The sequence below is a fragment of the Syzygium oleosum genome, unplaced genomic scaffold (genome assembly GCF_021117445.2).
Source record: "Syzygium oleosum isolate NSW1041296 unplaced genomic scaffold, Sole_v2.1 Sole_v2.11, whole genome shotgun sequence".
Classification (NCBI taxonomy): domain Eukaryota; kingdom Viridiplantae; phylum Streptophyta; class Magnoliopsida; order Myrtales; family Myrtaceae; genus Syzygium; species Syzygium oleosum.
Window position 1 is genome coordinate 7,010,432 of NW_026607495.1, and position 143,499 is coordinate 7,153,930.

The 143,499-nt window shown below is 40.1% G+C and overlaps 7 protein-coding genes, 2 long non-coding RNA genes and 1 pseudogene across 16 annotated transcripts; 2 read left to right on the plus strand and 8 right to left on the minus strand.

Annotated features, from left to right (window-relative positions):
* Window positions 1–12,939: 12,939 nt before the first annotated feature.
* LOC115687896 (calmodulin-binding protein 60 D-like) lies at window positions 12,940–22,975 on the minus strand. Its single transcript, XM_056315750.1, has 12 exons — window positions 22,779–22,975; window positions 22,256–22,328; window positions 21,742–21,794; window positions 21,218–21,284; window positions 20,057–20,103; window positions 19,134–19,627; window positions 18,672–18,832; window positions 18,388–18,591; window positions 17,376–17,613; window positions 16,484–16,645; window positions 14,232–14,289; window positions 12,940–12,952 (listed from the first exon to the last, which is right to left on the minus strand). The coding sequence occupies exons 1-12, from the start codon at window positions 22,859–22,861 to the stop codon at window positions 12,940–12,942; spliced, it is 1,653 nt and encodes a 550-aa protein (XP_056171725.1). The 5' UTR covers window positions 22,862–22,975.
* An 815-nt stretch (window positions 22,976–23,790) lies between these two features.
* LOC115687923 (aquaporin PIP2-7-like) lies at window positions 23,791–29,039 on the minus strand (annotated as a pseudogene).
* Window positions 29,040–31,618: 2,579 nt separating this feature from the next.
* On the plus strand, window positions 31,619–70,685 carry LOC130139280 (uncharacterized). Its single transcript, XR_008817523.1, has 3 exons — window positions 31,619–32,865; window positions 70,119–70,449; window positions 70,547–70,685. It is a non-coding gene; the product is annotated as an uncharacterized LOC130139280 (long non-coding RNA).
* Window positions 34,059–42,661, minus strand: LOC115687881 (calmodulin-binding protein 60 D-like). Its single transcript, XM_056315915.1, has 12 exons — window positions 42,333–42,661; window positions 41,852–41,924; window positions 41,336–41,388; window positions 40,810–40,879; window positions 40,526–40,578; window positions 40,045–40,111; window positions 38,889–38,935; window positions 37,969–38,462; window positions 37,529–37,689; window positions 37,248–37,451; window positions 36,071–36,308; window positions 34,059–34,944 (listed from the first exon to the last, which is right to left on the minus strand). Exons 1-12 carry the CDS (start codon window positions 42,407–42,409, stop codon window positions 34,346–34,348), a joined length of 2,136 nt encoding a protein of 711 aa, XP_056171890.1. The 5' UTR covers window positions 42,410–42,661; the 3' UTR covers window positions 34,059–34,345.
* LOC115665304 (calmodulin-binding protein 60 F-like) lies at window positions 50,281–57,732 on the minus strand. 5 transcript variants are annotated; one of them, XM_056315916.1, is made up of 12 exons: window positions 57,493–57,732; window positions 57,012–57,084; window positions 56,485–56,537; window positions 55,916–56,039; window positions 55,098–55,144; window positions 54,948–54,989; window positions 54,180–54,673; window positions 53,718–53,878; window positions 53,436–53,639; window positions 52,279–52,510; window positions 50,670–51,310; window positions 50,281–50,572 (listed from the first exon to the last, which is right to left on the minus strand). In XM_056315916.1, exons 1-11 carry the CDS (start codon window positions 57,567–57,569, stop codon window positions 50,703–50,705), a joined length of 2,115 nt encoding a protein of 704 aa, XP_056171891.1. In that variant the 5' UTR covers window positions 57,570–57,732; the 3' UTR covers window positions 50,281–50,572; window positions 50,670–50,702. The 5 variants fall into 5 exon arrangements, with proteins under 5 accessions (XP_056171891.1, XP_056171892.1, XP_056171894.1 ...); XM_056315917.1 differs by having other exon boundaries at window positions 57,383–57,521; XM_056315919.1 differs by lacking the exon at window positions 57,493–57,732 and adding an exon at window positions 57,189–57,192.
* On the plus strand, window positions 52,434–53,017 carry LOC130139286 (uncharacterized). The gene is made up of 2 exons (XR_008817530.1): window positions 52,434–52,578; window positions 52,676–53,017. It is a non-coding gene; the product is annotated as an uncharacterized LOC130139286 (long non-coding RNA).
* On the minus strand, window positions 68,100–103,627 carry LOC115687880 (calmodulin-binding protein 60 E-like). Of its 3 annotated transcripts, XM_056315923.1 has the most exons (12): window positions 103,590–103,627; window positions 76,918–77,069; window positions 76,391–76,463; window positions 75,880–75,932; window positions 75,353–75,422; window positions 72,963–73,009; window positions 72,025–72,530; window positions 71,601–71,761; window positions 71,317–71,520; window positions 70,150–70,381; window positions 68,487–69,133; window positions 68,100–68,389 (listed from the first exon to the last, which is right to left on the minus strand). In XM_056315923.1, exons 2-11 carry the CDS (start codon window positions 76,998–77,000, stop codon window positions 68,514–68,516), a joined length of 2,049 nt encoding a protein of 682 aa, XP_056171898.1. In that variant the 5' UTR covers window positions 77,001–77,069; window positions 103,590–103,627; the 3' UTR covers window positions 68,100–68,389; window positions 68,487–68,513. The 3 variants fall into 3 exon arrangements, with proteins under 3 accessions (XP_056171898.1, XP_030469456.1, XP_056171897.1); XM_030613596.2 differs by having other exon boundaries at window positions 68,100–69,133; window positions 72,025–72,521; XM_056315922.1 differs by having other exon boundaries at window positions 68,100–69,133.
* Window positions 95,513–103,681, minus strand: LOC115687879 (calmodulin-binding protein 60 D-like). Of its 2 annotated transcripts, none has more exons than XM_030613595.2 (10): window positions 103,428–103,681; window positions 102,909–102,981; window positions 102,396–102,448; window positions 101,875–101,935; window positions 100,136–100,182; window positions 99,217–99,710; window positions 98,779–98,939; window positions 98,495–98,698; window positions 97,408–97,600; window positions 95,513–96,242 (listed from the first exon to the last, which is right to left on the minus strand). In XM_030613595.2, exons 1-10 carry the CDS (start codon window positions 103,508–103,510, stop codon window positions 95,638–95,640), a joined length of 1,974 nt encoding a protein of 657 aa, XP_030469455.1. In that variant the 5' UTR covers window positions 103,511–103,681; the 3' UTR covers window positions 95,513–95,637. The 2 variants fall into 2 exon arrangements, with proteins under 2 accessions (XP_030469455.1, XP_056171899.1); XM_056315924.1 differs by lacking the exon at window positions 95,513–96,242 and adding an exon at window positions 96,391–96,467 and having other exon boundaries at window positions 103,428–103,671.
* A 5,017-nt stretch (window positions 103,682–108,698) lies between these two features.
* On the minus strand, window positions 108,699–112,782 carry LOC115664504 (uncharacterized). The gene is made up of 7 exons (XM_056315935.1): window positions 112,633–112,782; window positions 112,418–112,537; window positions 111,347–111,419; window positions 110,793–110,887; window positions 110,128–110,203; window positions 109,252–109,304; window positions 108,699–108,983 (listed from the first exon to the last, which is right to left on the minus strand). The coding sequence occupies exons 2-7, from the start codon at window positions 112,504–112,506 to the stop codon at window positions 108,878–108,880; spliced, it is 492 nt and encodes a 163-aa protein (XP_056171910.1). The 5' UTR covers window positions 112,507–112,537; window positions 112,633–112,782; the 3' UTR covers window positions 108,699–108,877.
* Window positions 112,783–118,597: 5,815 nt separating this feature from the next.
* On the minus strand, window positions 118,598–120,717 carry LOC130139229 (uncharacterized). The gene is made up of 2 exons (XM_056315751.1): window positions 120,140–120,717; window positions 118,598–119,064 (listed from the first exon to the last, which is right to left on the minus strand). The coding sequence occupies exons 1-2, from the start codon at window positions 120,291–120,293 to the stop codon at window positions 118,598–118,600; spliced, it is 621 nt and encodes a 206-aa protein (XP_056171726.1). The 5' UTR covers window positions 120,294–120,717.
* Window positions 120,718–143,499: the final 22,782 nt, after the last annotated feature.

Below are 143,499 nucleotides of genomic sequence, written 5' to 3' on the forward strand. Positions count from 1 at the left end.
TAGTGCCAAGCTTATGCTTCGTCTGTATATGTTTATAACTTTCATATATAAGAGAACCAAATGCTTGGTTTGGATTATTTATACTTTGGGTTGAATGGTTCACTTGATCTAATCGACCAACGAACCTAGCGTTTAAATGTTTGAATTCTCTCACCTAATATTTGACTTGCTTCTCCACGTCACCGTTAAGTGATGCATCCAATCCGATGCACAAAATACCTTCTTGTGTGGAAGGGCTTCCCTCCGGAATCAATATAATCAACATGACTAGCCGCTGGATATATAGTTTCAAGGTGGCTTTATAGAACAGCGACCATATTCCGGTCTCTGAGATTGGAATCCGCAGATGAACGGTAGGTTCAGGATTATGAGATTATGTCTACAATATCTTCAATGGACTTACGTCTTCTTAACAAAGAGTATCACGTAGCCAGTAAATTTAATGATGTATAAACATACAGGCATGTTGAACTGTTTAAATAGTTCAGGAAGGAACTGCGGAATGACACGCTAAAGATAAAAGATCTTGATACACTAAAAGATAAAAGATCTTGATACTCAATCCTATATTAGAAGGATAAAATTCCAGTGCAAACCCAATCTTAAATCAAACTAACCCCGAGCTGCTTTGCATATAAGCTCGTTGTAGAGAAATTTAAGTTAAAAATTTCGAGGACCGAGAAAACAAAAAGACAAGGCCAGGAAAACGAGTACGAGGGAACTTAGCATCGTAACTTAACTGCGTATGCGTTCCCGAAAATAGCTGCATTGCCACTGGATAGCAGCAGTAGGCTAGACTTATTACATGGAACTCCATGGATGTGGTCGCAATTCTAATGCATAATAAGCGTAGAATCCAGGTAATCTATTTGAATGATGTAACCTTGCATTCCTTACTTGTGATATATCAGAGAACTTTTGTGAAGAAAAATGTCAAAAGAACTGAAGTAGAGAGACGCTTTTCAATAAAAACAAAATTAGTTGCTTAAGAAGGCGTTCGACAAAGCCCATTCTATATACAGACGAATAACATCATCAATGAAATATTACCATCATCTAAGAAAAAATTACCATCATTTGTATAAGGAATAAACTGAGAATAATCGACATAAGAACTATTAACAAGCCCGGACTTCGATCGTTGGTTCGTCTAACTGCATAATTCTGACACCTCTCTTCCTGATGAAGAACCCCCACTGCAACACTGCCTTTATCTTGAGCCAGCCAATAACACCTCTGCCGGTACCCCTAACAATACCATGATCGAATGTGTCATTATATGGTGGGCTATCAGCGAGCCATCCAACCACATCATCTGGATCAATTGATTGTAAATCTTCCATCACGTGATTGCCTTCGGGAAGAGGAAGTGTCCTACTGGATTGGAAGCTTGAAATTGAGGCATAGGATGTTTCAGAGGAAAGACCATTATCATATCCTGAATAGTCCATTTGGATTGAAGAATCGATTGTTTGGTGACACATGGCATTCTGTAAATTGATACCAAGGCATTGTGTTGACGATCCAGCAGTAGTACTGTAACAGTCTGAATTTTCGATCCTTTTCCCGGGATCTATGAAATGAATATTTTGGCCAATGCACTTGTAGTGAAATCTCACCCGGAAATGCGCATTCACGGGATGCTAACCTTAGGGGTAAGGCCGTTACGGGATTGAGTTCGCACGACCAAAGAACTCGACCTGGGTTCGATCTTCGACCATATCGATTGACGAGGGAATGTTTTGAGCCAACCGAGACCAATCTATTTGATTGATCGTGTCCAAAGGGCACTAGTGACAGACCCTCGCAATTATATGACAACCGAGGTCGTCCCGGGTGGAGTAAACTTAAACGTGATTTGACTTAGTGTCGGTCACGGGTCGAGAGCGCGTAATTCCAGAGAGCCACCCGTTAGCCAGAGATAAGCTAAAGTTGCGATTGCTCGATTTTAGTAATTTCTTGGAATTCGGGCCCGGGAATCGAGAATTTTGAAAGTGACAATTTTGGACGGCCGATGACGTTTTTGGCTTGGCCAACCTTGGGGCCACCCATTTCTGCAAAAAAATGGATTTCGGTCCGGGGCCGGAAAAATTACGGTTTTGCCCCTGTGGGCACCGAGGCTGGATTCGGAGGCCGTTTGAGGTTATTTTTCGCGGCCAAGGTCATTTTGGGGTGGCCACGCACATTTAGAGTGGTTTTGGCCAAAAATTGGAATTTCGACAAAAATTGGAAAAATAATATTATTTTATTCCCGAGACTTTGACGTGGATTTTCGAGGGCTTGCGCGATGAATTTCGCGATTCCGACGCCATATCATGTTGGCCACGCATATATGGAACGCGTATGTGCGAAAATTGGAATTTCGGTTCGGGATCGGAAAATTACGAAAATGCCCCTAGGCCATTTTTGATTAATTCCGAAAATTGGATTTAATTTTGGGATTAACCAAGGTGAGTTAAGGTTAAACCAGGTCTGGTCAACCATGGTTAGGGGACAAAAGACCATTGTACCCCTAAATTATTGGATTTGATCAAATCTAGTCCATTAGATCAAGGGTAAAATTGTCAAATGGGCTTGGATAATGACACTTGGACTCCACTAAGACTATCTTTGACCCATTTGACCATACCCTCTCTCTCTCCTCCAGCCATTCTGCCGAGAGCTTCCCCATTTCCCCAAATTCTTCTCCCTTTTCTTCCTTTTCGGTTTTGCCGTGCACTTTTTGCAAGTTCTGGTACTGTTCACGCCGGAACAGTACCAGCCGGTGCTGTCCCCGCCGAGCCAGAACCACCAGCAGCTAGTTCCACCTCTGTGCAGCCACCACAGCCCCGGGTATAGACCAAAAACAGCTCTCTCTCTCCTTTTTCCCTCTTTTCTCATTTTTCTGTTTTACAAACAGTACCGCCGGAGCTTCGCCGGAGCTCCGATCGCCATTCCGTCGACACCCAGCCGTCCAGCCTCGCCGTACGTCGCCGTCCAGCACCGTCCGTACAGTGGCCGTACGGTACTGTTCACACGTCCGTACGGATCACTGTTCACGCCGGACCGTCGGACGCCGCGGCTGTCACCGGCACCTCTTTGGCCACCGTCCCAGCCTGTCCGCACAGTGTCCGTACGGAGTGGTACTGTTCATCGCGTCCGTACGGGACACTGTTCACGCCGTCCGTACATCGCCGGCGACGCTGCTGCCGCTGTCCCGGCCCGTTCCAGCCCCGTTCTGTCTTGCCTTTTGAGTAAGTGTTTTCCCCAAATGTCATTTAGGACCTCGGGTATTTCTAGACTCGTTTGAGGTTCGGTTTAAGTGATTTTAGGGACTGTTAGTGGCTGTTTCGTGGCTATCTTCGGGACTAAGTTAGGGGCTGAATGTTTGGAGGTTGTGGGCTGATTGGGCGACGAAATTCGAGGTTTAGGAATGCTGAGTTAGGGCTGTGATGTCGAGGATCGATCGGGAATTAAATGGGTGATTAATTGGAAATGTATTGGCTTGATTGGGTTTATCGGATTAATTGTATAGTTTGCTGTCATTGGCTTGTTCTAGTTTGTGCTTGGGCCGAATGTGATGTGGTGCTATGCCGTGTGTGTGGCTGTGAGGTGTGGTGGCGTGGACATGTGAATGTGCATTGAGTTCGTGTGCCGAGTGTGGGTGATCATGAGGTGTCCGTGTGATGAGAATGCGTGTTTGTGAAGTGTACGTGAGATGTGAATTTGGTGTGTGGCTATAAATGTGTGAGGCGTGTATGTTTGGCCGTGCGTGTGCTGGTTGTGTGTAAGTGTGGTTTGAGTGGAACGAGGATATGGAAATGTGAGATTGGTTGGAAAGGATCCGTCCTGAGGCGTGTACGTTTACGCGGGACGATGCCGTCCCCGACGAGGTGACGATGCCCGGCCCGACGGGTGTCGATGCCTCGACGTGGTCGAAGACCGTTGGCACGATGCGTTTTACGCGGGCGCGGTAGAAGGAAAGTGTGTGTAGGATTCCGTCCCGAGGCGTGTACGTTTACGCGGGACGATGCCGTCCCTGACGAGGTCAGATGCCCGGCCGACGGGGTGGCGATCCTCGACGAGGTCGAAGACCGTTTGGCCTGATGCGTTTTACGCGGGCGCGGTAGTGGTGGAAAGGTTGAGAATGAACAAGAATTGGCGGGACGAGTGAAATTAAGAAAGTGACGCGTGGTGTGAGTTGGTGTGCGAGTGTGTTTGTATCGCGTGGTGTGATGCTCGATTATGGGGTAAAACTCGCTAGGCATGGTATGGGACGTGCCCAAGTGGGTTTTGCTCTATAATCGGGCACGTGTATTTTGTGATGTATTTACGTGGCATCTTGGATGTGTGGTTGACTAACGTGCGGGGACGTGCGTGAGGAATTCCGGGTAGGGTCGCATGTGATTGTTAGTTGGCCGATCGTTGTGTGTTATGTGTGTTTTTTCGTCCGGCGGCACGTGAGTGCCTACGTGGGGTTTGGGGTTGTACACTTATTGAGATTCGTCTCACGGTTGTATAACCGTCACTTTCAGACCCCCGGCCCTAAACCCGGGAAGTGCGCCTTTTCTTTTTGGAAGTCCGGGGAGCTACTGTTGGTACCCGGTGGAGCCGCAGGTGAGTTCCGAGATTCGAGCCGAGATTCGAAGCGACGAGGAGGGCGATCCTTAGGTTTTTCCTTAAGATTTTGGGGGTTGTGTAAATCGGGTTGACCCATAGGGAAGTTAAGTTAACCGACCCGATATTTTGTTGACGGTGATTTCGGATGCTAGTTTGTTAATTATGCCTGTAATATGATGTATGTATATTTGGTGTTGTATGAATATGTGGTTGCTGGATTGTTTTGTTGTTCTACCCCGTTGTCGTCATTATTTGTCCGGGGTTTTATTTTTTTCGCTTCCGCATGTGGCTCTGATGTTTGGGTTGGGTCGGCGACGTTCCTGGGACGTCGCATCATTTCGACCGGAGCAGGGGATGTCGCGAGCTCGATGGGGTTCAGGGCGTGACATCCCCGTTTGAATTGGTATCAGAGCAAGGTTAGCTCGATATCAGTAAGGTCGAGACCTGGAGTGATAAGGAGCGACGACTTCAGGGTAGCCAGTTAGGGAGCCCTTTGTAGATGCGTGTTTATGTTAATTGTGCGTGTTTTGTGAGTACGCGCCTGTGATTGCTGAGTGGATTGTTGTGGTTGTAATGATGGTTGAGACGAAGGTGCGGCAGGACTTGAGGTGAGTACGAGATCCTTGTTGAGTGTTTAGTAGTGTTGGTTTGATGTTAGGTGATTGATTTGATGGTGGGTTGCTGGTTGTTAAGTGCTGGTTGTCGAGTTCTGTGCTTAGGGTTTGGACTAGTGTAGTTGGCCTAGACCTCTGATACCCGTGTGGACTTATAGCAGGTAGGAGAATAGTAGGAAGCTGATATAATGAGCAGCGAAGGAAGAGGAGTAGGAAGAGGTACCAGAAGGGGTGCAGGAAGAGGAGTAAGGGGTCGAGGTCGTGCTAGAGCTAGAGCCGTAGAGGATCTGGGTATGGATGCTAGAGTAGTAGAAAATCCTGAAGTGGGTGTTAGAGCTGCAAGGGACCCCAGAGCTGATGCTAGGCCCGCGGAAGATCCGCGAATGGAAGGAGTTCTCAGGGTATTAGAAAGGATTGGGAATATGTTGGATCGGCAAGCCCAAGAGCGAGATAATGCGACCGCCCAAGCGGCTGAGGCTGCAGCTGCTGCAGTTAATGAAAATGCTGGTATTGGAGGGAATCAAGCCCAGCAAGGGCAGGTTCAACCAGCCGGGGTTAGGCAAATGCCCCAGTTAGTAGAGCAATTTATGAAATTGAAGCCGCCTAAATTTCATGGTCGTGGTGACCCCGAGGCTGCGCCAAGGTGGGTAGAAGAACTGGAGAAGACTTTTAAGGTTTTGGGGTGCACCGAGGAGGAGAAAGTGACATTGGCAGTTTATCAGTTACAAGAGGGTGCAAATGATTGGTGGAATGCTGTGGAAGGTAGAGTGTTTCCTGTAGGAACGGCCTCGACTTGGGCTGTGTTTGTGGAGAATTTTTATGAAAAATATTTCTCGGAAAATGCGCAAGAGAAAAAGTTGATGGAATTTATGCGCTTGCGCCAGGGACAAATGACTGTGGATCAGTATGAGGCCGAGTTCGCGAGATTGGCTAAGTTTGCACCGACCATGGTGGAGAACCCGAGAGATAGAGCGCGAAGATTCCGGGATGGACTAAAGCCGGATCTTCGGAGTCTGATATTATCGCATGACATTAAGGATTATGGAGAAATATATAGGCGGGCTCAAATTATTGAGCAGGATATGATGGAAAGAACCGTCGCGTCTGGATCACCACATATCTCAGCCGGGGACGATCGTCAGCTAGGAAAAAGGCCGATGATGGAAAATCGACGTTTTGTCCCTCCGGCAAGAAGGAATATTGGAAAGTCGGCATATTCGTCTAGTTCAGCCTGTAGACAGTGTGGGAGATACCATGGGAATGGTCCCTGCCCAAGTGTGACTGGGGCATGTTTTGGGTGTGGTGGAATGGGACATCACATAAGGAATTGCCCGAATCTTCAAGTTCGACCACCCCCGTCAGTGCAGGCACCTCGGATTGGGAATCCGACTAGTGCAGCCCCGCCGACTAATTCGAGCAGACCGCCGGCACAAGGACGTGTGTACGCCTTGACGCAAGAGGGAGTTGAGGATGCGCCAGGCGTAACCCCAGGTATGGTTCTTGGTATAATTAGGTGGCATTTGTTTTATAGATTCGGGGCGTTGCACTCGTTTGCGTCTGTTTGATTTGTTATATGGCTGGATTGAAATTGTTTCTAGAAGTACAAGCGTGTGTGATTATGCCATTGATGAATAAGATGTGCATGCTGTTGGGATGTTCAGACTGTGAAATGGTGTTTGGTGGTGTAGAAAGCGGAATAGATTTGGCTTTGTTAGTTATGTGTGATTTCGGTTTGATCGTGGGTTTGGATTGGTTAGTTAAACAGAATGTTGTAATGGATTGCAAAGAATAGGGTGATTCGGTTTGGTCCATTTGGACACCTTAGATTTGAGATTGTAAGGAGTCGAGAAGGAACCTCGATAGTTGCGCTGTTGACAGGACTTAAGTAAGAGATCTTATTGGATGACCGGTTTGGAAGGACTATACGGACTGTAGAGGATATGTTGGGAATATGTATATTGGATTTTAGGGGCAAATGTGAAGGAACAGGTTTTAAGGATTAAGACGGTCCCGTTGGTCTAAGTTGTGTGGGAATATTACGGAAGTAAGGATAATAAGACGTCATCTCCCCACCTGTTTGGATAGCAGGTATAGTTGTAAATTTCGAGGACGAAATTTTTATTAGGGGGGAAGAATTGTAACAGTCTGAATTTTCGATCCTTTTCCCGGGATCTATGAAATGAATATTTTGGCCAATGCACTTGTAGTGAAATCTCACCCGGAAATGCGCATTCACGGGATGCTAACCTTAGGGGTAAGGCCGTTACGGGATTGAGTTCGTACGACCAAAGAACTCGACCTGGGTTCGATCTTCGACCATATCGATTGACGAGGGAATGTTTTGAGCCAACCGAGACCGATCTATTTGATTGATCGTGTCCAAAGGGCACTAGTGACAGACCCTCGCAATTATATGACAACCGAGGTCGTCCCGGGTGGAGTAAACTTAAACGTGATTTGACTTAGTGTCGGTCACGGGTCGAGAGCGCGTAATTCCAGAGAGCCACCCGTTAGCCAGAGATAAGCTAAAGTTGCGATTGCTCGATTTTAGTAATTTCTTGGAATTCGGGCCCGGGAATCGAGAATTTTGAAAGTGACAATTTTGGACGGCCGATGACGTTTTTGGCTTGGCCAACCTTGGGGCCACCCATTTCTGAAAAAAAAATGGATTTCGGTCCGGGGCCGGAAAAATTACGGTTTTGCCCCTGTGGGCACCGAGGCTGGATTCGGAGGCCGTTTGAGGTTATTTTTCGCGGCCAAGGTCATTTTGGGGTGGCCACGCACATTTAGAGTGGTTTTGGCCAAAAATTGGAATTTCGACAAAAATTGGAAAAATAATATTATTTTATTCCCGAGACTTTGACGTGGATTTTCGAGGGCTTGCGCGATGAATTTCGCGATTCCGACGCCATATCATGTTGGCCACGCATATATGGAACGCGTATGTGCGAAAATTGGAATTTCGGTTCGGGATCGGAAAATTACGAAAATGCCCCTAGGCCATTTTTGATTAATTCCGAAAATTGGATTTAATTTTGGGATTAACCAAGGTGAGTTAAGGTTAAACCAGGTCTGGTCAACCATGGTTAGGGGACAAAAGACCATTGTACCCCTAAATTATTGGATTTGATCAAATCTAGTCCATTAGATCAAGGGTAAAATTGTCAAATGGGCTTGGATAATGACACTTGGACTCCACTAAGACTATCTTTGACCCATTTGACCATACCCTCTCTCTCTCCTCCAGCCATTCTGCCGAGAGCTTCCCCATTTCCCCCAAATTCTTCTCCCTTTTCTTCCTTTTCTGGTTTTGCCGTGCACTTTCTGCAAGTTCTGGTACTGTTCACGCCGGAACAGTACCAGCCGGTGCTGTCCCCGCCGAGCCAGAACCACCAGCAGCTAGTTCCACCTCTGTGCAGCCACCACAGCCCCGGGTATAGACCAAAAACAGCTCTCTCTCTCCTTTTTCCCTCTTTTCTCATTTTTCTGTTTTACAAACAGTACCGCCGGAGCTTCGCCGGAGCTCCGATCGCCATTCCGTCGACACCCAGCCGTCCAGCCTCGCCGTACGTCGCCGTCCAGCACCGTCCGTACAGTGGCCGTACGGTACTGTTCACACGTCCGTACGGATCACTGTTCACGCCGGACCGTCGGACGCCGCGGCTGTCACCGGCACCTCTTTGGCCACCGTCCCAGCCTGTCCGCACAGTGTCCGTACGGAGTGGTACTGTTCATCGCGTCCGTACGGAACACTGTTCACGCCGTCCGTACATCGCCGGCGACGCTGCTGCCGCTGTCCCGGCCCGTTCCAGCCCCGTTCTGTCTCGCCTTTTGAGTAAGTGTTTTCCCCAAATGTCATTTAGGACCTCGGGTATTTCTAGACTCGTTTGAGGTTCGGTTTAAGTGATTTTAGGGACTGTTAGTGGCTGTTTCGTGGCTATCTTCGGGACTAAGTTAGGGGCTGAATGTTTGGAGGTTGTGGGCTGATTGGGCGACGAAATTCGAGGTTTAGGAATGCTGAGTTAGGGCTGTGATGTCGAGGATCGATCGGGAATTAAATGGGTGATTAATTGGAAATGTATTGGCTTGATTGGGTTTATCGGATTAATTGTATAGTTTGCTGTCATTGGCTTGTTCTAGTTTGTGCTTGGGCCGAATGTGATGTGGTGCTATGCCGTGTGTGTGGCTGTGAGGTGTGGTGGCGTGGACATGTGAATGTGCATTGAGTTCGTGTGCCGAGTGTGGGTGATCATGAGGTGTCCGTGTGATGAGAATGCGTGTTTGTGAAGTGTACGTGAGATGTGAATTTGGTGTGTGGCTATAAATGTGTGAGGCGTGTATGTTTGGCCGTGCGTGTGCTGGTTGTGTGTAAGTGTGGTTTGAGTGGAACGAGGATATGGAAATGTGAGATTGGTTGGAAAGGATCCGTCCTGAGGCGTGTACGTTTACGCGGGACGATGCCGTCCCTGACGAGGTGACGATGCCCGGCCCGACGGGGTGTCGATGCCTGACGAGGTCAGAAGACCGTTTGGCCTGATGCGTTTTACGCGGGCGCGGTAGTGGTGGAAAGGTTGAGAATGAACAAGAATTGGCGGGACGAGTGAAATTAAGAAAGTGACGCGTGGTGTGAGTTGGTGTGCGAGTGTGTTTGTATCGCGTGGTGTGATGCTCGATTATGGGGTAAAAGCGCTAGGCATGGTATGGGGACGTGCCCAAGTGGGTTTTGCTCTATAATCGGGCACTGTGTATTTTGTGATGTATTTCGTGGCATCTTGGATGTGTGGTTGACTAACGTGCGGGGACGTGCGTGAGGAATTCCAGGGTAGGGTCGCATGTGATTGTTAGTTGGCTGATCGTTGTGTGTTATGTGTGTTTTCGTCTGGCGGTACGTGAGTGCCTACGTGGGGTTTGGGGTTGTACACTTATTGAGATTCGTCTCACGGTTGTATAACCGTCACTTTCAGACCCCCCGGCCCTAAACCCGGGAAGTGCGCCTTTTCTTTTTGGAAGTCCGGGAGCTACCGTTGGTACCCAGTGGAGCCGCAGGTGAGTTCCGTAGATTCGAGCGAGATTCAGAAGCAGACAGGAGGAGGGCGATCCTTAGGTTTTTCCTTAAGATTTTGGGGGTTGTGTAAATCGGGTTGACCCATAGGGAAGTTAAGTTAACCAGACCCTGATATTTTGTTGACGGTGATTTCGGATGCTAGTTTGTTAATTATGCCTGTAATATGATGTATGTATATTTGGTGTTGTATGAATATGTGGTTGCTGGATTGTTTTGTTGTTCTACCCCGTTGTCGTCATTATTTGTCCGGGGTTTTATTTTTTTCGCTTCCGCATGTGGCTCTGATGTTTGGGTTGGGTCGGCGACGTTCCTGGGACGTCGCATCATTTCGACCGGAGCAGGGGATGTCGCGAGCTCGATGGGGTTCGGGGCGTGACATCCCCGTTTGAATTGGTATCAGAGCAAGGTTAGCTCGATATCAGTAAGGTCGAGACCTGGAGTGATAAGGAGCGACGACTTCAGGGTAGCCAGTTAGGGAGCCCTTTGTAGATGCGTGTTTATGTTAATTGTGCGTGTTTTGTGAGTACGCGCCTGTGATTGCTGAGTGGATTGTTGTGGTTGTAATGATGGTTGAGACGAAGGTGCGGCAGGACTTGAGGTGAGTACGAGATCCTTGTTGAGTGTTTAGTAGTGTTGGTTTGATGTTAGGTGATTGATTTGATGGTGGGTTGCTGGTTGTTAAGTGCTGGTTGTCGAGTTCTGTGCTTAGGGTTTGGACTAGTGTAGTTGGCCTAGACCTCTGATACCCGTGTGGACTTATAGCAGGTAGGAGAATAGTAGGAAGCTGATATAATGAGCAGCGAAGGAAGAGGAGTAGGAAGAGGTACCAGAAGGGGTGCAGGAAGAGGAGTAAGGGGTCGAGGTCGTGCTAGAGCTAGAGCCGTAGAGGATCTGGGTATGGATGCTAGAGTAGTAGAAAATCCTGAAGTGGGTGTTAGAGCTGCAAGGGACCCCAGAGCTGATGCTAGGCCCGCGGAAGATCCGCGAATGGAAGGAGTTCTCAGGGTATTAGAAAGGATTGGGAATATGTTGGATCGGCAAGCCCAAGAGCGAGATAATGCGACCGCCCAAGCGGCTGAGGCTGCAGCTGCTGCAGTTAATGAAAATGCTGGTATTGGAGGGAATCAAGCCCAGCAAGGGCAGGTTCAACCAGCCGGGGTTAGGCAAATGCCCTAGTTAGTAGAGCAATTTATGAAATTGAAGCCGCCTAAATTTCATGGTCGTGGTGACCCCGAGGCTGCGCCAAGGTGGGTAGAAGAACTGGAGAAGACTTTTAAGGTTTTGGGGTGCACCGAGGAGGAGAAAGTGACATTGGCAGTTTATCAGTTACAAGAGGGTGCAAATGATTGGTGGAATGCTGTGGAAGGTAGAGTGTTTCCTGTAGGAACGGCCTCGACTTGGGCTGTGTTTGTGGAGAATTTTTATGAAAAATATTTCTCGGAAAATGCGCAAGAGAAAAAGTTGATGGAATTTATGCGCTTGCGCCAGGGACAAATGACTGTGGATCAGTATGAGGCCGAGTTCGCGAGATTGGCTAAGTTTGCACCGACCATGGTGGAGAACCCGAGAGATAGAGCGCGAAGATTCCGGGATGGACTAAAGCCGGATCTTCGGAGTCTGATATTATCGCATGACATTAAGGATTATGGAGAAATATATAGGCGGGCTCAAATTATTGAGCAGGATATGATGGAAAGAACCGTCGCGTCTGGATCACCACATATCTCAGCCGGGGACGATCGTCAGCTGGGAAAAAGGCCGATGATGGAAAATCGACGTTTTGTCCCTCCGGCAAGAAGGAATATTGGAAAGTCGGCATATTCGTCTAGTTCAGCCTGTAGACAGTGTGGGAGATACCATGGGAATGGTCCCTGCCCAAGTGTGACTGGGGCATGTTTTGGGTGTGGTGGAATGGGACATCACATAAGGAATTGCCCGAATCTTCAAGTTCGACCACCCCCGTCAGTGCAGGCACCTCGGATTGGGAATCCGACTAGTGCAGCCCCGCCGACTAATTCGAGCAGACCGCCGGCACAAGGACGTGTGTACGCCTTGACGCAAGAAGGAGTTGAGGATGCGCCAGGCGTAACCCCAGGTATGGTTCTTGGTATAATTAGGTGGCATTTGTTTTATAGATTCGGGGCGTTGCACTCGTTTGCGTCTGTTTGATTTGTTATATGGCTGGATTGAAATTGTTTCTAGAAGTACAAGCGTGTGTGATTATGCCATTGATGAATAAGATGTGCATGCTGTTGGGATGTTCAGACTGTGAAATGGTGTTTGGTGGTGTAGAAAGCGGAATAGATTTGGCTTTGTTAGTTATGTGTGATTTCGGTTTGATCGTGGGTTTGGATTGGTTAGTTAAATGAATGTTGTAATGGATTGAGCAATAGGGTGATTCAGCTTTGGTCTTTGGACACCTTAGATTTGAGATTGTAAGGAGTCGAGAAGGAACCTCGATAGTTGCGCTGTTGACAGGACTTAAGTAAGAGATCTTATTGGATGACCAGTTTGGAAGGACTATACGGACTGTAGAGGATATGTTGGGAATATGTATATTGGATTTTAGGGGCAAATGTGAAGGAACAGGTTTTAAGGATTAAGACGGTCCCGTTGGTCTAAGTTGTGTGGGAATATTACGGAAGTAAGGATAATAAGACGTCATCTCCCCCACCTGTTTGGATAGCAGGTATAGTTGTAAATTTCGAGGACGAAATTTTTATTAGGGGGGAAGAATTGTAACAGTCTGAATTTTCGATCCTTTTCCCGGGATCTATGAAATGAATATTTTGGCCAATGCACTTGTAGTGAAATCTCACCCGGAAATGCGCATTCACGGGATGCTAACCTTAGGGGTAAGGCCGTTACGGGATTGAGTTCGTACGACCAAAGAACTCGACCTGGGTTCGATCTTCGACCATATCGATTGACGAGGGAATGTTTTGAGCCAACCGAGACCGATCTATTTGATTGATCGTGTCCAAAGGGCACTAGTGATGACCTCGCAATTATATGACAACCGAGGTCGTCCCGGTGGAGTAAACTTAAACGTGATTTGACTTAGTGTCGGTCACGGGTCGAGAGCGCGTAATTCCAGAGAGCCACCCGTTAGCCGTGAGATAAGCTAAAGTTGCGATTGCTCGATTTTAGTAATTTCTTGGAATTCGGGCCCGGGAATCGAGAATTTTGAAAGTGACAATTTTGGACGGCCGATGACGTTTTTGGCTTGGCCAACCTTGGGGCCACCCATTTCGAAAAAAAATGGATTTCGGTCCGGCCGGAAAAATTACGGCTTTGCCCCGTGGCACCGAGGCCGGATTCGGAGGCCGTTTGAGGTTATTTTTCGCGGCCAAGGTCATTTTGGGGTGGCCACGCACATTTAGAGTGGTTTTGGCCAAAAATTGGAATTTCGACAAAAATTGGAAAAATAATATTATTTTATTCCCGAGACTTTGACGTGGATTTTCGAGGGCTTGCGCGATGAATTTCGCGATTCCGACGCCATATCATGTTGGCCACGCATATATGGAACGCGTATGTGCGAAAATTGGAATTTCGGTTCGGGATCGGAAAATTACGAAAATGCCCCTAGGCCATTTTTGATTAATTCCGAAAATTGGATTTAATTTTGGGATTAACCAAGGTGAGTTAAGGTTAAACCAGGTCTGGTCAACCATGGTTAGGGGACAAAAGACCATTGTACCCCTAAATTATTGGATTTGATCAAATCTAGTCCATTAGATCAAGGGTAAAATTGTCAAATGGGCTTGGATAATGACACTTGGACTCCACTAAGACTATCTTTGACCCATTTGACCATACCCTCTCTCTCTCCTCCAGCCATTCTGCCGAGAGCTTCCCCATTTCCCCCAAATTCTTCTCCCTTTTCTTCCTTTTCTGGTTTTGCCGTGCACTTTCTGCAAGTTCTGGTACTGTTCACGCCGGAACAGTACCAGCCGGTGCTGCCCCCCGCCGAGCCAGCATCACCAGCACCAGCAGCTAGTTCCACCTCTGTGCAGCCACCACAGCCCCGGGTATAGACCAAAAACAGCTCTCTCTCTCCTTTTTCCCTCTTTTCTCATTTTTCTGTTTTACAAACAGTACCGCCGGAGCTTCGCCGGAGCTCCGATCGCCATTCCGTCGACACCCAGCCGTCCAGCCTCGCCGTACGTCGCCGTCCAGCACCGTCCGTACAGTGGCCGTACGGTACTGTTCACACGTCCGTACGGATCACTGTTCACGCCGGACCGTCGGACGCCGCGGCTGTCACCGGCACCTCTTTGGCCACCGTCCCAGCCTGTCCGCACAGTGTCCGTACGGAGTGGTACTGTTCATCGCGTCCGTACGGAACACTGTTCACGCCGTCCGTACATCGCCGGCGACGCTGCTGCCGCTGTCCCGGCCCGTTCCAGCCCCGTTCTGTCTCGCCTTTTGAGTAAGTGTTTTCCCCAAATGTCATTTAGGACCTCGGGTATTTCTAGACTCGTTTGAGGTTCGGTTTAAGTGATTTTAGGGACTGTTAGTGGCTGTTTCGTGGCTATCTTCGGGACTAAGTTAGGGGCTGAATGTTTGGAGGTTGTGGGCTGATTGGGCGACGAAATTCGAGGTTTAGGAATGCTGAGTTAGGGCTGTGATGTCGAGGATCGATCGGGAATTAAATGGGTGATTAATTGGAAATGTATTGGCTTGATTGGGTTTATCGGATTAATTGTATAGTTTGCTGTCATTGGCTTGTTCTAGTTTGTGCTTGGGCCGAATGTGATGTGGTGCTATGCCGTGTGTGTGGCTGTGAGGTGTGGTGGCGTGGACATGTGAATGTGCATTGAGTTCGTGTGCCGAGTGTGGGTGATCATGAGGTGTCCGTGTGATGAGAATGCGTGTTTGTGAAGTGTACGTGAGATGTGAATTTGGTGTGTGGCTATAAATGTGTGAGGCGTGTATGTTTGGCCGTGCGTGTGCTGGTTGTGTGTAAGTGTGGTTTGAGTGGAACGAGGATATGGAAATGTGAGATTGGTTGGAAAGGATCCGTCCTGAGGCGTGTACGTTTACGCGGGACGATGCCGTCCCTGACGAGGTGACGATGCCCGGCCCGACGGGGTGTCGATGCCTGACGTGGTCAGAAGACCGTTGGCCTGATGCGTTTTACGCGGGCGCGGTAGAAGGAAAGTGTGTGTAGGATTCCGTCCTGAGGCGTGTACGTTTACGCGGGACGATGCCGTCCCTGACGAGGTGACGATGCCCGGCCCGACGGGGTGGCGATGCCTGACGAGGTCAGAAGACCGTTTGGCCTGATGCGTTTTACGCGGGCGCGGTAGTGGTGGAAAGGTTGAGAATGAACAAGAATTGGCGGGACGAGTGAAATTAAGAAAGTGACGCGTGGTGTGAGTTGGTGTGCGAGTGTGTTTGTATCGCGTGGTGTGATGCTCGATTATGGGGTAAAAGCGCTAGGCATGGTATGGGACGTGCCCAAGTGGGTTTTGCTCTATAATCGGGGCACGCGCGCTGCTGTGATGTATTTCTGTGGCATACTGGATGTGTGGTTGACTAACGTGCAGGGACGTGCGTGAGGAATTCCAGGTAGGGTCGCATGTGATTGTTAGTTGGCTGATCGTTGTGTGTTATGTGTGTTTTCGTCTGGCGGTACGTGAGTGCCTACGTGGGGTTTGGGGTTGTACACTTATTGAGATTCGTCTCACGGTTGTATAACCGTCACTTTCAGACCCCCGGCCCTAAACCCGGGAAGTGCGCCTTTTCTTTTTGGAAGTCCGGGGAGCTACTGTTGGTACCCAGTGGAGCTGCAGGTGAGTTCCAGAGATTCGAGCCAGAGATTCAGAAGCAGACAGGAGGAGGGCGATCCTTAGGTTTTTCCTTAAGATTTTGGGGGTTGTGTAAATCGGGTTGACCCATAGGGAAGTTAAGTTAACCAGACCCTGATATTTTGTTGACGGTGATTTCGGATGCTAGTTTGTTAATTATGCCTGTAATATGATGTATGTATATTTGGTGTTGTATGAATATGTGGTTGCTGGATTGTTTTGTTGTTCTACCCCGTTGTCGTCATTATTTGTCCGGGGTTTTATTTTTTTCGCTTCCGCATGTGGCTCTGATGTTTGGGTTGGGTCGGCGACGTTCCTGGGACGTCGCATCATTTCGACCGGAGCAGGGGATGTCGCGAGCTCGATGGGGTTCAGGGCGTGACAAGTACCACCATGATATCCTGGAGGGATCCGAACATTCGAGCAGTCTGCAGACATGGGCCGATGTGCAGCAAGACGAAAAATTTCATCAACTGTAATCTCCATGGAATTTCCAGAATTGGTATTTTGTGACTGAACTGACAATGCCAAAGCCGTTGCACCATTGAGTCCTAGAGCAAGAACTAAAGCATTAATACGGTTCATAAACATAAGCCGACGTAAACACAGGTCTACGAGCTTATAAAAATTCTTGCAATGATTGGTTATGAGCTTTTATTATTCTGATATCACGGAAAGTGCTACTAGTTTTTTTATTTCTCCTTACCCTGCACATCTCTTTAATTTTTCTTGCCCTTGATCTTTGCAATCTTAACACGCTTCAATTGACGAGGCCCTTCCTGAAAAGATTCCGGTCACCATTTGATAAAAATAAACATCTAACCACGTTGCCTTGTGCTCATTACATCTATTCATATCTACCTAGTGATAGCAATATCTTGTCAATATCCACTTCGCATCACCTAAGTGAAGGTGTTCATGAGTATCTGTCCTCCCCCTCCCCCAATCCCCCACTCAAAAAAGGCACATGTTACCACTAATTTTTTCGTTGCTTTTCAATTGCTTAGACAGAACACAAACATGCATACATACATATATACATATATTGGCCAATATGGATAGAGTGTATTGAGTGAGGCTCATTTTGCAACAATCACAGCTGGACAAACAAACGTCTTCATATTATGTGGAACACAAAATCATAAGGATCTGGAACACAATGCTTTTATTTATTAAAGCTACAAAAAATCAAGTGTAAGTCCTATTTTCATTGTAATTTCACAGGCCACGTCTTTGTATGAGCTTAAAGGGAGATACAGTTTTGTGTTTTAGAGCACGTACCTACAGCAGTGGAGCCCACATTTGCCAGAGGAGCTTCCGGACAAACTGGAGCAGCAAAGATTGGTGGAGCCAAATAACTTGGAACAGGGTTGAAATTTTCAATTTGTCCACTAAGGACTTGAGATGAAAATGAGCTTGAGCTATTCTTCTGCATTGAATCAGAAAACGTCTCACCACTGAACTCTTTCACATCATTCCAGTTAACCAAAGCCTTTTTCACGATTGTATCTCCATGTTCCTGAAAGAAAAACACTTGGTAAATTGCTCAGGCTGGACTAATGGAATAATGTTGAAAGAACTGCAATTCACTTTATGCCTATATCTGCCATTTCTCCATCACATAAAGGTCAGGTGCTCGAAAGATGTACTATAGAGTACAATCAAGGCAAGGGTCCTCAAGGTAAAGATGCAAAGCTGATTGAGAAAGGACCAGTGAAGAAATAAAGCACGCATCAACTTGTATTGCAAGTAATTAAGATCTTGATAGTTCTAAACTTGGACAGTATTGTGACGTGAATGTGTTAATTGTTGAAACTACAATATGTTGATGAGTGCCTTAGATTCTCATGGATGAAACCGAATTAACAGCTGAAAGTGGTCTCCAACTTACTCAGTACAGAAGGCCACTTAGATTTACAAGGTCACTAACCTCAACTTTGCATTGCGAAGAGCGCAAGCTCAAAATCACTCTATTAATAGAAGGTGTATATTTTGGATCTAAGCATAGCATCTATATTTTCTTTTTATTTTCTCCTCAGGAACATCATTTTACTTTTATGATCGGGAAAAAGAAAAGAAAAGAAAAGAAAAGAAAAGAGAAGCAGAGCCTCTAGATGTCCAACCGACTCCTTGTTTCAAGTTTCCATATCTAACACCTATTAAGCCACACAGCTACAAGCGAACATAAAAATAATGATTACATAGAAAATATGGGACAAATTATTCGAATTCCCCGTGATGGTGTAGCAAGTGAACTGGCTTGACAAAACTGAGTAGGAACTTGGTTACCAACCTTCTCTTGGGCGGAAAGTCGATGAGTAGCAAAATATTCCCCGTCTTTCACTAGGCCGATCTGTTGACCATCAGTGTTGAATACAGCACCATGCTTCGTCACGCCATCAGGATAGTCCCAGTAAAGCTTCCACTTTGTTTTGCAAGTCTTTGCATGGCATATGAGGCTATCCCACTTATTCTCTGTTATGCTCTTTCCGAGAATCTATGATGATTGAACACAAAAGACTTACATTTTTGGCAGTCAATCAAACCCTAATTGGTAATCATTAACTAAGTGCTTACCTTTCTCAGTTTCTTGGGGTCCATGAACAGTTGCAGTAGAAAGTCCTCCACTGTACATATTCCAGCTTTACTCAGTTTATGGTGAGATGTCCCATCTTTGGCAATCTTGTCCAACCTCCACACCTTATCGTCAGATGCAGGTGGATGATGTTTCCTGTAAGCTGTAAAATGAAGAGCACATATACAATAATGTCCCTGTCACTATCAGATTAATTTGTAGAAGCAAGCAAACTTGTAAAAGGCTTGCAAGCTCTCTCCTGAAACTGATGCAAAGTGTCAACATTTGCTAATAACGAACAAACCAAATGTTTCTTATTTATCAGAATTTTCGTTCGAGTTGTAAAGATCCATACGAAATGAAGCTCTCAATTAAAAAATTGAAGACGGTGGATGTCCAACATGTTTATGTTCAGTCATAAAGGATAAGGCATATTTATTGTAAAAAGACTATGAAGGACCTACCTTCCCCTCTATGTTCCTTGACAGGGAAGGCATCTGTTTTTGCTTCTCGGATTCGCGTGTTCCCGCAAAAACCCGATGCCACCTTAAGCCCTAACCTGAATCTTTTACTCCTATTCCAGCTGGAATTGTCAGTAAATATCAGTTGTCCCAGCTCCCCAACACCTCCCTTTAGCTTCACTACGAGATCTCCTGCCAAAAGCGGCCCCTTTCCTTCACGTTCTTTAACCACGTAGTTCTTAAACTCTTCTGGAGCCCAGTTATCCTCATTGTCTTTGTTGAAATCACCTTCAAGCACAACGACGTCCAACTTAATGGAGGATTCTGGGCCTGATGTAACAACATCCCCTGTGTTCGCATCGATCAAGGCAACATAAATGCGAGCACCCTCCTCTCCTTCTATTTTCATTCCAGTAAATAGAGGAAGTGACAGTTTGGTTGTCAGTTGAAGCTGTAAGTTTCTCGCTCCATTGTTTGCTGTAGATTTAGCATTACCCCTATACAATCACCAGCAAACAACCATTAGAAATAGAGACAGATACGGAAGCAGAAAATCGAATAAGTACCGATAAAGAGAGACAAGCTACCAAACATCTCACTTGGACAGGTATCACTCCCGGGGAAACTACAAGGATAAATAGATACATTGTCTAAGAGAGTTCAATAATGCAAATTTTTAAAGAGATCAAATAAAATAAAATGCTCCACTGCTCTTAAGCTACAAAAGGTTATATTCTGAATCGGAGCATTGACACTGGGGCGCATGATGAGTCCTTGTGGCCTTACACTCACTGAGCTCTGACTACCTGTTGTGGGGTGGTAGTGGTGGGTCGGACAATTATTCCCAAAACGACAACAATGCATAACCGGTCAATACTACACAGAAAGCCTTTTTCAACGGCATCACAGGGGAAGTGCATTCATACCTTTCGAGGTGTAGAGTGTGACTGTTTCCAGACTCCACTGCTTCCTTCTGTTCAACACCACCAACAGTAGAATTGCCAAAGTTGGAGAGATCAGAAAATGAAGCAGAAGGGATACAAAACCAATCCATTCCATCAAAAGGAGTTGAAAAACCTATTCTGTCGTTCCTTCTTAATAATAACTCACCGAACACCTTATTGAGTTAAGTTCTTCACGCATATTTGAAATCAGTCTTTTACCAAGCAGCAGTTGTCTATAAAACTCATATGAACAATCCTAAGCATTTTCATTTTCCCCATCCATTCCATGTCCAAGAAAAAAATATTCATGTGTTTTAGAATGATTATGATTCAGCTTTAAGTGATAAAGCCACAGTCGAAAATGTTATTGAGGAAAAATGAATGGAGATGGCCTCCAGCAAGGTCTGGTGATCTGCTTGAAACTCAGATGGCTTTGTGTGGACTGATTACTCCAAAGTCTGGCTCTGTAGACAAAGTGGTATTTACTGGATCTTCTGGGGGCTCTTTCTCTGTAAAGAAGGCTTGGAAGCTAGTGAGGCAATGGGCAACAAAGTGACTTGGCTTAGGCTTCTATGGTTTAAGACTAATATGACAAAACATGGCTTTAGAACTTGGCTGGTGAGTCGTAATAGGTTGCACAAAAGGATCTCCTATTTCAATATGTGAGGCTTTCCTATTATAACACATTGTTAAAAAGGATCTCCCATCCTTCCCGTCGAGCAGGGGCACAAGTTGGCCTTAGTAAGCGGACGGTACCGAGTGGAAGGGCCCTCGGTCAACGGATAAAAGTTAATCTAGGGATAGCAGATTGATCTTCCCCAAGAGTTCACATTGACGAGAAGGGTTGGCGCCTCAATTTCAGCTGCATGTGTGGGACATTATGCTGTAACAGACTTGTATGGAAAGTAGGCCTTCCCATGTTTTTCTTTCCACAGGTTGCGCAACAAAATGAATATTTACTTATAGACAAAGGAGTTTGCGCAAAGTTCATGCTCAATGAATGCTGTTAAAACCGTCGGAATAAAGCAATTAGTAAGTTCATTCGATCACTTCATGACATGCAGATAAACAACTCATAACTAATGTGTTGATGAAGATATGTCTGATTCAAAGTGGAAATTTTATAAACTCTGTTTATCTTACCAATCTCTGAAAATCATTCTCTGAGCGCATCTGTGGCACTATATCTTTGAGAGCATTCCGGATGCAACTACACCATAAAAATTGACACCGTGAACAACTGCTGTCTTGTGGACTTATTCGTGACAAAAAGACTAAAAACCATTAACATTTTAGTTATTTGTACAAATGAATGTCAGATCTAATTACTGTATAAAACCATATGTACCAGACTCACAAAATGTATTCCCTTACTCTTAACGCGATAAGACAAGTCAACGTAAAGCTGGAACACAAATTTATCCAGTACATTGATAACAGAAGCAAGTAATGTTGATTAGCAGCTATCTCCAAATGCACCGTCCTTTCAGTAATTAACAGAAAAAGTATGCGTAGGTGTTACACTTTGCCAAACAGAATCTTGGATTTATGGCATTAATACTCAGATGATAGTTTTAGCTGGCGAGACAATAAACATGGAAATTCTCCTAGAGAAATCAGTACGTGCAGATAAGATACTGCCAACAAACCAAATTAAAAATATTCACCTCTGAAAATATTCAGCCCAGTCAGGTTTAGCACGCTCCAGCTCTTCTCTGACCTGTCCAGAAAAGAGCAATAGCGAAGAATTACACTGCAAGAATCATCTGTCACGTAGTCATCGCATTCAAGTTTCGCAAGTATCTTCATTGTCCTCCTTCTACATGCAAATTGATATTGACCGCATTTCCAAGATTCAAGGCGACAGTCATGTCAAGGGCACTCAAATTGAAAATTTGTATCTTTTTGTGATCCATACTGTCCAAAACAACATGAAAGGACTAAAGCATGTTCTTAGTGCAATTTCCTCACAAGGAAAGCCTAGAATATTCAGTGGGTCATTTTTACCTCAAACAATAATTCTCTATACATCTCACAGCAATTTCTCATGCGGATTACTTTCCAGAAACTGACTGGAATGTCAGAAATGTATCTAACCACTTCTACCCGAAGAGACTAGGAATTGACATATAATAAGGACTGTATTTTGCATGTCCTGGTTGGCTACTTTACTCATCTTACCACACTCCGCAATTTCTCCTCTGTCAAACAGCAACACGGCATGACATTCATCTCGGACCCGTTCCATGCTTGACTGCATGAACATCAGCACAAAAGCACAAGCAAGACAGGATATTTTAGACGACAGGATAGCAAAGAAACCCGGTAACGATAACAGCTCACTTGCTAGGCAAATGATTCTAACAGAGCGCAGTTCGAATAAGCAGGAAGTACCGCGATTGGCCAACGCAAAATCACGAAACAGATTCGAGATGACAACATTCGAGGTCTTTAATGCCTCGCATTAAAGCAACAGCACACACCCACAAACAAAGAACTGAACGAAAGCGATTCAGAACGGTCGTGAGGCAAAAGCCTTTTGATGTCATGCCTCACCGCGGGCTTTCACCATATCTCACATTTCAAGAATCTTCAACTCAAGAACCCCCTTCATTGAATCTCCCTCAAGTGAAGCTAAAACTAACGCACGATCATCAAACACTGAGTTAAGCATTGAAACATCAAGAGGGAAGAGGGAGCTTACTCGGTTGGAGGGAAGCATGGCCTCTTGGGTTGACTTGGTTGACCTGAAGAAGAGGAAGGCAGAGCTCTCTTTTGCATCGACATGGTTTCCCTCTTCTTATGTGGAGCTTAACAAGAATTCAGATCGTGTCTGGCTACTGAAAAACTGCAGCAGAGAGAGAGAGAGAGAATCAGACAGTGAAACAGTTTACCAACGAACTCGAACTCTTCTTGTAATAATTGGAGGAGCGCGTCTCTTTTTGTATATGTCCGTCGCACGTAATTTTCCGCGAAATGTGAGACTGCGTGTACGTTTCCGCGAAACGTTGCCGGTTTAGAGTTTCTTTTTTTTTTTTTCTTGTTTTTTCTTTTTAGTTTCTCCGATTTTTGCAATTTGCCCCGTATTTTTACGAAATTGCAGCATGTACTTTTTTTAAATCTTCTTTTTTCTACCTTTAGCCTATCAAATGATTAAGCTATTTTTGCATTCGGCGCGAGTTTGAGGCAAATCTATTCTACCCGATCTTTTATCAACGGGAACTTGGTCGAATATTTGTTAGAGGGATAAGTATAATAGAAATTCTAAAAATTATTCCGAAAATGTAATTGAGTCCTGAAACTTTTAAAATGTGCAATTAAGTCCTAAAACTTGTTAAATTGATGCACTCAAGTCCTTTCGTTAACTTCGTTAATTTGTGTAACGAAAGATATTGATACGACATTTTTTATTATTTTCTCTCATCTTCGTGACATTTTTTATTAATTTTTCATCAAATCTTACTTAAATTAGATTGAAAAAAATAAAAAAAAATGCTAAATTTTATTAAAAAGTAAGAACCCGAGCTCCAAAAAAAAAAGAAAAAGAGCCACAGGCCGTCGCTGGTGGGCCGCCGCCGATGCCTATCATCAGAAAAAATTTGCGTTGTGATCATGTATTCCCTCCAAAAGATCCTGATCATCTTTCGACAGTGCCATCTTCCTCAACATAACGAAGGAGGACATATGCAGTCTGATAGAGAAATGAACATTGTTCATTACTTTGTCAACTGAAGATGTTGTTCCTCCATGAAGTGCCACATTTCTTTCCTCCCGGATGAAATAAATTGCTGCACTAACCTGTAAGACCCAAACAAATTCAGCCTGCCTCAGCGACCTCCGCCGGCCCTCCTCGGCATTGGAGACCCACCGGTGAGGAAGTTTTTTTTTTTTTTTTTTTTTTAATTTACCCTTTTTAACAATTTTAAAATCTAATTTAAGTAAGATTTGGGGAAGAAACTAACAAAGAACACCACGTAGGCATTTTTTTGTAACGGAGTTAACAGAAGGACTTAATTACCGTAATTCAACAAGTTTTAGCACTTGATTGCACTTTTTGAAAGTGTTAAAACTCAATTGCAATTTCGCAATGAGTTTTAGGACTTGTAGTGCACTTATCCCTATTTGTTATAATCTACATCGATAAAAAAAAAAATCCACCAATCACTTCTAATCACAAGCTATTATAAGCTTAAACTCCGACTTAGGCTTTCCGATGTACACGGCCAATTTTATTTATAATCATGAAAAACATGAAGGTAATAATGATAAAACAAAGAATGCGTGTGGATTAGTACAAGGTCTGGGGAGTAAAACTAAGCGAGTTAGGTGGGGTTTATTATGTCAACGCCAAGGGCTGCTTGGCTTTCTGCTGTTACGTGGCCTATCTTGGAGTTCAAGCTTTGTCCTCTGACACGTTCCCGCAATACGGTGACGTTTGATAGCTGACGCGAAAAATATTTCAATAAAGTCCCTAAATTTATTCAAAAATTGAAATTCTGCCCATCATCCAATAGAAGATGTGCTTACAAGGACTATTACTAGCAATTTTTTGCTCGGAGGAATTCCTTCTATTATAATCTCTCTTGGTACCTTAATATTTTATTTATTTTTTGTTCCTTTTATTAAAAGAGAAAATAATGAATTTTTTCTTTTCGATAATATAAGTTTGTTAATACACTCCCGACCCACATAAACAAACAAGGGCAATTTCAAGCGGCTAAACAAGGGAGGCCATTTGACCCAAAAAAAAAAGGGATATGTTGACTAGAAGTCGTAATACTCGTTACGAAAATGTAATTGAGTCATAAAACTTGCAAAAAGTACTATGAAGTCCTAAAACTTGTCAAATTTATTCAATTGAGTCCTAAAATTAACATTGTCCAATTTGGCTAAAAGAAAATGCTGACGTGATTTTTTTATTATTTTTTCTATCATCCGTAGCGATGATGTGAATTTTATTATTATTTTAATACTAAATTTATTTAAATAAAAATTTAAAAATAAGCTAAAATTATAAATAAATAAAAAAGGAAGAGGATAGGCAGGGAGGGAGGGCTTGCACTCCTCGCCGCCCCACCATCGCCGGGAGGGCTCGCAGGCCCTCGCCTACATAAGAGAGAGAAAATATTAAAATAAGTCACATCAACGTCACGTCAGCATTTTTCGTTAGTAAGTTTGATGGTGTTAACTTTATGACTCAATTTAATTAATTTGACAAGTTTTAGGATTTGATCGCACTTTTTGCAAGTTTTAGGACTCAATTGCACTTTCGTGATAAGTTTTAGGACTTCTAATGAACATGTCCCAAAAAAAAATCAATGGAGGCCAAAGTTAAAGCTGGATAAAATCTAGAGTTTAGGCTACTATGCATGCTATTTCTTTAATATTTTGTAAGTCATCATTTTTTCTCTGGCCGACTTTTCAAGGTTCACTATTTTTGGACACCTACCGTCACACTCCAAATCCAAACCTAGAATTTAGGGAATGGCCGGCCATTCCTTATAAAATAATGGACAAAGCCTTCAATCAACAATAGCCCTTATACGAAAACGATAATTTAATAAAACCTTTCACCAAATGAATAGAATAACAAAGTTTGGATTGTCGTGAATTGATCAAAACGAGAGTTTCGTGAAATCCCATTTAATAGCCCTTACTCAATTAATCAAAATTAGAGTCCAACCTCATTCAGACTGCTCTCTATGTGACTCGGTTATGTTTCCTTATTCACAATCCGAAATGGTATTAAAAGGGGTGAGCAAAACCGTGGACTGGGAAAGTGACAATCACCGCTTCAATGGAATCGAGCAACGAATGACGCAAATTTTGTATCAATTATGCGGCACATCACATTAGCATTTGTATCACATTTAAATCACATATGATGTAATATCACACCTTATATGTCATCGAAATATCTCAATGTACAGATACCAAACTGGTTGCTCATGTCGAAAACACTAAGCCCTAGTAAACATATCGGTTGTAGTTAAGCCCCAAAATAGAACTGATCGGCAAACATCTATCACCTCTTAATACATATGCCAACTTTGTGCATCAATCCAATATCGATATAGATGATATCCAATGTGCTAATAAATGATCTGAAATAATTCACCCACATGATCATTTTCGATGTATATCCAAAATAACACCAACTTGAAAGCTATCAAATACCGGATCCAATATCATAACAAAATAATTTTACCTTTTAGTAATAATGCGATGCAAGTTGTAGCCCTTTTTCAGAAATTGCACCCTCAGAAATAGCGGCTACACTCACTTGGGCCAAGAAGCCCGTTTAGTACGAAATTTACAAAAATTCCGGTCCAAGGGCCCGATAAGTACCCCCAACGGTCCAAAAATTTCTTAAAGCCTTTGAAACATCCAAAAAAAAAAAAGATCAATTTTTGCAGAAAATAAGTCCATTCTCCATAAAAACAGATAGAAATTAGATGCTTTTTCAAATTTCGATCGTGCTAGTCTTCAATAATCTCACCAAACCTTTCAAAGGCTACGAATCAGAATTTTATACCATGAATATTTGCACAGACCGGATCAATTAGAGAATTTTTGGATGTCCATAAAACCATTTTTCTAATATTCACAATTCTAGTAATTTGGAGAAAGTAACAGAAAATTTCAATAGTTCCAACTAAATCTAGCCGAACGACGCTGACGATGGCCATAGAGCTTGTCGAGACCTAGATATGGAGAACTCCAGATCTGGCCTCACCCATCTCAATCTCCAAACACCGACTAGATCAAGCCGGACGAGTGTTGGCATCGGTCGCAAGCCTGGCTTGTCCATGACCGGTGACGCTGCTATCCACAGTCACCAGCGTCGTCCGTTGCCGACGAGAGACAAAACGAAAAACGCATAAAACGGCAGAGAAGAGACAGAGCAACGTAGACAGAAAAAATCTGAAAAATGGGCCTCTGCTCGGACAAGTGGTGAGCAACGAATGGAGTGTCGCACGGCTACGTGGCAAGACAAGCCTACCCAATATTCACTCATATTTTCTCCGTCTACCTCCACGTCCTATTGGCTGGATGGGAGCTTTGAGTCCCGAATTAGACCGGCGCAACGCTCGCCGTTTCACCTCTCCCTCCACTCTCTCCCTCTTGTCGCCCCGGCTTTCTTTCCAAGATCAGTAGCGATTCAGCCCTCAGTCGAGGCATTACAATGTTTAACATGAAGATGGAAAGACAGCCAACTCAGAAACCTCATCAGTATTATTACATCGTCCGAGCATTCTTTTGCTCGTCCTATTAGTTCTAAGTGTGTTATTTCCTTAGAGACACGGCGGGATGTTCATCCTCCTCCCTATTGATCGCGCATGTTCCTAAGTCCAATTCTAGTTTATATACTGAATGTTTGCTCATAGTTAGGAGTCTTGGTTGAAGGATTCAAGTCCCCTGCAGTCTCTACACTTGACTTGATTAGGGTTGTCGGGTCGGTTTTCGACGGGAGTGCACGCGATCGCAGGGGATAGAATATGAAAGAAAAAGGAAACACTTCCGCCACTAATCACGAACAATAATAACAGCAATAATAATGATAAATGGGATCAATAAATCAAGAGGAGGTCCATCATCATGGTTCTCTCCCATTCATGAAAAACAAACAAACGGGATAAAAAGGCCAACAAAAAGGAAAGATTTTAGTTGGTAGGGTTGCCGAGGGCCTCGATGGTAGTTGCTCTGGGAGCCTTGATGGAAGTTGCCCCGAGAATGTGGTGGTGGTATACTGTTGCTGCTAATGCCCCCACAAATGGTCCAAACCAGAAGATCCACTGCTCATGAACATCCACATTTGCAAACATCAATTAATACTAGCCTAAAATCACTATCTCTTGGCGATAATATCAAATCCAAATGCGCACATAACATCTTTGGATAAAGAGAGGTCATCGAACCGGAGGAATCCAAGTTCTCACCGCCATAAATGCAAACGATTCGCGTGTTTTAGCTAGCTCCTAATGTGTGTTATTCATGCAGTAAAACTTGGTTTAAGGAAGGGGAGAGAGAGAGGGAGACGGGCTTTACTTGGTCATCCCAGACTTTGTCATTGTTGTAGCTAATAGCAGCACCAAAGCTCCTAGCCGGGTTGATGCCGGTGCCGGTGATGGGGATGGTGGCCAGGTGAACCATGAACACTGCAAAGCCAATTGTCAATGGAGCCAAAACCTGCACACCCAAAATGCAAACCCTATCTCATCAGAAAAGCTAACGAACTAGTAACAACAGCAACTAGTAAGCAGTACGTACGGGCACATGAGAGTCGCGAGCTCTCCTCATTGGGTTAGTGGCCGAGAACACGGTATAAACTAGCACGAAAGTGCCAATGATCTCAGCACCCAGGGCCGCACCCATGCCATAGCCCGGAGCCACCGAGTTGGCACCACCGAGTTGGCACCACCTCCGTGCAAGTCGTAGTAGGGCTTCATGAATGCCTTCACCAATCCTGCACCACAAATTGCGCCCAAGCACTGGGCGATCATGTACGACACTGCCCTGATCAAGCTTACCTTCTTTGCCAAAAATAGCCCCAATGTCACTGCCGGGTTGATGTGCCCACCTGTGTCAAAACGACGAGAAACATTACAGAAAACACATAAACCCCTGAAGACCATAGCATGAAATAACTAGAGGGACTGAACATGTGAAAGTTGTATAACGCACCAGATATGCCAGCAGTGCAGTAAACGAGGATGAACATCATGCCGCCGAAGGCCCAGGCGATGCCTAAGACACCAACGCCGTCGCAAGGCCCGGCCTGCTTCTTATGGCCGATAACGGTGGCGACAGTGACGTAGAGGAAGAGGAGAGTGGCCACGAACTCCGCGATGAGGGCTCGGTAGAAGGACGGGAGCTTGAGCTCGGCCATATCGACGAGAGGAGCTGGCGGCCGGTCTGTGCAGTCCTCCCGGCGGTGGTGGTGGGTCAGTCCTTCCTCCGGCATCTTCTTCCTTCTTCGAGGAGGTCGGTTTCTAACAGCAGCAGCAACGGCAGCAACGGCAGCAGCAGCAAGAGCGTGCTTGCTTCTTGTCTTCTCTTTCCCTGCTCTATCTCTTCTCTCTCCGTTGAAGCCCCCCTCGAATTTTATATTCACTAGTTTAGGGTCGTCTTGCAAGAAGTTCCCAAAAATTCCTATTGCCTACTTCGATTGAAAGGAGATATTCTAATATTTCTTATAATCCTATTTCCTATTTAGATATAATTTTTTCAATTATCATTTAAAATTTAAATCGTGACAATATCCAAATTAATTGCCCCCACCCCAAGTTTGCTTTTAATAAACTGATATTTTCCAACTTAGTATTTCCTGAATTAAAACTTCGAATCTTATGATGTGCATGAGCTTGCCTGAATTTTCTTTCATCTCAACTGAAAAATTCTAAAGCGTGAACCTTCACGCCTTTTACAATAGACCTACGACCATATAGACCTTGTAGCCTTTGTTTCCATTAAATTAGTAAGAATCAATCACATTTAGTAATTTAGATGGACTAGAAACCGAAAAACAAAAAGCTTGGCTGGTGCATGCATTAATTCCATGCAAATTTTTCTTTTAGATTGAATAGACAATTTATTTCGTTCAATTCAATGTCTAAAGAAATGGTTCATTGAATTTTGTTTGTTGAATGTTCAATCCGAACTCTTTTTGACCAATTGAATCTTTGAACTATGATGCTCTTTTATTTTTGTTCGTATTGATCTTTAAAATTGAAATACATATAAAACAGATGATTTGGTTGAATTAACTTGTATTTTCTTCTTAGCAATAAAAGGTAAAATTAATAGATCTTTTTTAAGCAAGTAAACTCCAGACTATCCTATCAGTAACCTCATTAACTCAGTAAATTAAGTTAGGAAACAAGTTTCGACTAAAAAAAAAAAAGTTAGGAAACAAGCCAAAATACGGTAGAAAAGTCCAAAAAATACATCGAATAAATCATATCACTCAGCTTTTTAAGGAGATACATGCTAATGCAATCAAATATGTTCAGGCATTATCAAAAAGACATCAAGGCGTGCTCGATCGAGTCGTTCGAAGTTTGGTTGGTGATAGCGAATAGCTTTATCGAGCTCGAGCCAGTCCGTCTTCTCAACCATTGGGCGTTGTTTGATGAGGTCATTCATCTATAAAAGTCCGGCCTGGCCCGGCCCGTTTGAGCCCGTGGTGGCCCGTTGCGAAAAATCACGCGCGCCTTTTCATGATGGTCGAGCCCGGAGAGCAAGTTAAGCCCGACGTATGGCCCGATCGGCCCGGCCCGGCCCGCCCGTTAATCAAATCTCTCTCTCTCTTTCCCGCCTGTTCCTCTCTTGCAATTTTCCCTAAATAGCCTCGAGCTTTCCCACCATCGTCCTCGATCTCTGCCCCCTTCGCGAGCTCGCTTTCTCTCGGTTCGCATTTTCCGTCGCCGGCCTCCGTGCACTCCCCCGCGATTTGCTCCGGCAGCTGCCGGTGCTGCCGCGTCATCGGCTGCTCGACGGAGCTCTTTCGCTACGGGAGACCGACGGCGAAGGATCGGCGGCGCGTGCTTCTGTTTCGATTTCAGTTCGACAAACCGCTTGGCTTCTCGGGTTTCGGCTCCCGTTTCGGCCGTCCTTTTCACGACCTAATGGGGGCGGTCGATTGGATTGCTCCGACATCGGTGTCGTGAGGTTTGTGCTCGATTTCTTCCGATTGGCGGCAGGTGAAGATGGCGTGAGTGGAATCCGGAGAAGGGTTTGCTGGCCATGGTCACAGAGGATTCGAAGGCGGGTGCTTCATCGCTTTAATTGGTAGAGGCCGTGGACAGTCTCTCCTGGGTATTGCTTCTGTTCGAGAAAGCTCTCTTTTTTTCATTCAGCTTTTTCGTTTCTTCAACGATGGCTTGGCGTGTGCCCTTTGAGGCTTTGGCCTTATCTCCTTTTTCGCCATAGGAACCACCGTAATTGCCAATCTTGTTCGAATTGCCTTCGATGGAGGATTGGTGAATATAGAGGTGCAGTGCTCGAAAGTCTACTGGAAAGGAAGAGTATTTAGAGCTGGGGTTGGGGTTTCGGAACTCCAACCTCTTGCAACTACTAAGCGCGCAGACCGTTTGGTCCGGTGTCTTCTTGCTTCAATTTGTGGTGGATAATTCATTTATTGGCGGTATTGGCTTAATCTACTAGAGAATTGAACGATGCTCTCGAGAACTCGAAGACAGCCTTTTAATGCTCAAGCGGGCTCTGCCAACTCACCAGGGCTTCTTTTGTTCTGAACATGTGTGATCTAATCTACGTAGAGTGCTCTCTCAAGTGATGTAACATGCAATCGCTTTAACCGGTTTGAAATAAAATTGTTTTGTGTTCTTCCTATTTATTATTTATATGCTCTCCTCATCGGCACAAGGAGTAGCAGCTTAGGTTTTTCCTCCTATGTGCATGTAGATGCCATTTCACGCTTGCAAATATTTGAAGGATGTTTTACTCCATAACTGCAAAAGTTTCAACATTCTTGACGGTTGGAGCCTTGTGCTTGTAAGTACGTTAAGGAGTATCTCACGCCATTTTTGCTTCTATTTTGTGAGAACATTTTTGCTTGCTTATCTTATTCTCACTTCTGAAACACTAACCTTGTGAAACTACGCATCTGGGACTCCATCTTACACCTGGAGATGGAGAATGAGAAGATTGGCAGCGTTCCCCGCAATGTAGTTCCTCCCTTCTCAGTTAGTGGTAAGATTTTTTTTGACACCTTCATACTATCGTGGTAAGGACACATTGCCAGGCCATCAATTGTATAGTCCTGAAATTTTTTTCCTTGAGCTTCTTATCATGTCCATTTGCAGTTTTGGATGTGATGAAACTTATTGTTGCCCATACTAATTCCTTTCTGTATCAATGTCTGATAAACTTGCCAGTGTCGGTAACAAATTTATCTCGTTGACTGGCCAGTGGAACTGAATTAATCCTGTCCATGCTCCTTACTACATTTCCACTTAACCTACTCTTAGGTTTACATATGACTGGCATAGGTACATTGTGCCTCTTTAAGGGAACAGTTCACGTTTGTTACTACGGTTTAAAGAAGTGCAAATTTATGCTCCAAAGAAGAACATCTTTTCGGTTGAAGAAGGAAAACACTAAAGTATTGGGATTTCCCCTAATTTCAAATCGATTGAGAGGCCTAGGTGTGAAAAAGATGAATCTTTAGTGGCCAGACAAGTATAATAAGAATAATATCTTCTTACGGTAGGTACAATGCCATCTGACTTACTGACTGAGAACTGGTGTGTACATGTTCATGATGATAGATACTACATGGTAGCTAGTATAGCAAGATACTGCAGAGCATTCCTAGTTTACATGCATACCATAGCCTCTTTAGTTTCACGAGGATTGCTTCCCTCCTGTGTTTTAGCACAATGCAAGTATTGTACTTTTACTTATATCATACCAAAGGAACGTCAGAGTGAAATCAAGTTGATGTTTTTTTGGCAACAGCAAGTAGAGGTGTGGCTTGTGTTTTGGCTGCGAGAAAGCGGGCCCTGGTCTACATACTGGATGAGGATGAAGATGAAATCTCTGATTCAGAATGACGGTCTGTTTGTGAATTTGTGGTGGTTATGCTTGTGTTGCTCCTGTGGGTGGACGTCTAATCCTCAATGCTGCAGACATTGGTGTGAGAAGCAATGCATGTGGGCTTTCTGACTGAAGCTTTTCGGCTCCACCCTTCCTGGAGAGTGTTAATTTATACCTGCCATGTGCCTTTTCTGCTAGGTGGGCATTTGTCGAAGAGAAAAATGGAGTAGAAGGTAACTAAATATCTATTGAGTTAGATAGAATCAACTGACAGATGCTGACCCATGGCTTCTATCTGGTGGTAACTGTCTTCTGGTATTGCTGCAAGCTCTGAGACCTACTCGATAGTGCCGAGCTTTTGCTTCATCTGTATATGTTTATTATTTTCATGTGTAAGAGAACCAAATGTTTGGTTTGGATTATTTATACTTTGGGTTGAAGGGTTCACATGGCGTAATTGACTAATGAACGTTACCTTTGAATGCTGAAATTCATGTATGCTAAGTAGGATATACAAAATAAATAATCATGGGAAATGGAAAAAGGAAAGAAAATTATGAAAAATTTATGAGTACTGGAAAGAAGAGGCCAAAAAAGAAGCGAATAGGTGTCAATTTAGGAGAGGGTCATTGCTTATTTTAGCAATTTTGCAAAGGAAAAGAAAATAATGAAAAAAAAAATGGAGTTGGACATGGCCTAAAAGAGAGAGTAAAGACCAAAAATTGAAGAAAGTGCATGGGTGTCAACTTAGGAGAAGGATGCCACTACAATGGTCTCTACATTGAGCGCCACTTTACCATTGCACTATTAGATTTGGTATCACAAATACTATGACTTTAGATTCCCTTTGGGATCCACCCACGGTAAATTTTCCCAGATATTTTTTTGACTGAAGTAATCACAAAAGTATAGATTGCATACAGTGGAAGAACACTCCAGGTGGAGTGCAAATGAGGAATAGGAAGACCAGTTTTCTTGTATTGCCATGATGCTTCTTGTATTGCAATGAAAGGATCATTTTAAAGACTATGCAAGGTATGATTGTTCCCTGTACCATGAAAGCAAACACTACTTTTTATACCATCGAAACTATCCACGAGCTGTTTTACATGAACTTTTCAAGGACTGAGAAAACAAGAAGAGAACGCCAGGAAAACGATAGAACATGGTTAGTGTCTGTCCCGCAAAACACCTTCGTCCTAGCTAAACCCTCCATTTATAGCTGTTGTATATCCTTGTAGAATATACTTCTGCTACTTTTTCAGTAGTTACTGATTTGTAAGTCAACATCAATATTAAACTGACGGTCTGAATAAATAAAGGATATTGAGGGAACTTAGCATCATGAATGGTGTATCTGTTCCGAACCGTAGCTTTATTGCCCGTGGATAGCAGCAAACAGGCAAGACTCTATACATAGGACTTGATGGACGTGGGGTCAATTTCAATGAATGATAAGCACAGAATGCAAGTACTCTCTTTGAATGATATACCTTGCATTCCTTACATGTGAAAAATCAAAGAAGTTTTGAAGAAACATGTTGAAAGAACTGAAGTAAAGAGACTCTCTGATGAAATAAGTATTCTCTAGAGATGGCATTCAAAAACATTAAGTAACTAATATGCTCTCATCTAAGAAAAGAATCCCACCGATTCTATCAGACAGTAAACGGAGAATCATCTTACCTAATGCAACATTAAGAATGAATCAAATCAAGCCTGGACTTCAATCGGCGGTTCATCTAACTGCACAATTCCGACACGTCTTGTCGTGGCGATCTTCCTGACGAAGATACCCCACTTCATCACTGCCTTTAACTTGATCCAGCCATGAACACCTTTGCTGGTACCTCTAACAGATCCGCCATCATGTGGTGGGCTCTGACTTAACAAAGCCAACCAATAATCCATATCATCTGAGACAAATGGTTGCAAATCTTCCATCATATGATTTCCTTCAGGAGGAGGAAGTGTAGCACTAGATTGGAATCTTGATATCGCGGCAGAGGGTGGTCCAGAGGGGGGAGCATTCTCATTCACTGTGTAGCCCATTTGGCTCGAAGAATGGATCGTATGGCTCTGCATGGCATATTGGAAATTGTTACCGTGGGACTGCATTGGCAATCCGACTGTAGGGATACCATTGTCTCCCTGAGGAATTAGAACATTCAAGTGGTCTGTAGATATGGGCTGCAGCGCAGCGAGACGAACACTTTCATCAACCGAAAGCTTCATGGCATTTCCAGAATTGGTATTTGGCAACTCTATTGGCAATGCCAAAGCAGTTGCACCATTATGTCCTGGAGAAAGAACTAAAACATTAGTGTGGTTAGTAAACCGTGGTCGACGTTCACACAGATCAACGTTCTTATAAAGAATTTTAGAATGAATGGTTATGAGTTTTTACTATAACGGAAAGTGCTACAAATTTTTTTTCCTTACCCGGCACATCTCTTTAGTTTTTCTTGCCACTGGTCCTTGTTATCTTTAAGTGCTTCAATTGATAAGGCCCTTTTCAATTTCTGACATTTAAGTTTAACCAACCTTCTTTTCTAATATAAGATCTTCCAGTCACCATTTGATGAAAGCGCACACATAAACACATTGCTGTGTGCTTATTCCATCTATTCATGTCTACCTAGTGATAGCAATATTTTGTCAATATCCACTTAGCATAACCTAAGTGAAGTGTTATGAGCATCTGCCCTCCCCCTCCCCCAATCCCCTACTCAAGAAGGTACCTGTTACCACCTAATTTTTTTAGTTGCTTTTTAATTGCTTGGACAGAGCCCATAGATATACAAACGTACTTACGTACATATAAGGTCGAATGGATAGAGTATATTGAATGAGGCTCATTTCGCAACAAGCACAGCTTACAGAGAGTATCTTTTTGTATATGATTAGTATTGGATATTGACTTTTCTCCACATTGCATGTCCTTATGGGTCATTTTGATACTTCAGCTCATATATCTTTCATGTCCAGATTGAAGTTGCATTTCTTAAATTGAATAACATAAAGTACTCAATTATTGCCCTTTGGCCTTTGCACTGATATCTACTAGATTACCTTTGGTAGTGACCTGCAGAAACCTACTCCTACTTTTTGTTCGTCATCATAAAAACTATTTCTGAGCATTTTTGGTTGAATCTAGAGACTCATTAAAGCCTAAATTACAAAAGAGAATCCTCTACATATTACTTATGGGGCAGTGCCAACGACGGGCCAAAATTAGTAAAATCTCCTTGGATGCAAGTTCATTTGAAGGGTAGCTCGACAAAGAAACTTCCTAGTATTATGTGAAACTCAAATCATAAGGATCCGGAACCAAAGTTTAGCAATCAAGTGGAAATTCCTATTTTCATCGTTATTTCACAAGACACATCTTTGTATGTGCTTAAAGGGAGAAATAGTTTTGTGTTTTAGAGCACGTACCTTCAGCATTGGAGATCGCACTTGCCAGAGGAGCTTCCAAACCAACCGGAGTGACAAAGAATGGTGGAGCCAAATTACGTTGAACAGGGTTGAGATTTACAACTTGTTCTTCAAAGACTTGAGATGGAAAAGAGCTTGAGCTTTTTTTCTGCATTGAACCGGAAAAGGTCTCACCATTGAACTCCCTAACATCATTCCAGTTATCCAAGGCCTTTTTCACGATTGTATCTCCATGTTCCTATAAGCAAAACACTCAGTATATCCCTCAAGCTGGACTAATGGAAGTATTTATCTCCAGTATTGAAGGTACACGCTCTAACTTCGAGCAAAAATTTCTTTTTTCAGCAAGTAATGTTACATTCCAACAGATGAACTTGTATTCAGAGTAAGTACGTAAGTGCAGCACAGAGAAAGAAGAATAAAAACCGCATTGAAAGAACCTCAATTCGCTTTTTAATTGTCAATATCCACTTAGCATCACCACATGAAAGTCAGGTGCTCGAAAGATGTAATGGAGAGTACAATCAAGGCAAGGGTCCTCAGGTTAAAGGTGCAAAGTTGAGAAAGCACCAGTGAAGACATAACACACGCATCAACTTGTGTTGTGCAAGTAATTAAGATCTTCATAGTTTTAAACTTGGAAAGCAATAGTTGCAATGTGAATGTGTTAATTGTTCAAACTACAATATAATGATGAGCGCCTCAGATTTTAATGGATGACACTGAATCAACTGCTGAAAGTGCTTTCTAACTTAGGCTTTTTTTTGTATAATTTTAACTACGGGAGTACAGAAGGCCACTTGGATTTACAGGGTCACTATCATCAACTTTTCATTGCAAAGAGCAAAAGCTCAAATCACTAGTCTCTATTATGGATCTAAACAAAGCGTCCAGGTTATCTATTTGTTCTCTCCACAGGCACTTCATATTACCTTTTTTTTTTGGTCAGAGCACTTCATATTACTTGATCAAGAAAAAAATTCAACTAGATGTCCAACCAACTCCTTCTTTCAAGTTTCCATCTCTGATCAATTCTACCTATCATGTCTCACAGATACAAGTAAACAACAAATTACTGATTACATAAATTTTGCGAGACAAATTATATGAATTCAGCATGATGGTGTGTTGCACATGAACTGGCTAGACAAAACGCAGTAGGAACTTAGTTACTTACCTTCTCTTGAGCAGAAAGTCGATGAGTAGCAAAACATACTCTGTCTTTGATTAGGCCGATCAGTTGACTATCAGTGTTGAATACAGCACCATGCTTCCTCGTGCCATCAAGATAGTACAAATAAAGTTTCCAATTTGTTTTGCAAGTCATTGCATGATTTACGAGGATGTCCCAGCTCTTTGATGTTATACTCTTTCCAAGAATCTATAATGAGTGAAAACACAAGAATTACATTCTTGGTGGCCAATCAAACCCTAAATTGAGAATCATTAAGTGCTTACCTCTTTCAGTTTCTTGGAGTCCGTAAACAGTTGTAGTAGAAAGTCCTCCACTTTTTGTATTCCGGCATCACTCAGTTTATGGAGAGACTTCCCATCTTTGGCAATCTTCTCCAACCTCCAGACCTCATCGTCAGATGCTGGTGGATAATGTTTCTTGTACACTGTAAAATGAAGAGAACATATACCATAAGATTCCAGTCACTATTAGATTAATGAGTTGAAGCAAACTTCTGATAGGCGTGCAAACTCTCTCCTATCCAAATTGTCAACATTTGCCAATAACCAAGAAGCTGATGTTTCTTATTTATTAGAGTTTTCGTTGTTGATATAAAGGTCAATACAAAATGAAGCACTCAATTGAAAAATTGAAGACTATGGACGTCCAAAACCATGTTTATGGACAAGGTTTATGTACTGTAAAAAGACTATGAAGGAACTACATTCTCCTCTATGTTCCCTGACTCGGAAGGCATCTGTTACTGCTTCTTGGATTCGTGTATTCCCACAATAACCCGATGCCACCTTAAGCCCTATCCTGAATCTTTGACTCCTATTCCAGCTGGAATTGTCGGTAAATATCAGATCACCCAGCCCCCCAACACCTCCCTTGAGCGTCACAAGGAGATCTCCTGTCAAAAGCGGCCCCTTTCCTGCACGTTCTTTAGCCACGTACTTCTCGAACTCTTCTTGAGCCCAGTTATCTTGATTGTCCTTGTTGAAGTCGCCTTCAAGCACGACAACGTCCAACTTAATGGAGGATTCCGGGCCTGATGTAACGGCATCCCCTGTGTTCGCATCGATCAAGGCAACATAAATGCGAGCACCCTCCTCTCCTTCTATTTTCTTTCCAGTAAATAGAGGAAGTGACAGTTTCGTTTGAAGTTGAAGCAGTAAGTTTCTCTCGCCATTGTTTGCCGTAGATTTAGCATTAACCCTACATTCTCACCAGAAAACAACCATTAGAAACAGGAACAGATATGGAAGCAGAAAATCGAAGAAGTACCGATAAAGATAGACAAACTACCAAACATCTCACTTGGACAAGTCTCACTGCCGGGGAAACTACAAGGATAAATAGATCCGTTGTCTAAGAGAGCTTAATAATGAAAATTTATAAAGAGATAAAATAATAACAATGCTCCACAGCTCTTAAGCTATAAAAGTTATATTCTAAATCGGAGCGTTGACACTTTGGCGCATGATAAGTCCTTGTGGCCAGACACTCGCTGAGCTCTGACTGCCTGTTGTGGGGTAGTAGTGGTGGGTCGGACAATTATTCCCAAAACATCAACAATGCATAACCGGTCTATACTACACAGACAGCCTTTTTCAACAGCATCAAAGGGAAGTGCATTCATACCTTCCAAGGTGGGGAGAGTCACTGTTTGCAGGCTCCACTGCTTCCTTCTGTTCAACACCACCAACAGCAGGGTTGCCAAAGTTGGAGACATCAAAAAAATGAAGCAGAAGGGATACAAAACCAATCCATTCCATCAAAAGAAGTTGAAAACTCTATTCTGTTGTTCCTTCTTAAAAAAAAACTTATCGAACACCTTATTGAGCTAAGTTCTTCACGCACATTTGAAATCACAGTCTTTTACCAAACAGCAGTTGTCTATAAAACTAATATGAACAATCCTAAGCATTTTCATTTTCCCCCTCCATTCCATGTCCATGAAAAAAATTTCACTTGCTTTAGAATGGTTATGATTTAGCTTTAGGTGATAAAGCCACAGTTGAAAATGTTATTGAGGAAAATGAATGGAGATGGCCTCCAGCAAGGCCTGATGATCTGCTTGAAACTCAGATGGCTTTGTGTGGGTTGATTGCTCCAACCTCTGGCTCTGTAAACGAAGTGGTATTTACTGGATCATCTAGGGGCTCTTTCTCTGTAAAGGAGGCTTGGAAGCTAGCAAGGAAATGGGGGAACAAGGTGACTTGGCTTAGGCTTGTATGGTTTAAGCCTAATATGTCAAAACATGGCTATTAGAACTTGGCTGGTGAATCGTAATACGTTGCACAAAAGGATCTCCTATTTGAAGATATAAGGCTTTCCTATTATAACAGGTTGTTCAAAAGGATCTCCCGTTCTTCCCGTCGAGCAGGGACGGAAGTTGGCCTTAGTAAGCGGATGGTACTGAGTGGAAGGCCCGTCACTTAACTGATAAAAGTTTCTCTAGGCATAACAGGCTGAGCTTCCCCAAGAGTTGACAAGGTTTGGCACCTCAATTTCGGCTACACATGTGGGACATTATGCTGTAACAGACTTGTATGGAAAGTAGGCCTTCCCATGTTTTTCTTTCCACAGGTCGCACAACAAAATGAATATTTATTTACAGACAAAGGATATTGTGCAAAGTTAATTCTCAATGAACGCTGTTAAAACCGTCGGAATAAAGCAATTAGTAAGTTCACTCGATCACTTCATGACATGCAGATAAACAACTCATATCTAAAGCGTTGATGAAGATATGTCTGAGACAAAGTGGAAATTTTATGAACTCTGTTTATCTTACCAATCTATGAAAATCATTCTCTGAGCATATCTGTGGCACTATATCTTTGAGAGCATTCCGGAAGCAACTACACCATAAAAATTGACACCGTGAACAACTACTGTCTTGTGGACTTATTTGTAACAAATAGACAAAAAAACATGAACATTGTAGTTACTTGAACAAATGAATGTCAGACCTAATTACTGTATAGAACCATAGATACCAGACTCTAAATGCATTCCCTTAATCTAACACGACATAGAAAAGTCAACGTAACAGAAGCAAGTAATGTTGACTAGCAGCTCTCCAGATGCACCGTCCTTTCAGTGATTAACAGGAATAAATATGCGCCAGTATGAGTTTTAGCCGAACAGAATTTTGGATTTATGGCATTAGTACTCAGATGATATTTTTAGTTGGTGAGAAAATACACATGGAAATTCTCCTAGAGAAATCAGTTCATGCAGATAAGATGCTGCCAACAAAGAAATCAGTTCACCTTTGAACTAATTCAGCCCACTCAGGTTTATAACGCTCCAGCTCTTCTCTGACCTGTCCAGCAAAAAAGCAATAGCGAAGAATTACATAAGCAAGAATCATCTGTCACGTATTCATCGCATTCTAGTTTCACATCACAGGTATCTTCATTTTCCTCCTCCTACATTCAAATGGTCATTGACCACATTTTCCAGGATTCAAGGAGATAATTATCTTCATTTTCCTCCTTCTACATTCAAATGGTCATTGACAAAGTGAAAATTTTATTAACTCTGTTTGTCTTACCAGTTTTGGAATAGAATTCTCCATTGAATGCATCTGTCGCACTATATCTTTGAGAGCATTCCCAGTGCAACTACACCATGAAAATTGACACCGTGAACAACTGCTGTTTTGTGTACTTATTCGTAACAAATAGACAAATATCTATATGGAACATATTAGTTACTTGTACAAATGAATGTCAGACCTAATTACCATATAAAAAGATAGATATCGGACTCATCAAATGCATTTTCTTAATCTAAGGCACCACAGAAAAGTCAATGTAAAGTTGGAATACATATCTAGCTGGTACTTACAGAAGCACGTAAAGTTAATTAGCAGCTATCTCCAAATGCACCGTCCTTTTAGTGATTAACAAAAAAATGTATGTGCAGGTATTACACTTTGCCGAACAGATTCATGGATTGATGGCATATGATAATCGATGATATTTTTAGTTGGCGAGACAATACACATGGAAATTCTTCTAGAAGAATTAATTGTTGCGGATAAGACACTACCTACAAACCAAATGAGATATATTCACCTTTGACAATATTCGGCCGAGTGAGATTTCGCGCGTTCTGGCTCCTTTCCGCACTGTCCAGCAAAGAGTAATAGTGAAGAATTACATTGCAAGAAAAATCTCTCATGTATTCATTTTACATCACAGGTGTCTTTATTGTCCTCCTTCTACATGCAAATTGAAATAGTCATAGACCACATTTTCCAAGATTCAAGCAGACAATTATGTCCAAGGCACTTCACTGAAAAATTTGTGTCTTTTCGTGATCCATCTGTCCCAAACGACATGAAAAACCTTAATCATGTTCTTAGTGGAATTACTTCACAGGAAAAGCCTAGAACAGTCAGAAGGTCATTTTTACCACTGAAACGATACTTCTCTATACATGTAGCAGCAATTTCTAATGCGGATTTCTATCAGGAAACTGACTGGAAGGTCAGAAATGCATCCAACCGCTTCTAATCAAAGAGATCAGCAACTGAAATACAATGAAGACTGTATTTTCTATGTCCAAGTTGGCTACTTTACTCATCTTACCACTCTCTGGCCATCCTCCTCCGTCGAACAGCTCCCCGGCACAAGATTCCTCTCGGGCCCATTCCGTACTTGACTGCGTGAAGATCAGCACAAGAACACAAGCAAGATAGGATAATTAAGCAAACAGGACAGCAAAGTAACCTGACAACAACAACAGCTCACTTGCTAGGTAAAAACCTTAACGGAGTTTAATCGGAACAAGGAGGAAGTACTGCGATCGGCCAACGCGAAACCGCATAACAGATTCGAGACGACAACATTGTGGGGTCTTTCATACTTCACATTGAAGCCACAGCACAGACCCCACAAGCAAAACACTGAACGAAAGCGATCTAGAACAGTCATGAGGCAAAAGCTAATCAACGTCATACCTCAACGCATGCTTCCCCGTACCTCTCATCTCAAGAACCTTCGACTCTCAAGAACCCTTCACTGAATTTCCCACAAGCAAAGCTAAAACGAACACGATCATCGAACTTACCCCGTTGGAGCGAGGTATCGCCTCTTGGGTTGACTTGGTTGACCCGAAGAAGAGGAGGTCGAAGCTCTCTTCGCCATGGACGCGATCTTCCCCTGCTCTTCTGTGGGAGCTTATCAAGAAACAGGGGAAAGTGTCGGAATCTAGGGGAGTGTTGGGTCGCCGCAAGAAAGTAGCAGACAAAGGAATCAGACAGCAGTATCTACGAACTCGAACTCGAACTCGAAAGTGATGAACTTGTAGTAATCATTGGATTGCGTCCCGTTTTGTACAACGCCATGAAGGAGAAAGGCACATGCATTTCCTAGAAAAGTGACCTCGTGTACATTTCCGGGAAACGTTGCGGATTTTAGAAATTTTCCTTTTCTCCGATTTTACTAATTTGCATGTACAAAATTTTTTTTTTGTGTTTTCTTTTCTTTTCTTTTTTTTCTTTCCCGCTTCTGCCTTCTTCTTTTTTTTGTCATTCATATCACCGACTCACCTCACTCTCACATTTTTTATTTGTCTCTTATAGAGCGCAGGAATCGAATTTCGTATCTATGATACTAGCTTCCTCACCTCTCAATCCCTTTACTAGGCCTATTCGCCCGCTTTTGTCTGTTTAATAATTGAACCTCCCAATCCCTTTACTAGGCCTATTAGCCCGCTTTTGTCTATTTAATAATTGAACTATTTTTGCCTTTAACATGAGTTTAAGCTAAATCTTGTCGACCCGATCTCTTATCAATGGGTGACATGCTCTAAGATTAGTTATCTACGCATGGCTTTCAACAACCGAGAGGAAAATTCACTTAATCGCTTCTAATCACACGCAATTGTAACTTATACATTGTAACAACTAATGAATCCATATTATAATTATATATTTAGAATATATATATATATGTGTGTACAATATATCGAACTGACGATGTCAAAGAGATTTACTGTTGCTTGATTTGATATGTAAATATTTCCCGTTTACAATACAATTGAAGCAAAATCATGATGACATCATTTTACGATTCAATTATAATAATGCCGAACTTTTTCAACATACTTTTGAGCAAAATGATCATATACATCCGTTTATATACCGCATGCATTTTGCCGTGTATACTTTTAAAGGAGGATTTTACTTAAATTGGCTACTAATATTAAAGGAAACGAATTCGTGTATTTTATTTGGACGACAAGCATGAACAAAAATTAAGCGTTTTGTGAAACTGAAAGTTCCTCAAAAATCGGAAATTTATTTGCGTGGATAAAATTTTTCGACGGCGTGAACTATTTAGTTATTTTACGAAGAGAACTAATTTCAATGGAAATCAAAAATTTTTTAAAAAAAAGAGAGGAAAAAAAAGAAGAAGAGAGAATGCGTGTGGAATACTATTACATGGTAGAGGGATTAAATTATTATAAGGTTTTTAGCTCGGTGAGGTGGGGCCCACTCGGTTGACTTCTGTCAAGGTCACCGCCAGAGGCTGCTTTTGGCTTTTCTGGCGTGTACGTGGCCAAAGCTTCGAGCTCGAGCTTATCCTCTTACGCGTTCCCGTCACACGGTGTGACGGAAAACGGGCGACGTCCGTGTGACGAGAACGCGAAATTATTCGACAAAATCGCCCCAAATTTTAGTGAAAATTTGAAATTGTGCCCCTCGCCTCGACCTCGTCAGTTCGGCGACCAGCCAGAGGTCGAAGATAAAGAAGATGAAGGAAAAAAAGAAAAAAAATTAATAAAAAAATTCGAAAAAATAAAATTAAAAATTAAAAATTAGTTCCGGTAAAATTGTCACAAGTATACCAGTTTGGGGTTTTCGGTGGTCAAAAAAATAGTTCGGAGTAAATTTATCACAGGTGTACCACTTTAGGGTTTTTTATGATCAAAAAAATAATTTTGGGTAAAATTGTCACAGCTGTACCATTTTAGGATTTTTCGTGGTATTAATCCAAAACCTTTCGCCGAACAAGTACGACACGACAAAATTTCGTAGCGCCACCGCGAACCGATCGAAACGGGACTTCTCGTAAGATCCCATTTATAACAGCCTTCACTCGAGCAAACCTACGATGGGGAGCCGCATCCCGTTTGGCTCTCCACGCGACTCGACCGAGCTTCCTCGCGCGCAAAACTCGAAAACCGTAACAAATTGGATGAGCCCGAAAAATCGCGAACGGCGCGGGAATTGTATCGATCTTGCAGCACATAGCACTAGCACAACAATCACATTTCCGATCACGCAGTGCAACGTCACAAACATTAATACATCTTCTCGAATTGTGACTTTGTTCAGCGGGAAGAAGCATCCATCCGTCGCTCTCTTTGGTCTCGTCGTGGCGGACGAACTTTGTCTCTCGCCGGCTCGAGTCTCCTCGCAAGTTTGTGACTGGTCGTCGTCGTCGTCGTCGTCATCGTGTGTACGCGCATGTGCGGGTCACGGAGAGAGAGAGAGAGCGAGGAGAACGACATCTAGACAGGGGCATGACCGACAGGGGCATGACCGACGGGGGCAATTTTCCGGGAAAATCAGGTTTCCTGGGGTAATTTTCCAGGAAAATGCTTCACGCCTCGTCAGACGTGCGATGAGCAAAAGAACGTACGTGCTCTCACCTACTTGAGTCTCCTCGCAAGTTTGGCTGCTTCTTCTTGTTGTTGTCGACGACGTCGTGTGTACGCGCACCTGTGTGTCGCGCAGAGAGAGAGAGAGAGAGAGAGAGAGGGAGGAGCGCGACATATAGACAGTGGCGTGACTGACACGGGTAATTTTCCGGGAAAATCAGGTAAATCCCTGTTAATTTTCCTGGAAAATTCATCTTGCTTCCGATTGAGTGCTGGGATCGGACCGGGTCGACTTACGAATTCTTAGACGAGCATGGACCGGGGGATGATCGGACCCGTAGGGGATTTCAAAAGTGAAAAGTACTGGGCTCGTGTGATAACCGAATTAAGTGCCGAAAAATTAAGATACTCGACGGTTTAACGAGATTAAACTTGCTTGCTAACTTTAAATAAAATTGACTTACGTGATTAGGTTTATTCAAAAATCCAATTTATCTAGTAAGTAAAAGAGGAGTTACTTAATTCGTCCAAACTAAAAATAATTATTGGTAATCCAAAATCTTGCCAAATATAGTGATGAAACCTACTAATGATAGTCATTTTTTTCGGGAAAACTACCCAAAAAAAAATCATAAACTTACTGTACAATGGTTAATTTAGTCATAAGCCTTTTGAAGATTTGACAATGTAGTATTTTCGGCCAATTTTGGCTAGTAATCGATGTCATTGACGTCAGCCATCTTACGTGGCACAAAAGAATTTTAAAAAAAAATTGTATAAATTGTCCACATCGTGCTAGCCATGTCACGTAGGAGGGCCGATATACAAGTTATCGATTTCTGACTAATTTTGGCTGAAAGTACTATATTGACTAATTTTCAAAAGGTAGAGGACTAAATGGGTCAAATTGAAATTTTACAGCTAAATTGGTCAAATTAAACAATTTAGAACTAAATTGATCATGATAATTATCCCATCATTTTTCTATGCTTGTTAAGGACTCATAATATTCAACTATCGATTTTCAATTATCATAAAACCTTTTATTCCTATTTTTGGGACGGAACATAATCAACACCATAAAATGCAGTACTTAAATTTTCAGCACTTAATTTTCAATTTTATCACACAGTCTCATAATCTCCATCCGTTGCTTTTTCATGTGGCCTTGAACTTACAATTTGTGCAATCAAATCATTAAACCTGCGAAAATTTTCTAATAAAGTCACTTAAGGCCTATTTGGTGACCCAATTAAGCGCTGAAAATTGAATATTCGGCAATTAACGAGGCTAAGCTTGTTTGATAAGCTTAATTTGGATCTGACTTAAAAGACACAATTAAGTAAAAAAAAATCCACCTAATATGATAAGTGAGGGATTTTTTTTTTACCACATAAACTACTAATAGATACTATGGGTCAAAATACCGAACGCGGATATCGAGTAATCGGAGAATTCCTTTCAATTATAAACTATGCTAAAGGGAGCGCGAACTCCAATGTGAAATGGCTTACTATCGCATATATTTTGGCAAGAATTTTGATCATATTCAGCTATCTAATTGTCACCAAACAACTTTATTTTTCAAATATTAGGTATTTAAAATTTTCAACGCTTAAAATTTAGAACTGAAATCTTCAACATTTATTTTTCAGCTTTATTAAACAATCTATAGCCAGTGATTCAAACAAATCAAACATCTCGTGTCTATCGGTGCTAGCAAAAGAGATGATGCTGCAAAAGTCGGCACAACAGTGAATAATCGATTTGAGTGAACCAAGTTGTGGAAACATAATTGAAGACACACTAAGAAAATTTTCAGTAGCTTTTATTTACTGTGGTATAGTTTCTTATTCTACGGTGGCCTCGATCACTCGAATATCGTGCCTTTGGTCAGCATCGATAGACAAATAACATTCAATTATTTTGAAAATTGGTGACGAGGGGACTTGATTGTAAAAAATCTTGAACCGGATTTTACAAATTCAAAATTCGAGAACCACGTAAAGAAAGTAGGTTAAAACTTAGCTACCGTAATCCATAGTCTACAACTCAAGGAAGCTCGAGCTACCATGACCGGCGCTCAAGGGAGCATCAATGCTATTTGGGATACTTGCATGAGGTTTGATCAATGTAAATAAGGTTGAATCGTCCCCTACTTAACTCTTCAGAGTTAAGATATTCTAAATTTTTTTTTTGTATATCAATGCTTCTTTTAGTTAATTCTAAGTTCAAGTTTTTCATTTTTCCACACAAACAGTCTCATTATTTTTTCACATTTTGATTGGATATTATATTTTCATGAATATCTCGGTTTTTTCGTCTAATTAATTAATTAATTAATTAAGTTGTTATTACTTGATACAATTGTTACCAAAAACTTGGGATTAAAAAGTCCAACTCAAACTTGCTAGAAATCTCGCACCTCCTAAACCAGATTTCCAACTCCTTCATTGACTGTACGATGGGATAATTAAAGTTTGAATATGGGCGAAATGTCGTAATATCATAGATCCATGTGCACAATATTTCTATACTTAGTTACGGCTCCACGTCGTAAAGTTGTGCTGTACATTAGATATATCACAAAAGTGTAAACATGTCTAATAGGTGTACAGCAGAACTTCGTACTACTTTCTCTCAATAATTTATGTACGATTACATTATAAAAGTTACAATGTTCCATTTTTTTTTGCCTAGTAGAATCTTCCCTTATGCTATGTATCTCTTTTCATAGTATGTTTTTTTTCCAAACTTATTGTAACTTTTTTTTTTATGTTTTTAATGGGTTATCAAAGAATGACACTTCCCATCTCGCGCTTGCGGGTATTATGGCCATATTTCCTGTATACAAGACCGAAAAAAAGGCAATCGATATAAATTGTAGTCCTCGCTTTTATTGATTCTTAATCAATCTAGTTGGTTAAACTTGCAACTGTCATAAACCAAATTTTCCTTACATATAATCCCCAAATTAACTTTGGTAGTAAAATATGACGCCGACCCTAGTAAAAAGTTTCTCGAAATCCAACTCTGGTAATTCCGTGACCTATGCCCATCGTAATGCACCGCGCTGTCAAATTAACTGCCCTATATACTCTGGAATCTTATAATGTGATTCATCTCGAACTCCTTATAGTTCCACAGGCACAGGGCGTATGATAGAGAGAGAGTTGCAATCGACGTCCTGAAAAGAGAGAAAAGGGCAAAAAAAAGTGGGCAGAAAAAAAAAGTGTCGACTTAGGAGAAGGCCACATGTCACTACAATGGTCTCTAAATTGAGCACCACTTTATTATTACATCATCAGATTAGATACCGGAAATGCAGACTATGACTAATTAACTTTCATTTGGGCAGAAAAAAACCATGACTAGAATGAGTGGTCAAATCTAACTCGTGTAAATTTTCTTAAATCTGTTTTGACTAAAGCAATCACAAGTAAATGTTGCAGGAAATTACAGAAAAAGTCATTAACCTATTGAACAAATCCCAATTCACTTCTAAACCTCTTAATTTTGTCCTAAACATTTTCATGAGTTATCAATATAGTCCCATGAACCAATTTTGGTAGTCAATCTTTGACGTGGACGCCTACTGTCCTACAGAGCATGACTAGCACTAATGTTAACAATTTTTTTGCAATTTTTTAATTTTTCATTAATTTTTTAAATTTTTTCCTTTTCCCCTGCCGGTCTTCATGGCCGATGACCAGCCATAGGCAAGGGTTGGGCAAGGCTAGCAAGGGTCGACCTCGCTAGGAGCCTTGCTTGAGGCCACTCGACCCTTGCTTGTGGCTGATCGTTGGCTATGGCGACCGGCGGAGGAAGAAGGAAAAAAAGAAAGAAAAGAAAAAAATTATTAAAAAAATATAAAAAACATTATCTACGTCAGCACCGGCCGTGCCATGTAGATCACATCAACGATTACTAGCCAAAAATGATCGGAAGGACTATATTAACAAATCGTTAAAATATTTATGGCTGAATTGGTCAAATTAATAGTTTAGGACTAAATTGACATATGTATAATAGATTTAAAACTTTTTGGTAATTATACCTAGATGTTGCATGCTGGAAAAAGGGAATGCTCTACATGGAGTGCAAGTGAGGAATAGGAAGACCAGTTTTCTTGTATTGCCATGAAAGGATCATTTCAAAGACCGCATGCAAAGTATGTTTGGTCCCTGTACAATGGAAGGCAAACACTTCTCTTTTTTGGGTTTATTTGGATAGTCTATGGAAGATTGGTGATAGTTGAAAGCAAACTGTGAATAGTTCAGGACATAAAGGAACTGTGGAATGACACCTAAAATAAAAGATTTAGATACTCAATCCTATATTAGAAGGATTAAATTCCAGTGCAAACCCCATGCTAAATCAAATTATCCGCGAGCCGTCTTACATGAGCTCGTTTCGGACAAATTACAGTTACAATTTTCAAGGACCGAGAAAACAAGAAGAGAAGGCCAGCAAAAAGATAGAAGACGATTTGTGTGTGTCACCCAAAACACCTTTGGCTAAACCCTCTATTTATAGCCGTTGTACAATCATGTAAGATTTACTTATGCTACTTTTTTAGTAGAAGTAGAACTAATTATCATTTGTAACTCATAATCATTATTAAAATAACAGTCTGTATGAATGGAGAATATCGAGGGATAGCAGTGTATGTGTTCTGAAAGATAGCTCTCTTGCCTGTGGATAACAGCAAACAGGCGAGACTTAATTCTTAGGACTCGATGGAAATGGCCCAAAAGAGAGAGAAGAGACCAAAAATTGAAGAAAGTGGGTGGGAGTCGACTTAGGAGAAGGCTGTCAGTACAATGGTCTCTACATTGAGCAGCACTTCACAATTGCAATATCAGATTTGACAACACAAATACTGACTAGTGACTATGACTAACTTTCATTTGGCCAAACAAAATCATGACTAATTTCAAAGGTCAAATCGAACTCGTGTAAATTTTCTCCGATCTGTTTCGACCGAAGTAATCACAAAAGTATAAAGTGCATACGGTGGAAAGAGAACACGCCAGGTGGAGTGCAAGTGAGGAATAGGAAGACCGGTTATCTTGTATTGCCATGAAAGCATCATTTTTAAGACGATGCACGGTATGATTGTTCCCTGTACCATGGAATGCAAACACTACTTTTTATACCATCGAAACTATCCACGAGCCGTTTTACATAAGCTTTTCAAGGACTGAGAAATCAAGAAGAGAAGGCCAGGAAGACGTTAGAACGTGGTTTGTGTCTGTCACGGTCACGCAAAACACCTTCGGCTAAGCTAAACCCTCCATCTAGAGCTGTCGCATAGCCTTGTAGAATATACTTCTGCTACTTTTTCAGTAGTTGCTTATTTGTAATTCTACATCAATATTAAACTAATAGTCTGAATGAACGGAGGATATCGAGGGAACTCAGCATCATGATTTAACGGTGTACGTGTTCCGAACATAGCTTTATTGTCAGTGGATAGCAGCAAACAGGCAAGACTTTATACATAGGACTCGATGGACGTGGTATTGATTTCTATGAATAATAAGCGCAGAATGCAAGTACTCTCTGTGAATGATATACCTTGCATTCCTTACATGTGAAAAATCAGAGAACTATTGAAAAAAGATGTTGAAAGAACTGAAGAAGAGTGACTTTCTGATGAAAAAAGTATTCGATCGAGAAGGCGTTCCAACAAAGCTGTTCTGTACACAAATGAAAAACATGAAGTAACTATTATGCCCTCATCCAAGAAAAGAATCCCATCGATTCTATCAGACAGCAAACAGAGAATCATCTTACCTAATGCAACATTAAGAACAAATCAAATCAAGCCTAGACTTCAATCCGTGGTTCATCTAACTGCACAATTATGCCACGTCTCTTCATGACGATCTTCCTGATGAAGATACCCCACAGCATCACTGCCTTTATCTTGAGCCAGCCACTAACACCTTTGCCGGTACCTCTAACAGAACCACCATCATATAATGGGTTCCCAAGGAACGACCAAATATCATATGCTGGGTTATCAGACCACAAGTTCCCCAAAATATCATCTGAATCAATTGATTCGTAACCTTCCACCACATGATTGCCTTGAGGATGAGGAAGTGTACTGCTAGATTGGGAGATTGATATTGCGGCAGAGGGTGGTTCAGAGGGGGAAACATTCTCACTCACCGTATAGTTCATTTGGCTTGAAGAATGGATCGTATGGCTCGGCATGGCATATTGGAAATTGTTACCATGGGACTGTATTGGCAATCCGACTGTAGATATACCATTGTCTCCCTGAGGAGTTGGAACATTCAAGGGGTCTGTTGATATGGGTTGCTGTGCAGCGAGATGAACGCTTTCATCAACTGAAAGCTTCATGGCATTTCCAGAATTGGTATTTTTCAACTGTACCGGCGATGCCAAAGCAATTGTACCATTATGTCCTAGAGAAAGAAACGAGAACATTAGTGTGGTTAGTAAACAGAGGCCGACGTGAGCACAGGTCTATATTCTTATAAAGAATTTTGGGAAGGAACAGTTATGAGCTTTCACTGTTACGGAAAGTGCTACCATTTTTGCTTACCCTGCACATCTATTTAGTTTTTCTGGCAATTGGTCTTTGTTATCTTGAAGAGCTTCAATTGACAAGGCCATTTTCTCGCAAATTGAACATTGTACATCTCAATTTCTCACATATAAGTTTAACCAACCAACCTTCTTTTCTAATATGATCTTCCAGTCACCATTTAATGAAAATACACATATAAACACATTGCCGTGTGCTTATTGCATCTATCTATATCAATCTCGCGATAGCAATATCTGATCAATGTTCACTTATGTTTGCCTATCTACCCTCCCCCTCCCCATTCCCCCACTAGAAAATGCACAAGTTACAAACTAATCTTTTAGTAACCTTTATATTGCTTGGACAGAACACATACATACATACATATATAAATGGTCAAATGAACAGAACACATACATACTTGATTATTGCCATTTTGCCTTTGTACTGATAATCAATTAGATTACTGGTTTTGGTAGTGACCTGCCCTAACCTACTCCTCTTGTTTTTTCGTCATAGTAAAACTATTTCTGAGCATTTTTGGTTGCATATGTCAAAGCCTAACTTACAAATGGGAATCCTCAACATATGACTTAAGAATCAGTGCCAAAGAGGGGGGAAAATTAGTAAAATCTCCTTGGATGCAAATTCAATTGAAGGGTAGCTGGACAAATAAACGTCCTCATATTATGTGGAACCCAAATCATAAGGTTCTGAAACACATTGGTTTTATTTATTAAAGCTCAAAATCAAGTACGAAGTCCTGTATTCCTCGTTATTTCACAGGCCACGTCTTTCTCTGCGCTTATAGGGAGAGAAAATATTGTGTTTTAGAGCACGTACCTTCAGCATTGAAGCCCCCATTTGACGGAGGAGCTTCTGGACCACCTGGAGCGGCACCGATCCGTGGAGTCAATTTACATTGAACAGGGGGGAAATTTTCAATTTGTAAGGCTTGAGATGGAAAAGAGCTTGAGCTTTTCTTCTGCATTGAACAAGAGAAGGACTCTCCATTGAACTCCATAACATCATTCCAGTTATCAAAGGCGTTTTTCACGATTGTATCTCTTTGTTCCTGGAAGAAAAACACTCGGTAAATCACTCGAGCTGGACTAATTGAAGTATTTATCTCCACTATTGAAGGTACACGCTGTGACTCCAATCAACACTATCTTTTTTTGGCAAGTGATGTTGCATTCGGACGGATGAACTTGTACTCAGAGTAAGTACGTAAGTGCAGCACAGGGAAAGAAGAATAAAAGAAACATTGGAAGAACATCAATTCCCTATTGCTGCCCATTTCTCCACCACATAAAGGTCAGGTGCTCGAAAGATGTAATGGAGAGTACGATCAAGGCAAGGATCCTCAGGGTAAAGATACAAAGTTGATCGAGAAAGGACCAGTGAAGAAATAAAACACGGATCAACTTGTATTGCGCAAGTAATAAAGATCTTCATAGCTTTATACTTGAAAAGTAATAGTTGCAACATGAATGTGTTAATTACTCAAACGACAATACGCTGATGAGTGCCTCACATTTTCATGGATGACAACAAATCAACTGCTGAAAGTTCTGTCCAAGTTACTCATGCTTTTTTGTATAATTTTAACTGCGGAGGATAGAGGGCCACTTAGAGATATACAAGGTCACTATCTTCAACTTTGCATTGCAACGAGCGAAAGCTCAAAATCAATCTACTAACAAATAGTCTCAACTATGGATCTAGAAAAGCATCTAGATTTTCCTTTAATTCTCTCTACAGGCACTTCATATTACTTTTACTGATAAAAAACCAAAAAACAAAAGCATCTAGATGTCCAACCAACTCCTCGTTATAAGTTTCCATATCTCTGATCAATACTAAAACCAATTAAGCCACACAGCTACGAGTAAACATCAAATTGCGAATTACATAGATAATATGGGACAAATTATACGAATTAAGCATGATATGTGAACTGGCTTGATAGAACTTAGTAGGAACTCCTAGTTACTTACCTGATCATCGGCAGAAAGTCGATGAGTAGCACAATATACTCCATCTTTAATTAGGCCAATTAGTTGGCGATCTGTGTTGAATACAGCACCATGCTTCCTCGTGCCATCTGCATAGTACAAATAAAGTTTCCAATTTGTTTTGCAACTCTTTGCATGATTTTCAAGGGTATCCCAGTTTGTCGAATTTGAGCCCATTCCAAGAATCTACAATGAGTGAACACGCAAGACTTACATTCGTGGTAGTCAATCAAACCCTAATTGAGAATCATGAACTAAGTTTACCTCTTTTAGTTTTGTGGGGTCCATAAACAATTGCAGTAGAAAGTCCCCCACTTTTTGTATTCCGGCTTCACTCAGTTTTTGGTGATATTTCCCATCCTTAGCAATCATCTTCAACCTCCAGATCTCATCATCGAATGCTGGTGAATCATGTTTCTTGGATGCTGTAAATGGACAGAACATATACAGTAAGGTCTCGGTCAATATAAAATTAATGAGTAGAAGCAAACTTCTGTAGACGTGCAGACTCTCTCCTGAAACTGATCCAAAGTGTCAACATTTGCTAATGACAAAGAAGCCGATCTTTATTTATTCATCAAAATTTTTGTTGGAGATGCAAAGGTCCGCACAAAATGAAGCTCTCAATAAAAATTATTGAGGGCTGGATGTCTGAAACCATGTTTATGGTCAGTCATAAAGGAAGGACAAGGTTATATGAACTGTTAAGGACTATGGAAGACTTACATTCTCCTCTATGTTCCTTGACACGGAAGGCATCTGTTATGGCCTCTCGGATTCGCGTATTCCCACAATAACCCAATGCCACCTTAAGCCCTATCCTGAATCTTTTACTCCTATTCCAGCTGGAATTGTCAGTAAATATCAGTTCTCCCAGCTCTCCGACACCTCCCTTCAGCGTCACTTGCAGATCTCCTGTCAAAAGCAGCCCCTTTCGTTCACGCTCTTTAACCACGTAGTTCTCAAACTCTTCATGAGCCCAGTTATCCTCATCATCTTTGTTGAAGTCACCTTCAAGCACGACAACATCCGACTTAATGGAGGATTCCGGGCCTGATGTAACAACATCCCGTGTATTCACATCGATCAAGGCAACAGAAATGCGAGCACCCCCATCTCCTTGTAGTTTCTTTCCAGTAAATAGAGTATCTGACAGTTTGGTTTGAAATTGAAGCCGTAAGTTTCTCACATCATTTATTCCTGTAGATCTAGCATTAACCCTGCATTTTCTTTGGAAACCAATTATTAGGAATGGGAACGGGAATAGAAGCGGAAAATTGGAAAAGTAATGACACAGAGAGACAAACTACCAAACATCGCACTTGGACAAGTCTTACTTCTAGGTAAACTACAAGGATAAATAGATGCATTGTCTCGGAGAGTATAAAAATGCAAATTTTTTAAAAATAAAACAAAACAAGATGAAAAGCTCCACTGCTCTCAAGCTACAAAAAGTATGTTCTAAATTGGCACATTGACAATTTGGTGCACGACCTAGTCATTCTGGCCAGACTCTCACTGAGCTCTGACTGCCTGCTGTGGGGTGTTAGGGGTAGGTCGGACCATTATTCACCAAAAAATCAAAAATGCATAAGGGGTCAATACAACACAGAAAGCCAGCATCACAGGGAAGTGCATTCATACCTTCCAAGGTGGGGAGAGTGAATATTTGCAAGCTCCACTGTTTCGGTCTGTTCAAAACCACCAACAGAAGAAATACCAAAGTTGGAGACATAAAAAAAATGAAGCAGAGGGGATACAAAACTAATCCATTCCGTCAAAAGGAGTCAAAAACATCCTGCTTAAAAACAGCTTATCGAACACATTATTGAGCTAAGTTCTTCAAGCACATTTCAAATCAGTGTTTACCAAATAGCAGTTGTATATATAGCTAATATAAACAATCCTAACCGTTTTTATTTCCCTTTTCATTCCATGTCCATGTAAAATGTTACATGTGCTTTGGAATGGTTACGATTCAGCTTTAGGTGATAAAGCCACAGTTGTGGATGTTATTGAGGCAAATGGAATGGAGATGGCCTCCAGCAAGTCAAGATGATCTGCTTGAAACTCAGATGGGCTTTGTGTGGGTTGATTGCTCCAAACTCTAGCTCCGTAGACAAAGTGGTATTTACTGGTAGGTCGGCACCTCGATGTCGGCTGTATATGTGGGACATTATGCTGTAATGGACTTGTATGGGATGTAGTCCTCCCATGTTTTTCTTTCCACAGCTTGTGCAATATAATGAATATTTGATTATAAAAGAAAATAATTGTGCAAAGTTCATGCTCAATAAATGCCGTTCAAACAGTCAGGATAAATCAATTAGCTAGCAACGGATTTGTTGGTCAATAAGTTCATTCAATCACTTCATGACAGGCAGAAAAACAACTCATGTTTGAAGTGTTTTTGGAGACATGTTTGAGAAAAGTGGGAATTTTATAAACTCTGTTTATCTTACCAGTTTCTGAATAGAATTCTCCATTGAATGCATCCGTTTCTCCATTGAATGGATCTTTGAATGCATCCGTTTCTCCATTGAATGGATCAGTTGCACTATATCTTTGAGAGCATTCCCAGTGCAACTACACAGTGAAATATTGACACCATGAACACTGCCGTCTTGAGGATTTATTCATAACAAAGAGAATATCTATATGGAACATATTAGTTCCTTGTACAAATGAATGTCTGACCTAATTACCGTGTAAAAAGACAGATATCAGACTCATCAGATGCATTCCCTTAATCTAAGGCGCCACAGAAAAGTCAATGTAAAGTTGGTCTCTCCGGTAGTTACAGAAGCACGTGAAGTTAATTAGCTGTTATCTCCAAATGCACCGTCCTTTTAGTGATTAACAGAAAAATTTATGTGCAGGTATCACACTTTGCCGAACAGACTCATGGATTGATGGCATGTGATACTCGATGATATTTCTAGTTGGCGAGACAATACACATGGAAATTCTATTAGAAGAATCAATTGTTTCGAATAAGATACTACCTACAAACCAAATGAAATATAATCACCTTTGACAATATTCGACCGGGTCAGATTTTGCACGTTCTGGCTCTTCTCCGCTCTGTCAAGCAAAGAGTAATAGCGAAGAATTACATTGCAAGAAAAATCTCTCATGTATTCGTCGCATTCAAGTTTTACATCACAGGTATCTTTATTGTCCTCCTTCTACATGCAAATTGAAATAGTCATAGACCACATTTTCCAAGATTCAAGGAGACAATTATGTCCAAGCCACTTCACTGAAAAGTTTGTGTCTTTTTGTGATCCATCTGTCCCAAACGACATGAAAAACCTAAATCATGTTCTTAGTGGAATTACTTCACAGGAAAAGCCTAGAACAGTCAGAAGGTCATTTTTACCACTCAAACGATACTTCTCTATACATCTCGGAGCAATTGCTAATGCAGATTTCTATCAGGAAACTGACTGGAAGGTCAGAAATTCATCCAACCGCTTCTAATCAAAGAGATCAGCAACTGAAATACAATGAAGACTGTATTTTCTATGTCCAAGTTGGCTACTTTACTCATCTTACCACTCTCTGGCCATCCTCCTCCGTCGAACAGCTCCCCGGCACAAGATTCCTCTCGGACCCACTCCATACTTGACTGCGTGAAGATCAGCACAAGAACACAAGCGAGATAGGATAATTCAGCAAACAGGACAGCAAAGTAACCCGATGACAATAACAGCTCACTTGCTAGGTAAAAACCTTAACGGAGTTTAATGGGAACAAGGAGGAAGTACGGCGATCGGCCAGCGCGAAACCGCATAACAGATTCGAGACGACAACATTGTGGGGTCTTTCATACTTCACATTGAAGCCACAGCACAGACCCCACAAGCAAAAGACTGAACGAAAGCGATCCAGAACAGTCACCCGGCAAAAGCTAATCAACGCCACACCTCAACGCACGCTTCCCCGTACCTCTCATCTCAAGAACCTTCGACTCTCAAGAACCCTTCACTGAATTTCCCACAAGCAAAGCTAAAACCAACACGATCATCGAACTTACCCCGTTGGAACGAGGCATTGCCTCTTGGGTTGACTTGGTTGACCCGAAGAAGAGGAGGCAGAAGCTCTCTTCGCCATGGACGCGACCTTCCCCTGCTCTTCTGTGGGGGCTTATCAAGAAACAGGGGAAAGTGTCGGAATCTAGGGGAGTGTTGGGTCGCCGCAAGAAAGTAGCAGACAAAGGAATCGGACAGCAGTATCTACGAACTCGAACTCGAACTCGAAAGTGATGAACTTGTAGTAATCATTGGATTGCGTCCCGTTTTGTACAACGCCATGAAGGAGAAACGCACATGCATTTCCAAGAAAAGTGACCTCGTGTATATTTCCGGGAAACGTTGCGGATTTTAGAAATTTTCCTTTTCTCCGATTTTACTAATTTGCATGTACAATTTTATTTTTTTGTATTTTCTTTTCTTTTCTTTTTTTTCTTTTTGCTTTTTCCCGCTTTTGCCTTTTTTTTTTTGTTGTCATTCGCATCACCAACTCACATCACTCTCAGATTTTTGCTCTATCTCTTGCAGAGCACAGAAATTGAATCTCGTACCTGTGATACTAGCGTCCTCACCTCCCAATCTCTTTACTAGGCCTATTAGCCCGCTTTTGTCTGTTTAATAATTGAACTATTTTTGCCTTTAACGCGAGTTTAAGCTAAATCTTGTCGATCCGATCTCTTATCAATGGGTGACATGCTCTAAGATTAGTTATCTACGCATGGCTTTCAACAACCGAGAGGAAAATTCACTTAATCGCTTCTAATCACACGCGATTATAACTTATACATTGTAACAACTAATGAATCCATATTATAATTATATATTTAGAATATATATGTATATATGTGTGTACAATATATCGAACTGACAATGTCAAAAAGATATACTGTTGCTTGATTCAATATATAAATATTTCCTGTTTACAATACAATTGAAGCAAAATCACGATGACATCATTTTACGATTCAATTATAATAATGCCGAACTTTTTTGACATACTTTTGAGCAAAATGATCATATACATCCATTCATGTACCGCATACATTCTGTCATGGATACTTTTAAAGGAGGATTTTACTTACCTAACCACTAATATTAAAGGAAATGAATTCGTATATTTTATCTGGACGACGAGTATGAACAAAAATTAAGCATTTTGTGAAACTGAAAATTCCTCAAAAATCAGAAATTTCTTTGCGCGGATAAAATTCTTCGACGGCGTAAACTATTTATTTATTTTACGAAGAGAACTAATTTCAATGAAAATAAAAAAATTTTAAAAAAGGAAAAAACAAAGAGAGAGAGAGAGAGAGAGAATGCGCGTGGAATACTATTACACGGTAGTAGGGATTAAATTATTTTAAGGTTGCGCGGGCTCGCACCGACCACCCCCAACCTATATCGATTATCTAGAATTCGGGGAATGATCGCGACCGCCCTCTTCGACCGAAAGTCCCGATTCCACAAGAAGAAATTCAATTCAATGAAACATTTGAGTTAATATCACGAAAAATTTTAAAATGATACAACTGTGATAATTTTATCAAAAATTATTTTTTTTATCATAAAAATTTCCAAACTGGTATACCCGCGATAAATTTAGCCCGAACTATTTTTTTGATCACCAAAAACCCCAAACTGATATACTTGTGACAATTTTACCCCGCACTAATTTTTTTATTTTATTTTCTTTTTTTCCTTCATCTTCTTCATCTTCAACCTCTGGCCGGTCGCCGCCGGCGAGGGCTCGGCCCCGCCAGGCGAGGCTTAGTCCTGCCAGGCAAGGCTCGACCTCGCCGGCACTGGGCGAGGCCGACCTTGCCGTTGCAAGCCCCGCTGGTAACAGAGAGGTCGGCCTCGCCCTGCAACGGCAAGATCGGCCTCGCCCAGCGCTGGCGAGGTCGAGCCTCCCCAGCAGCCAAAGGGGCAGAGCCCTCTTCGGCTTTCGCCTCTGGGCAGTCGCTGGTCCGGCGACCAGCCAGAGGTTGAAGATGAAGAAGATGAAGGAAAAAAAAAAAAAAAAGAAAAAAAATTTGAAAAAATAAAAAATAATATTAAAAGTTAGTTCGAGGTAAAATTATCACAAGTATACCAGTTTAGGGTTTTTGGTGGTCAAAAAAATAGTTCAGGATAAATTTATCACAGGTATACCAGTTTGAGGTTTTTTATAGTCAAAAAAAATAATTTGGGGTAAAATTGTAGTACCAGTTTAGGGTTTTTCGTGGTATTAACTCAAAACCTTTCGCCGAACAAGTACGACACGACAAAATTTCGTAGCGCCACAGTGAACCGATCGAAACGGGACTTCTCGTGAGATCCCATTTATAACAGCCTTCATTCGAGCAAACCTAAGATTGGGAGCCGCATCCCGTATGGCTCTCCACCCGACTCGACCGAGCTTTCTTGTGCTCAAAACTCGAAAACCGTAACAAAATGGATGAGCCCCAAAAATTCGTGAATGACGCGGGAATAGTATCGATCTTGCGGCACATAGCACTAGCACAACAATCGCGTTTTCGATCACACAGTGCAACGTCACAAACGTCAATACATCCTCTCGAATTGACTTTGTTCAGCGGAAGAAGCAGCCATCCATCGCTCTCTTTGGTCTCGTCGTGGGCCCGTGGCAGACGAACTTTTGTCTCGCACCGGCTCGAGTCTCCTCGCAAGTTTGTGACTCCTCGTCGTCGTCGTCGTGTGTACGCACATGTGCGGGTCACGGAGAGAGATAAGAGGAGAACGACATCTAGACAGCGGCGTGACCGACACAGGTAATTTTCCGGGAAAATCAGGTTCCCATGGGTAATTTTCCGGGAAAGTGCTTCACGCCTCGTCAGACGTGCGACGAGCAAAATAGCCAGCGTGGGCTGCCCAGTAACTACCAGTCTACTACTACTACTACTGCAAAAAAAAAAAAAACTTGGTTTCTCTCACCTACTTGCGTCTCCTCGCAAGTTTGGCTGCTTCTTGTTGTCATCGTCGTCGCATGTACGCGCACGTGCGTGTCACGGAGAGAGAGAGAGAGGGAGAGGAGCACGACATATTGACAGTGGCGTGACTGACACGGGTAATTTTCCGGGAAAATGAGGTAAATCCCTGTTAATTTTCCTGGAAAATTCATCCTACTTCCAATTGAGTGTTGGGATCGGACTGGGTCGACTTATGAATTCTTAGACGAGCATGGACCGGGGGATGATCGGACCCGTAGGGGATTTCAAAGGTGAAAAGTACTGGGCTTGTTTGATAACCAAATTAAGTGTCGAAAAATTAAAAAACTCGACGGTTTAACGAGATTAAACTTGCTTGCTAACTTTAAATAAGATTGACTTACGTGATTAGGTTTATTCAAAAATCCAATTTATCTAGTAAGTAAAAGAGGAGTTACTTAATTCGTCCAAACTAAAAATAATTATTGGTAATCCAAAATCTTGCCAAATATAGTGATGAAACCTACTAATGATAGTCATTTTTTTTTGGGAAAACTACCCAAAAAAAAATCATAAACTTACTGTACAATGGTTAATTTAGTCATAAGCCTTTTGAAGATTTGACAATGTAGTATTTTCGGCCAATTTTGGCTAGTAATCGATGTCATTGACGTCAGCCATCTTACGTGGCACAAAAGAATTTTAAAAAAAATTGTATAAATTGTCCACATCGTGCTAGCCATGTCACGTAGGAGGGCTGATATACAAGTTATCGATTTCTGACTAATTTTGGCTGAAAGTACTATATTGGCTAATTTTCAAAAGGTAGAGGACTAAATTGGTCAAATTGAAATTTTACAGCTAAATTGGTCAAATTAAACAATTTAGAACTAAATTGATCATGATAATTATCCCATCATTTTTCTATGCTTGTTAAGGACTCATAATATTCAACTATCGATTTTCAATTATCATAAAACCTTTTATTCCTATTTTTGGGACGGAACATAATCAACACCATAAAATGCAGTACTTAAATTTTCAGCACTTAATTTTCAATTTCATCACACAGTCTCATAATCTCCATCCGTTGCTTTTTCATGTGGCCTTGAGCTTACAATTTGTGCAACCAAATCATTAAACCTGCGAAAATTTTATAATAAAGTCTCTTAAGGCCTATTTGATGACCCAATTAAGCGCTAAAAATTGAATATTCGGCGATTAATGAGGCTAAGCTTGTTTGATAAGCTTAATTTGGATCGGACTTAAAAGACACAATTAAGTAAAAAAAAATCCACCTAATATGATAAGTGAGGGATTTTTTTTTAACCACATAAATTACTAACAGATACTATGGGTCAAAACACCTTACGAGGGCATCGCTCTCGTTATTAATTATACTAAGGGGAGGGCGAACTCCAATGTGGGATGAAAACCCTCTCGAATTGACTTTGTTCAGCGGAAGCAGCATCCATCCATCGCTCTCTTGGGTCCCGTCGTGGCGGACGAACTTTGTCTCTCGCCGGCTCGAGTCGCCTCGCAAGTTTGTGACTGGTTGTTGTCGTCGTCGTGTCGTGCGTACGCACACGTGCGGGTCACAGAGAGAGAGAGGGGAACGACATCTAGACAGCAGCGTGACCGACGCAGGTAATTTTCCGGGAAAATCAGGTAAAATCCTGTTAATTTTCCGGGAAAATGCATCCTGCTTCCGATTCTTGGAAAAATCCGGGCTCGTGCGATTTCACGCCCTCGCCAGACGTGCGACGAGCAAAAGACCAGCACGCTGTGGAGATTTTAGACATTATTATGCCCGGTGACTACTAGTCCGCTACTCCTGCTACCGCAAAAATTGCTTTGGTCAAACCGGGAAATCGCAATGGTTTTTTTAGGCCTCTGGGATCAGACCGGGTCGAGTTACGAATTCTTAGATGAGCATGGACCGGCGGATGATCGGACTCGTGGGCGATTTCAAAGGTTAAAGTACTGGGCTCGTTTGATAACCAAATTAAGTGTCGAAAAATTAAGAACTCATAGATTTTGTTAGAATAATTAAATATTAAATCACGCCTTCATCTAAGAATTTAAGCTATTAGAACAGTTGGCAGTGGTTCTATTAGAGCTGGAGATCCTGAGTTCAATTCTTTTCACGCCCCATTTGCCTCCTCAAACAGTTGGCAGTGGTCCCACGAAATCTCACCGATTTAACAAGATGAAACTTGTTTGCTAACTTTAAATAAAATTGACTTACATGATTATGTTTAGTAAAAAATCCAATTTATCTAGTAAGTAAAAGAGGAGTTACTTAATTCGTTCAAACTAAAAATAATTATTGGTAATCCAAAATCTTGCCAAATATAGTGATGAAACCTACTAATGATAGTCATTTTTTTTTGGGAAAACTACCCAAAAACAAGTCATAAACCTATTGTACAATTGTCAATTTAGTCATACGCCTTTTAAAGATTTGCCAATATAGTACGGTTTTTAGAAAAATTAAACCACACATTCATCTGACAGTTTAAACTTTTAGAACAGATGGCAGTGATCCCGCGATATCCCACATGATATCAGATCTAGAAGCCCTGAGTTCAAATCTTTCCAGGCCCCATTTGCGTGAGAGGGAGTCTTAGAATAATTAAATATTAAATCATGTATAGCTTAAACTTTTAGAACAATTCACAGTGGTATTATGAAATCTCACAGGTTTAATGAGATTAAATTTGCTAACTTTAAATAAAATTTGACTTACATGATTAGGTTTGGTCAAAAATCCAATTTATCTAGTGAGTAAAAGAGGAGTTACTTAATTTGTTCAAACTAAAAATAATTATTGGTAATCCAAAATCTTGCCAAATATAGTGATGAAACCTACTAATAATAGTCATTTTTTTTCGGAAAAACTATAAAAAAAAGTCATAAGCCTATTGTACAATGATCAATTTAGTCATAAATATTTTGAAGATTTGCCAATGTAGTATTTACGGCCAATTTTGGCTAGTAATCGATGACGTTGACGTCGGCCGTCTTACGTGGTGCAAAAGAATTTAAAAAAAAAATTGTAAAAATTATCCACATCATGCTAGCCATGCCATGTAGGAGGACAGATGTACACGTTATTGATTTCTAACCAATTTTTGCCAAAAGTATTACATTGGCTACTTTTCAAAAGGTCAAATTGAAAGATCTTCAGTTGAATTTGGTCAAATTGAACAGTTTGGAACCGAATTGATCATGATAATTATCATGTCATTTTTCTATGCTTGTCAAGGATTCAAAATAATCTACTATTGATTTTCAATTATCATCAAACCTTTATTCCTATTTTTGGGTCTGAACATAATCAACTCCTTAAAATGTAGTACTTAAATTTTCAGCATTTTTTCAATTTTATCACATAGTTTCATAATCTCCATCTGTTGCTTTTTCATGTGGCCTTTGAACTTATAATTTATGCAATCAAATCATTAAACTTGTGAAAACTTTCTAATAAAGTCTCTTAAGGCCTATTAATTTGATGACCCAATTAAGAGCTAAAAATTGAATATTCAACAATTAATGAGGCTAAGCTTGTTTGATAAGCTCAATTTGGATTGACGTAAAAGACACAAATAAGTCAAAAATCCACCTAATATGATGAGTAAGGGATTTTTTTACCACATAAACTACTAACAGATACTATAGGTCAAAACACCTAACGCGGATATCGAGTAATCCGAGAATTGCGTTCAATTATAAACTATGCGAAGGGGAGCGCAAACTCCAATGTGAAATGGCTTACTAACGTATATATTATGGCGAGAATTTTGATTATATCAGCTATCTAATTGTCACAGAACAACTTTATTTTTCAAATTTTCGGAATTTTAAATTTTTAACGCTTAAAATTCATAACCGAAATCTTCAACATTTATTTTTCAGCTTTATTAAACAATCTATAGCTAGTGATTTAGACAAATCAAACATCTCATGTCTATCGGTGCTAGCAAAAGAGATGATGCTGCAATAGTCGGCACGACAGTGGATAATTGATTTGAGTGAACCAAGTTGTGGAAACATAATTGAAGACACAACTAAGAAAATTTTCAGTAGCTTTTATTTACTGTGGTATAGTTTCTTATTCTACAATGGCATCGATCCCTCGAATATCGTGCCTTTGGTCAGCATCGATCGACAAATTACATTCAATTATTTTGAAAATTGGCGACGAGGGGACTTGATTGTAAAAAATCTTGAACCGGATTTTAAAAATTCAAAATTCGAGGACCACGTAAAGAAAGTAGGTTAAAACTTAGCTATCATAATCCATAGTCTACCACTCAAGGAAGCTCGAGCTACCATGACCGGCGCTCAAGGGAGCATCAATGCTATTTCGGATACTTGCATGAGGTTTGATCAACGTAAACATGGTTGAACCGTCCCCTACTTAACTCTTCAGAGTTAAGATATTCTACATTTTTTTTTGTAAATCAATGCTTCTTTTAGTTAATTCTAAGATTAAGTTTTTCATTTTTCCACACATACAGTCTTATTATTTTATCACATTTTGATTGGATATTATATTTTCATGAACATCTCGGTTTTTTCGTCTAATAAATTAATTAATTAAGTTGTTATTACTTGATACAATTTTTACCAAAAACTTGGGATTAAAAAGTCCAACTCAAACTTGCTAGAAATCTCGCACCTCCTAAACCGGATTTCCAACTCCTTCATTGACCGTACGATGGGATAATTAAAGTTTGAATATGGGCGAAATGTCGTAATATCATAGATCTATGTGCACAATATTTCTATACTTAGTTACGGCTCCACGTCGTAAAGTTGTGCTGTACATTAGATATATCACAAAAGTGTAAACATGTCTAATAGGTGTACAGCAGAACTTCGTACTACTTTCTCTCAATAATTTATGTACGATTACATTATAAAAGTTACAATGTTCCATTTTTTTTTGCCTAGTAGAATCTTCCCTCATGCTATGTATCTCTTTTCATAGTATGTTTTTTTTCCAAACTTATTGTAACTTTTTTTTTTATGGTTTTAATGGTTTATCAAAGAATGACACTTCCCATCTCGCGCTTGCGGGTATTATGGCCATATTTCCTGTATACAAGACCGAAAAAAAGGCAATCGATATAAATTGTAGTCCTCGCTTTTATTGATTCTTAATCAATCTAGTTGGTTAAACTTGCAACTGTCATAAACCAAATTTTCCTTACATATAATCCCCAAATTAACTTTGGTAGTAAAATTTGACGCCGACCCTAGTAAAAAGTTTCTCGAAATCCAACTCTGGTAATTCCGTGACCTATGCCCATCGTAATGCACCGCGCTGTCAAATTAACTGCCCTATATACTCTGGAATCTTATAATGTGATTCATCTCGAACTCCTTATAGTTCCACAGGCACAGGGCGTATGATAGAGAGAGAGTTGCAATCGACGTCCTGAAAAGAGAGAAAAGGGAAAAAAAAAGTGGGCAGAAAAAAAAAGTGTCGACTTAGGAGAAGGCCACATGTCACTACAATGGTCTCTAAATTGAGCACCACTTTATTATTACATCATCAGATTAGATACCGGAAATGCAGACTATGACTAATTAACTTTCATTTGGGCAGAAAAAAACCATGACTAGAATGAGTGGTCAAATCTAACTCGTGTAAATTTTCTTAAATCTGTTTTGACTAAAGCAATCACAAGTAAATGTTGCAGGAAATTACAGAAAAAGTCATTAACCTATTGAACAAATCCCAATTCACTTCTAAACCTCTTAATTTTGTCCTAAACATTTTCATGAGTTATCAATATAGTCCCATGAACCAATTTTGGTAGTCAATCTTTGACGTGGACGCCTACTGTCCTACAGAGCATGACTAGCACTAATGTTAACAATTTTTTTGCAATTTTTTAATTTTTCATTAATTTTTTAAATTTTTTCCTTTTCCCCTGCCGGTCTTCATGGCCGATGACCAGCCATAGGCAAGGGTTGGGCAAGGCTAGCAAGGGTCGACCTCGCTAGGAGCCTTGCTTGAGGCCACTCGACCCTTGCTTGTGGCTGATCGTTGGCTATGGCGACCGGCGGAGGAAGAAGGAAAAAAAGAAAGAAAAGAAAAAAATTATTAAAAAAATATAAAAAACATTATCTACGTCAGCACCGGCCGTGCCATGTAGATCACATCAACGATTACTAGCCAAAAATGATCGGAAGGACTATATTAACAAATCGTTAAAATATTTATGGCTGAATTGGTCAAATTAATAGTTTAGGACTAAATTGACATATGTATAATAGATTTAAAACTTTTTGGTAATTATACCTAGATGTTGCATGCTGGAAAAAGGGAATGCTCTACATGGAGTGCAAGTGAGGAATAGGAAGACCAGTTTTCTTGTATTGCCATGAAAGGATCATTTCAAAGACCGCATGCAAAGTATGATTGGTCCGTGTACAATGGAAGGCAAACACTTCTCTTTTTTGGGTTTATTTGGATAGTCAATGGAAGATGGTGATACTTGAAAGCAAACTGTGAATAGTTCAGGACATAAAGGAACCGTGGAATGACACCTAAAATAAAAGATTGAGATACTCAATCCTATATTAGAAGGATTAAATTCCAGTGCAATCCCCATGCTAAATCAAATTATCCGTGAGCCATCTTACATGAGCTCGTTTCAGACAAATTACTGTTACAATTTTCAAGGACCGAGAAAACAAGAAGAGAAGGCCAGGAAAAAGATAGAAGACGATCTGTGTGGGTCACCCAAAACACCTTTGGCTAAACCCTCTATTTATAGCCGTTGTACAATTATGTAAGATTTACTTATGCTACTTTTTTAGTAGAAGTAGAACTAATTATCATTTGTGACTCGTAATCATTGTTAAAATAACAGTCTGTATGAATGGAGAATATCGAGGGAACTTAGCATTATAATTTAACAGTGTATGTGTTCTGAAAGATAGCTCTCTTGCCTGTGGATAGCAGCAAACAGGCAAGACTTAATTCTTTGGACTCGATGGACATGGCCCAAAAGAGAGAGAAGAGACCAAAAATTGAAGGAAGTGGGTGGGCGTCGACTTAGGAGAAGGCTGTCAGTACAATGGTCTCTCTACATTGAGCAGCACTTCACAATTACAATATCAGATTTGACAACACAAATACTGACTAGTGACTATGACTAACTTTCATTTGGCCAAACAAAATCATGACTAATTTCAAAGGTCAAATCAAACTCGTGTAAATTTTCTCCCATCTGTTTCGACTTAAGTAATCACAAAAGTATAAATTGCATATGATGGAAAGAGAACACTCCAGGTGGAGTGCAAGTGAGGAATAGGAAGACCAGTTATCTTGCATTGCCATGGAAGCATCATTTTTAAGACTATGCAAGGTACGATTGTTCCCTGTACCATGGAATGCAAACACGACTTTTTATACCATCGAAACTATCCACGAGCCGTTTTACATAAGCTTTTCAAGGACTGAGAAATCAAGAAGAGAAGGCCAGGAAGACATTAGAACGCGGTTTGTGTCTGTCACGCTCATGCAAAACACCTTCAGCTAAGCTAAACCCTCCATCTAGAGCTGTTGCATAGCCTTGAGAATGTACTTCTGCTACTTTTTCAGTAGTTGCTTATTTGTAATTCTACATCAATATTAAACTAACAGTCTGAATGAATGGAGGATATCGAGGGAACTCAGCATCATGATTTAACGGTGTACGTGTTCCGAACATAGCTTTATTGTCAGTGGATAGCAGCAAACAGGCAAGACTTTATACATAGGACTCAATGGACGTGGTATTTATTTCTATGAACAATAAGCGCAGAATGCAAGTACTCTCTGTGAATGATATACCTTGCATTCCTTACATGCGAAAAATCAGAGAACTATTGAAGAAAGATGTTGAAAGAACTGAAGTAGAGAGACTTTCTGATGAAGAAAGTATTCGCTCGAAGGCGTTCCAACAAAGCTGTTCTGTACACTAATTAAAAACACGAAGTAACTATTATGACCTCATCCAAGAAAAGAATCTCATCGATTCTATCAGACAGCAAACAGAGAATCATCTTACCTAATGCAACATCAAGAACAAATCAAATCAAGCCTCGACTTCAATCCGTGGTTCATCTAACTGCACAATTATGGCACGTCTCCTCATGACGATCTTCCTGATGAAGATACCCCACCGCATCACTGCCTTTATCTTGAGCCAGCCATTAACACCTTTGCTGGTACCTCTAACAGAACCACCATCATATAATGGGGTCGTAAAGCACTCGTCATCATGTGGTGGGCTCTGACTGAAAAAGGCCAACAAACAAGCCAAACTATCTTCTGAAACGGTTGGCTCCAAATCTTCCATCACACGATTGCCTTCAGGAGGAGGAAGTGTACTGCTAGATTGGGAGATTGATATAGCGGCAGAGGGTGGTTCACAAGGGGGAGCATTCTCATTCACCATATAGTCCATTTGGTTCGAAGAATGGATCGTATGGCTCCACATGGCATATTGGAAATTGTTACCAAGGCATTGTGTTGGCAATCCGACTGTAGGGATACCATTGTCTCCCTGAGGAATTAGAACATTCAAGGGGTCTGTTGATATGGGCTGCTGTGCAGCAAGACTAACACTTTCATCGAATGGAAGCATCATGGCATTTCCAGAATTGGTATTTTGCAACTGTACTGGCGATGCCAAAGCAATCTCACCATTATGTCCTAGAGAAAGAACGAGAACATTAGTATGGTTAGTAAACAGAGGCCGACATGAGCGCAGGTCTATGTTCTTATAAAGAATTTTGGAAAGGAACAGTTATGAGCTTTTACTGTTACGGAAAATGCTACCAATTTTGCTTACCCTGCACATCTATTTAGTTTTTCTGGCAACTGGTCTCTGTTATCTTTAAGAGCTTCAATTGACCAGGCCATTTCCTCACAAATTGAACATTGTACATCCCAATTTCTGACATATAAGTTTAACCAACCAACCTTCTTTAATAATATGATCTTCCAGTCACCATTTAATGAAAATGCACATATAGACACATTGCCGCGTGCTTATTGCATCTATTTATATCAATCTAGCGATAGCAATATTTTACCAATGTTCACTTGTGTTCACCTAAGTGAAGGTGAAGGTGTTCATGCGTATCTACCCTCCCCCTGCCCCATTCTCCCACTAAAAAATGCACAAGTTACAAACTAATCCTTTAGTAGCTTTTTAATTGCTTGGACAGAACAAATACATACATATATACATAAATGGTCAGATGAACAGAACACATACATACTCGATTATTGCCCTTTTGCCTTTGTACTGATAATCTATTAGATTACTGGTTTGGTAGTGATCTGCGCTAACCTACTCCTCTTGTTTGTTCGTCATAGTAAAACTATTTCAGAGCATTTTTGGTTGCATCTATCAAAGCCTAACTTACAAATGGGAATCCTCTACACATGACTTAAGAGTCGGTGCCAAAGAGGGGGCAAAATTAGTAAAATCTCCTTGGATGCAAGTTCAATTGAAGGGTAGCTGGACAAATAAACGTCCTCGTATTATGTGGAACCCAAATCATAAGGTTCTGAAACACATTGCTTTTATTTATTGAAACACATTGCTTTTATTTATTAAAGCTCAAAATCAAGTGCAAAGTCCTGTATTCCTTGTTATTTCACAGGCCACGATCTTTCTCTGTGCTTATAGGAGAGAAAATATTGTGTTTTAGAGCACGTACCTTCAGCATTGAAGCCCACATTGGACGGAGGAGCTACTGGACCACCTGGACCAGCACCGATCCGTGGAGTCAATTTACATTGAACAGGGGGGAAATTTTCAATTTGTAAGGCTTGAGATGGAAAAGAGCTTGAGCTTTTCTTCTGCATTGAACAAGAAAAGGACTCTCCATTGAACTCCATAACATCATTCCAGTTATCAAAGGCGTTTTTCTCGATTGTATCTCTATGTTCCTGGAAGAAAAACACTCGGTAAATCACTCAAGCTAGACTAATTGAAGTATCTATCTCCACTATTGAAGGTACACGCTCTGACTCCAATCAACACTATCTTTTTTCGGCAAATGATGTTGCATTCCGATGGATGAACTTGTACTCAGAGTAAGTACGTAAGTCCAGCACAGGGAAAGAAGAATAAAAGAAACAATGAAAGAAGCTCAATTCACTTTATGCCTATTGCTGCCCATTTCTCCACCACATAAAGGTCAGGTGCTCGAAAGATGTAATGGAGAGTACGATCAAGGCAAGGATCCTCAGGGTAAAGATACAAAGTTGATCGAGAAAGGACCAGCGAAGAAATAAAACACGGATCAAGTTGTATTGCGCAAGTAATAAAGATCTTCATAGCTTTATACTTGAAAAGTAATAGTTGCAACATGAATGTGTTAATTGCTCAAACGACAATACGCTGATGAGTGCCTCATATTTTCATGGATGACAACAAATCAACTGCTGAAAGTTCTGTCCAAGTTACTCATGCTTTTTTGTATAATTTTAACTGCGGAGTATAGAGGGCCACTTAGAGATATACAAGGTCACTATCTTCAACTTTGCATTGCAATGAGCGAAAGCTCAAAATCAATCTATTAACAAATCGTCTCAACTATGGATCTAGACAAAGCATCTGGATTTTCTTTTAATTCTCTCTACAAGGCACTTCATATTACTTTTACTGATAAAAAACCAAAAAACAAAAGCATCTAGATGTCCAACCAACTCCTCGTTATAAGTTTCCATATCTCTGATCAATACTAAAACCAATTAAGTCACACAGCTACGAGTAAACATCAAATTGCGAATTACATAGATAATATGGGACAAATTATACGAATTAAGCATGATATGTGAACTGGCTTGATAGAACTTAGTAGGAACTCCTAGTTACTTACCTGATCATCGGCAGAAAGTCGATGAGTAGCACAATATACTCTATCTTTAATTAGGCCAATTAGCTGGCGATCTGTGTTGAATACAGCACCATGCTTCCTCGTGCCATCCGTATAGTACAAATAAAGTTTCCAATTTGTTTTGCAACTCTTTGCATGATTTTCAAGGGTATCCCAGTTAGTCGAATTTGAGCCCATTCCAAGAATCTACAATGAGTGAACACGCAAGATTTACATTCGTGGAAGTCAATCAAACCCTAATTGAGAATCATTAACTAAGTGCTTACCTCTTTTAGTTTCGTGGGGTCCATAAACAATTGCAGTAGAAAGTCCCCCACTTTTTGTATTCCGGCTTCACTCAGTTTTTGGTGATATTTCCCATCCTTAGCAATCATCTTCAACCTCCAGATCTCATCTTCGAATGCCGGTGAATCATGTTTCTTGGATGCTTTAAATGGACAGAACATATACAATAAGGTCTCAGTCCATATAAAATTAATGAGTAGAAGCAAACTTCTGTAGGCGTTCAGACTCTCTCCTGAAGCAGATCTTTTTTTATTCATCAGAATTTTTGTTGGAGATGTAAAGGTTCGTATGAAATGAAGCTCTCAATAAAAATTATTGAGGACTGGATGTCTGAAACCAAGTTTATGGTCAGTCATAAAGGAAGGACAGGGTTATATGAACTGTTAAGGACTATGAAAGACTTACATTCTCCTCTATGTTCCTTGACACGGAAGGCATCTGTTATGGCCTCTCGGATTCGCGTATTCCCACAATAACCCATTGCCACCTTAAGCCCTATCCTGAATCTTTTACTCCTATTCCAGCTGGAATTGTCAGTAAATATCAGTTCTCCCAGCTCTCCAACACCTCCCTTGAGCGTCACTTGCAGATCTCCTGTCAAAAGTAGCCCCTTTCGTTCACGCTCTTTAACCACGTAGTTCTCAAACTCTTCATGAGCCCAGTTATCCTCATCATCTTTGTTGAAGTCACCTTCAAGCGCGACAACGTCCAACGTAATGGAGGATTCCGGGCCTGATGTAACGACATCCCCTGTATTCACATCGATCAAGGTAACAGAAATGCGAGCACCCCCATCTCCTTGTAGTTTCCTCCCAGTAAATAATAGAGTATCTGACAGTTTGTTTTTAAATTGAAGCCGTAAGTTTCTCACATCATTTATTGCTGTAGATCTACCATTAACCCTGCATTTTCTTTGGAAACCAATTATTAGAAATAGGTACAGGTATAGAAGCGGAAAATTGGAAAAGTAATGACACAGAGAGACAAACTACCAAACATCTCATTTGGACAAGTCTTTTTTTTTTTTTTGGGTCGAAATTTGGACAAGTCTGCTAGGTAAACTACAAGGATAAATAGATGCATTTTCTCAGAGAGTATTTTAAAAATAAAAAAAAAACAAGATAAAATGCTCCACCGCTCTCAAGCTACAAAAAGTATGTTCTAAGTTGGCGCATTGACAATTTGGCGCATGACCTAGTCATTCTGGCCTGACTCTCACTGAGCTCTGACTGCATGCTGTGGGGTGTTAGGTAGGGCGGACCATTATTCTCCCAAAAATCAACAATGCATAACGGGTCAATACTACACAGAAAACCAGCATCAAGGGGGAAGTGCATTCATACCTTCCAAGGTGGGGAGAGTGAATATTTGCAAGCTCCACTATTCCCGTCTGTTCAAAGCCACCAACAGAAGAATTACCAAAGTTGGAGACATCAAAAAAATGAAGCAGAAGGGATACAAAACTAATCCATTCCATCAAAAGTAGTTGAAAACTTCCCGCTTAAAAACAACTTATCAAACACCTTATTGAGCTAAGTTCTTCAAGCACATTTCAAATCACAGTGTTTACCAAACAGCAGTTGTATATATAGCTAATATGAACAGTCCTAACCATTTTTATTTCTATTTCATTCCATGTTCATGTAAAATGTCACATGTGCTTTCAAATGGTTATGATTCAGCTTTAGGTGATAAAGCCACAGTTGTGGATGTTATTGAGGCAAATCGGAAGGAGATGACCTCCAGCAAGTTCTGATGATCTGCTAGAAACTCAGATGGGCTTTGTGTAGGTTGATTTCTCCAAACTCTAGCTCCATAGACAAAGTGGTATTTACTGGATCATCTAGTGGCTCTTTCTCTGTAGAGGAGGCTTGGAAGATAGTGAGGAAATGTATGAACAAAGTGACTTGGCTAAGGCTTGTGAACAAAGTGACTTGGCTTAGGCTTGTGTGGTTTAAGCCTAATGTGCCAAGATATGGCTTTATAAATTGGCTAGTGATTCATAATAGGTTGCACACGGACAGGATGAAATCTTGGTCTGACATTGATAGCACTTGCGTGCTATGCGGACAACATGAATCTTGAATGCACTTGTTCCTTAATTGTGTATTCTCAAAGCAGATTTTGGGAACCAGTTTTACAGCTACTCTAATTTCCTAGATCCTCAAGAGATTGGAAGGATGAATTTACTTGGAATGCAACAATTTATTATCTATGTAGAGAGAGCACTTAGTGAGGCATGAAAATGTATCCCCTCAAGCTTGTCGTGACCTTGTTGCAGTTGTTCTTTTCCCGTTAAAGTCTCTTTAGAAGCTATGATTCAGGAAAGAAATAAGACACTTACTGCTGATGTCAACTGTTTGTGTAGAAATTGGCAAGTTATTGTTGGTTAACGTTGCTGTAATCTGGTGGCATGGTTTTGAGTTTGCATCTTGTTTTCCTGGGTAGTATTTTGCTGTTGTACTGGTAGCGTAGATGTGGAAGACTATGATGTCATGTTGTCATTTGGTGCGCGGTGTCATCAGATTGAAAGTCAACTTGATGAATTCATCTTAAGTTATCAGGTTTTACTTCCATAATTGGTTGTTCAAAAGCATCTCCTATCCTTTGATCCTTTATGTCGAGCGGGGATGAAAGTTCGCCTTAGTGATTCGACGGTGCAAAGTGGAAGGGCCGTCACTCAATGGATAAAAGTTACTTTAAGTATAACAGGCTGATCTTTCTCAGGAGTTCACATCTATGGGGAGGTTGGACACCTTGATTGGGCTGTTTGTGTGGGACATTATGATGTAATGGACTTCTATGGGATGCAGTCCTCCCTTGTTTTCTTTCCACATGCCGTCCATTAAAATAAATAATTTGTTAAATTATGTCTCGAGTTTAAGCTCGTATACAAAACCAGACTCGTTTGGAGGATCTTGATTTGTTCAAATTCGGTGTGCCCTCTAATAATTTGGATGTATTGGGCGTTGGATTTTCTGTTGGGGATAAATAATGAAGGTCAACACCAAGAGCGGATATATATCTTTGAAACCACACAAAAGGAAGGTTTGTTCTTTTGCTGTTAAGAGAGTATATCCGAATAAAAGATGGACTCCTAAAACAGCCGCATTGAGCTCTGATTTCTTCAAGACGTGACGCACAGTGGGTTTGTTCGTGGGACTCCTTCAAGCAGCAGACGGTGGTCCGTGCAAGAAGAAGTTTACACCCAAATTGTGGCGTTTTCTTTGTGGAAACGTAAGTGTTTTAAGCGGTGAGGTAATTCTCTGTGAGACTAAACACTGTAGTTGTTGGTGTAATTTAGGTATGGGAAACATTCGAGCATGTGAGCAATTATAACTTTGTTTCTCCAATTTGATTAATGGATTATTTGTTGCTGGCTCTGCCCATGGAGTAGGTACGGGCACTCAGACCAAACCACGTAAAATCTTTGGCGTGCTTTATTGCTCCTCATTTATTTCTCTATCGATTTCGTGTTGATTAAATTGCAAGATCCTATTAGCTTTCGAATTATATTACAACATATATATTTACTAATAGGAAAAAAAAAAAGAAATTGTGCAAAGTCTGTGCTCAATGAATGTTGTTCAAATAGTCGATATAAAACAGACTTGTTACTCAATAAGTTCATTCGATCACTTCATGACATACAGATAAACAACTCATATCTGAAGTGCTGATGGAAATATGTCTCGAGACAAAGTGGCAATTTTATGAACTCTGTTTATCTTACCAGTTTCTCAACAGCATTCTTCACTGAGGTTATCTGTTGCATCATCTCTTCGGGAGCATTCCCCATGCACCTACACCATGGAAATCGACACCGTGAACAACTGCTGTCTTGTGGACTTATTCGCAACACATAGACACACCATTTGTAACACTTTAGTTACTAGTATAAATGAATGTCAGACCCAATTATGGTATTAAAAGAATGATAACAGACCGTCTGATGCACTCCCTTAATCTAAGGCAACATATAAAGTCTACGTAAAGCTGGAATACATGTTTATGCAGTACATTGATCACAGAAGCAAGTAAAGTTAATCAGCAGCTATCTCCAAACGTGACATCCTTTCAGTGATTGACAAATAGATATATGCGCAGGTATTGCACTTTGCTGAGCAGAATCACGCATCGATGGCATATGATACTCAGATGATATTTTAAGTTGGCTAGACAATACACATTGAAATTCTACCGGAGGAATCAGTTGATGCAAATGAGCTACTGCCAACAAACCAAATGAAGTATATTCACCTTTGACAGCATTCGGCCGAATGAGGTTTAGCAAGCTCCAGCTCTTCTCTGACCTGTCCAGCAAAGAGCAATAGCGAAGAATTACATTGCAATCTGTCACGAATTCATCTCATTCAGGTTTCACATCACAGGTATCTTCATTGTCCTCCTTCAACTTGCAAAATGTCATCGACCACATTTTCCAAGATTCAAGGAGACAATTATGTCCAAGCCACTTCATTGAAAATTTGGATCTTTTTGTGATCCATGCTGTCCAAAACAACATGAAAAGCGTAAATCGTGTTCTTAGTGGAGTTGCTTCACAGGAAAAGCCTAAAACAGTCAGTGGGTCATTTTTACCACTCCAACAATAATTCTCTACGCATCGCGCCACAATTTCTCGTGCGGATTTCTATCCGGAAACTAACTTCAAGGTCAGAAATGCATCCAACCGCTCCTAATTGAAGAGATCAGCCATTGAAGTACAATAAAGACTGTATTTTGTATGTCCAAGTTGGCTACTTTATCTTACCACTCTCCGGACAACCTTCTCCATCCACCAGCTCCTCGGCACGTGATTCCTCCCGGACCGACGCCATGTTTGACTGTGTGAAGATCAGATCAGCACAAAAGTACAACCAAGAGAGGAAAATTTTAGCAAACAGGAAAGCAAAGTAACCCAGTGACAATAACAGCTCACTTGCTAGGTAAAAGTTTCCAACAGAGTTCAATTCGAATAAGGAGGAAATACTGCGATTGGCCCATGCCGAATTCGCATAACAGATTCGAGACGGCAACATCCGAGGTCTTTAGGACTTCGTATTAAAGCCACAGCACAAACCCACAAACAAAAGCCAGAACGAAAGCGATTTAGAACTGCACGAGGCAAAAGGCTAATCAATGCTATGCTTCAGCGCGGGCTTTGCCATGTTTCTAACTCCAAGAATCTTCAACTTAAGGACCCTTCATTGAATATCCCCACAAGTAAAGCTAAAACTAACACGATCATCGAATAACTCGATCGAGCATCGAAACGTGGAGAAGGGAGAGCGAACTCACTTCGTTCGAGCGGTGCGGGGCCTCTTGAGCAGACTTGCTTGACCTGAAGAAGTGGAAGCCAGAGCTCTCTTTTGCGTCGACATGATCTTCTTTTTTTTGGTTGACCTTAACAAGAACTGACAGAGTGTCTGAATTTCGGAAGGATTTGGTTGCTGAACTAATGGGTACAGATGTAGCGGAGAGATGAAGGAGACGATGAACAGTTCGTGCACGAACTGAAGCTCAAATTCAGAAGTAATGAGCTTGTGATCATGGGAGTGTGTTTTATAATGTCGTGTCTGGAGCAGTAGGCGCGTCGTTTCCGCGAAAAGTGAAGTTCATTTCTGGGAATTGTTGCCTATTTTAGAATTATTTCTTTTTTCTTTTCTAGATTTTAGCAATTTGCCCTCCTGAACCTTATGAAGCTGCACATACAATTTCCTTGCCTATTAAATAATGAGTTAATATTATGGAAAATCCCAGACTGACACATCTATGATAAATTTACCTCGAATTAATTTTTTAACTACAAAAAATTACAAAGTGTACACATGTGACAGTTTTACTATCCGTTAGTTTCCGTTAAATTTTACCGTCTGAGTTGGATAATACTTTACAGTTGACAGGTTTACTAATTTGAAGTTTTGTCCCTCCGTTTGTCACAGGTGTACCAGTTTGTGATTTTTCATGATATTAGTCCAATTTAACAGAGGGTAAATTTGTCATAAATATACCGGTTTGAGGTTTGCGGTGGTCAAAAAATTAGTTTAGGGTAAATTTGTCACATGTGTATCAATTTAGGGTTTTTGATGGTCAAAAAATTAATTTGGAGTGAATTTTCACAGATATACCAGTTTAGATTTTTTCGTGGCATTAATCCTTAAATAATTGAACTATTTTTGCCTTAAACCCGAGTTTATGGTAAATCTTTTCAACTCCGATCTATGATCAATGGGTCACATGCTCGAATATTAGTTATCTTCTATGTGTGACCCTGAGCGAGTGTCAAAAATAGTCAAATAATCTCTTGTAATCACACGTGACTACCACTCGTAAACTATAACACCTATAAAATGTGTGTTATAGTTATCTATTGAGAAAATATATGAGCATTCGAGGAATGTTGGAGAAAAATCAATTATTAATATGGCTCTCCATCCAATTGATGATGTCGAAACAATTTACTGTTGCTTGATTTATTATTTGTTATTTTACCATTATGTAATAATAACGCCACACTTTTTTGATGGAATTTCAAGAGAAATGACGATATGCGTAGGCCCGTATATCGTATGTCTTCTGTCTCGTATATTATTAAAAGATGATTCTACTTAATTGGTCATTTGGTACTGAAGGACATGGATGCGTGTGATTTTATCTTGGTGGATGAATATAAGCAAAAATAATGTGTTTCATAAAACGAAAAATTCGTAGAATTAAAAATTTAATCGTGGCCAATGGAATTGCACGGATAATGTTCATCGACAATAACTTGAAAAGTATTTTCTTAGTTAATTAAATAGAGCTAACTTCAATGGTGACAGAAATTATAAAAAAAAATTTTAAAAAAGAGCAAAGAAAAAATCAGTGCATGTGGATTTGCTTTGCAACCCAAGCGAGTAAAACGCTTTGGTCAACGCCACGGAGGCGGCTTTGCTTTCTGTCTTACGTTGCCAAACCTTGGAGTTAATGTCTATCCTCTCACGCGTTTGGTGATGACGTGTCATAGGTGGCGCGAAAATATTACAATAAAGCTTCAAAATTTATTGAAAATTGAAATTGTACCCATTAGGAAAAAAGTACAAAAAGGTCATAAACTTATTACAAATATACCAATTTAATTCTAATTTTTTTTTACCGATTGAGTCATAAACCATTTGCATTTGTGCAAATTCAATCTATCTGACCAAATCGCTGACACGGACGCCAACCATCCTGCATTGCATAACCGATGTTGACATAAACAATCTTTAATAACATTTTTAATTTTTTCTGTTATTTATTTATTTTTCTTTTCTCTTTCTTTTTTTTTCCCTTCCATTCTTCTTCTTCCTCTGGTTAGTTACCGGACCTCGGCGGCTGGCCAAAAGGGAGGGCCCACATGAGGCTCAACCCTTGCCAAATCCAGTGAGGGTGAGCATCGTTAGGCAAGCAGGGGGCCTGAGTGAGGCTGCCCTCATGACTTCAAGGGTTTGGCGAGGTCCGTCATTGGTGCAAGCCAGTCATTGGCGAGGGCAACCTCATCGGCCCTCGCTTCTAGCCAGTCGCTGAGGTCTGGCAACCAACTAGAGGGAGAAGAAGAAGGGAAGAAGAACAAAAAAAGAAAGAGAAAGAAAAAAAAGGAAAAATAAATAAATAAATTGTAAAGAATATCAAATTATTAATCGGTGGTCATTTATGAAATGGTTAATACCACAAAAAGCTCCAAACTATCACACCTATAACAAATTGACCACAAATTAATTTTTTGACCACCAAAGACTCTAAATCAGTACATTTGTAACAAATTTATCATCCGTTAGTTTCCGTTAAATTTTACAATCAAATTGCAGAGTTGGATAACATGTGGCAGTTAACGGATTTACCAATTTGGGGTTTTACTCTCTGTTACCAGTTTGTGAATTTTCGTAGTATTAATATGATTTAATAGAAATTAATGGAAAGTAAATTTATCATAAATGTACCAATTTAGGGTTTATGATGGTCAAAAAATTAATTTGGGGTAAATTTATCACAAGTATATTAGTTTGGAGTTCTCCGTGGTATTAACTATTTATGAAACGAAGGATGGATTCTTCACCCAAAAAAATAGTGAGTTTATGAAGAATATGGATTTAATTAAACCTTATAATAGCAAAGTTCAGAGTCTTGTAAATCAATAAAAAAAATTAGAGTTTCATAAAATCCTATTTAATAGCCTTAACTCGAGTAATTGAAGATAGGGTTAATATCACGAAAAACCCTAAATTTATGCACCCGTGATAAATTTACTCCAAATTAATTTTTTAACCATCAAAGACCCTAAACTGGTACACCTGTGACAAATTTACCCTCTGTTTTCTATTAAATTTTACCGTTAAATTGCTGAGTTGGATACACGTGGCAGTTGACAAGTTTATTTTTTTGGGATTTGCCTTTCGATTGTCGCAGCTATACCAGTATTATACCAATTTAACAGAAATTAACATAGGGTATATCACAAATATATTGGTTTGGAGTTTTTGGTGGTTGAAAAATTAATTTGGGGTAAATTTTTTTATAGATTAGCTCGTTTATGATTTTTAATGATCAAAAAATTAATTTGATGTAAATTTATTATATATCAGTTTGAGATTTTTCTTGGTATTAATCCTTAAAGATAGGAGTCTCATTCTCCACGCGACTCGACAAAGTCTCGATACGGGCAAACACTTGAAGCCGCAATGAAAGGGATGAGCAAAATCGCGAATGATGCAGATATGTTGTGTCAATTATGCAGCACGTTTCAATCACGTAATGCAACATCTCACACGTTGTACTTCCTCTCCGGTTGACTTTCTTCAGCGGAAGAAGCCTTCCATCCATCGCTCTCTTTTGTCTCGTCATGGCGGTTGAACTTCGTCTCTCACCGACTCGAGTCTCCTCGCTATTTCGGACTAGTTGTTGTTGCATGCGAGAGAGAGGAGAAGAAGAAGACGAAGAAGAAGAAGAAGAAGAGAACGACCTATAGACAGTTGCGGGACCGACACAGCTAACTTTCCGCGAAAATCAGGTCCCGTTAATTTTCCTGGAAAATGCTTCAGGGTTTCGGTTTTGACATTTTCGGTTCATTTTCATTTCACACTCTCGTCCGACGTGCAACGATCAAAAGAGAACCAACATGTTTGGTAGTTTTTAGACGCCATTTTGCCCGGTAACTTCCAGTCTACAACTACTACTACTGCAAAAATGCTTTGGTTGAACCGGGAAACGGCAATGTTTTATAGCCTTTCCGATCGGACGCGATCGAATTACAGATTCTTAGATGAGCATGAACAGCCAGATGATTGGACTTGTAGAGAATTTTCGAAGGTAAAATGACATTTAGTTCAATTAAGTGTTAAAAATTAAAAATTTTCGGCATTTACATGAGATTAAGCTTATAACATTAAAGAGAACCGACTTAGATGTTTTTTTTTTTGTCATAACTGACTTAGATGATTACATTGAGTCAAAAATCCACTTTATATGGTGAATAAGATAGGAGTTACTTAACCACTGGGGCTTACCCCAGATGCCATCCTTTCTACTTAGGAAGGGATTGGTGTGGAATTCGATTCTCCACTTTCTCAGGAGGGGTTAGGGATGGGGACATTTAGTTTCAAACGTGGGATTCGACAGAGGCAAGGCAAAAGTCTGAAAGTGAATTGAGAGTTAGAGTATAACAGACAAAAAAAGAGAGAGTAGGAATCACTTGTCAAACAAACAAAAAAATGTATGAGTTACTTAATTCGTTCGATAGATAATTGATGATAATTAGAATCTTCCCAATTATATTGACAAAACCTACCAATAATTGGTCATATTTTTGTATGAGATTCACATTATTTGATTATCAATTTTCAACTATTATCAAACCTTTTATTCCTATTTTTAGCACTTAAGACTATCAATACTTGAAACTCAGTACTTAAATTTTCGGCACTTAATTTTCAGTTTTATCAAATAGGCTCACAGTCTCCATTCGTTGTGTTTTTAATGTACCCTTGAACTTATAATTTGTACAATCAAATCATTAAACTTGTAAAAACTTTAGTCTCTTAAAGCCTGTTTGATGACCCGATTAAATGCTAAAAATTGAAAGTCCAGCAACTATTAAGGCCAAGCTTAATTTGTTGACTTAGAAGACTCGACTAAGTAAAAAATCCTCGATAAGTAAAAGATTTTTTTTTCCACATAAACTGCTAACTAATATTAGGGATCAAAACACCTAATGTCAATACTGACTAATCCCAAGGTCACATTGGGTTATAAACTATAATAGGGCAAGGGTGATTGCCAATTTGAGATGGCTTACTTAATTCGTCTGATAGAAAAAAATAATTGATAGTAATTAGAAGCTTAACATAAATATTGCTAACACTTACAAATAAAGATCATTGCTCTATATTTTGGTAAGAAATTGATTATATTCAGCTCTAATTGTCAGCAAACAACTTTATATTTTAAATCTCCAAGATTTAAGATTTTCAACAGTTAAATTTTCAGCTCTTTGTCAGTTTTCTTAGACAAGCTACAGTCTCAGGTCCCGGCAAATTAAAGGTCTCGTGTCTATCAATAGTAGCCAAAAACATGACTTGGGTTGACTTGGTTGACCCGAAGAAGAGGAGGTCAAAGCTCTCTTCGCCATGGACGCGATCTTCCCCTGTTCTTCCGTGGGAGCTTATCAAGAGACAGGGGAAAGTGTCGGAATCTAGGGGAGTGTTTGGTCGCCGCAAGAAAGTAGCAGACAAAGGAATCAGACAGTAGAATCTAACGAACTCGAACTCGAAGTGGATGAACACGTAGTAATCATTGGATTGCGTCCCGTTTTGTACAACGCCATGAAGGAGAAAGGCACATGCATTTCCCAGAAAAGTGACCTCGTGTACATTTCCGGGAAACGTTGCCGATTTTAGCAATTTTCCTTTTCTCCGATTTTACTAATTTGCATGTACAATTTTGTGTTTGTGTGTGTGTGTGTGTGTGTTTTTTTTTTCTTTTTCTTTTTTCCGCTTTTGCCTGTTTAATAATTGAACTATTTTTGCTTTTTAACGCGGGTTTAAGGTAAATCTTGTCGAGCCAATCTCTAATCAATGGGTGACATGCTCGAAGATTAGTTATTTACGTGTGGCTTTGAACAAGTGAGAGAAAATTCAATTAGTCATTTCTGATCACACGCAATCATAACTTATAAATTGGAACAACTAACGAATGCATATTATAAATATCTATTTAGAATACATATACGTGCATATCAAAATGATTTATTGCTGCTTGATTTGATATGTAAATATTTTCTGTTTATAATACAATTGAAGTAAAACCATGATGACATGATTTTACAATTCTATTATAATTACTCCGAACGTTTTTTACATACTTCTAAGCAAAATGGTCATATACATCCGTTTATATACCGCATACATTCTACCGTGCATACTTTTAAAGGAGGATTTTACTTACCCAGCCACTAGTATCAAAGGACATGAATACGTGTATTTTATCCTGGACGACGAGCACGAATAAAAATCAAGCATTTCATGAAAATTGAAAATTCCTCAAAAATTGGAAATTTCTTTGCGCGGATAAAATTTTTCGACAGCGTAAACTATTTATTTATTTTACGAAGAGAACTAATTTAAATGGAAATAAAAAAAAATGAAGACAAAAATAGAGAATGCGTGTGGAATATTATTACGTAGCAGAGGGATTAAATTATTTTAAGGGTTTTTTTGCTTAGGTTGGGGGCCCACTCAATTGGCTGATGTGCTGCTTTTGGCTTTCGGGATACGTGACCAAATTTCGAGCTCAAGCTTATCCTCTTACACGTTCCATCGTCGTAACGTGTGACGTGGGACGGATGGCGTCCGTGTAACGAGAACGCGAAAGTGTTTTGACAAACCCCATCCCCCCCCGGTCTAATTGAAGATGTGCCGTGACTGATATTATTTCTTTAATATTTTTGTAATTCGTCCTTTTTCTTTTCTTTGGTTGACAATTCCAAGGTATCAATGCCTGTCCATCTCGTTAAAAAGTGCAAAGCACGCACGGACCACCCCCAACCTATATCGATTATCTAGAATTCGGGGAATGACCGCGACAGCCCTCTTCGATTGAAAGTGTCGATTCCGCAAGAAGAAATTCAATTCGATAAAACCTTTGGGTTAATACCACGAAAAATCTCAAATTGATACAGCTGTGACAATTTTACCTCAAACTATTTTTTTGGCCATAAAAAATTCAAAATCGGTATACCTGTGACAAATTTACCCTGAACCATTTTTTTGATCACCAAAAATCTCAAACTGGTATATTTGTGACAATTTTATTCCGAACTAATTTTTTAATTTTAATTTTTAATTTTTTCGAATTTATTTATTTATTTTTTATTTTCTTTTCTTTTTTTCCTTCATCCTCTTCATTTTCAACCTCTGACTAGTCGCCGGACCTGCGACCGGCCAGAGGTGGAAGCCTGCGAGGGCTCGGCCCCGCCAGGCGAGGCTCAGTCCCGCCAGGCGAGGCTCGACCTCGCCGATGTTGGGCGAGGCCGACCTCGCCGTTGCATGCCCCGCCAGCAACGACGAGGTCGGCCTCGCCCAGCGCTAGCGAGGTCGAGCCTCCCTAGCGACCGGCGGGGCCGAGCGCTCACTGGCTTCCGCCTCTGGCTAGTCGCCGGACCGGCGACCAATCAAAGGTTGAAAAAGAAGAAAATGAAGGAAAAAAAGAAAAGAAAAGAAAAAATAAAAAAAATCGAAAAATAATAAAAAATAATAATAAATTAGTTCGAGATAAAATTGTCACAAATATAGCAGTTTGGGATTTTCAGTGGTAAAAAAAATAGTTCGGGTTAAATTTATCACAGGTGTACCAGTTTGGGATTTTTTATGGTAAAAAAATTAGTTTTGAGTAAAATTGTCACAGCTGTACCATTTTAGGATTTTTCGTGGTATTGACCCAAAACCTTTCGCCGAACAAGTACGACGACAAAATTTCGTAGCTCCGCCGCGAGCCGATCGAAACGGGACTTTTGGTAAGATCCCATTTATAACAGCCTTCACTCGAGCAAACCTAAGATGGGGAGCCGCATCCCGTATGGCTCTCCACCCAACTCGACCGAGCTTCCTCGCGCGCAAAACTCGATAACCTTAACAAAATGGATGAGCCCGAAAAATCGCGAACGGCGCGGGAATCATATCGATCTTGGAGCACATAGCACTAGCGCAACAATCACGTTTTCAATCACACGGTGCAACGTCACAAACGTCAATACATCCTCTCGAATTGTGACTTTGTTCAGCGGAAGATGCATCCATCCGTCGCTCTCTTTGGTCTTGTCGGGGCGGACAAACTTTTGTCTTGCACCGGCTCGAGTCTCCTCGCAAGCTTGTGACTGGTTGTCGTCGTCATCGTCGTCGTGTGTACACGCACATGCGGGTCACGGAGAGAGATAGAGGAGAACGACATGTAGACAGCGGCGTGACCGATGCGGGTAATTTTCCGGGAAAATCAGGTTTCCATGGGTAATTTTCCGGGAAAATGCTTCACGCCTCGTCAGACGTGCGACGAGCAAAATAGCCAGCGTGGGCTGCCCAGTAACTACCAGTCTACTACTACTACTACTGCCAAAAAAAAAAACTTGGTTTCTCTCACCTACTTGCGTCTCCTCGCAAGTTTGGCTGCTTCTTGTTGTCATCGTCGTCGCATGTACGCGCACGTGCGTGTCACGGAGAGAGAGAGAGGGAGAGGAGCACGACATATTGACAGTGGCGTGACTGACACGGGTAATTTTCCGGGAAAATCAGGTAAATCCCTGTTAATTTTCCTGGAAAATTCATCCTACTTCCAATTGAGTGTTGGGATCGGACTGGGTCGACTTATGAATTCTTAGACGAGCATGGACCGGGGGATGATCGGACCCGTAGGGGATTTCAAAGGTGAAAAGTACTGGGCTTGTTTGATAACCAAATTAAGTGTCGAAAAATTAAAAAACTCGACGGTTTAACGAGATTAAACTTGCTTGCTAACTTTAAATAAGATTGACTTACGTGATTAGGTTTATTCAAAAATCCAATTTATCTAGTAAGTAAAAGAGGAGTTACTTAATTCGTCCAAACTAAAAATAATTATTGGTAATCCAAAATCTTGCCAAATATAGTGATGAAACCTACTAATGATAGTCACTTTTTTTTTTCGGGAAAACTACCAAAAAAAAGTCATAAACCTATTATACAATGGTCAATTTAGTTATAAGCCTTTTGAAGATTTGCCAATGTAGTATTTCCGGCCAATTTTAGCCAGTAATCGATGTCATTGACGTCGACCGTCTTGCGTGGCACAAAAGAATTTTAAAAAAATAGTATAAATTGTCCACATCGTGCTAGCCAAGCCACGTGGGACGGCCGATGTACAGGTTATTGAATTTCTGATCAATTTTGGCTGAAAGTACTACATTGGCTAATTTTCAAAAGGTATAGGATTAAATTAGTCAAATTGAAATGTTTAGAACTGAATTGGTCAAATTGAAAGATTTAGAACTAAATTGATCATGGTAATTATCCCATCATTTTTTCTATGCTTGTTAAGGACTCGTAATATTCAACTATCGATTTTTAATTATCATAAAACCTTTTATTCCTATTTTTGGGACTGAACAAAATCAACACTCAAAATGTAGTACTTAAATTTTCAGCACTTAATTTTCAATTTTATTACACAGTCTCATAATCTCCATCTGTTGCTTTTTCATGTGGCCTTGAACTTACAATTTGTGCAATCAAATCATTAAACTTGTGAAAATTTTCTAATAAAGTCTTTTAAGGCCTATTTGATGACCCGCCAATTAAGCGCTAAAAATTGAATATTCGGCAATTAATGAGGCTAAGCTTGTTTGATAAGCTTAATTTGGATCTGACTTAAAAGACACAATTAAGTAAAAAAAATCCACTTAATCTGATAAGTAAGGGATTTTTTTTAACCACATAAACTACTAACAGATACCATGGGTCAAAACACCTAATGTGGGATGGCTTACTGTCGGTACATATTTTGGTGAGAATTTTGATTATATTCAGCTATCACTTTCTAATTGTCATCAAACAACTTTATTTTTCAAAATTTCGAAATTTTAAATTTCCAACGCATAAATTTCACTATTGAAATGTTCGACGTATTTTTTTTAGGCTTTATTAAACAATCTATAGCCACTGATTCAGACAAATTAAAGGTCTCATGTCCATTAGTAGTAGCAAAAGAGATGATGCAGAAATAGTCGGCACGACATTGGATAATCAATTTGAGTGAACCAAGTTGTGGAAACATAATGGAAGACCCAATTAAGAAATTTTCAGTAGCTTTTATTTACTGTGGTATAGTTTCTTATCCTACGGTGGCATTAATTACTCGAATATCGTGCTTTTTGGTCAGCACCAATCGATAAATTACATTCGATTATTTTGAAAATTGGCGACGAGGGGACTCTCTATTGTAAAAAATCTTGAACCAGATTATACAAATTCAAAATTCGAGAATCATCCAACGAAAGTAGGTTAAAACTTAGCTATTGTGATCCACAGTCGTACCACTCAAGGAAGCTCGAGCTACCATGATCGGCACTCAAGGGAGCATCAGTGCTATTTTAAATACTATCAGGAAGTTTGATCAATTTAGCCATCGAAAATATAATTGAGTCGTCCCATGTTAAACTCTTATGACATTCTGTGTGTGTCTATATATATTGTATATCAATGCTTCTTTTATTTAAGGGTTAATACCACAAAAAACCCTAAACTGGTACATTTATGACAATTTTACCCCAAACTATTTTTTTAATCATAAAAAATCCCAAACTGGTACACTTGTGACAAATCTACCTCGAACTATTTTTTTGACCACCAAAAACCCCAAACTGGTATACATGTGATAATTTTACCCCGAACCAATTTTTTAATATTATTTTTTATTTTTCGAATTTTTTTTATTTTTTCTTTACTTTTTTTTTCCTTTCTCTTCAACCTCTGGCCGGTCCGGTCCCGCGATCGGCCAGAGGCGGAAGCCAACGAGGTCGGCCCCGCCGGCCGCTAGCGAGGCTCGACCTCGCCGGCGTTGGGCGAGGTCGGCCTCGCCTTGCAACGGCAAGGTCGGCCTCGCCCAACGCCGGCGAGGTCGAGCCTTACCAGCGGCCGGCGGGGCCGGGCCCTCGCCGGATCTGGCAAGACTCGACCTCGCCGTTGCAGGGCGAGGCCGACCTCGCCCAACGCCGGCGAGGCTGACCTCGCCTTGCAATGGCGGGGCCGAGCCCTGGCCAAATCTGGCGAGGCTCGACCTCACCCAACGCCGGCAAGGCTGACCTCGCCCCACAATGGAGAGGTTGAGCCTCGCCAGATCTGGCGAGGGCTCGGTCCCGCCGGCCGCTGGTGAGGCTCAACCTCGCCGTCATTAGGAGAGGCCGACCTCGCCGTTGCAGGGCGAGGCCGACCTCGCCGTTGCAGGGCGAGGCCGACCTCGCCGGCGTTGGGCGAGGTGGTGCCTCGCTAGCGGCAGGCGGGGTCGGGCCCCCGCCAGATCTGGCGAGGCTCAACCTCGCCGTTGCAAGGCGAGGCCAACCTCGCCCAATATCGGCGAGGTCGAGCCTCGCCAGTGGTCGGCAGGGCCGACCTCGCCGGCTTCCTCCTCTGGCCGGTCACCGGTCCGACGACCGGCCAGAGGTTGAAGAGAAAGGAAAAATAAAAAGTAAAGAAAAAATAAAAAATTAATAAAAAAAATCTAAAAAATAAAAAATAATATTAAAAAATTAGTTTCGGGGTAAAATTATCACATGTATACCAATTTGGGGTTTTTGGTGGTCAAAAAAATAGTTTATGGTAGATTTGTCACAAGTGTACCAGTTTGGGGTTTTTTATAGTCAAAAAAATAGTTTTGGGTAAAATTATCACAAGTGTACCAGTTTAGGGTTTTTCGTGGTATTAACCCATTATAATAATGCCGAACTTTTTTTGACATACTTTTGAGCAAAATGATTATATACATCCGTTTATATACCGCATATATTCTGTCGTGCATACTTTTAAAGGAGGATTTTACTTAATTGGCCACTAATATTAAAGGAAATGAATTCATGTATTTTATCTGGACGATTATGAACAAAAATCAAGCATTTCATGAAACTAAAAATTCCTCAAAAACCAGAAATTTCTTTGCACGGATAGAATTCTTTGACGTCGTAAACTATTTAGTTATTTTACAAAGAGAACTAATTTCAATGGAAATCAAAAAAAAAAAAAAGAGGAAGAGAGAGAGAGAGAGAGAGAGAGAGAGAGAGAGAGAGAGAGAGAATGCGTGTGGAATAGTATTACACGGTAGAGGGATTAAATTATTTTAAGGTTTTTTTGGCTTAGTGAGGTGGGGCCCACTCAGTTGGCTTTTGTCAAGGCCACTGCCAAAGGCCTGCTTTTGGCTTTGTGGCGTACCGGGGCCTAGTTTCGAGCTCAAGCTTAGAACGTGTTTAGTAACGTTTCTATTTTTTTATTTTTTTGTTTTTCTGTTTTCTGGAACAAAAAGTGAATAGAAATCTGTTTGGTAACGCATTTTATTTTTCTATTTCCTAAAATAGAAAAATGGTCAAGAAATAGATTTGGAGCAGAAATAAGAAGTAGATTTTTTCTACTTCTTTGTTCCTAAAAATAAAAAAAGAAATAGAAAGGTCTGGTCCTCAAGTCGCAACCTCAACTCCTCCTCCATCCTCCATCGTTTGTAAACCGTCTCAAAGCACAGGTCCGGTCCATTCCCGGAGGGAATAATAAAAAAAATTCATAAAATTTTATAAAAAATTAAAAATTTTCAAAAATTCATAAAAATTAAAAAAAATTCTCAGAAAATCCATAAAAATCTGAAAAACTCAGAAAACCCATAAAAATTTGCAAAATTATGAAATTGAAAAAAATTAAAATTAAATTCATAAATTTTTTTCTAGAAAATAAAAATAAACAGATTTAGGGAAAGTAAAAAATTTTAATAAATTTTATCCCAAAAAAATAAAATAAAAATTCACAGAATGGCTTGGAATACCGTGGCCATCCACATTGAGTGAAATTTAAATTTTTTGAAGTGCCCAAAAAAAATCAAAAAATTTAAAACTTCACATAATGACTTAGAATACCTGTGGCCACCCATTTTGAGTGAAATTTAAATTTTTTGAGGTGCCCAAAAATAATAAAAAATTCAAAAATTCAAAACTTCATAGAATGATTTAAAATACTTATGGCCACCCACTTTGAGTGAAATTTAAATTTTTGAGGTGTCCAAAAAAAATAAAAAAATTCAAAACTTCATAGAATTGCTTAGAATACTTGTGGCTACTAACTTTGAGTGAAATTTAAATTTTTTGAGGTGCCCAAGTGGTATTTTTTAAGATTCCTTAGTTTAGGGATTAAAAGGGATTTTAAACCCCTAAAAAGGATTAGACAAACAAATAAACCATGCTTATTGGTTTTTTTCACTTACAACTTGTACTTATAGTTAAATAAAAAATATAAATTTGAATGCAAAAAATTGGGAATAGAAATTTTTTTGGTTGTACCAAACGCATTTCTGTTCTTTTTCTATTCCAATAATATAAATTTTGTGTAGTTACCAAACGCATTATTTTGCTCAGAAACTCTTCTAGGAAATAGAAATAGAAAAAAACTATTTCTGAAAAGAAATTATTTCCAGAAATAGAAACGTTACCATACGCACCCTTATCCTCTTACGCGTTTGGGATGGGTGATGCGAAAAGTATTTCCACATACTCTCAAAATTTTATTGAAAATTTGAAATTGTGCCCCTCGTCCAATAGGAGATGTGCCGTGCCGGATATTATTTCTTTAATAGTTTGTAATTCGTCCCTTTTTTTTTCTTTGGTTGACAATTTCAAGATTTCAATACGATGACAAAATTTTGTAGTGCCATTGCAAACCGATCGAAAGGGGACTTCCCGTAAGATCCCATTTATAACAGCCTTCACTCGAGTAATCTAAGATGGGGAGTCGCATCCTGTATGGCTCACCACGCGACTCGACCAAGATTCCTCGCGCGCAAAACTCAAAAACCGTAACAAAATGGATGAGCCCAAAAATCGTGAACGACACGGGAATCGTATCAATCTTGCAGCACGTAGCACTAGCGCAACAATCACATTTTCGATCACGCGGTGCAACGTCACAAAAATTAATATATCCTCTCGAATTGACTTTGTTCGGCGGAAGAAGCATCCATCCGTCGCTCTCTTTCGTCTCGTCGTGGCGGTCGAACTTTGTCTCGCACAGGCTCGAGTCTCCTCGCAAGTTTGTGACTGGTTGTCGTCGTTGTCGTCGTGTGTACGCGCATGTGTGGGTTACGGAGAGAGAGAGAGAGAGAGGAGAACGACATCTAGACGGCGGCGTGACTGACACGGGTAATTTTCCGGGGAAATCAGGTCTCCTGGGTAATTTTCCTGGAAAATGCTTCACGCCTCGTTGGACGTGCGACAAGCCAAAAAAACGAGCGTGTTCGGCTGCCAGTAACTACCAGTCTACTACTACTGCTGCAAAAAAATAAAAAAAATTAGTCTCTCTCACCTACTCGAGTCTCCTCGCAAGTTTGGCTGCTTCTTGTTGTCGTCGTGTGTACGCGCACGTGCGTGTCACGCAGAGAGAGACAGAGAGAGAGAGAGAGGAGCACGACATATAGACAGTGGCGTGAGGGACACGGGTAATTTTCCAGGAAAATAAGGTAATCCTGTTAATTTTCCTGGAATTTCCTGCTTCCGATTCTTGGAATTTCCAGGCTCGGACGATATCACGCCCTCGCCAGACGTGCGACGAGCAAAAGACCAGCATGCTGTGGAGATTTTAGACATTGTTTTGCCCGGTGTCTACTGGTCTACTACTACTTCTACCGCAAAAATTGCTTTGGTCGAACCGGGAAATGGGCCTCTGGGATCTGACCGGGTCGAGTTACGAATTCTCAGACCAGCATGGACCGGCGGATGGTCGGACTTGTAGGGGATTTCAAAGATAAATGTACTGGGCTCATTTGATAACCAAATTAAGTGTCGAAAACTTAAAAAAACTTGACGGTTTTGTTAGAATGATTAAACATTAAATCACACATTCATCTAAGAGTTTAAGCTATTATAACAGTTGGCAATTGTCCCGCAATGTCTCATACGGTATCAGAACTGGAAATCCTGAGTTCAAATCTTTCCAGGCCCCATTTGTTTGAGAAAGAGTGTTAGAATAATTAAATATTAAACTATGAACAGCTTAAGCGTTTAGAATAATTCACAGTGGTCCTATGAAATCTCACAGGTTTAATGAGATTAAATTTGCCAACTTTAAATAAAATTGACTTACATCATTACATTTAGCCAAAAATCCAATTTATCTATCAAGTAAAAGAGGAGTTACTTAATTCGTTCAAATTAAAAATAATTATTGGTAATCCAAAATCTTGCCAAATATTTGTGATGAAACCTATTGATAATAGTTATTTTTTTTTGGGAAAACTACCAAAAAAAAGTAGTAAACCTACCGTACAATGATCGATTTAGTCATAAACCTTTGAATATTTGCCAATGCACTATTTCTGACCAATTTTGGCTAGTAATCGATGATGCTGATGTCGGGTATCTTACGTGGCACAAAAGAATTTAAAAGAAATTGTACAAATTGTCCATATCATGCTGGCTATGCCACGTAGGAGAGCCGATATAGACGTTATCGATTTCTGACCAATTTTGGTCGAAAGTACTACATTGACTAAATTGGTCAAATTGAAAGGTTCAGAGCTGAATTGATCAAATTGAAAATTTTAAAGCCGAATTGGTCATGGTAATTATCTTGTCATTTTTCTGTACTTGTTAAGGATTCATAATATTTTACTATCGATTTTCAATTATCAGCAAACCTTTTATTCCTATTTTTGGGACTGAACATAATCGACACCTTAAAATTTTCAGCACTTAATTTTCAATTTCATCACACAGTTTCATAATCTCCATCTGTTGCTTTTTCATATGGTCTTGAACTTATAATTTGTACAATCGCAACAATTTTCTAATAAAGTCTCTTAAGGCCTATTTGACGACCCAATTAAGCGCTAAAAATTGAATATTCAAGCTTGTTTGATAAGCTCAATTTCGGTTGGGTTAAAAGACACTAATAAGTGAAAAATCACCTAATATGATAAGTAAGGGATTTTTTTTACCACATAAACTACTAACAGATACTATGGGTCAAAACACCTAACGCGGGTATCGAGTAATCCGAGAACTGCGTTCAATTATGAACTATGCTAAGGGGAGGGCGAACTCCAATGTGGGTTGACTTTCTATCCGTATATATCTTGGTGAGAATTTTGATTATGCTCAGCTTTCACTTTCTAATTGTCACCAAAATAAAGGTCTGGTGTCTATCGGTAGGAGCAAAAGAGATGATGCTGAAATAGTCGGCACGGCATCTGATAATCAATTTGAGAGAACCAAGTTGTGGAAACATAATTGAAGACACAATTAAGAAAATTGTCAGTAGCTTTTATTTACTGTGGTATAGATTCTTATTCTACGGTGGCATTAAATACTCAAATATCGTGGTTTTTGGTCAGCACCAATCGACAAATTACATTCGATTATTTTGAAATTGGCGACAATCTTGAACCAAATTTCACAAATTTAAAATTCAAGAATCACATAAGGAAGGTAGGCTAAGCTTAACTGTCATGATCCATAGTCGTACCACTCCACGAAGGTTGAGCTAGCATGACTGGCGCTCAAGGGAGCATCAGTGCTATTTTAAATACTATGAAGAAGTTTGATCAATTTAGCCGTCGAAGATATAATTGAGTCGTCCCATGGTAAACTCTTACAACATTCTACATTTTTTTTTTTGTAAATCAATGCTTCTTTTATTTAATTCTAAGTTCAAGTTTTTCATTTTTCCACGCGTACATTCTTATTATTTTAAATAAACAGTCTTATTATTTTGTCGCATTTTGATTGGATATTATATTTTCATGAATATCTCGGTTTTTTCACCTAATCAATTAATTAAGTTGTTATTACTTGATACAATTGTTACCAAAACTTGGGATTAAAAAGTCCTTCTCAAACGTGCTACAAATCTTGCACCTCGTAAGCCAAATTTCCGGCTCCTTCATTGACCATACAATGGGATAATTCAAATTTGATTGTGGGCGAAGCGTCGTAACATCATAGATTTGTCTGCAGAAATGTTTCTATACTTAGCTATGACTCTACGTTGTAAAGTTGTACTATACAATAGGTGTACCTCATAACTGTAAACATGTCCAATATGGAAAAAAGTTACCATAGGGGCACCGCAGAACTTCGCTACTACTTTCTCTCAATAATTTATGTACTATTGCGTTATAGAAGTTGCAATGTTCCAATTTTTGCCTAGTAGAATCTTCCTTTATGCTAAGTATCTCTTTCCATGGTATGTTTTTTCTAAACTTATTGTAATTTTTTTTTTATGTTTTTAATGGTTTATCAAAGAATGACACTTCCCATCTCGCACTTGCGGGTATTATGGCCATATTTCCTGTATACAAGACCGAAAAAACTCAAGTTTGCTTCACCAGGCAATCGATATAAATTGTAGTCCTTGCTTTTACTGATCTCTTTATCAATCTAGTTGGTTAAACTTGCGACTGTCACAAACCAATCTTTGTTACATATAATCCCCAAACTTTGGTCGTAAAATATGACACCGACCCTAGTAAAATGTTTCTTGAAATCTGACTGACAACTCCATGACCTATGCCCATCGAAATGCGCCGCCGGATTAACTGCCATTTATACTCTCGATCTTACAATTTGATTCATCTCGAACTCCTTATGGTTCCACAGCGCGTACGAGAGAGAGAGAGAGTTACAATCGACGTCCTGAAAAGAGGAAGAAATGACAAAAAATAAACAAACTGCGTAGGAGTTGACGTTGGAGAAGGCCACATGTCACTACAATGGTCTCCAAATTGAGCACCACTTTTATTACAGCATCAGATTAGATACCGGAAATGCTGACCATGACAAATGAACTTTCATTTGGCCAGAAAAAAATGATGACTAGTTTCAGAGGTCAAATCTGACTCATGCGAAATTTTCTTTAATCTGTTTTGACTGAAGTAATCTCAAGTAGATGTTGCATACAGGAAAAAAGAGAATACTCCGTGTGGCGCGCAAGTGAGGAATAGGAAGCCCAGTTTTCTTGTATTGCCATCAGAGGTTCATTTCAAAGACTGCATGCAAAGGATGATTGGTCCCGGTACAGAGGAAGGAAAACACTTCTCTTTTTTGGGTTTATTTTGGGTAGTCTGGAAGATGGTGATACTCGAAAGCAAGCTGTACATAGTTTTAGGAAATAAAGGAACTGTGGAATGGCACACCAGGCCAGGAAAACGAGTACTACTAGAGAATGGAGAGAAAGCTTTACTGTTGATAGGACATGGACAGAAGACGATTTGTGTCCGTCACACAAAAACACCTTTCAAAGCCGTTGTATAGTCTTGTAAAAATTTACGTCTGCTGCTTTTCAGTAATAATATAACTAATTATCATTAGTAACTCATCATGTTAGTAAACTAACAGTCTGAATGAATGGAGATTATCGAGGGAAATTGGCATAATAATTTAACAAGGCATGTGTTCCGAAAATTAGCTCTAATGCCTGTGGATAGCGGCAATAGGCAAGACTCAATGCATAGGACTCGATGGACGTGGTCACAATCCCGATGCATAATAAGTGCAGAATCTCAGAGAACTTTTGAAGAAAGATGTTAAAAGGAACTGAAGTAGAGAGACACTTTCTAATGGAAAAGTATTTATTCGCTTAAGAAGGTGTCCAAACAAAGCTGTTCTATTTACAAATGAATAACCGAATACATGTAAGTAACTGATATGCCCTCATAAAAAAAAAAAGAATTCTATCACTTCTATCAGACAGGAGATGGAGAATCATCTTACCTAATGCGACACTAAGAATGATGAGATCAAGCCTGGACTTCAATCGGTGGTTCGTCTAACTGCACAATGCTGACACGTCTCTTCGTGATGAAGAAACCCCACTGCATAAATTCCTTTATCTTTAGCCAGCCATTAACACCTTTGCTGGTACCTCGCACTGAACCATCATCGGAGGGTGGGGTCTGAAAGGATGTTTCATCATGTTGTGGGGTCTGAATGAGCGTCAACAAGTAATCCCATTGATCATCTGAAGCGCTAGATTGGAAATCTTCCTTCACGCGATTGCCTTCAGGAGGAGAAAGTGTACTACTAGATGGGAAACTTGATGATGAAGCATAGGCTGGTTCAGAGGGGAGAACAAGCTCATTTACTGCACGGTCCATTTGGCTTGAAGAATCGATCATTGGGCTATGCATGGCATTTTGTAAATTGTTATTATGGGAATGAATTGGCAATCTGACAGTAGTAATACATTTATCTGCTGGAGAAATTGGAACATTCAAGCCGTCTACAGATATGGGCCGATGTGCAGTGAGATGAACACTTTCATCAACTGAAAGCTCCATGGCATTTCCAAAATTGGAGCTTTGTGACTGTATTGACAATGCCGAAGCAGTTGCACCACTATGTCCTGGAGAAAGAACTAGAACATTAGTGTAATTACTAAACATAGGCCGAGGTGAGCACAGGTCTACGTCCTTGCATAAAATTTTGGAATAAACCGTCATGAGCTTTTATTATTCAGATATCACGGAAAGTGCTATTAACTTTTTCTCCTCACCCTGGACATCTCTTTAATTTTTCTTGCCACTGGTCTTTGTGATCTTTAAGTGCTTCAATTGGCAAGGCCCTTTCCCTTCACGGATTGAACATTTTATATCTCAGTTTCTGACATATAAGTTCAACCAATCAACCTTCTTTTCTAATATGATCTTCCAGTCACCATTTGACTAAAACGATATGAATACATTGCCACGGGCTTATTACATCCATCCATATCTACCTAGTGATAGCAATATCTCGTCATTATCCACTTAGCATCACCTAAGTGCAGATGTTCGTGAGTATCTACCCTCCCCATCCCCCAATCCCCCACTCCAAAAGGCACATATTACCAACTAATTATATAGTTGCTTTTCAATTCCTTGGACAGAACCCATGCATACCTGGTGTATTGAATGAGTCCCTATTTTGCAACAATCACAGCTTGCAGAATATTTCTTTTCGTGTACAATTAGCATCGGCTATTGACTGTTCTGCACATTGCATATCCTTATAGGTCATCTTGGTACTTTAACTCTTAAATCTTTCATATCCAAATAATTGTTGCGTCTCTTAAATTGAACCCTGATAAAATGAAGTACTTGATTATTGGCCTTGTGCCTTTGTACTGATAGTCTATTAGTTCACTGCTTTTGGTAGTGACCTGCAATAACCTACTCCTCTTGTTTGTTCGTCATCAGTAAAACTATTTCTGCGCATTTTTTGTTGCATCTAGAGACACACTGAAGCCTAACTTGCAAATGGGAATCCTCTACCTATAACTTATGTGTCATTGCCAAAGACGAATCAAATTTAGTAAAATCTCCTTGGATGCAAGTTCAATTGAAGGGTAGATGGACAGATAAATGTCTTCATATTATGTGGAACCCAAATCATAAGGATCCGAAACGTATTCATGTCTTTATTAAAGGTCCACAATCAAGTGGAGAGTCCTACTTTTCATCATTATTTCACAGGACGCATATTGGTATATGCTTAGAGGGAGAGATATTTTGTGCTTTTAGAGCATGTACCTTCAGCAGTCAAGCCCACATTTGCAAGAGGAGCTTCCGGACCACCTGGAGTGGCACAGATTTGTGGAGCCAGATTATGTCGAACAGGGGCGAGATTTTCAATTTGCATTGAACCAGAAAATTTCTCACCATTGAACTCCCTAACATCATTCAAGTTATCAAGGGCCTTTTTGATGATTGTATCTCCATGTTCCTGAAAGAAAATTACTTGGTATATCGCTCAAGTTGGACGAACGGTATTGAAGGTACACGCTCTAACTTCAAGTTCTTTTTTTGGAAAGTAATTAAATTCCCATGGATGAACTTGTATTCAAAGTAAGTACACAAGGGCAGCACAGAGAGAACAAAGAAACCATTGAAAGAACCTCAATTCATTTTATGCCTATCACCACCGATTTCTCCACCACATAAAGGTCAGATGCTAGAAAGATGTCATGGAGAGTACAATCAAGGCAAGGCTCCTCACAGTAAAAGATGCAAAGATCGAGAGAGGACCAGTGAAGAAATAAAAAAGGCAGCAACTTGTGTTGTGCAAGTAATTAAGATCATCATAATTTTAAACTTGGAAAGTAATAGTTGCAACGTGAATGTGTTAATCGTTCTAAGTACAATTTGATGATGAGTGCCTCAGATTGTCATGGATGACACCATATCAACTGCTGAAAGCGCTCTCCAACTTACATGTTTTCTTGGTATAATTTTAACTACAGGGGTACAGAGGGCCACTTAGATTTACAGGTCACCATCCTCAACTTTGCATAGCAAAGAGCAAAAGCTCAAAATCACTCTAATAAGAAGTCTCTATTATGGATCTAAAGAAAGCATCTATATTTTCCTTTTAGTCCCTCCTCAAGGACTTCATATTACTTTTACTGATAAAAAAAACAACAAAGCATATAGATGTCCAACGAACTCCTTTCAAATTTCCATATCTCTGGCCGATTCTACCACCTAATAAACCTCACAGATACGGGTAAACATCAAATTACTGATTACATAGATAATATTGGACAATTATATGAATTCAGCATGATGGTGTGTAGTGCATGAACTGGATTGACAAACTCAGTAGGAACTAGTTACTTACCTTCTCTAGGGCAGAAAGTCGATGAGTAGCAACATATACCCTGTCTTTGATTAGGCCGATTAGTTGACCATCCGCGTCAAATAGAGCACCATGCTTCCTCATGCTATCAAGATAGTACAAATAAAGTTTCCAACTTATTTTGCAAGTCCTTGCATGACGAACGAGGCTATCCCAGTTCTTCTGTATTATGCTCTTTCCAAGAATCTATGGTAAGTGAACACACAAGACTTACGTTTATGGTAGTCAATCAAATCATAATTAATAATCATTAACTAAGTGCTTACCTCTCTCAATTTGTCGGAGTCCGTAAACAGTTGCAGTAGAAAGTCCTCCACTTTATGTATGCTGGCTTCACTCAGTTTTTTGTGAATTTTCCCATCTTTGGCAATCTTCTCTAACCTCCAGACCTCATCATCAGATTTAGGTGGATAATTTTTCTTGTATGCTGTAAAATGAAGAGAACATATACAGTAAGGTCACAGTCACCATAAGCTCAATGAGCAGAAGCAAACTTCTGATAGGCGTGCACTAATCCAAACATTTGCTAATAACAAAGAAATGGACCATCTCTTATTTATCTGAATTTTCATTAGAGATGCAAAGGTCCATATGAATGAAGCTCTCAATGAGGACATTGATGATTGTGGATGTCCAAAACCATGTCTATGGTCCGTCATAAAGGAAAAGGTTTATATGCTGTAAAAAGACTACGAAAGACCTACATTCTCCTCTATGTTCCTTGACAGTGAAGGCATCAGTTTTTGCTTCTCGGATTCGGGTACTCCCACAATAACCTGATGCCACCTTAAGCCCTATCCTGAACATTTTACTCCTATTCCAGCTGGAATTGTCAGTAAATATTAGCTCTCCCAGCACCCCAACACCTCCCTTGAGTGTCACCAGGAGATTTCCAGCCAATAGCGGCCTCTTTCCTTCACGTTCCTTAACCACGTAGTTCTCAAACTCTTTTTGAGCCCAGTTATCCTCATCATCTTTTTTAAAGTCACCTTCAAGCACAACGACGTCCAGCTTAATGGAGGATTCTGGGCCTGATGTAACAATATATCCTGTATTAGCATCAATCAAGGCGACAGAAATGCAAGCACCCCACTTTCCTTCTAGTTTCTTTCCAGTATATATAGGAAGTGACAGTTTGGTTCGAAGTTGAAGCTGTAAGTTTCTCGCATCACTCTTTGCCATAGATTTAGCATTATCCCTGCATTCTCACCAGAAAAAAAAAACATTAGAAATAGGAATAGATATGGAGGCGAAAATTGGAAAAGTAACGATAAAGAGAGTCTAACTACCAAACATCTCACTTGGGCAAGTCTTACTGCCGGGGAAACTACAAGGACAAATAGATCCATTGTCTGAGAGAGTTTAATAATGCAAATTTTTTAAAAACTAAACAAAATTGTCTACAGCTCTCAAGCTACAAAAATTGTGTTCTAAATTGGAGCATTGACACTTTGGCACACAACTGAGTCATTGTGGCCTGACCTCACTGAGCTCTGAGTGCTTGCTGTTGGGTCATAGTGGTAAGTCGGACAGTTATTCCTCCAAAATACCAACAATGCATAACCGGTCAATACTACACAAAAAGCCTTTCTCAGTGGCATCACGGGGGAAGTGGATTCATACCTTCTGAGGTGGGGAGAGTGACTATTTGCAGGCTCCACTGCTTCCTCCTGTTTAATACCACCAACAGCAGAATTTCTGAAGTTGGAGACATCAAAAAAATGAAGCGGAAGGGATCCAAAACCAATTCATTCCATCAAAGGGAGTTGAAATACCTATTCTGTTGTTCCTTCTTAAAAACAACTTATTGAACTAGCTAAGTTCTTCAGCCACATATGAAATCACAGTGTTTACCAAACAGCAGTTGTCTATATAGCTCAAATGAACAATCTGGCGCATTTTCATTTTCCCCTTTTTTTCCATGTCCACACAAAAATTTACCTGTGTTTTAGAATGGTTATGATTCAGCTTTAGGTGATAAAACCACAGTTGCAGGCAAATGAATGGAGATGGCCTCCAGCAAGGTCTGATGATTTGCTTGAAACTCAGATGGCTTTCTGTGGATTAATTGCTCCAAACTCTCGCTATGTAGAGAAAGTGGTATTTACCAGATCATCTAGGGGCTCTTTCTCTGTAAAGGAGGCTTGGAAGCTAGTGAGGATATGTGGGAACAAATTGACTTGGCTTAGGCTTTTAGTTTAAGCCTAATGTGCCAACATATGGCTTTATATCTTGGTTAGCAATTCATAATAGGTTGCGCACGTTGGAGAGGATTAAAACTTGGTCTGACATTGATAGCACTTGTGCTATGCAGAAAACATGATTAATCTGGAATGCCCTTGTTCTTTAAGTGTGTATTCTCAAAGCAGATTTTGGGGACAAGTTTTAAGGCTGCTCTCATATCTTAGATTCAGCAATTGACTGGAAGGATGAATTTACTTGGGCCTTGCAGAACATAAAGGGGAATAGTTTGGAGTTGTTGGTGAGGAAATTAGCCTGGAATACAACAATTTATTATCTCTTGAGAGAGAGGAACTTAGTGAAGCATAGAAATGTATCTCCTCAAGCTTGCCGTGTCCTTGATGCAGTTGGTTTTCTCTGTAAAAGTCTCTTTAAAAGCTATAATTTGGGAAGGTACTGTAATTTTAAATGTTTGTGTAGAAACTGGTAAGTTCATGTTGACTAACATTGCTGTAACCCGGTGGCATGGTTTTAAGTTTGCTTCTTGTTTTTCTGGGTAGTATTTTGCTATTGTTACTGGTAGTGTAGAAGCGGGAGACTATGATGTCATGTTGTCATATGGTGTATGGTGTCATTAGATTGAAAGTCAACTAGATGAATTAATTTCAAGATATCAGACTTTCATTTTATAACGAGTTTTTTAAATGGATCTCCCTTTTTGCCCGTCATGCAGGGATGAAAGTCAGCCTTAGTGATCTGATGGTACCGAGTGGAAGGGTCGTTGCTCAATGGCTAAAAGGTACTCTAGGGATAACAAGCTGATCTACCCCAAGAGTTCACATGAATGGGAAGGTTTGGCACCTGGATGTCAGCTGTACATGTGGGACGTTATGCTGTAATGGACTTGTATAGGATGTAGTCCTCCCATATTTTTCTTTTCCACAGATTGTGCAATAAAATGAATGTTAACTTATAAAAAAAAAAAGAAATTGTACAAAGTTCATGCTCAATTATTGCTGTTCAAACAGTCGGCATAAATCAATTAGATAGCAACCGACTTTGTAGGTCAATAAGTTCATTTGATCACTTCTTGACATGTGGATAAACAACTCATATATGAAGTGTTGATAGAAATATGTCTGAGACAAAGTGGAAACTTTTATAAACTCAGTTTAACTTACCAGTCTCTGAACAGTATTCTCCAATGAGCACACTATATCTTTGAGAGCATTCCCGGTACAACTACACCATGAAAAATAGATGCCGTAAGCAACTGCAGTCTTGTGGACATTTTCATAACAAATAGACAAATATCCATATGTAGAATTTCAGTTACTAAAACAAATGAATGTCGACCGAATTACAGCATAACAAGATAGATACCAGACTCATCAAATGCATTCCCTTAATCAAAGGCAACGTGAAAAGTCAACATAAAGCTGGAATACATATTTATCCAGTACATTGATGGCAGAAGCAAGTAAATTTAATTAGCAGCTATCTCCAAATGATGGCCCTTGCAATGATCAACAAAAAAATGTATGTACAGGTATTTCACTTTGCTGAACAAAATCATGGATTGATGGCTAATGATAATCGATGATATTTTTAGTTGGCGAGACTATACACATGGAAATTCTACTAGAGGGAATTAATTGATGCAGATAAGCTACAGCCAACAAACCAAATGAAATATATTCACCTTTGACAATATTCGGCCGAGTGAGATTTAGCACGCTCCAGCTCTTCTCTGACCTGTCCAGCAAAGAGCAATAGCGAAGAATTACATAGCAATCTGTCAAGAATTCATCTCATTCAAGTTTTACCTCACAAGTATTTTCACTGTCCTCCTTCTACATGCAAATTATCATTGACCACATTTTCCATGATTCATGGAAACAATCACGCCCAAGCCACTTTGTTAAAAATTTGGATCTTTTTGTGATCCATACCGACCAAAACAACATGAAAAGCCTAAATCATGTTCTTATTGGAATTGCTTCACAGGAAAAGCCAAGAACAGTCGGGATCATTTTTACCACTCAAACTATAATTCTCTATAAATCTCACAGCAATTTCTCATGCAGATTTCTATGCAGAAGCTGACCAGAAGGTCAGAAATGCATCCAACCACTTCTAATCGAAGAGATCAGCAATTGAAGTACAACAAAGACTGTATTTTGTATGTCCAAGTTGCCTATTGTACTCATCTTACCACTCTTCGGACATCCTCCTCCGTCAACCAGCTCCTCGGCACGTGATTCCTCTCGGACTGGTGCCATACTTGACTGTGTGAAGATCAACACAAAAGTACAACCAAGATAGGATAATTCAGCAAACAGGACAGCAAAGTAACCCAGTAACAATAACAGCACACTTGCTAGGTAAATGTTTCAAACAGAGTCCAATTCAAATAAGGAAAAAATACTGCAATTGGCCCACGCGAAATCGCATAACAGATTCGAGACGGCAACATTAGAGGTCTTTAATACTTCCGATTAAAGCCACAGCACAAACCCACAAACCGAAAAACAGCACGAAAGCGATTCAGAACTGTCCCGAGGCAAAAGCTGATCAATCTTATACTTCAACGCAGGCTTTGCCATGTTTCTCATTCCAAGAATCTTCAACTCAAGAACCCTTCATTGAATATCCCTCAAGTAAAGCTAAAACTAACACGATCATCAAATAATCGATCGAGCATCGAAACGTGGAGAGGGAAGAGCGAACTTACTTCGTTCGAGCGACGCGGGGCCTCTTGAGCAGACTTGCTTGACCTGAAGAAGTGGGAGCCAGAGCTCTCTTTTGCGTGGACATGATCTTCTTTTTCTTTTGTGGAGCTTTTCAAGAACTGGGAAAGTGGCTGAGTTTGGAAGGATTTGGTTGCTGAACAAACGGGAACAAATGTAGCAGAGAAAACGAAGGAGACAATGAACAGTTAACACACGAACTGAAGCTCAAACTCCAAAGTAATGAGTTTGTAATCACTGGAGTGTGTTTTATTCTGTAGTGTCTGAACGAGTAGGCTCGTCATTTTCCGAGAAAAGCGAAGCACATTTCCGGGAAAGGTGGGCAGTTTTAGAATTCTGTTTGTTCTTTTCTCAGATTCTAGCAATCTGCCCCCTTCGACCTTTATGAATCTTACCGTACGATTTTCTTCTTCCTTTTTGTCGCTTCTTTCCGCCTTTTGCCTAATGAATAATTGAGCTAATTTTGCCTCAACCCGAATTTAAGCCTATTTTATTTCGCGAAAAATAAATAATTTTAAAAATAATTATTATTTTCACTTGAAATAATCGGACAATGAAAAATATTTTCATCACCAACAATAATCTATATCTATATATTTTTATTATTACTAAAAATATGTTTCGTTCATTCGTTTTCGTAAGCGATCATTTTGCTTTTCAACGGAACCTTAAGGTAAATCTTTACGCTTGAATCTCTTATCGATCGGTCACATGCTCAAATATAAGTTATCTTCTATGTGTGGCTATGAGGGAGTTACAAAAAAATTCAATTAACTGCTTCTAACCGCACAAGACTACTACTTATAAATAATAACAACTATGAATGTGCGATATAGTTATTTATTGAGAAAATATATGCGCATTTTACCCTTCGTTAGTTTCCTTTAAATTTTTCTGTCAAATTGCTGAGTTGGATGACACGTAACAGTTAATAAGTTTATCGATTTGGGGTTTTATCCTCCGTTTATCACGGATGAACTAGTTAGTGATTTTTCGTGATATTAATATGGAAACTAACGGAGGGTAATATATTAGTTTTTGATTTTTAGTGGTCAAAAGAATAGTTTGGGGTAAATTTGTCACGAGTATATCGATTTGGAGTTTTTGATGATCAAAAAATTAAATTAAGGTAAATTTATATCAAGTGATTAGTTCTGAAATTTTTGTAGGATTACCCCTAAATTAATTAGGGATTCGCTCTCCCAAGCGAGTGAAGTCGGGGTCAAGTCAATTCGCTTTTCCGTCAACGCCCAAGGCAGCTTGGCTTTCTGGCGTGCGTGGCTATACTTGGAGTCCAAGCTTGTCCTACGCGTTTTCCAAAAATGCAAAGGCCCTTAACCCAATTCAAACGCCAACCTAGAATTGTTATTTGACATTTTCGAAATGCTGTTTTCAGGATTGATGAAATTTTTTTATGCAACTTTGGCCTCACTAAATCATCCTACTTCCACTTTTACCCTCAATTTCACTTTTCTTATGCATGCATGACCAACATCGCGCGTCGTTGCCGGTGAGCTAGATTCGATGCCAACGAGTCAAATTTGGCGTCGGCGGCCCTCGCTGGGGTTGCGCAATGTCAGGGTGACATCAGCAGAGGTTGCACAGCCTCGATGAGGGGCCGTTAGGGTCGCACGACCTCTGCATGGGGTGGCCGAGGTCTCACAACCTTAGGTGAGGACCACCTTTGGTCGCATGGCCTCGGCGTCGACATCACGCAAACCTTTGAAGCTTGAGGTTGCGCAACCTTGGTGGCCTCAATTGGAGTTGCGGCGGCTCGGTGCCTGATCTGAGTTACCTAATCCACGGCTCTCAAGTGAGCATCCGGTCTCTCTCCCCTCTTTTTTTTAAATTTTGTTTTGAAAATTACTTTTCCGATTGACTTTTCAAGATTCGATATTTGTTTGATTAGTAGAAATCTAATGAGTTTATGAAAATATTAATTTAATAAAATCTTTTACCGCGCGAATATAATAGCAAATTTCAGAGCAGTGTAAATTAATCAAATCGAGAGTTTCATACAACCTCATTTAATAGCATTTACTTGAGTAATCATCATCCTATATCTCTCTCGTAATGACTCGATTAAGTTTTCTTATTTGTGAAACTTAAAATAATAAAAGAAATGAGCAAAAAATCGCGACGTAGAGAGTGACAATCACCACTTCTACGGAATAGCAGCGAACCATGCAGATTTGGTATCAATTATGCAGCACATAACACAAACACAAGCATCACATCTTAATCACATAAGACTATCAATTTTCAACTATTATCAAACCTTTTATTCCTATTTTTAGCACTTAAGACTATCGATACTTAAAATTTTCAGCCCTTAATTTCCAGTTTTATCGAATAAGCTCACAGTCTCTATTTGTTGTTTTTTATGGGCCTTGAACTTATAATTTGTGCAATCAAATCCTTAAGCTCGTAAAAAATTTTAGTCTCTTAAGGCATGTTTGATGACCCAATTAAATGCTAAAAATTGAAAATTCAGCAACTAATAACGCTAAGCTTATTTGATAAGCTTAATTTGTTGACTTAGAAGACTCAATTACGTCAAAAATCCACGTAACACGATACGTAAAGGATTTTGTGTTTTTACCACATAAACTACTGACTAATATTAGGGGACAAAACACCTAACGTGGAAACTGACTAATCCCATGGTTACGTTGGGTTATAAACTATATACTAAGGCAAGGGTGATTACCAATTTGAGATGGCTTACTTAATTCGTTTAATAGAAAAATAAGTGAAAGTAATTAGAAGCTTAACACTTACAAATAAAGATCATTGTTCTATATTTTGGTAGGAAATTGATTATATTCAGCTACCAGTTTCGAATTGTCATCAAACAACTTTGTATCCTAAATTTCCAAGATTTAAGATTTTCAACACTAAAATTTTCAGCTCTGTCAGTTTCCTTAGACAAGCTATAGTCTATGACCCCAGCAAATTAAAGGTCTCGTGTCTATCAATAGTAGGCCTAATTCCTTAAAAAAACTCAAACTTTAAGTAAAGTTCCAAATCTGCTCCGAACTTTTTTTTACCTAAAAAAAAACCCCAAACTTTAATTCAAGTCCTAAATCTACCCCGAATTTTGTTTTATGTAAAAAGGATCACCATAATTCAATTTATTTTCAAAAATATACTCCCGTGATCCAGTCTCAACTTGACGTGGTACTTCCACATCGATAACAAATCTACATCAACAAAGTAATGGGCTTTTTTTTAGACAAAGAAAAGTTAAGAGCAAATTTGGACTGAACCTAAAAATTAGATTTTTTTTAAATTAAAATTTTTTTTTGGGGTGAATTTATTATCATCCCTAACTTTTATATCCTAGAATGGTTTTATTTTGGAGAATTTCAACAATTTTTATTTGGTTTGATTTGTTATCGAAGTGGAAATGCGATGACGGTATCTACCTATTGCCTCTTTACTCTGCTTATATGGATTTGTTATCGATGTGGAAGTGCCACGTCAAGTTAGGACTAGGTCACAGGGGTATATTTTTTACAATAAATTGAAATTTGCTAATTTTTTTACATAAAACAAAATTCAGGATAAATTTGGGACTTAACTTAAAGTTTGGGGTTTTTTCTGAAATAAAAAAAAGTTTGTGACATAATTGGGATTGGACCTAAAATTTGGGTTTTTTCTTAGACAAATAAAAATTTGGGGCAGATTTGAAACTTGACCTAAAATTTGGGATTTTTTAGAAAATTCACCCATCAATAGTAGCCAAAAACGTGACGTTAAAAAAGTCGGCACCGCAGTTGTGGACAATAATTTTGAGTGAATCAAGTTGCGTAAACAATACGTGAGAATACAATTAAGAAATTTTCGATTAGATTGTCTTTTCATTCTACAGTGACATTAATTATTTGAATATTGTGCTTTTGGTTGGCACCGATCGACATATTACATTCAATTACTTGGGATTGACCCGAGGGTAGTTGATTGTAATAAAAATTTGAACTGGATTTTACAAATTCAAAATTCGAGGATCACGTAAGGAAGGTAGGTTAAACTTCGCCGTCATGATCCGAACCGCAGGTGTACCACTCAAGGAAAGTCGAGCTACCATGACCGGCGCTAAAGAGAGCTGCCATGCTTGGAGCAGCTTAATGCTTAATTTAGGCTTTTTTGCATGCTACAAGCCTGCGTTGGGGCATCGTGACTTCTATATTGTTGGGCCTTTTCATGCTTCTACGTAAGTTGCTCTGAGCATTTTGGCTATGTACGTATGAAGGGGGAACCATCAGCCCACGAACCCAATTGTCGAAAATGTGGTTATTTGTCTATGGATGAATTGGGAGCGTGGCCAAACAGGCGTCGGGTGGGACCGGAGATTACTAGGTCTGGGGATCGATTCTCATGAGTACCGTACATACATGTATGTAAAAGAGAGAAGTGAGATAAAAAAGGAGGGGGGAGGGTGTTACGGGTAGGCGAAAGTTAATGCGGTAACATCATCGATCCATGTGTACCCCATTTTTATATTTAGTTACTGCTCTACCTCGTAAAGTTGTATTGTACAGATGGTGTATCGTAGAAATGGGGTAGAGCGAGAGAGAGAGACTAGTAGGGCATTACTAACTAATCTATTATGAACTGTCATAACAGTATTCACTTAGCCCAGTTTGCAAAATTTTGTAGAGGCAACTCTCTGGGATTTCATGATCAAACATGATAAGCTATAATCGACACGAATTTTCGTTTTCCTCTTTCAAGCAGTAGTAAGATCTGAGTAAGGAGGAGAAAAGAGAAAATCACGCATGACTCGTGCTAACTTTCTTTAAACTACATCCTTAACCTTTTTACTAAGAACAACTTGATATTTTTAACTGTCGCAAAAAAAAAGAACGTGCTATTTCAAATTAAAGAGGTCTCTTTGATTTCTTAATCAGGAAAGGAAAATTTCGAATTCCAGCTCAAGAACTCCTCTGAAAGAAGCTACACCTCTATGTCTCGTCGCGTTCTTTCTTAGTAAATTATTGACTAGATGAAATAAGCGAATGAAATTTTAGTTTTCTTTTTTGACCAATGATTTTGCTAACATTGTCTATCATGATACATTTCTTAAGTTTTCAGTTTGTGTTTTGCTATATGCTAGTCTACTATCTTAGTTACTAGATTATCGTCTACAAGGACAGCAATCTAGTAAAAACCAGTCATCGCCAGCAATTTGGTCATCAAATTTATCCCTTTTATAGCCCGTGGCGCGGTAGAAGTAGACTGACAAACAGACATGAAACCGATTGCGTTAGAATTTAGGATACCGAAAACCATAGCGCTCATAATTCGATTAACAGGAATAGAAATCATTGTTTCATCCCGGAACTCCCAAAGCTTCTAACACACACTAAACATCATTAAACTCATGCTATTAAGATAAATAAGAAGTCTCCATGGCCAGTGCCTTGAATCCTTAAGTTTGTCCACGAGCAAGCAGCGTTTGATCGGTAGCGACAGGATTCAAGCCCTCAGTCATCCCATCTTTCGGCCTGACATCACCAGAGCTGCGATGGTGCACCCTACATGAGCGCAACTACATGATCATTTACCTAAAACTAATAGCAATAAATTTCCTTCTGAAATTTTCTATCCATGTTTAACCATATAAAAGCATAAACCCGGTGTACTAACCCATGTACAATTCTTTCAATGTTATGGGGCTTAGGGGATCCAAATGTATGGTATTTTGTGTGAAGATGTCATAGGGAAACCAGCATGACAGCTCGATAGATAAGAAACATCAAACCGTATATCGATGCCACCAAAGCAATTAAAGTGTACACTAACCTTACAAGTTGAGCAGATTGAGAACTTGCGTGCTTCATCAACTCTTCCCTTACCTAATGAAAATTCACCAATAATGAGGATGCGCAACCACATACAACAAAGCTTCAAAGAACTTTCTTTTCTTTGGGGGAAGTGGGGAGGAATCCTTATATGACGTTTCCATACTTTTCTACAAAGCAGCTTGTTGAACACAACTTCTTGCCAAAATTCCTTGGGTCCATTGAAGAAAAATGAACGAACAATTACACAATCGCAACGGAGAGTTATCTCGCGCCTCTAGGTATTCTCTACAGACATAATTCAGTCGGTTTCAGGTATAGGTAACATTTTACGAAAAGGTCATTTGAGCTTATTTAGGCAGTATGGCATGTGTTACTTCGGTGCCATATAGCGCCCGAATCCCTTTTAATCATCGTAAACCACCCGCTTTGAGAGTGGATGAAAATTGAGGTTTCCCTTCTCTCTAGATGTTCATGGCTCAAATAGACATTTGAGGTCGAACGCCTAGCAGCACATTTAGGTAACCCGAAGTGATACAGTTCACTCTTTCAAACATGTCATTATCTATGTGCACAAGGTTTTCAAAATGGTTAAGATGATGCATGCACATCCTAGAGCATTTTCTAGGAGAAGATTCATTGTACATACAACCTCTTAAAAGATGCCATTCAGATACTAGAATCTGGTTCTCAACATTGCCATTAGTCCAAGCAAAAGATTCATGACAATAGCTTTCCGTATAATGCGGCATTTTCATTGGCAACTGACTAGTTGGTAATGCAACTCTAATCCCTTCATAGCCAATAGGTGAACGGGAACTACAAAAATATGTACGGATTCTACAAAGCAATAATTTACACGATTCAATCATCTTACCACTCTCCGACTAGTATCCTCTAGAGACGAGCAAATCACTGGCACAACTTCCTCTTTGAGAGTGTTACAGATGCAACTGCATGAAGAGAATTTGCACATCAATTGGAATCCAATGGAGTTGTTATGTTGCAAACACGAATGTGAATAATTATAGCTCTAACATCATCTTTTAACTTGTATTCAATGTTATAGACAGAAACATCTTCAGTCTCACGAAATGTATGATGTGGAACCTCCGAGATCTTGCACTTCAAGTGTGCATGACTGTAATCAAGTTTTAGACTGATTTGGAAGAATTCCCGCTAATTCATGTCGCTTGTATGCATTTCGGATGGAATTGATTTTTGTGACTTTGCGGCCGGTGAAAAGGATAATCAGAGGTCTAAATGAACATCTTAAAGAGTATAGAGAATTAAATAGGATGCAAATGAATGGAAAGGTGAGGTCACCAAACCCCATTTAGTCGGAAAAGCTCAAATACTGTTATGGTGGTAAGTGAATAGATTTCCGAATGTATTAGCTTTTCAACTCTGCCTTTTTCCTTCTAATATATGAACCGAAGAACCCAATCTACTCATAAATGTGTGCCCAGAAAAAATTTCACAGCACAGTAGCCACGATAAACAAAGACAATTACTGTTCCTCCAAATGAAAAGTATTAGTACCTCCGGACAAGATCAGCCAAGTGAGATTTTAAAAGCTTCTGTTCTTTCCTGACCTCTTTCAAGTCAGATTTTACCGGCTTCAGCTCTTCCCTGACCTGTTTTACATTGACAAGCAGTGAGAATGGGAACACTCTCAAGCATGATCTATCACACTAGGAAATCCACTTTACAGAAGTTGCATTCTCATCTGTAAATTTATTTCCCCTCCTCCCTCAAGAAATTTATCGGATGCAATATTTCATCAATTTCACAGTTGACTAAACAAAAGTTTGCTTCATTCGAATGTCTCCCTATCAACATTATTTTAGAAACATGAAGACGACATGACCAGCCTAAAAAATGTGCCATAAAATGTGGCATCGCTCCTATTTCGAAAAATGAACTGTTTGGTACTTGGGTAGTTCTAATGTCCTGCATCTGATAAAAAATAGACCAGCAAATGAAAATGCAATGGATCATTCGATCCCTCATCATTGAAATCAGCAAATGACACGTAAATGGCACTGACAAATAGTTTGCATGACGGAAACTAATGTAATATCGACTCATCTTACCACTCTCTGGATTTCCTCTTCGGTCAAGCAACTCTTGGGCACGTCATCACTTTCGAGTCCGCTCGACATCTCACTGCAGAACCATAATCAATCTTTTAGGAACCATGATTGCACGAAACACTAGCCAAATGGATGAAAATACATCACTCTTCACAGTATATATATATATATATATATATATATATATATATATATATATCATGTACTTTTATACGGTTCGAGAAGATGGATCTATATCTATGCATAACACAACAAACCGTGACCGTGACCTCTTCGGACAAAATTTTCCGACAAGAATAAGCAAGCCAGAAACATTCTGAAGAAGCGCCAACTGGAGTGCGAAGAGCCAACAAAGTTTGAATCGAAGAAAAACCTCGTTTTATTCAACCTCCTTCCAAAAGAAAGGAAAGAACTTGGAAATACCATCGGCGGACATCAAAATCCAAAACATATTTCATGCAGTTTTGTAAAGGCTTAAAGCTTTTGTTCAATGCGGAATTGGGTTCCTCAAGATATGGAATTCCAATTCATATATATTTCAAGTTAGAAGAGAAATCAAAATGTGAGTTTGGATTTCACGTGGATTAATGCTCTTTGAGTGTCAGAATTGGATTACCTAGCCATAGTTATTATTGAAGTTACATATTCCTACGGCCACAAAACTATCAAATCCCAACTCCGTCACCGTCGCCACCAGTCTCCCCAATTCCGTCACGGTTGCCGCCGTGGTGAGAAGTTTTCTTTTCTCGAGGGCCAAAATTTTTTGATATCCAAACAATTGAAAAGGAAAGAATGATATCACTTGGAATCCACGAAACTACTCGTAGCTGGTAGAGATCAATCAAGGCGGGCCAAACTATTCTCTAGTTCATGGAACCAAAGGAGGGTCCAAGACGAAACACAAGAAAGAGGTCATCCAATGTTAAACAGAGGTCAGCAATATCGTGATAAAAATAAAAAAGAGACCAAAGAAACATCAAAAACACCAAGAAAAAACCAAAGACGGGATGCGTACAAACCATGGAAATCCAAATTCCGGCAGCAAAAACAGAGGGAAAACGAAGAGATTACCCATCAAATGGATCCAACCGCTTCCTCTTAGAATGGCCTGTCTTGCGGGATGTTGGAGTACACGAGGGAGGTGGGAATTTCAGCACCATGCTTGTTTTGTCCCGTTCACTCGAGCAGCAACTTAATATATGAAAGAAGAAGAGTTTACGAAAGAAGAAGAAGTGCGATGGTTCAACTTAAGGGGTGCCTTGGCCAAAACTGAAGGGATTACATACAGTTTTTTGGTTCTTGAAGGGCTAAGCGCACCTGCAGTCCCCTAATTTGCACTACGCATAAGCAAATAAAAGGAGGAGAGGAGGCACGTCTGAAGAAGGAGCAGGCACATTACTTTCCTAGGAACTTCATGTCTGTTTGCGGGAAACGTATCCGGTTTCTATAATGTCTGAAGAAGGAGCAGGCACATAACTTTCCGAGAAACTTCATGTACGTTTGCGGAAAACGTTGCCAGTTTCTATAATTCGTTCCCTTTCTTGTCGCTGATTTTAGCAATTTGGCCCCTCAAGTGTGTGAAGCTGCACGTGCATTGTTTTTTGCTTTCTTTTTTCTGCCTTTTGCCTGATAAAAATAAGGATAAATACACTAAAAGTTCTAAACTTGTCATAAAATTGCAATTAAATCATCCTAAAACTTATATAAGTACAACTAAGTTCTTAAACTTATTAAATCTGTGCAATCAAGTTTCTCCGTTAAAACCGCCCCTTATCTTGGCCCTCTAGCCCTACCAACCATTTCCCACCCTCGTTAGACTGGATCATTACACAACCTCTCCAAAATGCCTCGAAAGTCATCTCGGGTGGTCACGGCGTTAAAGAAACCGTTCGAACTAGAAAATCCGGTCGGTTTGAAGCAAATATATTGAATAGTAGAGACCGGACCTCTATTAATATATTCTAACATCTCTTTTAACCAAATTAATGATTTACGAGTTATTACTTTTTAGGAGGGGAACCGTCAGCCCACCAGCACGATAGGCGAGAATGGTGGTTCTTTGTCTATGGATTAAGGGGTGGGGCGTTATGGGCACAACAAAATTACATGATTCGTCCCATGCCTCACTCTTAAGTCATCCACGAGCACGATCTTAATATTATATTGCCTTTTTCATTTAATATTACATGTTCATGAATATCTTCATTTTTTTTTGGCATTATCGATTAATTAAGTTGTTATTACTTACTTCCATTGTTACCAAAACTTGGGATTAAAAGTTGAACTCAAATGTGCTAGAAATCCGTTCGATATGTTTAAAACATTTTTGGTAATTCCCCAAAAAAAATCACACTTTAAGCTTCACAACCAAAAAGAAGGATCACGTCAGATGCAAAAGAGAGCTTTGGCTTTCACTTCAAATCAACCCAAGAGGCCATGCTTCGCTCCAATCAAGTAGGTTTACTCTTCCCATTCAAAGTTTCAATGCTTGTTTAATTGTTTGATGATCGTTTTAGTTTTAGCATTACTTGAGGGAAGTTCAATGTAGAGTTCTTGAGTTGAAGATTCTTGAACTGAGAAATATTACACTGATTAGCTTTTGCCGGATGACTCTTCTAAATCGCTTTCGTTCAGTTTTTTGTTTGTGGGTTGATGTTGTGGCTTCAATGTGAAGTATAAAAGACCTCAAATGTTGTCGTCTCGAATCTTTTTAGGCGAATTTGTGTCGGCCAATCGTAGTACTTCCTCCTTATTCGAATTGGACTCTACTAGAATTTTTTTACCTAAGCAAGTGAGCTGCTATCGTTGCCAGGTTAATTTACTGTCCTGTTTGACAAATTATTCTATCTGGCTTGTATGTTCGTGCTGATATTCACACGGTCAAGGATGGAACAGGTTCGAAAGGAATCTTGTGCCGGGAGCTCTTTGACAGAGAAGGATGTCCGGAGGGTGGTTAGATGAATGAAACGGCCAACCTGGTCATGCAAAATCCACTCTTTGGCTCCGTTTGTTTCGCAGAAAATGAATAATTTGAAAAATATTTTCCTAAAAATAATCACTTATATCTCTTACAAAAATGAATGAACGAAAAAAATTTCATCGTCCACAAAAATATTTGGACATGAATTATTAGTAATAATGAAAATATTACATGATATAAGTGATCGTTTTCAAGAAAATATTTTCCAAATCACTTATTTTTCGCGAAACAAACAAAGCCATTATTGTACTTCAATAGAGAGAAGCAGAGAGCGCGAGGAATTACTCAAATTACTCCTACGATAAATAAAAATGTGAACTAAAGTTACTCCTCGAATGAACTTGGATGTGAACTGCCACGGCGTTTAGGAGATTTACTTGAAGAGTACATGAGAAGTGGTGGCTGTGGATCACAGGAAGGTTCTGGGAAATGTTACTTGCATGCATGCTTCATTGTAGTTGGAGGATTTATGTTGGACAGTATGTTTAAGAAGCTCAAATGCGCATGGGTATTCATGTAAATAAGCTACCTCACAAAATTAGCAATTTATCTCAATTTCTTTTGATAATAGTAATGATTACATGTGCGGTGCACATGCATTGCACGTGAATGGAAGTTATCGTAAGAAATGTTTTATGGCACACGTCACTTGACTGCAATCCAGATGATTAGTATGGTTTTTGATAAGGTGGTGACCACTAACGGTATGCAAAAGAATCGGAAATCGCCTGGAACCGGATCGGACCAGCCCGAAACCGGAACCGAAAACGGCAGTTCCCATGAAGACCGGTCCGGTTCCTAATTCAAATTTACTAGAATCATTGAGTACCGATCCAGTTCTCGGTTCTAGGCATGGAACCGCCCACCTGCTCACCCGGACCGAACCTGAAATATATATATATTTCCAATCAAAATAAAAGAAAAAAATTTAAGAAAAATGAAAACCTTAAAATCCTTAATCTAAAACTCAAAGCTTATCAAGTGAGTGCTTGTCTCGTTTCACTCTCACCTTGTTTGAATCGTCTCTCTATCTCTTACTCATGGTCTCAACTCTCAAGCTCAACGCCCATCCACTCGCGGCATCGACTCTCGACTCCTATCAATTCATGGCTGCGCCTCTTACCGTTTATCACTTCCTTCTCTCGCTTTTGATCACCTCTATTTGCGTGAAACTTTATGGGATCGGTTCTATGGACCCACCCGAGAACAGGACCGGACCACCCTGAGTGGATCCATGGAACCAACGGAGGGTTCTCGATCCCAAATTTTTGGAACCGGTCTTTAGTGGGCGGTTCCCGATTCCATGGTGGAAATCGTCCATCTGAACCATATTCACCCCTAGCGATAACGAGAAAGACGATGTGGACCTCAGTCGGTGGTTGAACAACAATTTGAGCAAATTGATTGGATTCTCTAGAGGGTCTGCCATTGGCGAGAGAGAGGAATTACCGAAATAACTCCTACGATAAATAAGAATATACATTGAAATTATTATGAGGCAGTCCTAATAATATCAAAGTAAGATACTCGAAGCTCCACAACCAAAAGGAAAAATCATGTCAGATGAAAAAGAGAGTTTGGCTTCCACTTCTTCGGGTCAACTTCCTCGGGTCAATCAAGTCAACCCAAGAGGCCATGCTTCGCTTCAATCAAGTTCACTCTTCCCATGAAAAAAGTCTCAAACCTATTACATTTTTATCAATTCAATCCTAAACCTCTTAATCGTGCCAATTGAATCTTAAGCATTTTCACGTTTTGCCAATTGAGTTCATTTGGAATTCGTTAATGTGGACGCCTGCCGTCTTACATGGCGCGGCTATTGACGCTAACTTAGACAATTTTTAATAATGTTTTCATATTTTTATTCGAATTTTTATTTCTTTTCTCTTTCTTTTTTTCTTTTCTTCTCTTTTCCCTCTTTTTTTTTTTTACTGTGGCCAGCGAGGGTCGCCAGGCCCTCGTCCGACACTAGGCAAGGGTCGACGAACCTCGCCGGCCGCTTCACGGCCCTCGCCTTTCACGGGCGAGGGAAGGGAGGTCAATGTTCACGTCAACGATTTGCGTCCAAAATTAACAGGATTGACTCGATTGACAAAACGCGAAAATGTGGATAACTCAATTGGTACAACTAAAAGGTTTATGATTGAATTGGAACAAACACAATAGGTTGAGGACTCTCTTTTTTTTTTTTTTTTGGGGGTAATACTCCCCTCTTCCCATTTAGTGTCGGCTTTTTGCTTGCCACAAGCCTTTGTTGGGCCTCGTGACCTTCTGTAACGCTGGGCCTTTCATGCTTCTTTAATATTTCTAGTTAGTTTGATCAATCCAGCCCCCTGAAATTTATTCGAGTCATTCCCATGCCTAGCTCGTACGTCATTCTTCTACATTTTCTTTTCAGAAATCAATCACCGAATTCTAATTTAAAGCTTTGCGCACAAACACTGAGTAATTATCGAAATTGCACAAATGTATGACCTTGGGAGCTCTAAACGAATGCCAGTGTGCCATTATCACGTAAGTTTAGCAGCTGGCCTAATGGCTTCTGCTCGCTAGGCGGCGCTTGTCCATAAATGCCCCCGACTGTCCACCCATGGACTCAATCAGATACTATCTCTTTTTACTTCCTGTTTTTATGATTTTTCCCTCGAATTTAACTCTTTTAAATCATTATTAGAGATTTAACGATTTCCTTTATTTCTACAATCTTTTGTGAGCATGTTGACAGTATCTTTAATATAAATCCGTGTATGTTAAAATAGAATATAAAGAATAAAAAACGTAATCTTGGGAAAAGGGAAAGGACAATGCTTCTTGTTGCAATTCTTGAAAAGAAAATAAAATTGTGAAAAACCTATGAGAGTTGGACATGGCGTGAAAAGAGAGAGACAAAAGCCACCAAAAATTATAAACTATTCCCGCTTTGGCACATGGCACAAAAAATTCTAAACTTGTACCAGTGTGACACATTTGCCCTCCATCAATGAAAACCATTAAAAATATGCATACATGAACGTCCGACGACAAACAGTGTCGACATGGCACCCACGTAGCTAAAGTGAAATAAAAACAATGCTGTTTTAACTGAAAAATCATCTAACGGAATTTTGGCGAAGGGTAAATATGTTATATTGGTACAAGTTTGGGGTTTTTTATGTCACAAGAAAATTTTTAGCGTAAATGTGCCACAGTAGGCGTAATTTTAGATTTTTAATGTTACAAAAAAAATTCAGGATAAATATATCAAAGTAGGCATAGTTTAAGATTTTTTTGTGGATTTTTCTCAAGAGAGAGAGAAAACTCCCAAAAAGGAAGTGGATAGGTGTCAACGTAGGAAGAAAATATCTGGATGCGTGGCGTTTATTTTAGAAAACTTTGAAAAGAAAGTGGGTTGGTGCTGACTTAGGAGAAGGCCACATGTCACTTCAATGGTCTCTTACTATTACAGTATTAGATTAGATACCGCAAATACGGACTAGGACTAGTTAACTTTCATTTGGCCAAAAACAATCACGACCATTTTCAGAGGTCAAATTGAGCTCGTGTAAATTTTCTCAAATCTGTCTTGACTGAAGTAATCACAAGTAGATACTGCATACAGTTAAAAGAGAATACTCCATGCGGAGTGCAGGTGATGAATAGGAAGATCAATTTTCTTGTATTGCCATGAAATGATCATTTTAAAGACTGCATGCAAAGTACGATTGTTCCCTGTACAGTGGAAGGCAAACACTACTTCCTTTTGGGTTTATTTGATAGTATGTGGAAAATGATGATGCTTGAAAGCGAACTTTAAATAGGTTCAGGAAATAAAGCAACTGTGGAATGGCACGCCAAAATTAAAAAATTTAGATACTCAGTCCTATAGTAGAAGGAGTGAATTCCAGTGCAAACCCCATATTAAGTCGAATCAAACTACCCGTGAGCCGTTTTACATCGTTTCGGAGAAACTACAGCTAAAAAATTTCGAGGACCGACAATACAAGATTGAAGATAATTCGAGTCTGGCACACAAAAAACACCTTTGGCTGAATACTGAAGAAGGTCTGAAAGAACATTCACGGCACACTTTGAAATGATGTGGGGGGAGACTCTCCAATCAGACAGCACTGATTCTAGTATCCCTCGAGCTAATTCCGAAAGTAAAAAAAAATTTGGGGCATGCGCACCGAGAAGACGTCTTCCACAACGTCTCTAGTGCCGCGAGCTGACAGATGAATGATCTTCAAACAGCTTATACGCGAATAGGCAGCAACTTCCCTGGTCTTAAAAGTTTACACGGCATCATCTGGTGGGGTCTGAAAGAACGTGTCAGCATCTGGTGGGGTATCATCTGTCGTGAAGATATCAGCCCACCAATCATCATCATCTGAAGCGGTTGGTTGGATTCCTGCCATCACGCGATCGCCTTCAAGAGGAGGAAATGCACTGCTAGATTGGAAGCTTGGTATTGTGGCGTGGGGTGGCTCAGAGAAGGGAACATTGCCATCGACCAATTGGCTCGAAGAACCGATCATTTGGCTAGGCAAGGCACATTGTGGATAGATGTCGTGGGGCAGTATTGGCAGTTCGACATTAGCATTTCTCTTATCTCCGGGAGAAAATAGAACTTCAGAACCGTCTGTAGATATGGGCTGATGTCCAGCGGGATGAAAAGTGTGATCAACTGAGTACTCCAAGGCATTTCCAAAATTGGCAACTTGCGACTGCACTGGCAATGCCAAAGTAACACCATTATGTCCTGGAGAAAGAACTAGAACAGCAACATGGTTAGTAAATATAGACCGACGTGGGCACAGATGTACGATCTTATAAAATTTTTTGGAATGGATGGTTATGAGCTTTCACTATTCTGATATCACGGAAAGTGCCATTAATTTTTTTTTCCCTCGCTCTGCACATCTCTCTAATTTTTCTTCCACTGGTCTTTGTAATCTTTTAGGTGCTTCAATCTCAGTTTTGTGATATCTGACATATAAGTTTGACCGACCAACCTTCTTTCCTAGTATGATCATCCCGTCAACATTTCATAAAAATGAACATATAAGCTCGTTGCTATGTGCTTATTCCATCTAGTCATATCTACCTAGTGATAGCAATATCTTGTCAACATCCACTTAGCATCATCACCTAAGTGAAGGTGTTCGTGAGTATCTGCCCTCCCCCAGTCCCCCACTCAAAAAGGCACGTGTTACCAACTAATTTTTCAGTTGCATTTTAACTGTTTGGACTGAACACACACACACACATTCATACATACATACATACATACATACATACATACATACATGGATAGAGTGTATTGGATGAGGCTCATTTTGCAACGATCACAGCTTACAGGATATATCTTTTCGAGTATAATTAGCATTTGGATATAGAATGTTCTCAACATTGTGTGTCCTGATCGGTCATTTTGATAATTCAACTCTAATCATTCGTGTCCAAATTGAAGTTGCATCTCTTAAACTGAACCCTGATCAAATGTAAGTACTTGATTATTGCCCTTTTGCCTTTGTGCTGAATCTATTAGATTGTTGCTTTTGGTAGTGGCCTGCAGTAACCTACTCTTCTTGTTTGTTCATCAGTAAAAACTATCTCTCACTATTTTCATATGCAAGTTCAATTGATAGGGTAGCTGGACAAATAAACGTCTTCATATAATTCACAAACCAAATCATAAGGATCCGAAACACATTGCTTTTATTTATTAAAAAGCTCAACAATTAAGTGGAAAGTCGCATTTTCATCATTATTTCATAGGCCGCGTCTTTGTATGTGCTTATGGGAAAGATAGTTTTGTGTTTTGGAGCACGTACCTTCAGCAGTGGAGCCCGCATTTGCCGGAGGAGCTTGCGGACCAACTGGAGCAGGACAGGTTCCTGGAGCCAAATTATGTCGAACAGGGGTGAGATCTTCAATTTGTCCTTCAGAGACTTGAGATGGAAAAGAGCTTGAGCTTTTCTTCTGCATTGAACCAGTCTCATCATTCCAGTTAACAAAGGTATTCACGATTGTATCTCCATGTTCCTGGAAGAAAAACACTCAGTATATCACTCGAGCTGGATTGATGGAAGTATTTATCTCCACTATTGAAGATACACGCTCTGACTTCAAGCTACAATTTATTTTTTCGGCAAGTAATGTTGCCTTCCAATGGATGAACTTGTATTCAAAGTAAGTACGTAAGTGCAGCCTAGAGAAAGAAGAACAGAAAAAACATTGAAAGAACCTCAATTCACTTTACGCCTATCGACCCCCATTTCTCCACCACATAAAGGTCAGGTGCTTGAACGATGTAATGGAGAGTACAATCAAGGCAAGGGTCCTCAGGGTAAAGATGCAAAGTTGATTGACAAAGGACAAGTTAAGAATTAACAAGCATTAACTGGTATAGTTCTAAACTTGGATGGTCACATGTGATTCTAATGACATTTCGTTTCCAAGCAAAAAGAATGGGGGTGCATCAGTCAATGCTGCGACATGTCCAGGATAAATTATCTATTTCATCACAGGACTAGAGCAGATACAGTGCCTTTTCCAAAATGATAGCAAAGATTCTTCAAAATCGGCACCTTCTGCGAATCAAATATCCCGCATTTGCCGGTACATTGTCACACCTCCTTATCTGTTTTTATCTATATCTTCTCCCCCTCTCTGTTTCTACCTATGTATATGTCACCATCTCTTTTCCAACACAATTGCATATTCTTCTCTCCTTTTATGTCATAATCAAAAGCAATAAAATAACCAAAAGAATTTGAGTGGGAGGCTTCAACAGTACGGATAAAAAACAGAGCTTTAGCATCACTACTCATCTTACCACTCTGCGTATTTTCTCTTCCGTCTTGCAGGGCAAGTCATCACTTCCTCTTGACGTCTCACTGCAGCCAAAATAGAAGGAAAGAATTTGGACGTAAAATCATCGGCACACGTCAAAGCGCAAAACACATTTCGCGGGATGTATACGATTACCATCAGCAAAACAGAGGGAAAAGAAGAGCTTACCCATCAAATGAATCGGGTGGCTTCCTCTTGGAATGGCCACTTTTGGGGGATCTTGGAGTATCCGAGACAGGACTAGAATCCAATGCCATGCTTCTCTTTTCACGTTCGCTCATCTGCAGTCTAAATATACGAAAGAATTATATGGAGGAAGAAGAAGAAGAAGAAGAAGGAGGAGGAGGAAGAGGAGGAACCACTTAGAGATGTGCGCCAAAAATGACCGGAGTGCCTGCAGTTCTTGGGTTCTTGAAGGGCTGAGTACACTTTGCACGACGCATAAGCAAAATAAAAGTCCAAATTAACAGGAGGAGGAGGAGGAGAGAGGCGGGAAGCGGGCGGGAGATATGACCGTTACGTTTGCGGCAAACGCCACCGTTTTTTGGATTTTGTTTTTGTTTTTTTTTTTTATCTCCGATTTTAGCAATTTGCCCCCTTAAGCGTGTGAAGCTGTTTGTAATTTGTAATTTTTTTTTTGTTTGCTTTTTTCCCGCCTTTTGCCTCATGGATAAAGGGTTAACACCACGAAAAATTTCAAATTAGTACATGTGACGAATTTACCCCGAACTAATTTTTTATCACCAAAAACCCAAAACCGGTGCACCGGTGATCAATTTACCCCGAACTAATTTTTTGACCACCAAAAATCCCAAACCGGTATACTTGTGATAAATTTACCCTCCGTTAATTTCCGTTAAATTGGGCTATGCCACCAGAAACCACAAACCGGCGTGGAGGGTAAAACCCCAAACTGACACCCCTCAACTATCACGTGTCATCCAACTCGGCAATTTGACGGTAAAATTTAACGGCAACTAACGGAGGACAAATTTATCAAAGGTGTACCAGTTTGGTCTTTTTCATAGTATTAACCCAATAGATAAATGAGTTGTTTCTTTGCACGCAACTTTAAGCTAAATCCTTGGAGCTGGATCTCTAATCGATTGGTGATGTGCTCGGATGTCGATTATCATCTATGTGTGACTCTGAACGAGCGACAGAAAATTCATTTAATCGCATCTAATCACACGTAACCATAAGTTATAACAACGAACGAACGCGTGTTATAGTTATCTATTGATAGATCCCGGGAATATTAGAGACAAATTAATATGGCTCTGATCCATCAAATTAATGATGTCAAAGCGATTTGTGGTCGCTTCCTCTGATACTTCATAAGGTTTTTCTTCGTAATGTTTGGAATGCGATATGTATTGTGCTCGGGTAAAAGTATTCCGATTATGGAAACTCGCTAGTTTTCCAATCCACGCTTTGCATAAATTTTCTAGGGTTAATACCACGAAAAACCCTAAACTGGTACATTTGTGACACATTTACCCCAAACTATTTTTTTTACCATAAAAAACCTCAAACTGGTACACCTGTGACAATTTTACCCTAAACTATTTTTTTGACCACCAAAAACCCCAAACTGGTACACCTGTGACAATTTTACCCTGAACTTATCACAAAAAACCCCAAACTGGTACATATGTGACAATTTTACTCTGAATTAAAATTTTAATATTTTTTTTTATTTTTTTCGAATTTTTATTTATTTTTTATTCTTTCTTTTCTTTTTTTTTTCATCTTCAAACCCTGGCCGGTCGCCGGATCGGCGACCGGCCAGAGGCGGAAGCCGGCGAGGGCCGCCATCACCGGCGTCGGGGCGAGGGCCGTCCTCGCCCGCCAGGGAGCAAGGGCGACCCTCGCCCGACTCGAGCGAGGGCGGTCCTCGCCCGGGACGCGGATCTGGCGAGGGCGACCCTCGCCGCGTCGGGCGAGGGCCGTCCTCGCCGCCTAGGGCAAGGGCGCCCTCGCCCGACGCGAGATGAGGGTCGCCCTCGCCCGGATCCGCGTCGGGCGAGGGGCCGCCGACGCCGGCGAGGGCGGCCCTCGGCTGCTTCCGCCTCGCGGTCGCCGGACGGCGACCGGCCACAAGTTGAAGGTAAAGGAAAAAAAAAAGAAAAGAAAAGAAAAGAAAAAAGAAAAAATTCAAAAAAATAATATTAAAAATTAGTTCGGGGTAAAATTGTCACATGTGTACCAGTTTAGGGTTTTTTTTGGTATGTTTGGGGTAAAATTGTCACAGGTGTACCAGTTTGGGGTTTTTTATGGTCAAAAAAATAGTTAGGGGTAAATGTGTCTCAAGTGTACCAGTTTAGGGTTTTTCGTGATATTAACCCAATTTTCTATTGCAAAGAGATGATTAATAAGAACTCTCAATCTTATATGGTTTTTCAATTACCCAAATAAACGATTTTGAATTAGTTTTTCCTAAATGTGGATTCATATAAAAACAACAGTATAAAAACCAACATTGATCAATCAAATTTAAGTATTAATGTAATACGAACAGCAAAATCTTCATTGAAATGCATTTGTTTTTGTTTGCATTGAATCCTGTCATACATTAATAACACTTATCATAAGGGAAGGGTCACAATGGTTTTGCGACTTCAAGAATGACGGCTAATCGAGTCCTTCCGGTTCCAAATGTTCCTTTCTTTTTAAGACCCGCATTTTTATGTCATGGTGTCCGGGGCGAGACAATGATTATGATTGGGGTTGGTCGGGATCCGGCTGCTCTATTCATCTTAATCATTGCAGTGGGGTGCTAAATATATCTAGCCCGGGCATCGCAGCTCTCACTTATGACCGGGGGAGGAAGAAGGGAAAAAGAGAGAAAAAAATGCAACATGTCAGTGCCGGTCGTGCCGCGTAAGATGGCCGGCGCTAACTGGACCGCTGCATGGGCGATTTTAAGCCGAAATTGGCCGGAAAAACTAGATTGGCAAATCATCAAAATGTTGAATTGATCAAATTAAAAAGCTTAGAATTGAATTGGCGTCAATGCAATAGATTTATGTCTTCTTTTTTTTTGGTAATTATCCCCAGAATTTAGGGAATCACCGATTGTCTTTATAAAGCAAGAGACGAAGCCTTCAATCAAAAAAAAAATCGTACTATTTAGCAAGAGTAAGTAAAAATTACCGAGAATAATACTATTTAGCAAGAGTAAGTAAAATTCGTACCCCCACTGAACTATTCAACACAAAGCAAATCTTCATTCTGCTCAAATCATATAATAGCGCAAATCAAGGAACCATGCAAATGCAAGACATAAAGGGTGGGAAAAAAAATCATCTTCGGCCATATTATCAAATATACAAACCGAGCATTCGCGTGGCCGCCTATGCAGATGAACTATCAACTAAATGCAGGAATCTCAGAGAACAGAACTGTTGTTCAAGAAGCGCAATTTGAGAAAAAAAAAATGTTGCCCGTTTCAGAGAATAGTGACTTTTGTGGACCATTCTCGAGAAACGTTACCCGTTTCAGAGGATTCATTTTAGGGTGCATTTTTTTTTGCGAAAAACTCAACTTTTTCCAAGAATACGATTAGCTTTTCTTTATTTGGTGATATATAGTCAAAATTTTTTTTGATGTTTTGATCACATTGGAAAATGATTTCGATTTCATGATTTCATCTTGGTAAAAAAAAAATCAAAATTTTTAATTTTTAATTTTTTTATTTTTAAAAAAATTAGAATTTTTAATTATTTTATTTTTTCCTTTTTATTTTTTATTATCTTTCTTAAAAAATGAATTTTTAATTCATTTTCTTTTTTTATTTTTTCTTTTCTTTCCTTTTCTTTTTCTTCCTTCCTCCACCGTCACCGGCCAGCGACGGCCACAGGCGCTTTCCAGGATCTGGCAAGCCTCGAGCGAGCTCCAACCTCGTCGACCTCAACCAAGCTCGAGGCAAGGTCGAGGTTGAGAAGCGAGCTCGTGCTTGCCATCCTTGGGCGAGCTTGACCTTGCCAGATCCTGCTGAGACTCGAGCTTGCCAGCCCGCACTTGTGGCCGGTCGCCGGTTGTCATCGAGGCCAGCGACCGGCGGAGGGAGGAAGAAGAAAAAGAAAAGAAAAGAAAAATATAAAAATAAGCTAACTTTATAATAATAATAAAAAATAGGAGGAGGGAAACACGCGAGAGAGTTTGCAGCCCTTGCCGCCGCCCCCACTACCGCCGGGAACGCCCGGAGAGGGCCGCCATTGGACTAAGTTTTTTACAATGAAGCATACATGCAAGTGACATTTCACACGACCTTCCTATGATCCACAGCCACCATTCTCATATATTAACCAAATGTCCTCCACCATTCACGTCAAGTAAATCTCCTAGATAACATCATCGCAATTCACATCCAAATTTGTTCATGAATATCTTAATATTCAAGCACGAACTTGATATTTTATCACATTTTTTTATTTGATATTACATGTTCATGAATATCTTCATTTTTTGGCATTGTCGATTAATTAATTAAGTTGTTATTACTTAATTTTATTGTTATCAAAACATGAAAATGAAAACCGTCTCTCTGCTTTATTTTTGTTCAAGAAATTCCGTCACTTTTTGAAATGCATTACTATTAACCCTTCCGTTATACGTATTCTCCTCTCGATTGATTTTTACTGACATGGATACTGGAGTATTGTGTCATGTTATGATTCGGTCAAAATTATCTTGTAGGTGTCATGTCATGTTATATATAGATGTTTTTTTTTTAAAAAAAACCCCAAAATTGAGAGAGAGAGAGAGAACGTTTGTGGATCCATTTCAACTTTCGAGATCACAACTACTGCTAGCATGATCACTCGGGCTCTAAGCTCGTGGTCGCCATGGTCACTCCTGCTTCGAGCTCATTGCCATGGATGCTCAAACTTCAAGCTCACGTCCCCCAAGGTCGGTTGTGCTTGAGCTGCAAGCTCGCAGCCATGGACGCTCAAGCTCGAGTCTGCCGTGGTCACTCCAGCTTCAAGTTCGAGCTCGCGGACATCATTGCCACTCCAGCTCTAAGTTCATGGCCATGAGCGCTTCAGCTTTGAGCTTGTGTCCCCCCATGGTCGCTCGTTGCCGCTCCTGATCAAGCACTGCAGCGAAGGTGCGGCCCTTGCCAAGCACGGTGGCGAGGCGCCACCGTTGCCCCAGATGCGAGGGGCCGTCCCTTTGAAACAAAGCTCGGAAAGAGGCGTTGTTGACTCTCTCTCTCTCTCTCTCTCTCTCTCTCTCTCTCTCTCTCTTCTTTGACACAATGCTCAGCGCTTATGCCAGCATTTCTATACATATTTTAATCTCGAGAACCAATATGAACGACAAAGATCATGGTTCAACGACCTCAAGTAGCCAAAAAATGATCGGGACCTAATCTAATATTGGGTAGAAAATTCATAAACTATCGGTTCTTTCATGCCATTTCTTCTTCGCATTGTTGTTACGACGTGCCACATCAACAAAATGGACCAAGGCTTTCAATAGCAAATGATAAAAAGACACAGATTGTGCAAATCAACTATGCCACACTGCACTAGATTACACGAACCAAACAAAGTCATAGACTTGATTGAAGGGAAAAAGAAGTTTTAGATTTCAAGGCGATGCGGCCGAAGTCAAACCACGGGCTACGATACAAGTCGTAGCCAACCGCTAGTAAAGCGGATGCCTTCGGTGATCCTTTGAATTCGCATCTTTTTCTGACACATCCCATCCCATCTATCGTAAGATGTGATATCCGATTCAACTTTACGAGAATAAGCAGCAGCGAAAACCCTGATCATAAAGACGAGGACTGCCGGAGCTCTGAGAATGCATATACACGAATTCAATGTCAAGTAATACAGTACGCTGGCAATCATGAAGCTTCAGGCAATCTGCGTGCCATATGTTATACATTACCATTGCTACATTTTTAGGAGGCTCGCCGTAAATCTAGTGCAAATTCTCTAGCCACAGAGAGCGAGAGAGCAAGAGAGTACCTTCGAGCAATATCGATGCAAAATCTCGAATAATGTTGCCAAAAGTCTTGCTTCATTTTGTAAGAAAGTGAATAATACAGGCTAAACCGACCTATGCAGCTTATTACGCTGACAAACTTAAGAAGTCTAATTACAGTCACTGTCCATGCAGTCGTTAATCTACCGACAAAAACCACATCTGTAGGTTCTGAATCTTACTGCACCTACACGAGCAGATTGACATACATCTAACGCTAGAACTGACATAATTAAACCAACCTTACCACCTGTCACGACCCACCAGAATTTTCCCCGGAGAGGGGAAGATGGCGTAACCTGTTATGCACTAAATCTAGATCTGAAACTTAACTTAGGCTCTCCCAAACTCATATCATATGGCGACTTATGATTTAGATTTTTAACCTGCAAATGATTTTTATCTAGGAATCGCCACTAATCGATTTGAGGTAGGTCGATTAGAAATCCAAGTAAGATGTCGGGAGAATCACCATACTCTTACGAACCAGAGATTAAGTGAGTTCGAGAACTTTGTTACACTAGTTGAGTGACTAATGCCTTTTCGGTACCTTCCATCCTATTCATTTGAGAAAATATTTGTCTTGCAGTTTGGATAGATTTTATGACCTATTTCCTAACATGTAAAGTGATCAAACGAATGCACATTTATTAACGATTAGTAATCAAAATAGATATGCAACCTAAAGTTCTAATCATAATTAAGGTGACAACATTCAAAACACGACAATTTATACAATTATATTCTAATTAGAAACAACATGTATAATAATAATACAACACTAGTAAAAATGACATGCAAAATTCTACTACATAGCCCAATATGTTTATTCGATTTAGACATAATTATTAATAAAATAATTCACATAATTTAGAAAAATATTTAAAAAAACTAATTCCTAAATTCCTAATTTTAAAAGAAACAAAAAAACGATTTATTTATTTATATTTTTTGGAAATAATAAAAACAATAATAATTACGATTTTAAAAATAATTAATTAAAAATAATAAAATATTCAGCCTGGTCGTATGGGCGGATTCGGGTCAGAACCGACCCGGGTCGACGGACCCGATCCAAAATCGTTGACCCGGGTCCTGACCAACCCGGATCCGACCCGAATCCACCCATGCGACCCGACTGACCCTCTGTATTCCCCTGCATTTCTGCCTTCGCGGCGTTCTACCTGCCGCGGCCGCACGCCGACGCCCGAACCACCGTCGCCTTGCCGCCGTGAACCGAACCTGGCGCCGTTCCTCCGCCCGTGTCGCCGCCGGATCGCCAACGACCCACTCCTCCGGTCAGCCCCTGTTCTTAGCCCCCTGCTACGCAGCTTCGACGGGGACGACCGGGACGAGCGGTGTCGTCCATCCCGGCCTGGCGGTGCACCCGCTCTGGTGCCGCCTTGGCGCCACCAGCCCGGCCTCAGTTTGGCCAGCCACCACCACCGACCGGGACTCAGCTCAGCCTGACTCGGCCACTTCAAACTCTACGCCCGTCCTCAACGTGGCCTCTTCTCGACACCCAGACACACAAAACGTTACCAAGAGGCCCCAACTGGACGTGATGGTGCCCGGACGACTCAACGCCGGCCAAAACAGAAGACCAAAAATCAGATCTCGTCTAGACATTTCATCGAACAAGTGGAGTGCACTGGCTTGAAAGAGGAAATCCAAGCCGACCGAGGCTCAAATTTGTTCCGGGACTCACGACAACCTACGAGCATCACATACGGCGTCTGATCGATAGGACCGACAGGACCCGAGCTCGCGTGAGCCGGACGGCCGCGAGTTCCGGCCCGGCGTGCTCAAAACAGGGCAGGACCGGCCAAAACAGGGCCTACCTACTGAGCGGCAACGGCAGTTCATCGGTCAGGCGGTGGGACCGGCCGGCGGTGTTCGCGAGTGACCGAGGTGTCGATCGATGCCCTCCTTTTGCTCTCACTTTGTCTCTCTCGACTCTCTCTCTCTAGATCTCTCTCGGTCTCTCTCTCCAAAACCGAGCCCCTCTGTTTTTCTTCACTGCGTGTAGCTGCCCCTGGCTCGGCGGCGAGGATTGGTGGTTGAGGCTGAGGCGCGGTGGTCGCCGGCGGACGCCCTTTCCCTCTCTGGTTGTCGCTCTGAATTTCTCTGGGTCTCTCTCCCGCATCCTCACCGAATCCCCGCCTCCTCCCCTGTTCTTCCTCGGCTTTTATGGTAGCACGCTGCCTGCTCCGCCAGCTCTCCACCACTCAATCTCTGCTTCGCTCTGCTCTGCTAGACTCTGCTTTGTCCCCTTGACTTTTGGGGCTGAATTTTGCATGGTGGAGCGGCTTCCCCGCTTTGTCCCAGGCGGCGGTCGGTTCTTCTGCATCCAACCGAAGGAGAGGGAAAGGGAGAGAGCTGGGCCGAGGCCGGGCCAAAGAAAGGAAAGGATAGAGCTGGGCCGGGCCCAGGGGAAAAGGGGAGGGGGAAAAAGAAAGGGGGGCTGGGCTGAGCCTTTCTTCGGCCCGGTTTCGCCCCTTATTTTTTTTTTTAAAGATTGTTTTAATTAAAAGAAGAAAAATACATTCTAATAATGTAAAATCTACCTACGTCCATATGCAATGTAATTGAATATAAATATATTTTTTGGATTTAGGAATTAAGAACATTAACCCCTAAAATTTTTGTAATTAATTTTGGGCAAATAAAAATAGGTGTCAACACCTCCTATTGCCCTATGAAAGAACTCGTGCGAACTTATCTAGCTTTTAGAAAGGCTCCTCCCAGTAATCACCTTCAGTTTCAGCTTTTAACCAATCAAACATCTCCAGCTGAAATGGCTCCAACTTGGCCCATCTTCGCAATGAGGCGGCAATGTCATGCAGAGACTACTGCAACAGCAGCTGCTTGTGGATATCAACTTTGTGTAGGGACAGAATCGTACATATGTTGACCATTTGTAGGGAGTAGGATCCATTGCAAGAGCTCTGACAGATATAATCTGAGGTTATGCCTGTATTCCCTGCACCGGCCCAAACTTATGGTTGACAGGAATTAGGCAGGGCTAGGAGAGGAACGTACAAACATCAAAGTTAGACCAGCTTCATCTTCATTCCTTGACTACGTTTCATCCAACTCTACAAGTTGCGCCCGTCTCTCTGCGGCCTTCTTCCGGACAAAGATGCCCCATCTCAATGCCGCCTTAAGCTTTAGCCACCCAATAACAGCTTTGCCAGATGAGCGGCTCCTGTCCTCATTGAAGCCGAAATTTGGAGATAGTTGGGCATGTATGCTGATGAAAATGGGTTCCCGTCCTCAGTAACATTGAGTGAGGATTGGTTATGGCCTCCCATGTTGAAGATACGGAGGAGATGCTGCATATCCTCATTCTCAAGCATCTCGTGGCTTCTCATACGAATTTCCTCCTCCGAGAAAAGCTCCTCAGCTCCCCTGTAAGGAGGAAGACTTGGTGGATGAATATAAGCAAAAATAATGTGTTTCATAAAACGAAAAATTCATAGAATTAAAAATTTAATCGTGGCCAATGGAATTGCACGGATAATGTTCATCGACAATAACTTGAAAAGTATTTTCTTAGTTAATTAAATAGAGCTAACTTCAATGGCGATAGAAATTATAAAAAAAAATTTAAAAAAAGAGCAAAGAAAAAATCAGTGCATGTGGATTTGCTTTGCAACCCAAGCGAGTAAACGCTTTGGTCAACGCCACGGAGGCGGCTTTGCTTTCTGTCTTTTACGTTGCCAAACCTCGGAGTTAATGTCTATCCTCTCACGCGTTTGGTGATGACGTGTCATAGGTGACGCGAAAATATTACAATAAAGCTCCAAAATTTATTGAAAATTGAAATTGTACCCACTAGGAAAAAATTATCAAAAAAGTCATAAACTTATTATAATTATGCTAATTTAGTTCTAAATTTTTTTTTTTGCTGATTGAATCATAAACCATTTGTATTTGTACAAATTCAATCTATATGGCCAAATCGCTGACAAGGGCGCTAACCATCTTTCGTAGCACGACCGGTGCTGACGTGAATAATTTTTAATAATATTTTTAATTTTTTCCATTATTTATTTATTTTTCTTTTCTCTTCCTTTTTTTTTCCTTCCATTCTTCTTCTTCCTCTGGTAAGTCGCAAGACCTCGGCGGCCGGCCAAAGGGGAGGGCCCACGTGAGGCTCAACCCTTGCCAAATCCAGTGAGGGTGAGCATCGTCAAGCCAGCAAGGGGCCTGAGTGAGGCCGCCCTCATGACCTCAAGCGTTTGGCGAGGGTCCGTCATTGGTGAGGGCCCGTCATTGGTGAGGGCAACCTCATTGGCCCTCGCTTCTAGCCAATCACTGAGGTCTAGCAACCAACTAGAGGAAGAAGAAGAAGAAGGGAAGAAGAAAAAAAAAGAAAGAGAAAGAAAAACAAGGAAAAATAAATAAATAAATAATTCGAAAAGAATATCAAATTATTAATCGGTGGTCATTTATGAAATGGTTAATACCACGAAAAGCCTTAAACTGTCACACTTATGACAAATTGACCACAAATTAATTTTTTGACCACCAAAGACCCCAAACCGGTACATTTGTAACAAATTTATTATCCGTTAGTTTCCGTTAAATTTTACAATCAAATTGCCGAGTTAGATGACATGTGGCAGTTGACGGGTTTACCAATTTAGGGTTTTACTCTATGTTACCAGTTTGTGAATTTTCGTGGTATTAATATGATTTAACGGAAACTAATGGAAAGTAAATTTATCATAAATGTACCAATTTAGGGTTTATGGTGGTCAAAAAATTAATTTAGAGTAAATTTATCACAAGTATATTAGTTTGGAGTTCTTCGTGGTATTAACCATTTATGAAAAGAAGGATAGATTCTTCACCCAAAAAAATAGCGAGTTTATGAAGAATATGGATTTAATTCAACCTTATAATAGCAAAGTTCAAAGTCTTGTAAATCAATAAAAAATTAGAGTTTCATAAAATCCTATTTAATAGCCTTAATTTGAGTAATTGAAGATAGGGTTAATACCACGAAAAACCCTAAATTTATGCACCCGTGACAAATTTATCCCAAATTAATTTTTTGACTACCAAAGATCATAAACTAGTACACCTGTGACAAATTTATCCTCTGTTTCCTGTTAAATTTTACTATCAAATTGCTGAGTTGGAGACATGTGACAGTTGACAAGTGTGCCATTTTGGGATTTGCCCTTCGTTTACTAGTTTATGATTTTTCATGGTATTATACCAATTTAACGGAAATTAACAGAGGGTAAATCACAAATGTACTGATTTTAGATTTTTGGTGGTTGAAAAATTAATTTGGGGTAAATTTTTCATAGATTAGCTAGTTTAGGGTTTTTAATGGTCAAAAAATTAATTTGATGTAAACTTATCATGTACCAGTTTGAGATTTTTCTTGGTATTAATCCTTAAAGATAAGAGTCTCATTCTCTACGCGACTCGACAAAGTCTCGCTACGTGCAAACACTTGAAGCCGCAATGAAAGGGATGAGGAAAATCGCGAATGATGCAGATATATTGTGTCAACTATGCAGCACGTTTCAATCACGTAATGCAACATCTCACGCGTTATACTTCCTCTCCGGTTGACTTTCTTCAGCGGAAGAAGTCTTCCATCCATCGCTCTCTTTTGTCTCATCATGGCGGTCGAACTTCGTCTCTCACCGACTCGAGTCTCCTTGCTATTTCGGACTAGTTGTTGTTGCGTGCGAGAGAGAGGAGAAAAAGGAGAAGAAGAAAAGAAGAGAACGACCTATAGACAGTTGCGGGACCGACACAGCTAACTTTCCGCGAAAATCAGGTCCCGTTAATTTTCCTGGAAAATGCTTCCGGGTTTCGGTTTTGACATTTTCGGTTCATTTTCATTTCACACTCTCGTCCGACGTGCAACGATCAAAAGAGAACCGGCATGTTTGGTAGTTTTTGGATGCCATTTTGCCCGGTAACTTCAAGTCTACAACTACTACTACTGCAAAAATGCTTTGGTTGAACCGGGAAATGACAATGTTTTATAGCCTTTCCGATCGGACGCGATCGAATTACAGATTCTTAGATGAGCATGAACAGGCAGATGATTGGACTCGTAGAGAATTTTCAAAGGTAAAATGATGTGTAGTTCAATTAAGTGTTAAAAATTAAATTTCGACATTTACATGAGATTAAGCTTATAACATTAAAGAGAACCGACTTAGATGATTTTTTTTTTGTCATAACTGACTTAGATGATTACATTGAGTCAAAAATCCACTTTATATGGTGAATAAGGTAGGAGTTACTTAACCACTGAGGCTTACCCTAGATGCCACCTTTCCTACTTAGGAAGGGATTGGTGGGGAATTCGATTCCCCACTTTCTCAGGAGGGACTAGGGATTGGGACATTTAATTTTAGATGTGGGATTCGACAGAGGCAGGGTAAAAGTCTGAGAATGAGTTAAGAGTTAGAGTATGACAGACAAAAAAAAGAAGAGTAGGAATTACTTGTCAAACAAACAAAAAAAGGTATAAGTTACTTAATTCGTTCGATAGATAATTGATGATAATTAGAATCTTCCCAAGTACATTGACAAAACCTACTGATAATTGGTCATATTTTAGTACGAGATTCACAATGTTCGATTATCAATTTTCAACTATTATCAAACCTTTTATTCCTATTTTTAGCACTTAAGACTATCAATACTTGAAACTCAGTACTTAAATTTTCGGCACTTAATTTTCAGTTTTATCAAATAGGCTCACAATCTCCATTCGTTGTGTTTTTAATGTGCCCTTGAACTTATAATTTGTACAATCAAATCATTAAACTTGTAAACAATTTAGTCTCTTAAGGCCTATTTAATGACCCAATTAAATGCTAAAAATTGAAAGTCCAGCAACTAATAAGGCCAAGCTTAATTTGTTGACTTAGAAGACTCGACTAAGTAAAAAATCCTGGACAAGTAAAAGATTTTTTTTACCACATAAACTACTAACTAATATTAGGGATCAAAACACCTAATGTCAATACTGACTAATCCCAAGGTCACATTGGGTTATAAACTATAATAGGGCAAGGGTGATTGCCAATTTGAGATGGCTTACTTAATTCGTTTGATAGAAAAATAATTGATAGTAATTAGAAGCTTAACACAAATATTGCTAACACGTACAAATAAAGATCATTGTTCTATATTTTGGTAAGAAATTGATTATATTCAGCTACCAGTTTCGAATTGTCATCAAACAACTTTATATTTTGATTTCCAAGATTTAAGATTTTCAATACTTAAATTTTGAGCTCTTTGTCAGTTTCCTTAGACAAGCTATAGTCTCTGATCCCGGCAAATTAAAGGCCTTGTGTCTATCAATAGTAGCCAAAAGCGTGATGTTAAAAAAGTAAGCACGACGGTGGACAGTCAATTTGAGCGAACAAAGTTGTGGAAACAATCAGTGAAGATACAAATAGGAAATTTTCAAGTAGTTTTTTTTTCATTCTAGAGTGGCATTAATTATTTGTACATTGAGCTTTTGGTCAGCAACGATCGACACATTAAATTCCATTACTTGGGATTGACGACAAGGGGACTTGATTGTAGAAAAATCTTGAACCGGATTTTAGAAATTCAAAATCCGAGAATCACGCAAGGAAGGATAGGTAAGCTTAGCTGTCGTGGTCTACAGTCGTACCACTGGACAAAGCTCGAGCTACCATGAGCGGCGCTAAAAGGAACCACGTTGCTCAGAGCACCTTAAAGCTTAACGTAGGCTTTTTGCATGCTACAAGCCCGTGTTGGGGCCTCGTGACTTCTATACTGTTGGGCCTTTCATGCTTCTGTATACGTTGCTCTGAGCATTTTGGCTATGTATGCATGAAGGGGGAACCATCAGCCCACCAACCCGATTGGCGAAAATGGGGGTTATTTGTCTATGGATGAATGGGGAGGGAGGCCAGACAGGCATGCGGCTATGCTAGTACAGAAATTGTGGATGGGGACGGAGATTTCCAGGTCTGAGGCTCAATTCTCGCGAGCACCGTACATACATGTACATAGATGAGAGAAGTGAGATAAAGAAGGAGAGGGGAGGGGAAGGGAAAGGGGTGCTACCCGTAGGAGAAAGTTTATGCGGTAACATCATAGATCTGTGTGTACCCCATTTTTATACTTGGTTTCTTTTTTTTTGGTCGAATACTTGGTTACGACTCCACCTTGTAAAATTGTATTGTACGGTAGGTGTATCGTAGAAATTGGGTAGAGAGAGAGAGAGAGAGAGAGAGAGAGAGAGAGAGAGACTAGTGGGGCATTTCTAATTAATCTATTCTGAACTGTCATTATAGTATTCATTTAGCCTGGTTTGCAAAATTTTCTAGAGGCAACTCTATGGGATTTCATGACCAAACATAATAAACTATAACCGACATGAATTCTTGTTTTTTTTTTTTCAAGCAGTGGGGAAAAGAGAAAATCATGCATGATTCATGCAAACTTTCTTTAAACTACATCCTTAACCTTTTTACTATGGAGCCCTTGCATAAAAAAAGAACTTAATTTCTAAAATTAAAGAGGTCTCTTTGATTTCTTAATTAGGAAAGGAAAATTTCAAATTCCAGCTCAAGAAATCCTATAAAAGAAACTACACCTCTATATCTCAATGATTACCTTAATTTGATTGCTTGCACATTCTTTCTTAGTAAATTATTGACTATATAAAATAAGTAATATTATTTTAGTTTTCTTTTTGACCATTGATTTTGCCAACATGATACATTTTTTAAGTTTTCAGTTTGTGTTTTGCTATATGCTAGTGTCATGGTCGAGAGGTTCCCATGCGCCAAGCACCATGCAACATCAAAGAATACATGTCCAAACACTAATGGAGCTTTTGGAACATTCCCAATAATGCCGGTAGTTGGTGGACGAGAAGATGCGATCTCGGCCACTCGTTTGAGAGTCAATCAACGGATGTAATATGAGGCCCTCTACTATATATAAATGGGTGTCCTTCTTATTTGTATCCATCCAAATCAATTGAAGCATTTACATTCTTTCCCAGAGCTTCTTTCTCTACAAAAGATCAAGAAAAGGCAGGCCGGATCGTTCCCAAACTATCGATCCATAACACTAGTCTACTACCTTACTAACCAGATTATTAATCCCTTTTTTAGCCCATGGCCGTGTAGAACTAGAATGACAAACAGATATAAAACTGGTTGCATTAGAAGTGCTCGTAATCTGATTAACAGGAATAGAAAATCATCGTTTCATTTAGAAACTCATAAACTTCTAAACATGATTAAACTCATGTTATTGAGTAAATAAGAAGTCTCCATGGCCAGTGTCTTGAACGTTAAATCCTTAAGTTTGTCCAGTGCAAGCAACGTTTGATTGGTAGCGACAAAATTCAAGCCCTCAAACATCCCATCTTAGCCAATCCATTCCGTCATCTTCAATATCTGAAGAGCATCAGGATGTCCTAGAGAAATCAGCTTGACAACTTGATAGATAAGAAATAGTATATCAATGCCACCAAAGCAATTAAAGTATACACTAACCTTACAAGTTGAGCAGATTGAGAACTTGCGTGCTTCGACTCTTCCTTTACCCGATGAAAATTCACCAATAATGAGGATGTGCAACCACATACTGTTGGAAATATGGGATAAATTGATGGGTGAATGAATGAGAAATTGATGCTCAAAGAACACCCTTAAGTTAGAAGTGGGAAGTGGAAAAGCATTAGTCCCACATTGAAAAAGAACGAAGGCTATGGAGTGATTTATATGATTCAATCATCTTACCACTCTCCGACTAGTATCCTCCAGCAATGAGCAAATCACTAGCACAACTTCCTCTTTGAGAGTGTTACAGATGCAACTGCATGAAGAAAATTTGCACAGCAATTGGAATCCAATGGAGTTGTTACGGTGCAAACAAGAATATGAATAATTATAACTCTAACATAATCTTTTAACTTGTATTCACTGTTATAGACAAAAACATCTTCAGTCTCATGAAATATATGATGTTGAACCTCCAAGATCTCGCACTTCAAGTGTACATAACTGAAATGTGCAATCCAATGGAGTTGTTATGGTGCAAACAAGAATATGAATAATTATAACTCTAACATCATCTTTTAACTTGTATTCACTGTTATAGACAAAAACATCTTCAGTCTCATGAAATATATGATGTTGAACCTCCAAGATCTTGCACTTCAAGTGTACATAACTGAAATCTAGTTTTAGACTGATTTGGAAGAATTCTCGCTAATTCATGTCTCTTGTATGCATTTCGGATGGAACCCAGTTGATTTTTGTGACTTTGCAGCTGGTGAAAAGGATAATCAGAGGTCTAAAATGAACATCTCAAAGAGTACATAGAATTGAATAGGGTGCAAAGACATAGAAAGATGAGGTCGCCAAACCTGTAGGAATAGCTCAAATACTATTATGATGGTAATTTCTGAATCTCTATTATGTATTAGCTTTTAGCCTCTACCTTTTTCCTTCAAATATAGGAACCCAAGAATCTGATCTACTCATAAATATTGATGAGGTGCCCAGAAAAAATGTCACAGCACAATAGCCCCGCTAAATAGAGACAATTGTTATTCCTCCAAATGAAAAGTATTAGTACCTTCGGACAAGATCAGCCAAGTGAGATTTTAAAAGCTTCTGTTCTTTCCTGACCTTTTTCAAGTCAGATTTTACAAATGCAATTTCTACTCATGTTACCACTCAAAAGCTCCAAGAAAGAACCAAAGGATGCATACAACCCATGGAAATGCAAATCCCAGCGGCAAAAACACTGGGAAAACGAAGAGGTTACTTGTTGGATGTATTCAAATGCTTCCTCTTAGAACGGCCTATCTTGCAGGATCTTGAAGCTTCAGGCTTAAAATTCACTCCCATGCTTGTTTTGTCACGTTCACTCAATCTGCAGTTTAATATATGAAAGAAGAAGGAGAACAAGTACGAGATCGGAGTACATGGAAGAAGAAGTAGTGGAGTGGTTCACTTTAAGATGTGCCTTGCCCAAAAATGATCTATGTATGTTCAATTCTTGAGGGGGAGAGGTGCGAAGCGGGACGCATGTAGGGAAACTTCAGGTTACATTAGCCGAAAACATTGAATTTGTTTCTTTTTTTTTTATCCGATTTCAGCCTTTTGCCTAATAAATGAGCTATTTTTAGCCTTCAACGCAAGTTCAAGCTAAATTCTTTTGAGCTGGACCCCCAATCGACCGGTGACGTGCTCAAATATCAGTTATCATCCATGTGCGGCTTTGAACAAACGATTGAAAAATTCATTTAATCGCATCTAATCACACATGTGTCACAGGGATCGAGACCGCAACTTAGGCTTCCTCGAATCATTTCAAAGATCAATCGCTCGCTTGCCCAAATCGTAGAGAGAGAAGTTTTGGAGAATATCAATTGTTTGATGGATACAAATGAGGGGAAAAAGCACCCATATTTATACAAAGACTCGACTCACTACATCCGTTGATGGCCTTTTGATCTAGCAGTATCTCCCCATCTAGCAGCTACTGACACTTAATGCAGGAATTCTCTAGAACATGGTACATTTACCGTATTACCTGTCCCTATGAACATTTTGGAAGCTCTAGAAGATTTGGACCAGTCTTCATTGATGGTGTACACGGTCATTGGTGCATGGAAACCTCAAACCGTGACAAATGACCAAAAGTTGTAACAACTAATGATAGTTATTTATTGATCGATCTCAAGAATATTAAAGGCGAATTAATATGGCTCTCCATCAAATTAATGATATCGAAAATCGCTCCATCTGATACTTCTTAAGGTTTTTCTTCATATGTTTAAAATGCCATATGTATTGTAATTGGGTAAAAGTATTTCGATTATGAAAACTCACTAGTTTTCAATAGAAAGAGAGAGGAATTACTGAAATTACTCCTCGAGTATGGACTGCGATGATGTTGTCATTTAGATTGGGTTAATATAATGAAAAATTCCAAACCAGTACACATGTGATAAATTTACTACAAACTAATTTTTTGATAATCAAAAACTTCAAACTGGTACATTTGTGACAAATTTACCCTCGGTTAAATTGAATTAATACCACAAAAAATCACAAATTGATAAATCCGTGACAAACGAAAGGGTAAAACCCCAAACTGATACACCCATTTACTACCACGTGTCATTTAACTCTGCAATTTGATGATAAAATTATCACAGGTATACCAGTTTGGGATTTTCAATGGTCAAAAAATTAATTTTGAGTAAATTTATCATAGGTGTACCAGTTTGAGATATTTCGTGATATTAACCTATTAGATTTACTTGAAATGAATAGTTTATGTGAAGTGGTGGTTGGTGGATCATAAGAAGGTTCTGGGAAATGTTGCTTGCATGCATGCTTCACTGTAGTTGGAGGATTTATGTTTGGCCACTATGTGTGAGAAGCTCAATCGCGCGTGGGTATTGCCGTAAAAATGCCACCTCGCAAAATTAGTAACTTATCTAATCTTCTTTTGATACTAGTAATGATTGCACGTGAAAGGAAGTTGTTGCTGGAAAATCTTTATCTCTCGCGTAAGTTGACTACCCTCCAATTTTAATCGCAGTCATCCTCATTATGATTTGAATTGTGGCCCTAACTTTGAAGCACACCGCCGAAGCACCCGGCCATCGCGTCGAAAAGGAACCATCAATATTAATCACACTATAAAAGTTTAATTAAATCGTTCTAATTAAGCGTTGTGAAATGAAATCCCGTAAAATGTCTAAGCAACCATTCATCGTGCATGTTGAAGTTGCCTATTTTAATTTTTTCTTGCTAAATCAAATTTGTCCAAATTAGAAATGTTACGCTATGTGTGATTGTTTAAATCCCCACCATCTGTCTAGCCGAATTAGTTCTTGCGTTCGACAATTTTATCGACCTGTCTGACGTCGTGTTGTGCAGCAATTGATTAAGGAACATATGTTAAGCAATCGCGTATTCTCGTTAATAAGAAAAGGAAAATTAAAATTAAAACAAAAGAGAAAATGCTATATAACCAACCATGGAAGACAAGCTAAATGGGTCACCGTGCTTTTAGTTGAATAAAATTACAGATGAAAGTTGGACCAACCATGTTGGCACGCATCATATCTTTATTATAGCTCGATTTTTTTAATTAATTTCACCACTATATGATTTACTAAACGTTCTTATGTTTACATCAAAGCTTGATCGTCGTTATCCGCCATTTTACTACTCAATGATGGCTTTTTTGGGCATGCTACAAGCCTGTGTTGGTGCCTCGCAACCTTCTGTACCCGTTGGCCCTTTCATGCTTCTGGTTTATCCTGCTCTCAGCATTTTGGAGCGATAGCCCTGTACCATGCCTAACTCTTTTTTAAGGGAAGAAGCTACAAAAAAAACCTTAAACTTTACTCACCATGACACATTTACCCTAAACTATTTTTTGTGACACTAAACTTGTACCCGTGTGACACATTTACCCTAAATTTTTTTCCGTGACACCAAAAATCTCAAATTTGTACAGTGTGAGACATTTATCCTAGACTTTTTCTTATGACACCAAAGACCCCAAACTTTTTTCCATGACAACAAATTTTTGGGATAAATGTGTCACACGGATACAAGTTTGGGGGTTTTTTGTGTCACAAAAAAGTTTGGGGTAAATGTGTCACATTGATACAAATTTGGGGTTTTTTATATCACAAAAAAAAGTTTGGGGTAAATGTGTCATAGTAGTTATGGTGGCTTTTACCCCTCTTGTTTTAAGCCATTCTTCTTCATTTTTTTAGAAATCCATATATCAAATTCTAGGTTAAAGTTTTTTCGCACATGCACGTTCTTAATATTTCATTACATTTTTTTTCATGAACATCTTGATTTTTTTTTTGCATTATTGATTAATCAATTAAATTGTTGTTGCTTAATACATTGTTACCGAAACTCGGGGATTAAATTTAAACTCGAATGTGCTAGAAATCTCACTCCCCATAAGCCAAATTTCCGGCTCCTCCCCTGACTGTACAATAAGATAAATTTAAATTTGATTATGGGCGAAGCATCGTAACATCATAAATCTAAGTCTACAGTGTTTTTATTCTTAGTTACGACTCTACGTCGTTAAGTTGAACTATACAGTAGGTGCACCGTAGAAGTGGGACTGAGAGAGAGACTAGTGAGGCATTACTGTCTATCCGATCCTGAATATTCTCAAAATAGTATTCATTTTGCCCAGTTTGCCAAATTTTTGACAGGCAAATCTCTGGGATTTCATGACCAAATATTAGACGCTATATAAGTAGTAAATCTGAGTATGTAGGGGAATATTAATCATAATTTAACAGCTCCCTCCACAAATTTTCCTCGAGCCTAATGGCTTTAAGAGTCTCCCTCGAAACCCATATCAAAGGGTTTGACAGTTGGCACTTGGTAATGACAGAGGAGAGAATGTTTGCTACCTAATAGTTCGGGAAAATTCCAAAAAGAGATACGAAGTGAAGTTATTTTCTCAAATAAGGATTTAAAGTGGATTTTGTTTTAAATAAGGACATGAAGTGGCTGATGAGTCTCAAATAAGAGCCTGAGCCCTCCAGCCAGCCAAATGTTCACCGGCTGGCGAGCAAGTGAATTTTCCGGTGATCGGAATAAGGGCACTTTTGTCCAAAAAGAAATCAGAATTTAAAGTTACCGTCCCTAAAAATACAAAAAAATACAAAAAAGAAGAAGGAAAACACGGGAGAGAGAGCTTGCAGCCCTCGCCACCGCCCCACCACCACCGTCGGGAAGGGCCTATCGCCACTGGACTAAATTTTCTACAATGAAGCATGCATGTAAGTGACATTTCACATGACCTTCCTATGATCCCCAGCCACCATCCTAATAAATTAACCAAATTTCCCCCACCATTCACTTCAAGTAAATCTCTTAGACAACATCATCGCAATTCACATCCAAATTTGTTCGAGGAGTAATTTCAGTTCACATTCTTATTTATTGTAGGAGTAGTTTCGATAATTCCTCTCTATCTCCTCTTCACTGGCAAACCGTCCAGAGAACCGAATCAATTTGCTCAAGGTGCTGTTCAAACACCGGGGCCGCAACTCCTCGACCGAGGCCCGCAACGTCCTCCTCGCTGTCACCACCCTAATCACCGACGTCGCCTTCCTGTTCGAAGACGCGCCATCGAAGCTGTCCTCTTCTTTAATCGAACTTACTCAATCTCTCAACCTCTCCAAAATGCCTCCAAAGTCATCTCCGGGTAGTTGCGGGGTTAGAGAAACCGCTCGAACTAGCAAATCTAGTCGGTTTGAAGCAAAGCTACTGACTAGTAGAGACTAGACCATTATTAATATTTTATAAACATCTCTTTTAAGCAAATTAATGATTCATGAGTTGTTACTTTTTAGGAGGGGACCATCAACCCACCACCCCGATCTGCGAGAATGGTGGTTAATTGTCTATGGTTTAAGGGGAGGGCGTTATGGGCATAAGAAAATTGTATGATTCGTCCCATGCCTCACTCTTAACTCGTAAGTCATTCACATGCTCCATTACATTCTTTTTATTTAGTATTACATTTTCATGAATATCTTGATTTTTTAGCACTATCGATTAATCAATTAAGTTTTTTTTTTTTTTTTGATAACCCAGGGAACCCCCGCACGACCGACAGCCGGGGAGTAAACCCTGGGGGCGACACGTGCTAGCCACCACACACGTGCCACCGGTTAAGTCACCCTGCGGCGTCCGAGATTCGAACACTCAACCTTTTGCGAGAGGAAGAGTGCGCGCTCTAGCAGCGCCACCCAGGCGGGTGGTATTTTAATCAATTAAGTTGTTATAACTTAATTCCATTATTATCAAAACTTGGGATTAAAAGTTAAACTCAAATGTTCTAGAAATCTCACTCCCTATGAGCCAGAGTTCTGGCTCCTTCACCGATCTTACAAATAGATAAAGTTTGATTACGGGTGAAGCGTCCCAAAAATCATAGATCTATGTGTACAGGATTTTTATACTTAGTTATGGCTTCACGTCGTAAAGTTGTACTGTACCAATAGGTGTACAGTAGAAGTGTGGCGGAGAGAGAGAGGGAGGGAGGAGTGGGGCATTACTAACTATTTGATTCTGAATTATCATAACAGTATTCAATTTGCCTAGTTTTTAAAATTTTTTAGAGGCTACCCTATGGGATTTCATGACCAAATGTTGAGTTTTTGTTTATTTAAGCAGTAGTAGGATCTGAGTAAAGGAGGGGAAAAGAGAGAATCACATGATCCGTGCCAACTTGCAATCGATTCCGCCATATGATCTGTACAGTGAGTGCTAAAAGTAAA

What these genes read in the sequence shown, in the direction of transcription:
- LOC115665304 (XM_056315916.1), bottom strand. Translation starts at nt 57,569, where the DNA reads ATGGCGAAGAGAGCTTCTGCCTCCTCTTCTTCGGGTCAACCAAGTCAA. An exon ending in AGTCTGGCCAGAATGACTAG is followed by an intron (nt 54,674 to 54,947) that starts GTCGTGCACCAA and finishes AAGAAAATGCAG; the next exon opens with GGTTAATGCTAGATCTACAG. An exon ending in ACCCCACAAAACTAAAAGAG is followed by an intron (nt 53,640 to 53,717) that starts GTAAACTTAGTT and finishes CACTCATTGTAG; the next exon opens with ATTCTTGGAATGGGCTCAAA.
- LOC115687896 (XM_056315750.1), bottom strand. Translation starts at nt 22,861, where the DNA reads ATGTCGATGCAAAAGAGAGCTCTGCCTTCCTCTTCTTCAGGTCAACCA. An exon ending in AGGAGAAATTGCGGAGTGTG is followed by an intron (nt 21,795 to 22,255) that starts GTAAGATGAGTA and finishes TTTTCTGGACAG; the next exon opens with GTCAGAGAAGAGCTGGAGCG. An exon ending in CACACTCTACACCTCGAAAG is followed by an intron (nt 19,628 to 20,056) that starts GTATGAATGCAC and finishes GTGATTGTATAG; the next exon opens with GGGTAATGCTAAATCTACAG.
- LOC115664504 (XM_056315935.1), bottom strand. Translation starts at nt 112,506, where the DNA reads ATGGTGCTGAAATTCCCACCTCCCTCGTGTACTCCAACATCCCGCAAG. An exon ending in TTGGCTGATCTTGTCCGGAG is followed by an intron (nt 110,204 to 110,792) that starts GTACTAATACTT and finishes CTCTTCATGCAG; the next exon opens with TTGCATCTGTAACACTCTCA. An exon ending in AGGATACTAGTCGGAGAGTG is followed by an intron (nt 109,305 to 110,127) that starts GTAAGATGATTG and finishes AATTTTCATTAG; the next exon opens with GTAAGGGAAGAGTTGATGAA.
- LOC130139229 (XM_056315751.1), bottom strand. Translation starts at nt 120,293, where the DNA reads ATGCAGAAGAAAAGCTCAAGCTCTTTTCCATCTCAAGTCTCTGAAGGA. An exon ending in TGCGGGCTCCACTGCTGAAG is followed by an intron (nt 119,065 to 120,139) that starts GTACGTGCTCCA and finishes TTCTTTCTCCAG; the next exon opens with GACATAATGGTGTTACTTTG.
- LOC115687879 (XM_030613595.2), bottom strand. Translation starts at nt 103,510, where the DNA reads ATGTCCACGCAAAAGAGAGCTCTGGCTCCCACTTCTTCAGGTCAAGCA. An exon ending in AGGAGGATGTCCGAAGAGTG is followed by an intron (nt 102,449 to 102,908) that starts GTAAGATGAGTA and finishes TTTGCTGGACAG; the next exon opens with GTCAGAGAAGAGCTGGAGCG. An exon ending in AGAATACTGTTCAGAGACTG is followed by an intron (nt 100,183 to 101,874) that starts GTAAGTTAAACT and finishes GGTATTAAACAG; the next exon opens with GAGGAAGCAGTGGAGCCTGC.
- LOC115687880 (XM_056315923.1), bottom strand. Translation starts at nt 77,000, where the DNA reads ATGTCGACGCAAAAGAGAGCTCTGGCTTCCACTTCTTCAGGTCAAGCA. An exon ending in TCGGCCGAATGCTGTCAAAG is followed by an intron (nt 75,423 to 75,879) that starts GTGAATATACTT and finishes TCCATGGTGTAG; the next exon opens with GTGCATGGGGAATGCTCCCG. An exon ending in GACTTTCTGCCGATGATCAG is followed by an intron (nt 70,382 to 71,316) that starts GTAAGTAACTAG and finishes TTTTTCTTCCAG; the next exon opens with GAACATAGAGATACAATCGA.
- LOC115687881 (XM_056315915.1), bottom strand. Translation starts at nt 42,409, where the DNA reads ATGGCGAAGAGAGCTTCGACCTCCTCTTCTTCGGGTCAACCAAGTCAA. An exon ending in GACTCTCCCCACCTTGGAAG is followed by an intron (nt 38,463 to 38,888) that starts GTATGAATGCAC and finishes GTGAGAATGTAG; the next exon opens with GGTTAATGCTAAATCTACGG. An exon ending in CAGGGAACATAGAGGAGAAT is followed by an intron (nt 37,690 to 37,968) that starts GTAGTTCCTTCA and finishes TTCATTTTACAG; the next exon opens with TGTACAAGAAACATTATCCA.